The sequence below is a fragment of the Sinohyriopsis cumingii genome, chromosome 18 (genome assembly GCF_028554795.1).
Source record: "Sinohyriopsis cumingii isolate HCF-2022 chromosome 18, ASM2855479v2, whole genome shotgun sequence".
NCBI classification, from domain to species: Eukaryota; Metazoa; Mollusca; class Bivalvia; order Unionida; family Unionidae; genus Sinohyriopsis; species Sinohyriopsis cumingii.
In genome coordinates this window covers 89,343,524-89,487,702 of record NC_142978.1, presented here as the reverse complement: position 1 = coordinate 89,487,702, position 144,179 = coordinate 89,343,524, and the positions used below count along the sequence as shown (strand labels likewise).

The 144,179-nt window shown below is 35.7% G+C and overlaps 3 protein-coding genes and 1 long non-coding RNA gene across 4 annotated transcripts; all 4 read right to left on the bottom strand.

Moving 5' to 3' along the window:
* Positions 1 to 7,132: 7,132 nt before the first annotated feature.
* LOC149777408 (uncharacterized) lies at positions 7,133 to 40,117 on the bottom strand. The gene is made up of 3 exons (XR_016416171.1): positions 39,942 to 40,117; positions 7,943 to 10,539; positions 7,133 to 7,328 (listed from the first exon to the last, which is right to left on the bottom strand). It is a non-coding gene; the product is annotated as an uncharacterized LOC149777408 (long non-coding RNA).
* A 21,976-nt stretch (positions 40,118 to 62,093) lies between these two features.
* Positions 62,094 to 64,489, bottom strand: LOC149777407 (uncharacterized). The gene has a single exon (XM_089941392.1). It carries the CDS (start codon positions 64,487 to 64,489, stop codon positions 62,336 to 62,338), a length of 2,154 nt encoding a protein of 717 aa, XP_089797518.1. The 3' UTR covers positions 62,094 to 62,335.
* A 13,472-nt stretch (positions 64,490 to 77,961) lies between these two features.
* On the bottom strand, positions 77,962 to 137,391 carry LOC149777405 (uncharacterized). Its single transcript, XM_089941391.1, has 6 exons — positions 137,095 to 137,391; positions 133,828 to 133,979; positions 127,624 to 127,835; positions 125,091 to 127,226; positions 103,519 to 103,589; positions 77,962 to 78,888 (listed from the first exon to the last, which is right to left on the bottom strand). The coding sequence occupies exons 3-6, from the start codon at positions 127,709 to 127,711 to the stop codon at positions 78,112 to 78,114; spliced, it is 3,072 nt and encodes a 1,023-aa protein (XP_089797517.1). The 5' UTR covers positions 127,712 to 127,835; positions 133,828 to 133,979; positions 137,095 to 137,391; the 3' UTR covers positions 77,962 to 78,111.
* LOC149777406 (uncharacterized) lies at positions 79,369 to 80,264 on the bottom strand. Its single transcript, XM_089942030.1, has one exon. It carries the CDS (start codon positions 80,261 to 80,263, stop codon positions 79,496 to 79,498), a length of 768 nt encoding a protein of 255 aa, XP_089798156.1. The 5' UTR covers position 80,264; the 3' UTR covers positions 79,369 to 79,495.
* Positions 137,392 to 144,179: the final 6,788 nt, after the last annotated feature.

Here is a 144,179-nt window from a genome sequence, read left to right as displayed (position 1 = left end):
GTGAATTCTTGAACGAAGACATTTCTTAAACAAAATTTATTCAGTTTTCCAAAATTGGAATGATATATCTTGTTTCTACAAGGAACTGCAGACTTCAACCCTAAATATTACAGCATACGTCATCGCCTTCCATCTTGGATTCGTCGTCGGGACTCGAATTTGAAATCATTAGAACGTTAGGACTCCTAAAATTTTATTGTTGGATTAATCTTGCATTATTTTTGGAATTGATTACTGAAAGCTAAGTTCATATTTTTTTCATTTTAACAGAATTTGTCCAGGGAAAAAAATTAATATATTTTTCAAAACTTGTTGTTTTCACTCTTTCTTGTGTTACTGTTTATTCGAACACCTAACATAAGAATTCGGGGATCGTCCGGCATAATTATAAATTTTGGCTAGATTATTTCAGAAAACTTTGTTTTTTGAAATTTAATTTACCCTAGTTTTTGAATTTTCGTGAAATCGGCAAGCTTTTTCTAAAAATGTCATCAAAAGTAGAAATATTTCTTTGAAATAATACCCAGGAACAATTAGATCTGTTGGAAAAAGATGAATTGATTCAATTTGCCAGAAAATACGATCTTTCTGAGGTAAAGGCTTCCGTAACGAAACAGGAAATAAGAAATAGTTTTGTTCAGTATTTGGTAGAAATAAATGTTTTTGATAAAAGTGCTTTGGTTTCAATCACTAAATATGTATCAGACTCTGACATAAAAATGAAGGAATTAGAATTAAAATATAAAATGGAATAGGAGGAGAGGAAGCTTGAACGTCAGAAAGAAGAAAGAGAAAAACAAATATGAGCAAGAGGAGAGCGAGAGGGACAGGAAAGAGAGAAAGAAAAACAAATGCATTTACAAGAGGAAGAAAAAGAGAAAGAAAGACAAATCCAATTACAGAAAGAACAAATGCAAAAGGAAGAAAGAGAGAAAGAAAGACAGACAAATGCAGTAAAAAAAAAAAACAAATAAAGTTACAGAAAGAGCAAATGCATTTACAGTTGGAGAAAGAGAAACAAGAGAGGGAATATCAATGTAGAATGAAAGAAATGGAACTGGCAAGTGAAAAGCACATTCATACTTCAAATCCAAATTTAAGTTTTGACCTTGCAAAGAACATTAGATTAGTGTTCCCCTTTAGAGAAAAGGAAGTAGACAAATATTGTACTCTTTTGGAAAAACTTGCTGAAAATTTGAAGTGACCAAGGTAGCATTGGACTCAGTTATCATAATGTGTACTCACTGATAAGGCTAGTGATATTTACAATTCACAGTCAGTTCACCAGGATAAAGAAGAAAAACAAATGCAAATGCCGTTGCAGTTGGAAAATGAAAAATAACAAATGAAATTGGAGAAAGAAAGAGAACAAATGTTGCAAAAAGAATTGGAGAAAGAGAAAGAACAAATGAAATTGAAGAAAGAAAAAAGAACAAATGTTATTACAAAAAGAAAAAGCATAGTTATGATTTGAGAAAGAAGAGAGAGACAGGAAAGAGAGAAAGAACAAATGCATTTACAAGGGGAAGAAAGAGAGAAAGAAAGACAAATGGAATTACAAAAAGAACAAATGAATTTACAATCGGAGAGAGGGAGAGAGGGAAGAGAAAATATCAATGTAAAATGAAAAACAAAGTGGTGACTATGATACGGTCAAACAATGCATCTTAAGGAGTTATGAGTTAGTCCATGACGTTTATCGGCAAAACTTCGTAAACTAAAGAAAAGAAGCTGGACAAACTCATGTCAAATTTGCTAGAGAAAAAGAGCAGTTATTTGATAGATGGTGCTTAGCCAAGAACGTTGAACAAGATTATGAAAGTCTCAAACAACTTGTATTACTTGAAGATTGCAAAAACTGTGTTCATAATGACATTAAGTCTTATCTTGATGAGGATCGGATTGAAACCTTGGAAAATGCTGCTCCTGCTGCTGATGAGTATTCTTTAACTCATAAATCTTCTTTTGTAAATAAGACTTCTACTCAACAGCCTTCTGGCAGAAAGGCATTTCACCCTTATACAAGCCCTTCTAAAATTTAAACTGGCACAACTTCTAAACATCAAACTTCAGAGGAGCTTGATTCAAGATCCTTGTCTCGTCCTACGTGTACCTATTGCAAGAAAAAAGGACACGTTATTTCTGATTTCTAAAAATTGCAAAGTTGGCATCAGAATAAAGACAGACCTCTTCCAAACGCTCTTATTTTTAGGAGGTCAAGGTCACGGTCATGTAGTGAAAGCAATACATTTGTTGGGTCTAATAAACCCCAGTCTGATTTGATTATGGAGAAGTATGAACCATTCGTATCAACGGGTTCTATATCACTTTTGGGTGATTAGGCCAATCCAATCCCTATTAATATATTAAGGAACTCATGAGCTTCTCAGAGTCTTTTATTGTCAGGGTTCTTTGCCTTTTTTGAAAGTAGTCTTCCTCTAATGAGAAATGAGAGTGTTTCTTATTCAGGGAGTAGAGTGCAGCTTTGTTAAAGTTTCTCTCCATTGTGTAAATTTGTCATCAGACTTAGTCTCAAGACCCGTGACAATCGGAAAAGTCTCTGTTTTACCCGTCGAGTTCGTTCATTTCTTAATAGCCAACGACTCAGCTGGAGATAAGGTTGTGGTTAATCCACTTGTAACTGATAAGCCTCGCTTGAATCAGAAAGTCGATCCAATTGAAAACGAATTTCCTGATTTATTTCCAGCTTGTGCAGTAATCAGCGCTATGACAAAGAAAGCTCTTCATAATGATGTTGATAAGATAGTATTCCTTTAGCTGACACGTGTATTGGTCAGGATTATGATGAGGTCACTTTCATTCCATGTTTGGATCAATCAGAAGATATTGATCACAGTGAACCTCTTTTAACGACTCATTCTCTTTATTCTAATCAAGGTGATAATCGACAATCACTTGTTATCGAACATGATAAAGATCCTGAGATCTCCCGTTTGTTTCAAAGGGCCATTAGTGAAAATGAAGCTACCGAAGTTCCTGTCGGTCGTTTCATTAAAAACTGAATTGTTATAAGAAACTGGAGACCTCCCGAGGTACCTGCGGATGATGAATGGTCAGTGAACTATCAAATTGTAGTTCCAAAACCTTACAGACAGGAAATACTTAGTCTGACCCATGAAACTCAATTGGATGAGCATTTAGGAATCAATAAAACTTATCAAAACATCTCAACTCACTTCTATTGACCAAAAATCAAAAGTGATCTCAGTAAATACTGTAGATCTTGTCATACCTGTCAAATGGTAGGAAAACCGAATCAGAAAATTCCCAAGTCTCATCTACAACCTATTCCTGCCTTTGACGAACCATTTAGTATAATTATGGTAGATTCTGTTGATCCCTTACATAAGACCATGTCGGGTAACCAATACCTGTTGACCATTATGTGTGCATCAACAAGGTGTTCAGAGGCAATACCCTTGAGGAATATAAAATCTAAAACCATCGTAAAAGCTTTGATAAAGTCATTTACTCAATTTGGTCTTCCCAAATCTATCCAATCGGGTCATGGGTCAAATTTTAGGTCTGGAACTTTACAGCTAATTATGCTTGAATTTGGCATTCAGCCATTCAAGTCAAAAGTGAAATTACGGTTTGACAGAACCTCAATGTAAAGAACTTTTGAGTTTGGTAATAATATAGCTCTGTCACTCTTGCTCATTCTTCAAAATTTTCTTCAGATTAGATATTACGGCCCTTACAAAGTTAAGAAGAAACTGAATGAATTAAAGTATAATAATAGTGCTCCTTGTATCAAACTAGATTATAGGTGAACCATTATATTGAAAGAGATAACCAGGCTAAACATGCAATTAAATTAGTTGTACCTGTCCCACTCAGTGAAGAGTTAAGTGAAGGAATATCATCGGGCTCTACTATTATTGGAGTGACAAATCTTCGGAATTCAGAAATTATGAAAGATTTGGACCAGAAACTTTCACATTTGCAAGAGCAAGAAAGAAATGAACTTAAACAGTTATTTTTTGAATATGAGCACTTATTTCCCGATCTTCCTACAAGAACAAACAAAATTTTCCATCACGTTGAAATTAGAAGTTCTAGACGTGTCAAACAACACCCGTACAGGATGAACCGTCTCAAACAGGAATACTTAAAAAATTCAATATTTGCTGGAGAATGATTTTATAGAGCCCAGTAAAAGTGACTTGAGTTCACCATGCATACTTGTTCCAAAACCAGATAAAACTTTCCGTATGTGTCCTGATTATAGGAGGGTGTATAGTGTGACAAAAACAGTTTCATTCCCATTACCAAGAATCGATGACTGTATTGATAAGATTGGGAACGCCAAGTATGTTACCAAATTTGACCTTCTGAAAGGATTTTGGCAAATTGCACTATGGGAAAGAGCAAAGGAAATTTCTGCATTTGTGACTCCAGATGGACTTTACCACTATAAAGTAATGCCGTTTGGGATCAAAGGGTCATCAAGTACATTTCAACGTCTCATGAATATGATTACCTCTGAACTAGACAATTGTGATGCTTACATCGATGATGTCACCATCAACAACAACACTTGGAAAGAACATTTAGCAACAATTCGTAAATTCTTTCACAGACTCGCTGATATATGTTCGACAATTAATTTATCTAAAAGTGAATTCTGCCGTGCTAGTGTATCTTTTCTAGGACATATCGTTGGACATGGACAAGTTAAATCTGTAATTGCTCAGGTCAAATCTATCTCTGAATTTCCCGTGCCTGTTTATAAAAAACAACTGATGCGATTTTTAGGTATGGCTGGATACTGTCGAAAATCTTGTTACAATTTTTCATTAATTGCTGAACCCCTGACAAATTTTTTTGACAAGAAAAACAAGTCCCTTTGGACTGAAAAATGTTAGGAGGCTTTTGACAAGCTAAAAGCCATACTTGAATGCGCGTCAGTTCTTACAGCTCGAAATTTCAGCCAATCATTTACACTCTCTGTTGATGCAAGTGATGTTGGGGTTAGTGCAGTTTTGATTCAAGAAGATGAAAACAGTTTTGATCATCTAGTGTGCTAGTTTTTTAAGAAATTAAATAAGCACCAAAGAAATTATTCAACAATCGAGAAGGAATATTTGGTTTTGATATTGGCATTACAACATTTTGAAGTTTACCTTAGTTCAGCTCCTTCTTCGATTATTGCATTTAGTGACCACAACCCCCTTACTTACAACGACAAGATGTAAAATCAAAGACTACTATCGTGGAGTTTATTGTTACATGAATATAATCTTGACATCAGGCACATCAAGAGAAAAAAACTATTATATATCAGACGCACTTTCCCGTGTATAATTTCATGTACATGTGTGTAATTTATGTAAGGTCTTTTTAACTTCATGTATAATTAGTCTGTGGTAAAAAGAAAGCTTTATCATATAAATCTTTCTTTTTTTATGAGATAAGTGTTATGTATATTTGATTTAATTATATCTGATCTAATATATATTTATTTCAACTTAATTTTTTGTTTGTCAGTTTTAACTTTTATTCATTACATGATATTGTAATGTATATGTATTCACTAGAGATGATACCTTTTCCAGAAAATAGTTTGACCTTGACTCTTTGTTTTGTAAGCACCAGGTGTTGGTCTAGATCCTGACTTTGATTCAAATTTAGTAGCAACTACGTAAATAAGTTCTATTTTTATGTAAAATAATTAGTTGTTCTCGAGGTCAGAATGGGTCTACGTGTTTAAGATGTAATTTCTTAGAGTAAAATGATTGGTTTTCGTCAGAGTCACACTGGGTGTACGTTTCGAATAGGTTCTGGAACATGATCATGTGACCCATTTTTGCGTTTTAGAATACGATATAAACTTTGTTTTGGAGAGATATTCTCAGTAGTAGTTGGGCTTCTTTTACACTGGAAGGTGTTTGTTGAGCTGTTTGGAGTTGTTTAAATTACTTGAATTCAAAAAGGATTAATTATTTTTCTTCCTGAAAAATATGTGTGCTCGTGTGAAATTCTTGAATAAAGACAACTGTTGTGAAAACAATATTCAGATTTCCAAAACCGGAGTGATATTCTTGTTACTACACGGAACTGTAGAGTTCAACACTACGGATTACAGCATACGCCATCGTCTATCGTCTTCCATATTAGATTAATATTTTTTCGTTTTTACAGCATTTGTCCAGGAAAAAATTATTATATTTTTCAAAGCTTGTTGTTTTCACTCGTTCTTGTGTTACAGTTTTTTCGAACCTTAACAAGTAACAATATTTAAATCTAAAATAACTTCGAAGATGACTTCACGGTGAAGTTCTTGTCAAAGGTTCTCCTGTATTTTTTTGTAAGGCTGGAATGCAAACAAATCAGGGTGCAATGGTTTAACTTCTGGATCATCACCAAGATCTTATTACTCACTGTACACTCTCGCCGAAATACACACTGACAGCCATACCACAAGTTCATAAAGATTAAACTATTGCCTTTAAATCCAAGAATGCCTGAATCTAACTCTTGAATCACGAACAAAAAGGAGACAGGTAAAAATGCTCTTAAATAGAATGGGATTACATTCGTGGGTAATGAACTGGAACTATTAATTGTGACCTGATTCCTGACAGTCCCAAATTTGTATGGCCAATTTCAGTCAAATTTTTTTTTTGCATGCCACTCCTATTTCAACTTTATGCATAAAGTCTTTTTGAATTCCTTGAAAACAAGACATGTGACACCTGTCAGAAAGTGTACAGTGCTGGTGTTCCATAGAGAATATAATAATGTTTCAATGCAGTAAACCCTAATTGTAACACAGGTTACAGCCTGTCTGAAAATATTTGTCAAATTTCAAACTATTGATAAATTACATTTTAATGAAAATTTAAATAAACATTTAAATTTTAAAAGCTAAATTGTATTGATAAATTAAATTTTCATACAAGTTTTAAAATTCAGTTTCACGAATTTAAAACAGCAAGGTTGAGTAATGAATGGTATTGAAAACAAATGGTAGTTTGGGTCTGTAAACCCGATAATATTTTTCCCACGGGTAGTGAACCAACATAGCTCATAGTGATTTTGGCAGCAAACCGCAATATGCCTGTCCAGATGCATATAGGTTTACACACTAAAGAAACAACGACAGGTGCTATGTTCCACATTTATTGTGTCAGGTACGTTTTAGACAGTTGCTTATATAACAAATAGCACACTCAAATTTAAAGTTCTGATGCACATGTCCTCATGAAACCTTGGCATCACCACCGGACTACTGGAGAGCTTTCAAGCTGACCCAACTTTAACACTTTGTTCCAGATGCCAGTCTAGACCTGCTTCACTTAATTCTAGAAAACAGCAAGGTGTAGATAAATAATATTAAAATGTGTTAGATATGGTGATTTCAAAATAACATTAAGGTCACAAGCATGTGAATTAAACTTGATATAGTGACACTCAGAAATGTGAAGCAATGGGCATGTATTAAAGTGATAAATTCATCATCAAATATATATCAGGTTTCTGGAAGCATATTTAGCCATTTACAGCTCAAATAACTAATTAAGTAGACTATGTATCATAAAGTTTAAGGCAGTGTTGCGGCAGTGAGATTTGATCATTGGTGCAAACTGTAGTACATACCAGTATACAGGAAAGTCAAACGACAATGTACTATATTGAAATATATTACTATAAGCAATCTTATTCATGAGGTGAAATAACAATTTTAACTTTAATTTCATTCTTATCTTTTCAAGGTCAATATACATAACATATTCAAATTTCATGTGTCTATCATTAATAATTAAGATTTTATACCAATTTAAACTTTACTCAAATACTGCACTGACAGGACATAGAACACAATTAATTTTATTATATATTCTCTACATTTGTTTCTCAGTTACTGAACATTTCTCTGTATGACAATCAATACAAATCATATGTTAATCTAAAATACCTTTAAAAATGACTTCACAGTAAAGTTCTTGTCAAAGATTCATCTGTATGTTTTTGAAAGCCTGGAGTGTAAACAAACCAGCGTGCAATGGAACACAGATTTCACTTTCGGATCATCACCAAGACCTTATTACTCACAGTACACTGTCGCCAAAACAATCACAGACAACCACACTTTAAGTTTATATTCTAGCGAATACACAATTGCCTTTAAATCCATACCAATAATACCTAAATCTGACTCTTGTATCACAACTAATAGGAGACAAGGAAAAATGCTCTGAAAACAGACTGGGACTACATTCGAGGGTACTGAACCGGAACTATTATTTGTGACCTGATCGCATCTACTTCAGTCGGGAGCTGGAACACAAGATTTGATAACGTCACGGGTTGTAAACAGAATAAGCCAGCGCCACGCTGTGTCAGATACGTTAGGTGATCCATATGTGAATTTATTCTAGATTGCTTTGTTCCAAATATAAATAAATGATATATGAACTACAGGAAAAAGGTCAAGCATGTTATGTAAGGTGTATTCAAACCTATTTCAGATAGTTTGTTTTAAACATATGTTTAGCTTCCTTCTAAATTTAAGTAAGATTAGAAGAATGGTGAAATTTATGAAAAACTGTGGTGTTTTAAGTGCCAACAGTATTATTGCATGTATTGTCCTTTAAGAACGCAATCTAACTTAACCTAATCTAAGACAAATCGTTGAATTATGTACTACTATGCTTAGGGGAGGATTTCCATGTTAATATCAAACTGATTGCTACGACATAGCAAATACATCCATGTTATTGACCTTTTTAGTGTATGTTAAGAGTGTCGGTTAACAATTACTAAGTTGAATGATTCACTGGAATGCATTCTGTCAAAGTACTAAATTAAAGTATGTCACCACACATAAGCGTATTTATGATGATAAGGTACAATGGCACCCTATACAATGTGAACTTTTGATCCCAAACATTCTAAAATATATGGGCTAATGTAGGATATGTAACCATGTTAAGATCAGGTGGCCAAGGTTAAATTCAAATGATCTGTTTAAATAGTTCTGTTTTAATATTTAGAGTGTCAGTTAACAATTATTAGTAGTAGTAGTAATTAATAATGCATACAGTAAAATGGTTAATTAGAATTCCAATAATATCAGCATAGGCCACAATGCTACACTACATCAATCAATGTCTTTGCCAAACTGAACAATAAAAGAAATGCCTTTTGTGTTCAACTTACATCATTTTGCGGTTCTATTATATCCAAGGGTACATTTATCTGGGAAAAAATGTGTTTTATCTGTTTGACCTATATTTCATTCTCTGACAGTTGAAAATTATTTAGTAGTTAACTTCAGTAGGTTATACTATACGTCTCTGTCTTCTCATTCAAAGCCATGTAACTATGTTATAAACAATTGTTGAAAGCTAAACAAGCAGATATGTGTTACCCAGGAAGTCATTCCATCATAAACACATAAATGAACTGATTCGACCGATAATAGTCTGAATGACCTAAAGACACAATACTAAACAGAAATCTTTCTTGATGCATTTCAAACGACTTTCAAAGCTATTTTAAATGAAAATTTTTTACAAATATCCATCGTTGCAGATTGTATATAGTGTAGAAATTCATAAATGCGGATAATATTTAATATCATTCCTAAAAAAAATAGTATATATTTGTATTTTTGGCAAACAATTATTTTTTAAAAATAAATTCATTTAATATTTTTAAAATAAAAATTATTATTTTTTAAAGTTCATTCTTCTATTTTTAAAGTCAATATACACAAATTTCATCTCACTATCTTAATAATAATGTTCAATACCAAGTTAAACTGTTAATGATATGCTACTGACAGGAATCAGAACACAATTTTACTACATATTCACTACATTTGTTTCTCAGTAATTAACTCTCCTTTGTATCCAAAATGATAATAAATCATATCTTATTATAACGTACCTTCAAAGATGAACTCACAGTGAAGTCCTTGTCATAGGTTCACCGATATATGTCTGAGAGGCTGGAACACAGATTTAACTTCCGGATAATCACCAACTCCTTATTGTTTACAGTGCACTGTCGCCGACACATATACACACACACGCACACACAGACAACCATGCCATACACTCATGCTTCTTAGGAATAAACAAATGCCTTTAATCAATACCAAGAATGCCTAAACCTAACTCTTGTATAACCATCAAAAGTAAATATGAAAAATGCTTTACAAAACACTGGCAATACATTTATTGGTACTGAACCGGAATAATAATTGTGATCTGATTCCATATATGGAATTGTTAGTAAAATAGTAAAAAGATTTTCTCACTTATCGTCTGAACACACGGAACACTTCTTACGACCCTCGGAAACCCAAATGGGCAGACGCTGATAAGCCTTTTTATACTTCGCGCGGAATTCTGCAGAATGAATATGTCCGACGTGTCAATCAAACTTGGTCCATCGACCAATCAAAAATAGGCATCGAACTCACAGCGTTGTTATTCGTTGCTATAAACCACATTTGCCCACAGACGCAAGAGGACTCACGGTACTAATTCAGTGCCCATAGTAAACCTATGCAAACAAAATTAAATAACATTAAAAGTTTGAGTGCGCAGATTTAAACCTATATTTATCAGTATAGATGCATACTGGATGACTGCTTCTATCTTTAGGAAACCATATGAGCGGCGGCATTTTCTGGATATATATCTTCTTAAAACATGTGCTTTCAATTCCGCACCAGACAGTCAGGTGCTAATTTTAATAATGAGCGTTCCAAACTTATGTCTGTTAAAGAACTGAAATTTCACCACTAAAACAATGTCTTTATTTTTTCAGTTAAAACTAGGATGTGGATCTGCCAGCATAAATGTTGCCGATATGCAGGGAGAGGTACAGAAAACTATCGCGGCAAAACGCAATGTTCACCCAAACGTTTACATTTTGCACACAGTTAGTCTTCGTAGCAACAGAGGTTAGTACGATAGACAATAGAGCACATAGACTCCGATTCAGCAACGGAGTTTGATCCACATGGGAAACGCAAAACAACTCCGATTCGAGTCCACGTGCGATGGCTCTACTTGTCCGAAATCCCTATGGAAGAATTACAGACGTGTTTGGCAAATTTTCATCGACGACTACTCGGCCATGAATATGGACTCTACTTCATCAAATACATACGCGATTGTTTTGGTGTTCTCGATCGACCTTGTCTTGTATCTACTATCTAGCGCTGGCTAATCTCTGAAGATTCTAGTCCTTGTTTCATCTAGGATCTCCAGCTGGTGTTATAGTCAACCGTGTATTTGAATAAATTGAAGCGACATCCCGTTCATTTTGAGGTGAGAATATGAAATGATACTGTCCTAAGCATAGTCAAGTGCACTCCAGTGTTCTGGTTTTGTTGTCTTAAGCGAATTGACACATCAAATCGGATGGATTGGCGAGTAAAAAACGATTTGTAAAATATACACCTAAATAAGTTTTAAAATAATATATGACAAGTATGTACTAGCCTACCAACGCTAAGAAAAACTAAACAGTATTTAAAGAAGATATATAACCACCATTAGAGTCCAGCAGCATATACAAATATAAATCAGCTGTGGACACAAATTAAACACGACCAATTTAAAAATAATGACGTGGACATAACATTTTAAACTTACACATTGCATAAAGAGGTTAGAAAAAGATTTGCCAAATAAATAATGGTCTTGATATTGCTTTGATAAAAATGAATTGTGTAGCCAAGGTTATTTTTCATAAAAATTTGAAGACCAGTGTAAGACATTTCCTGCTTTTCATGACAGCTGGATTTGAAGGTTAGTGGCGGCGGTGGACTTGTATTATCTTGTTATAAAAACTATTTTGAAATAAGTAACCAATTGTTTTACATAACCATTTTGGAGGATAAGAACAGGTTAGGTTAGTGTAAGTTATTGACAGTGTTACGTATTTAGGTTCTCATAAACAGGAACAAGAAAAAAGTGAAGACAACAAGCTTTACAAATTTAATAAATAATTTATTTCCAAAATAAGGTAAAAATGAGGAAGAGAACTTACGATTTAAAGAATCAAACCCAAATTAATCCAAGAATAATCCAGGAATTAAATATTAGAGGTCCTAGTAATAAAATGTTCTAATGAATCTGAGTTCGAGTCCCGACGAAAATCCAAAATGGAAAGTGATGACGTATATTGTAGTCAGTATAGCACTGTTGTGTCAACAGTTCTTTGTTGAACCACAAAAAATAATGTTCCAGTTTGAATTCCAAATAAAACCTCAATACATGTCTTTGCCCAATAATTCTGTATGAGCAGTTAAACATTCCCAGGGAAAAGAATAATTTCTTAGAATCCAAATAATTTGAAGAAAATTACAATGTAACTCTAACTGGTCACAACAGAAGAAAAAGAAGAAAAAATACAAGATCTTGACGTCGAAGTGTTTAAAAGCCCAATTGAGTAAATTCTCTATAGAAAAACTATACACTAATTTACGACGCAAAATCGATTCTCGTATAAGGGTCACGTGATCACTTTCTAGAACAAGATAAAAGTTTTTCATCACGTACTCCCAGTAAAGCATCGATTTCACTGTATAAATCACACATTAAGAATGAATAAAAGAAATGTAAACAAGGATGTTTACTTCAACTCTTCCTAATTCGGTATCAGGGTCAAGAACTAGGTCATTATTGAGATAAAAGGCTCTGATAATAGGTGTTTACGAGAAAACAGTCGGGTCAAACTAATGTTTGTTGTTGTTGTTGTTGTTGTTATAGGGTTTAACGCCATTTTTCAGCACAAGGTAGGCTATACATGGCGGCCAGTATTAATGGTGGAGGAAGAACCCGGGAAAACCCCGGAAAGAACCACCGACCCACGAGAAGCTACCGGCAAACTTTCTCACATATCCACATTGGCCGAGCCCTAGGCTCGAACACACGCAGACAGAGGTGAGATGGCAGTGATCCGTGACGGAGAGCGCTTTAGACCACTCGGCCACTCGGGGCCCCAACTGATGTTTGAAAAATGTCTAATTCCAGTAAACAAAATTATATTACAATAGCATGTGAAGAGATAATAAAAATTAAAACTAACGAACATACAATTAAATTAAATCAGTTATAATTAAATCAAATATAAATCACAATAGTGGATGAAAACTGTAACAGGTTTAAACTAGGTTAAATAGAATAAGAAGGGCATAACCTAGGTTTCCTATATTTTTAATAATATTTGTCCTTACAGGCTGTATTAAATGTCATATAACAGTAATGTCTTGCTATCCAAAGCAAACTGCATTAAATTTCAATCCTCATTAAATTTCAAGTACCAGCAATGTTTGGCCTGTCATGACAAAAGTTCGGAGATAGAGGTCTGGAAATTTTTTTGGAAAATATATGTATATGATTCTATTTATGTGAAGTGGATTTATGACGCTATTCGTGAAGCCTTGTTATGAAGGTTATTTGATGCTTGGCCTAACAACAACAACAACAACAACAACAATAATAGTAATATTAGTAATAATGATAATGATGATATTGTATAGATTTGGTTCGTCGCTATGCCGACCACGTTTCCTGTACTTGCATATTATCGCCATGTAATCCATGGTCCTAATGCTAGGCGTGATCCAATCTATAGTAATCATATTGCAATGACGTAATTGAAGTTTTTGTGAATCTTACAGTAAGAATTACAAGAATTAGGTACATTATAATTTAAAAAAGCATAAAATACATATATAGGTCAAACTGATAGAGTAACAAACATGGAAGCAGATAGATAATCATTAGAAAATACATAGCAGAAGAGTGTTATTTTTAAAATATAAACGCTTTGTTCTCATAATATCTGTTTGACATTTTAGTATCAAACGCAGATGTATTCTTTCCCTCGTACAGTAACTGCTTTTTGACAAGTTACACAGCAAGATACATAAATATGTCTTAAAATAACAGTATTTGGGACTGAATCTTACACAGCAAAGTAAACCAATTAGAACAGTGTTATTGTGCGACAGACAAACATTACGAGTCCTTAACATAAACGTTCGGAAAAATACCAGTCTTTACTTGAATCAAGCAATGTCGATATTCGTAAACTCTCTTTGATGCCTTTGAAGATGTCACTCAGTTAAATATGCAATTGTAAAATGTTTGCTCTTTTTGTAAGATTTTGACCTGCATGTGACCTAATAATTTACTGTTATTTAACTGGATTATGTACAAAAATAAGCTTGACCTCTCGCTGAATAACATCTTGAACTAGATTTAAAGTAATATAGTACAACTACCATGTAGTGTGTTTGAATGCATACATTTTTGCATTTGTTTTCTTTCAATTGTTAGAATAAAAATATCGGACAAAGATCCCATTGTTTTGAGAGGCTGTAAATTGTAATTGTCATTTATAGATAAGAAAGATACTTATCCTTCCTTTCTCATGATGAAAAGCCCCGCCAGAGTTTGCTGTAAATCTCATTTTAGGCAAAATACAAAACACCTATAGCAACAACATAGCATGTGTGCAATTTTATGAAGCAATATGGGTTTCGAATTATGAGGTTAAAATCGACATAAAATGCATATGAACCCGTTGGGGCAATACCATTACAGCAATGACTCAATTTAGAATGGTTCCTGTCATCTCCACGAGAGTTACAGGGCGATGTTGACATTAAACATTGGTTAATTTTTAGCTGTTTCACGGGAAGTCACTGAACACGGGTTTTGTAAAAGGCGGATTCTGAAGCAGGTGGTAACGTTCGTCAAACGGACGGAATAGGATTACTCAGTTTGAGTGACCAAAGGTGGGTCTGCATGGTGGATGTGCATGGTGTGGCAAGCGTTTTTCTAGGCATACCGGTATTATATTTATAACAGAATTAATTAATTAAGATTGAATGTGCTCCCTGGAAGTAGCTGTTGGACTAGCGTTACAAAAATAATCACTATACAGCTACTCTTTAAGAGAGGTAAATTCTGTTATCGAACTGGCCCATGGTGTTGATAACATAACATAATTGATGCATCACAATGATACAATCCAAAATGTCCTTGAATGAATTCACAATATTTCCAAAATAATGGTTTAGTCCGAAATTATTACTGAACACTTTGTAATTCCATAGAATAATTTAACTAAAGCCTCGTTAATATTAATTGAAACACAACGGATATTGATTCCACGAAGACTGATGTTAAGATATGGAATGAGTACTTCTAAAATAAATAAAGCTAATGCGTACTAATAGAACCAGGATGATCTTAATTTTCCCATGAAATTCGTAAACAGCTTGCTTCAAGAACATTCTTAATTTCTAAACAAATTGGACTTTAAACTTGACATCTGTAAACATGTTTAACTTAAAATCAGGTAGGCCCAACTCTTACCCTCAGTTATGGGCAAATGTCAATTACACAATAGAAATTAAATATACATAGCATATAATCATGGACAAAAGCCAACACACAATACAAATTAAATAGACATAACTCTATACATGCAGTGATATAAACCATGTTTTCAATCATACTTATTGTGTATCAACGTGTAAGTTCGTTTAATGTCCTATTGTAATGTGATAACAATGATATGGTTGCAGACTAAATAACTGCCTAGCCAGCCCAGGTTGTCTGCTTTGGTGTGTCCTTGGATAAGGTACTTAGCTACCATTTCCTTGTCATGTTATAGTCAATACTTTGTTGAAAGTGTGGATAGAAACCAACAGAAAGACATGGTTGGTTATCTTGGTTTCCATTGTCAGAGCACAGTTATATGGCAGTAAAATTCCACTTGGAGAAAACTGTATTTTTTTATATCTGTATTGTTTTCCACCGCTAGTGAGGGAACTTGTGCGTAAATTATGTGCTGACTAGTTAAGTCACAAAATTGTAGGTAAAATCACATTTATTTACAGACATATTTATAATAAAACATGAACTGTTCACCTTATCCTATCTATATTAAAATCAATATCTTTTGAGGTACCATTTTGTAAACTTCATCATATTCATTTCATGCAAAGGAAGACATCATCTAATAAACTGAAGACGTTATTCATGGTCATTACTATGCTAAAGTGAAGACGTAACTCAGTATGAACGTTGCATTAAAATCAAAACCTCGTTCGTTGACAGCACTATATTAAACTGAAGACGTCAGCCAATGTCAGTACAATACTAAACTGAAGATGTCAAACAGCGTCAGCTCTCTACTAAACTGAAGACATCACTCATTGTCAACACTATGCTAAGCTGATTACGTCACCTAGTGTCAGCAATATACTAACTGAAGACATCACTCAGTGTCAGCACTATACTAAACTGAAGACGTCACTCAGTGTCAGCACTATACTAAGCTGAAGACATCACTCAGTGTCAGCATTATTACTAAACTGAAGACGTCACTCAGTGTCAGCACTATACTAAGCTGAAGACATCACTCAGTGTCAGCATTATACTAAACTGAAGACATCACTCAGTGTCAGCACTATACTAAACTGAAGACATCACTCAGTGTCAGCACTATACTAAACTGAAGACATCACTAAGTGTCAGCACTATACTAAACTGAAGACATAACTCATTGTCAACACTATGCTAAGAAGATTACGTCACCTAGTGTCAGCACTATACTAAGCTGAAGACATAACTCATTGTCAACACTATGCTAAGCTGATTACGTCACCTAGTGTCAGCAATATACAAAACTGAAGATGTCAAACAGCCTGAGCTATCTACTAAACTGAAGAGGTCATTCTGTGTCAGCACTATACTAAACTGAAGACGTCACTCAGTGTCAGCACTATACTAAACTGAAGACGCAATTCATGGTCACCACTCTACTCAAATGAAGACGTCACTCATTGTCAGAATTCTACTAAACTGAAAACGTCATTAATTGTCACCACTCTACTAAACTGATGACGTTATTCATTGTCAGCACTCTACTAAACTGAAGACGTCACTCATGGTTAGCCTCAACTAAACTGAAGAAATCATTCATAGTCAGCACTATACTAAACTGAAGAGGTCATTCATACCCAGCACTCTGCTAAATTGAAGACTATAATACGGGTCCAAATTGAACTCACTCACTCTACATAACTAACCTATCAACTGCATTTCAAGGACAGAGTCTGCCTTGCTGATTACATCTCTTTAAGGTTAACTCACATTTCACCCATATATAAAGATCGCATGTCTACTAAGGACACAGTTATTTGATACCAAAGTGTATTTTAAAAATACGTTTCACACTACACTTTACGGTGGTCGTACTGCTGGATACCATGGTTCAATTTAATAATTTATTTTCTTATCCATATTAAAGGATAAACATTTTCGTATTTTTTTCGTACAGAGGATAGACGATTTCTTAAAGACAGTATAATACATTTCCTGCATGAAACCTCTTTTGTGTGGTATGGGGTAGTATGATATGATATGACATGATTTTGGTATGGTATCTGCTGTTTTCAGCATATTATGTGCCCTAACACTAATCTTAAATTCAGTAAGTTACATTAAGAAATGATTTTAATATTGAAGATTGTTCAAGTTCAGTTGTAAACATGTTATTAAATGGGTGTTGTCAGTACATCCAGCAAAAAAAATGTCAATGAATACATTATTCAGATTGCAGTAAATACTAGAAGACATGTTTCCTCAAGCCGTCAAATCTGATTGTTCAAGATTCAAAATAAAATCATAGGTAATCTTCTTTCCTATTATGTTTATTAGATTTACCAAGCTGGTATTTTCAGCATAATGGTCACAATACTATTGTACCTAACAGGTTATTTTATTGTTTGATACAATGACAGTTTTTCAGGGTAAGGCAGAGTGAACTATTTTCCTTGAAAAGCCATGTCGACCATGCAATCAATAATGAGTACCTGTCATGCTGTGGATACAATATTTCGGGACCCATCATTTTCCTATTTACACTGCTGTTTAGCCACAGTCATGACTATCATACATTGGCATGCTATTGGCAATTAACGTTCTGAACTTCTTGTATTTATGTTATACCTATGGATGTACTAATACAGTTTTATATAAATATGAAAAATTGAATATTTGCGTAGGTCATTTTATCTGACAGACCCTGATTATTTCATAACTTTAGTAACTGAAGAAAATTTTGTATAGAATCGACCAGGCTTCTGTACAATAGTGGTCCGAGAAATTTAGAGTCTAAAGAAATTCATTTATGTTTGGCCACTCTGCCCAAGAGATTGACATTGAAATACATGTAAATTTAGTACAGTTCCTCATAAGTTTTACTGTACATTCACTGCCTATAAAAACCATTTTATGATGCTTATTGTGATCGCCTGAATGGACAGTCTGTTCATAATGTAAGAAAATAGAGATTGGCAGAGATTGATTATGTATCATGTGATGTGTCATAAGAGTAAGTAAATAAAACTGACGTTTTGATTCTTAGTGCAGCCTAAAGGGGTGACGAATTCGGTTGAGAGGGATAAAAAGGAAAATGGTGCAGAAATTTGTGACTAATTATAATAGGTGTTCCTTTTGCCTTATAGAACCAAGAATATCAACATTTGTTGACTTATATTTCCTAGTTTCAGACTCATTGTACTGACAATTAAAATTAAATGACAGTTAAAACTTTTCACATTAATTTTTGTGTAAATAATGTTCACATAAAAATGTCAGCAATTTGTCAAGTGAAACATTTTCGTTTCAGACAAAGATATTCAATTAGGTTTTCAAACATTTTTCTCAGTGTGAATGGATTTTAGAAAATTCCACAAGACAATTCAGACAGTCTGTTCACATTTTGCACATTTGCATGTTTTTTCCTATAAAATTGCAAACATTGTCCTACTTAAAGTTGGGATTGAATAGTGTTATGTTTATTTAATTTGCTTAACTTGTAAGAGAGTTTTTTTTTAAAAATCATTTTATTACATGTTGTTGTATTGTAACATTTAATGTTGGACTCGACCTTGTCCAAAATTGAGTTAATTTCCGCTTGATCTGAATTGAAATTTTTTATTTTAGTCTGTAAACAACTAATACATAGCAAAATAATTCTCCATGTGTATGGGTTTAAAATCAGAATTATTATTAATATAAGTAAATATGTTTATTTGAAACTAGGTCTCTGTTTTGGAATTTTCTTAGTGTATTTAGCATAGTTCAGATTCTGATGTTTAATAATGAATAACAGTTTCTATCCTATAAACATCAGAATCATTCTAGAAGGTTATTTTCCATTAGGGAATAGTTTATTTTTAGTAAGTGCTAATTGTGATATGAGGTGAAGTAGAAGATTATAATATCTTGTCACTAAAATGAAAATTCACTGTTCCTTTGAAATCTAGCTCAATCAAGTTGTATTATATGTTGTGTCCAGTAGCTCATTCTTGGGCTGGAATTTATTTCTTTAAATTGTTTAATTCAAGTGATTATTTTCTCTGGAAATATAAAAGTGTTCGGATCAAATTCTTCGACAGAGACATTCACTGGAATTTATAGTGAATTCGAACCTGGAGTTATATTACTGTGATTCAGCAAAAGAATGGTGACACATCATCACTCTACGAGATACCACATACACATCATCACCTTCAGTTTTGGATTAAATTTGAATTGTATTCAGGACTTTGCATTATTAGGACACGTGTCCAAAATTCTAGGATTATTTTGAGATTTAATTTGCTATGCCGTCAGTTCTTCTTTTTCCTGTTAACCTTGTATTCTAGGGAAATGCATTATTTCTTGAACTTTACAAAGCTTGTTGGTTTTTACTCTTTTCTGTTACTAATTTAAGAGCATATACTCTTAACCAAAAAAGTGGGGTTCCTCAGGGATACGAATTAGTGTAAAATATTTCTGAAAACTTTGTATTGAAATTTAAATTCACCTTGTTTTAAAAGTTTTGAAATTCCAGGTATTATTTCACATTCTTGAACTCTTTAGTGAAACCACAAGCTTAACCAATATCATCTAAAGTGGAAATCTTTATTTCAGATCCTACCCATGAATAGTTAGACTCTTTGAGAAAAATGAATTACTTCAGCTTGCCAGAAAATATGATATTTTTGAGGCTAATACTTCTTTAACGAAGCAAGAAATATAAAATATTTTGGCCGAATTCTGGATAAACGTTCTTTCGCTTTGATAAGAAGTCTCCATCTAATTTAAAAGTTATGGAATTGAGTTAAGAAAGCCTGAGATTCAAAGAAGACGGATGCAGTTAGATAAGGGGGAGATAGATAAAGACAAATGCAGTAACAAAAGAAGAGAAACAAATGTAACTGCAATGGAGAAAGAGGAGAGAGAGACAGATGCAGTTACATAAAGGAGAAAAACAAATACAAAAGAAATCGGATATAGAAGAAAGAGAGAAGCAAATGCAGTTACAGTTGTAGAAAGCAAGAGAAAAGGAATAAAGAATAATAAAGATAAACTTCTTGGACAGAGACATTCACTGGAATTTATAGTGAATTGGAACCTGGAGTTATATTACTGTGATTCAGCAAAAGAATGGTGACACATCATCACTCTACGAGATACCACCTACATATCATCACCTTCAGTTTTGGATTAAATTTGAATTGTATTCAGGACTTTGCATTATTAGGACACGTGTCCAAAATTCTAGGATTATTTTGAGATTTAATTTGCTATGCCGTCAGTTCTTCTTTTTCATGTTAACCTTGTATTCGAGGGAAATACATTATTTGTTGAACTTTACAAAGCTTGCTGTTTCTCACTCTTTTATGTTACTTTTTTAAGAGTATATACTCGTAACAGAAAACTGAGGCTTCTCAGGGATGCGAATTAGTCTCAAATATTTTTGAAAACTTTGTTTCGAAATTTAAATTAACCTTATTTTAAAAATTTGAAATTCGAGGTATTATTTCACATTTATGTCCTCTTTAGTGAAACCAACAAGCTTAAACTATGTCATCTAAAGTGGAAATCTTTATTTCAGATCCTACCCAGGAATAGTTGAACTCTTTGAGAAAGGATAAATTATTTCAGCTTGCCAGAAAATATGATCTTTTTGAGGCAAAAACGTCTTTAACGAAGCAAGAAATATAAAATGTTTTGGTCGAATATTTGGTAGAAAAGAATGTTCTAGATAAAAGTTCTTTGGTTTTGATTGGTAAGTCTCTATCTGACTAATTTAAAAGTTATGGAACTGAAATTAACATATTAAAATGAAGCTGAGTTAAGAAAGCGTGAGCTTCAAGGAAGACAGATGCAGTTAGATAAAGAGGAGATAAAGACAAATGCAGTTACAAAAGAAGAGAAACAAGTGTAACTGCAATGGAGAAAGAGGAGAGATGCAGTTACAGAAAGGAGAAAAACAAAAAACTGATGATGCAATCGGAGATAGAATGCAATTACAGTTGTAGAAAGCAAGACAAAAGGAATAAAGGGAATTTCAATTTAGATTAAAGGAGTTAGAGTTGGCAAGTAAACTGCAAAACCCCTTATACACAGATTCCAGATTCAAGTTTTGATATGGCTAAGAATATTGGATTAGCAGCCCCTTATGGAGAAAAAGAAGTAGATAAATAATTTCCTCATTTTGGAAAAAAATAACTGAAAATTTAAAATGGCCAGGTGCACGTTTTGGCAATGTCATAGATATCTACGCTTCCCTGTCAGTACAGCAAAGTGCTGACTATGATTTTGGTCAAGGAATGCATCATGAAGGGTTATCAATGAGTAACTGAGGGTTATCAACAACATTTCAGGAACTATAAAAAAGAAACTGGACAAACTCATGTCCAATTTGCATGAGAAAAGTGTAGTTATTTGGTAGGTGTCAATTAGCCAAGAAAGTCTCTACAGATTACGAAAACTCAGACAACTCTTATTAGTTGAAGAGTTCAAGAACTGCGTACATTGTGATGTTAAAACTTATCTCGATGAGCATAAGGTCAAAACTATAGCAAATGCTGCTCGTACTGCTATCGCGTATTCCTTAGCTCACAAAGTTTATTTCATCAGTACGGCTTCCACTCAGCAGACGTATGGTAAAAAAGTATTTCAACCTAATACGTGCTCTTCCAAATCTCAACCCAGCACAACGTTTAGAAATCAAGTTTCTGATAATACTGATCAGAAGTCCCTATCTCTTCCTACGCGTACATATTGCAAGAAGAAGGGAAACATTGTTTCTTATTGCCAAAAACTGAAATATAAGCAACAGAATGCAGATAGACCTATTTCAAATTCTCTTGTGTCTAATAGGTCAAGGTCACGGTCATGTATTAAAAGCAATACATTTGCAGGGTTAAATAAACCCCAGTATGCTTTTATTACGGAGAATTAAGAACCATTCATGTCGAAGGGTTCTATATCACTCGTAGGTGATTCGTCCAATCATGTCCCAATTAAAATTTAAGGAACAAAGGATCCTCTCAGAGTCTGTTATTATCAGATACTTTGCCTTTTTCTGAGAAGTCTTATTCTGATGAGAGTGTTCTTCTTCAGGGAGTTGAGTGCGACTTCGTTAATGCTCCTCTAAATTTGTCATCAGACTTGGACACATAACCTGTGACAGTCGGAAGCGGCAAAGAAATCTCTTAAGAATGATGTTGATTTTTTATTTGTCAGGCTTTTCATGAGGTCATTTTTACTTCTCGTTTGGATCAATCAAAGAGTTTTGATCCCAGTGGTCCGCTTTAACTACTCATTTTCTTTACTCTACTCATATTATCAAACGACAATCACTTGTCGTCGAATAGAAAAAAGATCATGAGATTTACTGCTGGCCACAGAGGGCCATAAGTGAAACTACTGAAACAGAAGTACCTGTTTGTTACTTTATTACAAATGGGTTCCTTATGAGAAAATAGAGACCCCCCTGAGATAATTATTGATGAAGAGTGGACAGTGAACTATCAAATTGTAGTTCCAAAATCGTATATACAGGAAATTCTTCGTCTGGCAATTGAAATTCCTTTGATTGGCCATTTAAGGATCAATTCGACTTATCACGAGATCTTGAATCACTTTTATTGTCCAAAATTTAAAATTGGTATTTGTAAATGCTTCAGATCTTGTCACACTTGCAATACCGTAGCAAATCCTAATCAGAAGACACATAAGTCACATTTGCAACCTATTACTGCTTTTGATGAACCATTTAGCAGAATAATGGTAGATTGTGTCGGTACCTCACTGAAGACCAAGTCAGGTAAACGATACTCGTTGACCATAATGTATGCGCCTATAAGATTACCAGATGCAATTCGTCTGAAAAATACTAAAACTAAAACAATAGTAAAAGCTTTGATAAAAATTTTACCCAATTTGGCCTACCCAAAATCTGTCCAATCTCATCAAGGGTAACATTTTATGTCTTGACTTTTCTAGCAAGTTGTGCATGAATTTGGTATCCAGCAATTTAAGTCGAAGTGAAACTAAGGTTTGACAGAATTACAATAGAGAGAAGTTTTCAGTCAGTTGCTAGAGTTCTGTCTATCTTGCTCATTCTTCAAAATTGTCTTCAGATTAAATATTATGGCAATTACAAAGTTAAAAAGACAATGAGTGAATTAAATTATAATAATAGTGCTCCTGGAATGTAAATGTATTAAAAGAGTAGTGTTGTTTTAGTGTAGAAAGCCAGGTTAATCATGTCATTAATTCAGTTGTACCTGTCCCACACAGCGAGGATTCAAACGATGGAATGCAATCAGGTTGTAGTGACATTGGAGTAAATAGTCTTCGGAATTCAAAAGTTATGAATTATCTGGACCAGATACTTTCACATTTGCAGCACCAGAAAAAAATGAACTAAAAAAGTTATTACTTGAATATGAAAAAATATTTCCAGATGTTCTTTGACGTTGAAATTGTAAATTCAAACCCTGTGAAACAACAACAATAGAGGATGAAATCAAACAGGAATGTTTGAAAAACGAAATTTAGTATTTGCTGGTGAATGATTTCATAGAACCGAGTAAAAGTGACTGGAGTTCAGCATGTATACTTGTTCCGAAACCAGATATTACTTTCCGCATGTTCACTGGCTATAGAAAGGTATATATTGTGACTAAAACAGATTTATTTCCATCAACAAGAATCGATGACTGCAATAAAAAATCGGAAATGCCAAGTACGTCAACAAATTTGATCATAAGAAATGATTTTGTCATATTCCACTAACTGAAGGGGAAAAAGAAGTTTCGGCATTCGTGACTCAAGAAGGACTTTATCAGTATAAAGTGATCATGTTTGGGATGTTCGCCAAGTAATTTTCAACGTTTACTAAACATGATTATATCTGGTCTACATAACTATAATGCTTACACCGATAATTTCATCATCTATAATGACATCCGGAAAGATCATTTAGCGACAATTTGGAAATTCTTTGACAGGTGGACTTATGCAAACTGGACAAATAATTTGTGGAAAAGTGAGTTTTTCCGCGCTTGTGTAATATTTCTAGGACATATCATCAGACACGAACAAGTTAAACCTATAAATGCTATGGTTAAGCCTATCTCTGAATTCCATGTGCCTATCAGGAAAAAACAACTGATGCAAATTTTGGGCCTGGTTGGAATTATCGGAAATATTGTTCCAATTATTCCATAATTTCTGAACCCCTGACAAATATATTGAGCAAGAAAACCAAGTTTCATTAGTCTGAAAACTTAGGAGACTTTTGACACGTTAAAGGCCATACTTAAGGGTGCACCAGTACAGCTCCAAGTTTCAGTCAATCATTTAAAATGTATGTAGATGCAAGTGATATAAGGATTTTTGTAGTATTGATTCAAGAAGACAAAAATGATGTAGATCCTCAAGTATGTTATTTTGCTAATGAATTAAATAAGTTCCAGAGAAATTATTCCACAATCGAGAAAGAATGTTTCGCTTTGATGTTGACATTACAGCACGTCGAGCTCCTTCTCCAATTATTGTGTTTAGTGATCACAATCCCCTTACTTTCATTGGCAAGATTTAAAAATATCAGAGATTATTAAGTTACAGTTTGATGTTGCAGGAATGGAATATTGACTTTAGGCACGTCAAGGGAAAATACAATTTAGTAGCAGATGCACTTTCACGTGTATAGAAATATATTGTATACTTTGTGTCGTCCATGAGATTTCGTCCTAAATAAAACTATTTTCGCACAAGTATATTTGACTTATAGTAAAAAGAAAGCTTTATTGCGTAAATCTTCATATTTCTTTAAGATGGGAACTGTTATCTATATTTAATTTGCAATGTTTGTTAGTTATATTAATTTGTTTCGCTTCATTTCATACTATTGGAATGTAATATTGTATGCTGGACTTGATCTTGTCCAAAACTGAGTTCATTTCCGCTTGACCTGAATTGACTTTTCTCATTTGATTCTGTAAACAAATAATACATTCCTAAATTATTCTCGATGTGTATGGGTTTAAAATCAAAAGTATTATTAATAGAATTAAATATGTTCATTTGGAAGTAGGTCTAGGTTTTGGAATTTTCTTAGAGTATTTAACAGTCCAGATTCTGGTGTTTTAATAATAACTAACATCTTTTGCTTTTTACACATCAGGATCATTATAGAAGATTATTTTCTATCAGATTATATTTTCTAGGAAATGCTAATTGTGATCAGAGTTCCAGTAGACGACTACATAATCGTGTCACTGAAAAAAAACACTTTAAAATCTATCTCAATCAAGTTGTATTATACGTTGTGTCCAGTAATTCATTTTTGGGCTGCAATTTATACCTTAAAGCTTTTAATCAAGCAATTATTTTCTCTAGAAAATACAAAAGTTCTCTTATACAATTCTTAGAGACATTCACTGGAATTTATAGTGAATTAAAACTTGGAATTAAGTTGCTGTGATTCAATTAAAGACTGTTGGCACATCAACCTTCTATGGTGATGTGACCTCATTGTTTTAAAGCGGCTACCACGTGAGGTAGTCTGGCTACCCATTCACGAGATCTGTCCTTGATCAGTAATTCCTGCGCATATTGATGTCCAAATAATCGCTCAGCAATTGTTCGATTAAATCGTTCAACGATTGCCTGATCAGGATGTAACGTGGTGTTTCCATGTCTGATTTTAACGTTAAGTTGTTGCATCAACGTTGTTACTACACCTAGAAATTCTTTGCCGGGATCAACCTGTAGCAACTGTGGCCATTTCCGGCCACCACGTGAATTATTTTTTTCGAGCACGGCTACGACTTCAATTGCTGTTTTAGTCAAATGAGCAGTTCTGACATGACTGTGCTAACGACAATCACTGTCTTTCCAGATATCTCCGATAATCTGTTTGTTTTCGTTCAAAAAGATTGTCTCTGCTTTTTTCTGGTTCGATCTTTGATAATCCCTCATATTTAGTCACGATTAACAGTGATTTTATCTCATTTAGAAATTTTGTGTGTGCATTGTTCGACCTTACAAAAAGGTCGTGTTATACCAGTTTGTTTAAAATACTGTTCTCGCAACAGTAGTATTACTCATTTTGCTCTAGTATACGATATACTTTCTTTATTACAATATGACGTTCCTCTAATTATAAACAAAAATGATATACTATAATTATGCCAACGGCAAAAAGAAAATTGCAGATGGCTAAGGATCGGATCAATAACTCCTTGTGGAAAAAATTTCGCTGAGATTTTTTGTAGTGTTCATATGATAAATATCAGACTTGCCAGTACCGGCCCGAAACCGTATCTGACATGTGGGCTAGTAAGAATTGGATTATGTTTGTCTTGTGGTGAACGAAAATATCGCGCGCTGAATAGATATTTTGAGATAATGAACGCTGATGATAATGTTAAAATAAAGGACATAAGAGATTACTTCGAGAGTTATATAACAAATAATAATGTCTTATTAGACAAAAAGTTAATGAAAATATTAATCTCGATGAATTCAAGAGTCATCCTATATATATTAACAACGAAGCTAGCAGAGCCGGTGTTATACGACACTGCAAAAACAAATAACCACTTGGTATTATAAATAATGTAGCTTACTTATCGACTGGTGGGGCAAAACCAAAATATCTTGCACACAAAATTGTTTATGAATGTATCAACTGCGTGATAGATGAGGGCCTTGTCATTGTTCATATCAACACATAAAACCGATACTCATTTTATTTTAAAACTTCAAGCGATCAACTTGAGCGGGAATAGTAAACGGAAGAAAACTGGCAAATATAAAAAAGTACTACGTCCAGTTAAATCAATAAATCTTGATACTGGCTAAACAAATAAATTTGATCATATCTCAGCTACTGGAAAATATTTCGATATAAATCCAGGACTTATTTACTTTGTGGCAAATGGTATACATAATTCAACTACAAAAAAAAGATTCAATCAGAAAATACAATTTATTTATATTTGACCAATAATCAGAATCGATTCAAGCTTCGGATTAGAATTTTATAACAATATTTTTTGCTTTTTCGCCAGGATTGGGCCAAATAAAATAATAACAAAACCTGGGAGCTGAGTAACGGGATTAATAACAAGGCCGTTACGAAAACAGGGCGTTGTATATTTTTTATGTCGACGTCCCTCCCCCATCAACGTCGATGTCACTTTTTGGGGTCCCCCCCCCCTTCAACGTAGTAACTAGGCTTATATACAAGTCTCGGATTGGCCTTTGGATAATTAATTGCTTGGCTCAAAATAGCATTTGTTAACATCAGATTCTAAAATGGCGCATTGATTGTGGTCACTAACACCCCAAGTTGTAGCCACTACTTTTTGGGTCGGTCGCCCCTCCTGCTGCTTCCAGTGACGGAAGAACCCGAGAAGATCACAGGCTGAAAAAACGAACAATTGGAAGCTACTTGTAAGCTTTCCTACATACCTATGACTGCCGAGCCGAGACTTGAACATATGCGAGCATAGGTGAGTTGTCACTGATTTTTTCAGGCAAAGAACTTAGACCTGCTCGCCACAACTCGAGTAAAAGGCTACAAAGGAAAGCCATCACGTTGATTTTTCAACTTATTGGTACTCGCAAGTGGTCTCTTACCCAGGTATTCAAATACCTGCTTGAGCCTGGCTTCAGGCCGATAATAATTCTTATGTATAAAGACCTCAAGACCAAGGTCGTTGTAAAATGAAAGATTATTAAACACTCAAATACTAAAAAACACATTTCATCCAATCACCTAATGACCAAGCATCACAAAACTCTAATTTCACATATAAATGGTTATATCTTTTTTAAATTTGTTTCACTTATTTCGATCTGAAAATTAGTACTCCACGCTGTGCAATACAAAACACGACCCAAACACTTAATACAAAGAAGTATTCCCATGTCAAACTAATATACACATATACATAAATTATCCGGAGAATTCAGAAATTCGGGAGGGCACATTAATTGCTAAACAAGAACATGCTGTCATATAAACATAAAGCAATACATTAATTGGGTCAAAAAAATTCTAGTCTGATTTGTAATAAAGAACTATAAACCATTCATGTGGAGAGGTCCTATGTCACGAACTGGTGATTCGGCCATCTTTAAATATTAAGGGACAAAAGGAGCTTCACATAATCTTTTCTTTGCATGTACTTTGCCTTTATCTGAGAAGTCTTATTCAAGTGACAGTGTTCTTATCCAGGGAGTAGGTTGTAGCTTTGTTAATGTTCCTCTTCAAGATCAACATGCAATCGAGTGTACTTGATCGCACCGTCGGCTAATGATCAACCGTATAATGATGGGTTTTAAAGCCATGACTATGCAAGCTGTGTAACAAGCAAAGTAAGTGCGGAAACCATTACATTGTCGATAGCAACACAACGACGACCTGGTCCGATCAGGCCTGTATCTATAAAAATTAAAATAATTTTGTATAAGGTTAGAGGACATGCAAGAGAATGTTGCAGAGGCACTTGTTTGGAATACCACCAGAATTCAATTGGAACTTTATAAACTTATACATTTGGACTTGTGATCAATCCTTTAGGTGTATTCGATATTTAATTCGCATTACTGTAAGTTCTGTTTAAATTTTAACTTTGTATTCTAGGGAAATAAATTATTTGTTGAATTTTAGAACACTTGATGGTTTTCGGTTTTATTTGTTACTTAGTATAAGACCATACAGTCGTAACAGATGGAGCTATCAAATTTCGATACGATTACGCTCATGACTACGTATTATTTCAGTACTTCTCAGCTGGAGCACAAAGAAAAGTCTCGATGGTTATCGAGGAAAAATAATTAGTAAGCACGAGTTCGAGATTGTATTGAAGGGAATGGATTTGCTTTGGATTTTTTAACGTAGCTTTAACAGTTTTTCAGTCATATCACTAGTGTCTGAATTGTGGCAGCTTGTAGTGATGTAGCTTCATGTCCTTCCAAGTCAGATTATCCTGATACCAGTCCGACCAGTCCTAACGCTAACTCCTGATGTAAGCGAGTCAGATCCTAGTACCATTTTTTGTATAAGTTTTAGGTATTACTCAGCTGGGGTTCAAACCAGCAACATCCTATATCCGAGGTGGACGCACTAACCCCTTAGGCCACCGGAGCGGTCGATAGAAAAGGAAACTCATTGACAACTCCAAGCACAGATAATATACCGGGAAATAGTGACTTCACAGACAGTATAAGTTGCGTAAATTCCTTTAAAAACAAAAATAATCACTGTATTTATCACGACACAATTTCAAAGACGTATATCATAGCGGTGATAACAGAGGTTTTGTCGGTTACTAATATAGGTCACCGCCTTCTATACCGAACGACTTTATCCTCTTCTATAGTGACATATCGGTCACTTTCATGGATCACAATCAGTGGGTTGAGATGCATACACGCGTAATTTATTGTAATATAAAGATAGAAGGCCGTAACCGATATAAATACAAAAAATCTAAAACTTTCATTATCACACTAATGGACAAGGTTAATGACACGTAATTCATTGATGTGTATCACAATGTTGGATTCATCAGCTGTCAGAAGAAAATCAATCAAGAACGCGATTTAGGAATAATGGGTCTTTTGCATTTGGACTTGCCGTATACAACTGTAATCCATGTTTGATTGAATGATTTAGTCTGGCCACATTAGTGCCTAGATAAGAAAGCAACGAACAACACGTATCAAGAAGAGAGCTAGAGACGGAAGAATTGAGAGGCCTTAGGCCTTTGTACTGCATTAGGGTGGAACCTAAGGGGCCAAGCTAGTAGGACAAACCTGATTGTGGAGAAGGATCCAAACACCGCTAGAAGAAGACCACCCAGAAGATGACTGGGTCAGGGAGGAACACTAGCGGGAACGTACAAGGCACCTTCCGTCGAAACTCCGGCGAAAAGTTTCTTCCACCTTCAATTATACTTCCAGCTTTAAACATCAAAACTAGGAAGAACCTCCCTGCTACCCACAACAGCAGTGCGATCAGCTCAACAAGGGGAAAGGCAGTGGAGGGAGGATGATAAGGAAAAAGTTGAAAGAAAGGATCAACAGTCCCAAGATGTGAGCAGAAACATCAACGGGACAGTCGTTGAGTAAAGCTCAAGGAACACCGACAACATAAACGGAGACGAGATCGGCGGCGACAAAGAAAAATATACATAATGAGTTGCCACTGCCCACTCCAATCAACAAGAGGCGAGATAAATATTAGACCAACCAGAGGCAGTGGGGCTGGGTGAGCTGAAAGAAGATCTAGAAGTATCAAGGCGCTAAATAGAAGAATTCCGAACGGTCACAGCAGCCTCCACGAGACTCACTTATAAGGGACGATGCGAAAGAATCTCGAAATCCAGCTATCGAAAGGTAGCGTAAAACACCAGAATTCAGGGGGAGAAATACAGCGATTGTCCTATTTCTGTAGAGTAGCTGATGCTCAACGAGAAGAGAGCATCCTTGAAGTTGTTGTCACAGCCCATCACAGTTTGGTCTCCAATGAATAACTTAGTAGTAGCTGACTTTATCGATCCAGAGTGTTCTAAGGGATGGATTAGGCTCATACCTGAGCAGCCCGAACACCTGATACCATACCTGCTACCATCACCAGAAGTTACATTTCAATACCTTGTGAGGGCGACTTAGAATTGTATCAAATGCCTGAGGTGTTTCACTATGGCTTCAAAACCAATTTCGATAATAAAAAAAGATTCAAAACAAAAATACAGTCTTTTTGCCCGCCGTTCTAAAAGACTATTCGAATATTACCTAGTTAAGACCACAAAAATCATGGAACCGTATTGATATGGGTCTGGTTGTTCTCTTTGCGGCAAAATTAATGTACACTGCATGCAATATATTCTACAACAGAACAGAGTAGGACAATTTTTTAATTGGCTAACCTGATCCTAATTATAATATGTAGCTTGAATAAAATTAGTTGTAGGGAACGTCCGAATTAGACAACTCAGAATATTTTGATGAATAGAACTTCGACAGTGTTTCAGAAGGATTCCGCGGCCGCTTGAGGACTGCAGCAGGAACTCTAGTCATTTTCTCCTTCCAAACATCTAAATTAAAGAGTATGCCTTGCATACATTAAAACATCGAGTGGGTACTTATTATTCATAAGCGAGTAATAGTAATTAATCCAAGTCATGTCAAGTCTGACCACCTATCGTTAACGCATCAACCACTAAAAAGTATTTCGAAGAAATCTTAAATGAGTGTAGCCATGGTTCACACACACCGAGTCAGGCATCATCTAGCCCAAAAAAGCACGAATAGGAAGAACGACGTCTAAAAATGGCGCATGACTTGGTAGTAAATGTCCAGCGCGAAGACATCATTAAAGAGAGAGAAGACTGTGAGGAGAGACAAAAGCAACAACAGCGACAGCTACAGCATGAGGGAGAAAAAGACAGTGTGCAGCAAGAGATTTTAGGGCCACCCAGATTTGAAGAAAAGAGTGATACTTCTCATATTTGCCAAATATTTGTATTTTTTTGTGTGTCTGTGTATACGTTTTGTGTCTGTTTGTCTTACACAAAAATAAAAACTTTTAAAACCCTTTTACCCCTTTTCTCTTCGTGTGATAATATGTATGTAAGGGTATATTAGTGTGTCTGCATACACTTCCAAACTTTTTGTGACAGTATGTCTTCTTATGTTGTTATGTCATAAACTAAGTAACAGAAAGAAGGAAAATCAAAAAGTTTTAAGATAAAAATTTAAGAAAATCTTATAGTATTATGAACTAAATCCAAAATAAGTCCAAACGTTCTATCACAAGTCCTAAAGAATCGAATATTCTGAATTAATTCAAGATCCTCAAATGTACTGGTCTGCCATCAGTCGCGTTTTATCATAATGACATTGTCAAAAGCTCCTTTGAATAAATTCTCGCAATAGTCTCAGAATATTAGTTAAATCCAGTGAGCAATTTGTAATTGCTATGAAAAATTCAAACAAATGTCACCTCTCAAGTTGTTTCTAAACACAACGTTAAATACATACGCAAACTGGCATTAACACATTAACTTCAGTTTTCTGCTTATGTACATCCCCAAGTGTCTCTTACGACTATATGTCATAATATACTCCAAGTGACAGACCTTATTAATCAATCAAATATTTCACAATATTCATTCAGGCGCTTTACAGTTTCGTATTAGAATTTTAAAGAAATAGAATTTCCCCGGGTTTCCTCACTGGTTATACTGGCTAGTTATAAAAGACCTTGTATATCTTAGGTATTGTTCAAAGAAGCTTTACTTCCCTTTAGTTTGGTGTATGATTGATGGGTGTAATATGGGTTATAGAGTATACAGCTTGGCCTTACTCCAGATGTGAATCTTTCAAAACACTGATAGCTCCACTGGGTCATTTTCACTTCCTGGACTTCAGAGGAAAATTGTAAAAAAGAGACGATTGCGTTTTATACATTTTACATACTTGGTAATTAATTCATTGCACTTTCAGAAGCTGGTATTGTCTAGTTGGGCAAAATTCAATTTCCCAATTTTAAAAAGTGCTGAAGATAGTGTACTTTAGACTAATTTAGGCTGATTTTTTTAGTACAAGTCATTTTATTTAGCAGTGTGCTTAGATCATGGACAATTTCCATAAGTACAATATCCAAAGAAATGTCGGCCACATTACAGCAAAGTAGCATAGAGATGTGCCAACAATTTCTCCACTGTGCATGTTTCGAATGCAAAGAACTTCATCTGGCATACGTCACTATCTCAGAAGTACATACTAACTGGTGAGCACCCCCTCACATGTCCTAGTCCACCAAGCCAGCCCATCTAACGGGAAATAACTTAATTCTTCTAACAACCCACATGATCTCACAAGCCAATAAGAAATTACTCCAAACTTGTCAACAGGCTCAATATCATCATCATCATCATCATTGGCGACTCGGTCTCGAAAGACCATGCGAATAGCGCCCTTGAGGTGTTGCCTGTCTCTGTTGGCAACGTCTGCTGTGGCTGTGCAGGCCTATACGTGAGTGACAGTCCCTACTGCAGTTGGTGCAGACATACTGGGAAGTCTGCATTACTGTGGTTGCTGTTGCGTTCTTCTTTCTCTTACGTTTCTCTGCCACCAACTGGCCTCTCCTCGCATCAGCGACTGATATGCCATTGTTTGCCATCAGTCTCCAGGTGCCTCGGTCCTCGGCCAGCTCTTCCCAGCCATCGGGTGAAATGTTGCATGCCTTCATGTCCCTCTTGCACACATCTTTGAAACGGAGTGAGGGGCGTCCGACTCTTCTCATGCCAGTGGCCAGCTGTCCATATAAGATGTCCTTTGGCAGCCTTCCATCCTCCATGCGTCGGACGTGACCCAGCCATCGAAGGCGGCGTTTAATTAGCAGGGAGTACATGCTGGGGGTACTTGCACGCTGCAGGATCTCGCTGTGTGGAACACGGTCTTGCCAGCTGATTTTCAGGATGCGTTTTAGGCACCGTATATGGAAGGAGTTGAGCCGGCGTTCTTGCCTCATGTAGGTACTCCACGTCTCACTTCCATACAGAAGGGTGCTGAGAACGCAGGCCTGGTAGACTCGGACCTTGGTGTGCTCTGTCAGCGCGTTGTTTTCCCAAACCCTCTTTGTTAATCGAGCCATGATGGTGTTTGCCTTTCCAAGCCTTCTGTCCAGCTCCATATCAATAGAGAGAGTGTTGCTGATGGTTGACCCTAGGTAGGTAAAGTTGTTGACTGATTCCAGGGTGACACCGTTGATTTTGATTGAAGGGGCAATGGTGGTATCTTGCACACTGACATTTGTTTTTTCCAAGCTGATTGTGAGACCAAAGTGCGTGCAGGCAACAGCAAAACGGTCTCCCAGTCTCTGGAGGCTTCCTCGGTGTGGGCCACAAGAGCTGCGTCATCTGCAAAAAGCATCTCCCTGATGAGCAAGCTCTCACTTTGGTCTTTGAGCGCAGTCGTGCCAGGTTGAACAGGCTCCCATCAGACCTGGTGTGTAGATATATGCCATCCGTGGACGTGTCGAAGGCGTAGGACAATAGCAGGGAGAAGAAGATCCCAAAAAGTGTTGGTGCCAGCACGCAGCCCTGCTTCACACCACTGTTAATTGGGAAGGAAGTAGAGGATGATCCATCATACAGGACTGTTCCCTTCATATCTGCATGGAAAGAGATTATCATGCTGAGGAGTTTTGGGGGGCAACCGATCTTACTCAGAAGTTCAAAAAGGCCCTTCCTGCTGACCAAGTCAAAGGCCTTGGTGAGGTCGATGAACATCATGTAGAGTGGTTGACCTTGCTCTCTGCTCTTCTCTTGGAGTTGTCGTAGGGAGAAGATCATGTCTGTCGTCGACCTGCCTGCTCTGAAGCCGCACTGTGATTCCGGGTACACACGGTCTGCCAGCAACTGCAGCCTGTTGAGTATGATGCGGGCGTACACTTTACCAACAATACTCAAGAGCGAGATCCCTCTGTAATTATTACAGTCACTGCGGTCGCCCTTGTTTTTGTAAAGGGTCACAATTGTGGCATCACGCATGTCTTGGGGGACTACTCCTTCCTCCCAGCAGCGGCAAAGTAGCTCATGCAGTGGTTTAATCAATGCTGGTTTTCCACGTTTGATAGCTTCGGGCGGGATGCTGTCACTACCTGGTGCTTTGTCGTTTGGAAGGCAGTCGATTGCTTTGCTGAGCTCCTCTAAGGTTGGCACTTTGTCGAGCTCTTCCATGGTGGGCAGATTCTTTATGCTGCTGAGGGCTGCATCAGTGACTGACGTTTCTCTGGAGTATAGTTCTGAGTAGTGCTCCACCCATCTGGCCATCTGTTGCCCACGGTCTGTGATCTTCTCTCCCGTCAGGGATTTGAGGGGAGCGACCCCTTTCACTGTAGGGCCTAGAGCCTTCTTGATGCCACTGTACATGCCTTGGATGTGTCCGGACTCGGTACTGCGCTGGATCCCTTCACACAGTTGTTGCCAGTACTCGTTCGCACACTGTCTAGCAATGCGTTGGGTGTTACTTCGGGCACTTCTGAGAGCAGCAAGCGTCCGTTCATTAGGGCATTTTTTGTAAGCTATGAAGGCTTTTCGTTTCTCCTCGATCTGTGGTTCCATCCTTGATAGGTGTGCATTGAACCAGTCCTGGCTGGGTCGTTCCTTCTTGCCAAACGTTGACATAGCTGTACTGTAGATGGCACCCTTCATGGCGTTCCACTTGGCTGTAGCGTCATACTCAGGCAGGTCCTGGAGAGCCTTGTTCAGGGCAGACACATACTCCTCCACCTTGGCAGGGACTGACATCTGTGCAGTGTTTATGCGAGGACATCCTTTTGGTTTTGTGCGGTGTAGCACGTGTGGCTGTAGTCGCATTCTGCTGCTCACAAGGGCATGGTCGGAGTCACAGTCTGCACTGTGGTAGGTTCTGGTGGAGAGGACGCTGTTAAGGGCAGAGCGCCTGGTGATGACCAAGTCGAGTTGGTGCCAGTGATGAGATCTGGGGTGTTTCCATGACACTTTGTGTTGGGGCTTGCACTTGAAGAAGGTGTTTGTGATGCACAGGCCATGGTAGGTGCATAGCTCCAGCAGTCTCTGGCCGTTTTCGTTGGTCTTTCCAGTGCCATGATATCCGAGGCAGGTAGGCCAGGACTCGTGGTCCGCACCTACTTTGGCATTAAAGTCGCCGAGGAGGAATAGTGGTTCATTTTTGGGGCATCCTTTGATCTGTTCGTCCAGCTGCCCAAAGAACGGATCCTTCACGTCTTCTGATGACGTGAGGGTTGGGGCGTAGACACTGATGATGTTGACAGGACCTGAAGTAGTGGTGAGGCGGATGGACAAGAGACGCTCAGTGCCCCCTGTTGGAGGTTCAACCGAGGCCAGGAGATTGTTTTTGATGGCAAAGCCCACTCCGTGCTGACGGGGCTCCTCAGGTTCTCGACCCTTCCAGAAGAAGGTGTAGTTTTCCTCTCTGAGGGAGCCACTAGAGGCGAGCCTGGTTTCCTGGAGGGCAGCTATGCTGATATTTAGTCTGGTGAGTTCTCTATCGATGATGGCCGTCTTTCTGGTGTCGTCCACTTCTCTGAGGTCGTCGGAGATGCCTGTACACATGGTGCGCACATTCCAGCTTGCAAATCGAAGAGCTGGAGTCTTCTTTATTGGTTTCTTGTTTCTTTTGTCTGGTGTGGAATTACCGTCTGCTTGTCATGCTGAACAACACACTGAGCTCCAGACACCCACTGGAGCAGGCAGACGATGGCGGGTCAACACCTTATTGACCGGGGGCTGCCCGGCTTGAGGCGGGCGATAGTTGGCCAGTGGGACACGATGATCCCTCCCACCGTCAAAGCTGACCCGTGGCGCCCCTTCCCTACGCCAATCGGGTGGGACTTATAACCCGTAAACTGTCAGCTTCCGTGTTGTTTCCTCACTCAGTAGCAAGACTGGAGTGTCCTCTCCAGGGCGCAAGCCTGGGCGTGGAATATGGAGATCCTGGGCTGCCCAGACGTCAGGATCCCCCTCTCGTCCTTGCTGGTGGGGTCCAAAGGAATGCTGAGCATGACATTTGGCACCAGTTTGGATGCAGGAGCTGCCGGAAGGAGGTCGTAGTCGACCCCCAGTCGCCTTAGGGGCTCCACTCCTGATTTTCTGTCTGGGTTTACTCCCGTAGCCTTTCCTTCTCCCGAAGATATCCACAAGGCAGTGGAGCCATAATCCAATGGATGGGACTTGGTTGGTTTTGAATCAGAGTTTCCTTCTCCTAGATGAACTGCCTGACAAGGCTAACAAGCTTCATCTGCCCGGGTTTGGGGTCAGAGTTTCCCTTCTCTTAGACTGGTTGCCTGCCAAGGCTAATGAGCCCAGTCTGCCCACCCAGTCATACCGCTCAATAGGCTCAATATATATGTTGAATTTAACTTGTAAACATCTATTTATAGCTCATGATCTTTAAAATGGAATCTTCACCCATGGTGTTTCTTATTTATTGACGATTAGTACAATTTACAGTCACTAACAACAATTACATGCAATATATACACAGTCATGTACCAAAGGTTACACAAAATATAGATATACATAACAGTATTTAAGTACTGCGTATGTGCCCTTTTCATGTGGATAGTAGGGTTGTGTGTTTGGATACATGCTGGATAGTATACGTGTGGTGCTGGGTTGTAACATAGAATTTCCCGTTGTACCCCATACAGTTTTTCTGTCTATAATTTTCTAAGGCAGTCTGGGATAATAATTTAAATCCCATGTAAACTTACAGATAATTTTAGGATCACCCGTTGTGGCCTTAGCCGTCCCACAACATAAACATACGGGTTAGTGTTGTGCCCCGTATCAACCTCAAGATAACTACTGGTATGTATATGCTAGGTTTATTGTCAAGACAAGACATGCACAACATTATGTATAGTACCAAGAAAAGAGAGATACAAGCCAACGATTAATTTCAAACGTTTGTTATTATTTCCGCCTCTTACATGGGAAATATCGTAGTGTTATCTGTCCGTCTATATGTAGCTTCATGTCTTCCTAATCTGATGACTTTAAATTCACCACATTTTGTGTATACGCTGCCCATGTAAATGCCAAGAGTGAAAGTGTTTCAAGCACGGATGAAAATTATGAAAAATGTGTCTTCTTTAGATTATTACTATTATTACCAATTTTAAATTTGTATTTAATGATACATCTGTAGCTGAACACTTTTACCAATGAAAAGGTATGGATATTTCTTATCACATAACATAGTGATACTTTAGTTAGCTGGCTGTATAAAATAAAACTTTACATTTGTATCTTCCAAAGAGAATGAAGTCAACACACGAAACGAGCAGCAACTCACATTTACATTATAGATAGATTCCTGCCTTTGGGAATATTTAACAAGATTTTCATAGTTTAATGCAAATTGTATAAAATCATGTTTATGTTTAACTAGGTGTTTTGCACCTTACATATAACTTCTTCCTTTAGTGAATTTCTCCAGTTTGCTTCAGTTTAGTAATGTACATACTGTTTGCTTAACTATAACTAATGAAACAACAAATTTGTGAAGGCGTAGAAGCAAGACAGTAGGTCATATGCCATGTATTAAATACTTCCTTGGAATCTGATACCTGTTTCATTTCGACACAGTAAGTACAAGCAAAATATCTTGCTTGCCTTGTGTAACGTGGGTAGAAATTTAATTATAGCAGAAAATGTGTATGTTGGCTTGAAATGTAGTTTCGCAATCGAGATGTTAGCAACATATCACCCGTTTGATATTCCTTTCTTTTCCATGAAGAGTATTAGAAACATATACCTTATCTTCAGTACCAAGCACCTTTTCTGAATAGGTTTATGACACCTTGAAAATTTTCTTATTCGGTAGAGTTGTAGTTCCGATTAGTGGCCGAGTATATTTTGTAAATGAAAATTTGATATGTGATCCCCATCAACCCTACCCTGGTACCGGGCTGTGGGGGCTGCATCCAAGATCCTAAACCTGAATTATCGTCTAATCATTATCTTAAAATATCATAACATATATGATCCTCCTCCTCCATCTGTATAGATAAGGTTGAGGAGATAATGAAAACAAATGATGGACGGACAAAATGTCACATTGATGGGCGGGTTTACTGGCTGACGAATGCAACTTATCAAAACATACTTCCTTAGTCGGAAAATAATACAGTTGTATATTGATGCCTAAATGAGACCATGTTTAATGCTTGATTTCACCTAACTGACGGAATAAAAGCAAGTATGTGCTCTCTGTAATGTGATACTGAGATAAGTGCACAGTCTATTAATACACTCATATTCCTTCTTCTTCCTATTATTATTATTATTATTACTTCAGAGAAAAGTTATCGGAAGGAAAGCTTTTCTGTTGAAGATCAGATCTTAAATTGATTAAGTGTTCGGTCTCTCCATCCTCCTGCGTCAGAAGAAGACTTCGGAGCATTAGATATCCCAGAGGAAAATTTCACTGGTTAAGGTTATGCAATACGTTTTAAAAGTTATTTTTGGGGTAATTGATTAATCTAAGGGAATGTCTCTCAAGAGACTTACTAGACATGGTGAGGGAATTGTAAAGTTACCTGTCTCCCATCCCAGACTTCCAAATTCGATTCATTGCATTGTATTTCCTAACTGGTTGGGAAATTATTCAATTGATTATTCGATGGGTGGGAACTGATTATTCATGGGAAAATGATTTTCAAGTGACTTTCTTGATGTGGTTATGGAACTGCTCAACCCTTGGGGTTGAGTAGGAATGCTTATCTGGAAGCAGTTTTGGCAGTTCAGCTGCCTTCGCTGAAATATGATACTAATAATAAGTTACAAATGCAGGCAACACTACATACGTTGTTTAAATAATAGAATACCTTGATGGGCGTCAATATCCGATACAAACAACACTCAGTGATCCATGTTTGGAAAATGGCTAGTTAGCGTGTAGTCTCATATATAATAGCTAATCCGCAGCCAACTTCATTGCAGATTACTACTTACATAGCTAGGATAGAGCTATAAAAATGTAACTTACCTTGGTATTAATCGCTATCCTCCAAATTCTGTACGTTGCCCCCAAACCCCATATGCGTATTTCTTTAAAATCTTTTGTCAGCTTAGGTTTCTTGTGCATATAATTTGAAAGCTACGACATGCAAGCTATCACTCGAACGTATGTCTGTTCATGTTCGTAGCTGTCAACATAATTATGTTTTCCTGTCTCTATTCTGTCCTGCCCCACAAAATAATCAGTTATATTTATGATTAGAGGTTGTTCAGTGTTAGATAAAATACCTGAATCGAAATTACCCTCGTGACTCAATGTGCTCTAGTAACCTTTGGAGTTTCTGATCCTCATATCTTTAGTCCTAACGCCGTCTTTATGTACATAAAGTCGTATATGCCAAATCACCTGAATAATACCGAATCCTGAAAGATATTGGTCCTAAACATCATTGTGTGCCTTTAAAACTATATAATATTGACGATTCATCACATTAGGAGATAGGTAATTTCTCCCTCAAACTGAGAAGAAGGCCATTTTCACATGCATGCGAATTAATCCATTGATAGACGACATCTGTGTATCGATAGTTTGCCCATTTTACCTGGACGACGGGCAACCTGGCAGTTTCTCCTATATGCGATCACCAAAATTTACCTTTTTATAACAAGGTACACTGATGCCAAGTCAGCTTATAAATCACAAATGTAGATACTAACAGAAAGCTTGATTTGCGATCTCTTTATGTGTGTGATTTTCGTAAAAATATCTAGAGATTCAATAAATTTATTTTAACTTTCAAACACCTTATTAAGTCAACGGTCAATCTGCCAGCTGACAACAAATATGGCGGCTGATGGCACCATTCGGAAACTATCTATTTCAGTCGAGAGCTGGAACACAAGATTTGATAACTTTACAAGTTGTAAATAGAATAAGCCAGCACATTGCTGTGTAGGATACAGTCGGTGATCCGTATGTGAAGATATGAAGTTATTCTAGATTGCTTTGTTCCAAATATAAATAAATGATATACGCAGTGCAGGAAAAATGGCCAAGCATGTTATTTATGGTGTATACAAACCTATTTCCGATGCATTTTTTTAAAAAGATATATTTTGCTTCCTTCCAAATTTTAGTAAGATTAGAAGAATGGTGAAAATTATGAAAAACTTTGGTGCTTTAACGGCCAGCGCAATTCCGTAACAGTATTATTGCATTTATTGTCTTTTAAGAACGCAATGGTCTTAACTTAAGCTAAACATAAATCGTTGAAGTGTATACTATTATGCTAAAGTGAGGTTTTCCATGTTAATGTCAAACTTTTTGCTACAAGATAGCAAATGCATCCATGCTATTAAGACACAACCTCACGTCAATCTATTTCAAATTCAGATCTATCTTGAACATCCAGATTTAACAGGCATATATAGCAGGCCATGTTATCGTTGAAGTTTGCTTCAGCACCTAACATATATCTTTCATATTCCTAAACCTATAATCATCATTTGAAACAGTGTTACCAGCAATAACTCTCCATTACACAAAATGCAGCACTTTTAAACTGCTAAACTTGGTGACCATTCATTGACTCACTGTGGTCCTTGTGGCCGATAGACCCTCCATAGAATAAAGGCCCAATTAAACTTGAACCATACTCCAAGAGGTCTTTGATGAAGCTGGCAATCCTTATTATAAGGATGGGACTAGGGATGAAACGCACACTCAAATTTAAGTTTAGTTTGGTTTATTAACAGTCACAAAATGTAAAAATGTAAGATTCAAATATCAGTTGCATCACTTCTAAATAATAAGTCGTTGATTTTATATCACAGTGGTTGTGTGCATTTGGACAAACATAATTAATTTAACAGTTTATTATTATAAAACTTGACATGAACATTTACAAATATTAAAAAGTTTTAATGTATAAATTTAATTTGATTGTCTTTGACGTACTATATATAAGTGTGGTAATATGAACTAATCTTGGTCAGTTTTGGCAGGTACATTGCACATGTCCCTATGAATTCTTACTATCACCACCTAAACCTCAAAATATGTAACATTTTTCACGTAATATTAGAAAGCAGTACGATAAAGGTAAATGAAGTTACAATGTGTTCGATATGAAGATTTCAAAATAACAAGATGGGTGCAAATATGGTGAAAAATATTCAACTTGACACTCACAAATGTGAAGCAATGGGCATGCATTAAAGTGATAAATTATCCAAAAATACATGAGGTTTCTGGAATAATATTTAGCCATTTACAGGCTAAATAACTAATTAGGTACACTAGGTATCATGCAGTTTAAAGCAATGTGGGGATGCTGACGTTTGATCATTGGTGCAACATTAGTAATTACCAGTATAGAGGAAAGTTAAGTGACAATGCACTAAATTGAAAGATACAGCTATAAGTAATCTTATTCATGATGGAGAATGTTATTTTGGGATATTGCAAGTGAATACAGGTAATTGTGGCGTCACTGATCAGCTATAGGTACCAATAGATCATATAGCATCAACTAAGTGTGAAATTCTGGTCCCCAAAACTTGTACGCAAGGATGGACATTTGCATATATGGGACATGTATCATATACTTATTAAAATCAAATGTTTAAACCTAATTTAAATGATCTGTTTGAACATTTTAGTGTATTTTTAAGAGTGTCGGGTAACAATTATTAAGTTGAATGATTCATTGGAATGTGATACCAGCAGAAGCTACATTACCTCACTCTGGCAAAGTACAAAAATAAAATGTTACCGAAAATAAGTGTATTTATCATGAAAATAACATTTTGGGATATTTTCAGTGCACACAGCCAGAAATGTGCCTTACAGATTCACTATGGGTACAATGACATCCTATACGATAAGAACGTCTGATCCCAAACATTCTAAAATATATGGGTATGTGCTCATGTGGGATATGTAATTATGTTATGATCAGTTTACAAAATTAAATTCAAATATTCTGTTTGAATAGTTCTGGTTTTATCTATAGATTGTCAGTAAGCAATTATTGGTATGAAATAATAATGAATAAAGTAAAATGATTAATTAGAATTCCCATAATATCAGCATAGGCCACAATGACGCACTACATCAATCAATGTTTTAGCCAAACTGAACAATAAATGGAATGCGTTTTGTGTTCGACATCAGTTTGTTTTTCTCTTATATGCAAGGGTACATACACCTGGGAAAAGTATATTTTATCCCTTTGACCTGTATTTCATTCTCGGACAGATTACAATGATTTAATAGACAACTTGAGTAGGTTCTACTATAATGTTTTCAACTCTGTCTTCTCATTCAATGCCATATAACTATGTTTATAAACAATTATTGAAAACTAAACAAGCAGATAGGTGTTACTCACGAAGTTATCCCATCATAAACACATACATTAACTTCTTGGACCCCTAATAAATAGTCTGAATGGCCTCAAGGCACAATACTAAACACAAATCTGTCTTCATGCATTTCAAACGACTTTCAAAGATATTTTAAACGACAAAATATGACAAGTATCCATCATTGCAGAATGTATATGATGTAGGAATATATACATGCAGATAATATTTAATATCATTCCTAATAAATATCATATATTTGTCTTTTCGGCACAACAAAATTACAGAAAATATTTTAAAAATTCATTTAATTTTTTTAAATAAAATTATTTTTTAATTTTTAATTTCATTCTTATATTTTTAAAGTCAATATACACAAATTTCATCTCACTATCTTAATGATAATGATTAATACCAAGTTAAACTGTTAATGATATGCTACTGACAGGAATCAGAACACAATTTTACTATATATTCACTACATTTGGTTCTCAGTAATGAACTCTCCTTTGTATCCAAAATGATAATAAATCATATCTTGTTATAAAGTACCTTCAAAGATGAACTCAGAGTGAAGTCCTTGTCATCATAGGTTCACCGGTATATGTCTGAGAGACTAGACTGTAAACAAAGCAATATGCAATGGAACACAGATTTCACTGCCGGATCAACACCAACTCCGTATTACTTACAGTGCACTGTCGCCTAAACACACACACACACACACACACACACACACACACACACACACATATATATATATCGGTACTGTAATATGTTAAACATAGGAAGAGGTTATCATATGCCTGTATTGTTCCTGCCTTCTGACTTTTCAAACATTTTAAAGTCAACCATATTTGTTCAGTATGACTAAATCTGATAGGTGAGCTCAAATATCCAACGATTGGAAAACTACCGTATCTTACTGATTATAGGCGTGGTAATAAATAAATGCATTCAATCTTCGCGAATTGAGAAAACACGCATGTATGTTTATCAGACATATTTCGCAGTATATAGAATATTTGGCATATACACTAACCAGTGACTATTTTATACCCCTTACCTCATTTCATATGAAAATGTTTTATGTCACATGACCGTTTAATTTTCTGATACCGGATGTTCTCAAGCAGTTACTTGATGTTCTCAAGCAGCTACTTGATGTTGTCAAGCACACTTACTGGATGCTATTAAGAACATGACAAAATTTATCGTTGTTTAACATAATAACAAACTTACTCTATCTGACGCAACTGCCTGTAAAATCGCTTCAATTTATATCTTACACATATATGTAGTTCTGTGTTAAAATTGTAAATACAATTTTTAATTAGACAAAAAGGGGTATTAAGGGCATAGATTAGTGTGAAACCTGTCTTAGTGGAAACTTCCCATATAAAGGACATTTTCATATAAAGGACGTCCTTTATGAACCTCCTCACCACAAGTCTACTTACATGATAACTTGTCCATAAAAGTAAATTTTGTGTTTGCACCAGTTTTCTTTATAAAAATAGTATTTTATCATGTTTATACTTTTGCTACTGTTACAATGTAATTTTTAGGAATTTTTAGAATGTATGATGTCTGATGTTGTAATTTGAATTCATATAATTTTAATAAAATTATGATTTGTTTTGGAATTGTAATTTAAATTCATATAAGAAAGAAAAGGATTATTAGAATTTCGGCATTATCTGATTCTTCTATGGAGAGTTTAACAAAGCCATCAGTACTACAGCTATGTATCGTAAAACATGTATATCCCATTATTCATTGTATAATGTGGTTCTACGCCAACTTCATTATAAGACAACACATGTCTCTAATAAAACTATATCCATTACAAGCTATGATTTACGAATTCCTAGACATTAGTGTAAGCAAAAGCTAATCAATTTCTGAGTGTACAAGAGCGGTTCTGAAGAAACCAGGTATCACTGAAGCATGAGGGTCATGCGTAATCCAAGGGTAAATTGAAGCTGGAGATTGTAAGGCATGTCCTATTACAGCAAAGCCGACGTCTCGCAGAATAGAACTCGGGTCTATATACCCTACGCTCCCACGGCTTCGTTAAGAATTGCTGTACACTTAGACCTCGACTTTCTGTTTTCCAATTCGATCCCAGTACATATGAACCATGTAACGCCTATATCGCTAGAGAGACACCAGCGTCTAAAAGGGACCAGAATGACATCTTCTTTCTCTCTCTCTTTCGATCAACGACCACATTAATATGGGAATCAGAATCATTAACTTCCCTTTTCAATTGTTTCATGAAATTACCATTTTGGTCTTGCCTAAAATACGCGAGGGGCCCAAATCGCTCTGTGGTTCATTAGGTAAGAACCAAAAGTTGAAACACAATAATCTACAAGAATAAGATGGGCATTTTTCACAACGTACTAAGAGAAAACGCAAAGAGTAATGGAATGTAACAATTTTTGTAACTGAGGTTAATATGCTTGAAACGTGTGAAAGGAATGAATTTAGTTTCTTTCTTGCATATAATGCTTTGTTGCATGGTTTTTGTTGAATGCTATTTTTGAAGACATTAATTTGTATTTGAGACGAAAACGTAATACGTGTACATTATAGAACGCAACAGACTATGTTAACTATATCCGGTTTTGAGAAAATATTTGGGAACATCAACACCACGTAAGTGTCCTTCCAACTGTATGAAAAGATGTTAATTTTATTGTTATGTACACAACTTTTAGGATACATCTTACAACATGGCATGTGTAATCGCAGTGGATGCATATTTCCAACAACATTTGATATACTAACGGTACCAGCGTCATAATCACTAGTGCAACCTCAGACGTTTCCGGCAACGTAGTTCTTTTATTGCACAAATTAGTCAAGTTAACATGTAAACCTGAAACATGCTTGAGGAAGTTAGGTATAACCGTTCTAAGAGCTATGGCATTATTCCTTTTGCTTCTCACTTGAATTAAAGTTCCTGTGCAAAAACAAATCTTGTTTCAGTCACACTTACATTGTCCTACAAAGTAAGAAATCGATAGACACAGCTTTTGTGACCTAGTGGTTAGAGCGTCCTCCTTGGATGCGGGAGTTCATGGGTTCGAACCCCGGCCGAGTCAAATCAAAGATTTATAAAAAATGGTACTAGCAGCTGCCTCGCTTGGCGCTCAACATTACGAGATTAGTGTTAGGATTCTTGGGCCTGGTGTCAGAATAATGTGACTGGGTGGGACATCATGCTACATGTCTGCGGCATAATGCCCCAGTGCTAGACATCACTATAAACTGCTACACTGCATTCATCGTAGTGATATGACTGAAAATGTTTTAAAGCTACGTTAAAAATCAAATCACACACACACAAACACACACACACACACACCAATTTTTACCTAACGTACACATGTAAATGTTCTGCTTTGCAGATTACATCTTTTTGAAGAAATTGTGTTAGATATTTATTCAAAGAGAAGCTTAAAATAATAATATCTTATCTTTCATCATGAAAACAACTGATTAAGCATACATAATGTCTTAAATTGTACAAATTTTGCCATATATTTTAGAATGACGTTTCATACAACTGAATGGAGAGGAGATTACAAGCTTATTTAAAAAGTCATTCTCAAAATGCAATTGCAAGCATTATTTTATGAAAGTCGCCAAACATTAAGGTAGAGACAGATCTTTTAGCGCATCAACGCCAAGAAAATACATGTTTTAGTTCATGTTTATCTTTTAAATTTGATTTCCACAAGCATGAGCCAATCAAAGATATTTAGTTCATAAAACACGTATGTTTCACTATAACACCGGACAGATCTAATGCTAAGCTCAAGCTTGCGGTAATGTTGCCCTAAGGTTGTGGCAACGTTGTCATATAAAGTTGTGGCAACGTGATTTGTTGAACTTCTGCAATGTTGTTACAACATTGCTGTTTGACGTCACAAGATAACATTCATACAACATTATAACAATATTCAAAAGGTGAAGAATGAAAACTACTTATGTCAAAAACATAAATTAAACATTACAAAGATGCCAGTATTACCATCCAGCTAGAAGGAGCAGAGATAGCGTACTTTAAAGAAGGCTGCCATTGTCACCATATTTGATGTCAGGACTGTACCATTTTCGTTTGGGATGAACTAAATATCACAAATCACTTCACCATAATAGAAGAAGTCGATTTAAGATGGCAGGGCACATACGTTCTGAAATCTCACAGTGTACAAATTTCCACACTTGAAAGGCAGTGGTTCGTGATAACTACTCCAAATTAGTTCAAAGTCGCACATATGAAAATGCACTCTCCACTGTAGATAATTTATTTAACTGTTAAGATAAACTGAATTAGAATCTGAAAAGATTAAGTAGTAAGGATACTTAATTAAGAAGAAACAAGTGGGTATGAAAAGAGCAAACAATTCAACATATATTTTGACATTACTTGATTTTTTTCTTGAATTTCTGTATTTTATTAAGAGTAAAAACCGGAATATGTATCATCCTCAGCAAAGTCGGTATGTGTCTTGCTCTGCTCAGGCTCCTACAATTTGAATAAAATAATGTTTGAACAAAGTCATGTCCTCTCAGAACTGTTTACACATATAGAAGTTATCAAGTGAAATTAAACTTTCATCGCTGTACTTGTGTTTCCCTTAATATCATTAAGCAGGTTTACATGTTAAGTCTTGCACACACTTGTCAATTCAAGCGAGTGAATGGTGGAGTCAATATGTACAAAGGCAGATTTTGATTTGTCCGGATAATTCATTTCAGTAAATATCCGAGTAGAAGCAGAGGAAGATGAATGTAAATTGTAGTTGTCTGTACACAAGGATGAACATCAGTTTTATTTGGAATTTAGAAACGCATCCACTTTTGCAAATACAATACCCAAAATGACAAAATCAAATCCAATATTTATAAAAATTAGTGTATAATTTATCACTCAGCAAATTAAGTAACGGTACTTGTAAAATTGATAATTTGTAATTTTTGTAGCACATCAACTCAAACTGAAAAATCCAATTTTATATATATATATATATATATATATATATATATATATATATATATATATATATATATATATATATATATATATATAATATTTTTCTTTAACTTCTTACCTTATAACTTATAGATTTTTGTATAAAAAATTGAAAAAGGTTAATTTTAAGTCTACTTTAACCGTATTGCTCTTCAACGTCATCATTCTGCAGCTGCAACGTTTCATTTTTTCATGAACAAGACCATGCCCACATTAGTCATTTCAGAATATAGAAGAAATTTAAAGATAAGGCTTGCACAAATAATGTACAAAACTTGCTTATTTGGTTGAATATTCGAGGTACTTTTCTATAGAAATTTGTGTATCCTCAAATCACATTTTGACCCTCATCCAACCACACCCCCATCTAAACAAATTCTTCAATCATTTGATTATCCTTGTTATCAGTTAGCAAATAGACTGTGTAGATGATAACAGATGTTATTCATGCAAAATGTGTTTATTACTGAGAAAAATCTCATGTATATAATTATCAGTTAATGCCAGTATTGAATTATTTACAATAATAATAATAATAATAATAATAATAATAAATAATAATATAAAAAATATATGGGTAATTCTGTTTTATCAAAATTCAATTAACTTTAATGTGATTTTCCTGTTTTATATCTGTGAATATATTCATGCATACATCTGTGTAAAAATAAATTTCTTTAACTTTTGGTTGTAATTTATTTAATTTTATTATGCTTGCTATTTTAAATATAGTTTGTCAAGAACGAAAAATCCTACGCTCTTGTGCAATGAACATTCGCAATCAATAACCCTTAGATAACTCGAAGCATTTTATTACGTAAACCCATCCCCATATTCACTACCTTTTTGACAACCAGCCAGAAAGTCAGATAAAGATGACAGAAATACGCCAGAACATTTTCATTTTCTTCCTGGATTGAGTATGTTGGCCGATAGACCACATTTTCTTTGTATGGAAATGACACCTGCACGTGGCATGGTGTTAATATGTGCATGAATGCGTTGATATGATGAAACAATGACCCAATAATCGCCGTATCACAACAGCAACTTACTTTATGTAACCAAATATGCAAATTATAGATTAATTCATTATTATACATATCTTGACGGCAGATCATGCATCATTGTTGCCACAAATATTACTCTACCTGTACAAGAAGAGCTACAAATTTCGGTTCGCATTTTCATAAACAATTAAAAAGTCAATGATCGCACGTTATGTCTGTAATCATAAAAGCTATCCAATAAAATATATTCCCACAATATTGCAACCTCCAGTCAATTATTTCTTTATCAAATAATAATAAAAACCTTCGAAACTGGTTGTTCCTCCTGATAATAAAGTTAACTTCGGTATAATGTTGTGAAATCAATACATATTGTCTTTGTAAAAAATGATACTATTTTGTTGTACATGCTGTTATGATCAATGCACATAAGTACCATTTGTATTTTTCAAAAATATTTTGAAATCATGTGTAATGTTTTAGCAAGGTTGCTAGGACGTTATATGCATACGTTAGCAAACCACAACCTTACAGCAACGTTGTGAAAACATTGAGTGTTAGCTGTGAGAAAGGTATGATGGGGGGGGGGACATATAGATAGATATACAAGGGTAACGCTCTGTAGCGTTCTACTGTCATGGTGCAGTACAAACCGATTGGGTGGGAAATGTAAAGTAAAGGACTGAAAATATTCTTAGCAATCCAGGCGTAAATCTCAACATTAGAGGTAAACAACATCTTGATAGAATCATTATTTTTACTGATAGATAGAGCAGCCATTTTCATACAAATACCGCCAACTACAGGAATCAATATCAGAAAATCTCAGTTCCATAAGATTTTCGGATGATAGATTTTGATTTTGTTGATTATTATTCGTGACAAAATTAATAACAAAATAATATGTTTTACATAACTAGATTAACCATAGCTCAATTACCTTCGTGTTTACCGTATCAATCTACATTTATCCTCAATATAATATTGGGTAAGCAGCAAGAATGAATTTGTCAAACCATTAAGTGCATTTACGCTGTTGTGATTTAAAAAAAGGTGACCTTCTTTGTTCACATATCACAGAAAAAAGACCATGCATCAATTTTATCACGAGTTGCTGAAATCGTGAACAGACGGGTACGGTTTGAAACCCACGATTGGATCAGGAACCTTGGGTGATGTTAACTTGATACTATCTGTCTACAAGGAATAGAGAAGACACATGCCTGATCAAATGTAACTGCCTCGATCGCTGATCAAAGAAAAATACCACTGACCATTGTAGTCTGTTGCCTTTCATATACTAACAATCATGCGTTGACTGAAACTTTCTAATGCTATGGACACAACTGACTACATTAAACATACTACTCTGTTCACGATGTTTGGACAGTCAGGAAACTACAGTATAAGGCCAAAGAGAAATACTACATTATACAAGCTACACCAATTAATTGGGTATACAAACGTTGAAATCAGACAAAATACACCAGCTTTCATTAAATGGTCTTGGTGAATATATGATAGGTTTGTCTCTAGGACTCAGCGATAGGTAAACGTATTGTACACCTAGGTTTCAAAAGAAATTGGTAATTTGGTTTCCATGTTATAGAAATAGAAAAAGAGTATGCAAATGTGGCAAAATCTTCAACTTAAGCTACTCAAAGTATATTCTATGTATCTTTACATGGTGTCCGTGAGATAAAAACTGGACTATACCCGTCCCATTTCATTATATTTTTTTTCTTTTTCAAATCTAAGCGCAGTTTGATATTTTTGTAATTCTTCTTCAGTTACTTTAATGATTGCATGATGTAAATTCGCTGTCAAACAAAAATGGGACTATTTACCTGATTTTTGTTATTTTAAACAATTCTTCGCTTAAGTCATTTCAAAAGTCACTTATTTGTTATTATCATATTTATCTCTCATTTCTTGGTATAACGTCCAAATATGTATTCGTGTTATTTGTTGTGAACTACTTCTACGTTATATCTTTTATTGTCCTTATACATCTTTCAACAGCACCAACAGCTTTACCTTCATTGTAAATTTAGTACATTTCAATATTGTTTCCATGCAAAAATTTAAAAAATCTTTTAGCATACAATTCTCTACCCTATGTTGAGGCTTCCTTTCGTTTATGGTTTTTATCAAAATTCTTCCCCCGTATTTCTAAATGCATCAATAACATTTAGTAAATAGTTATATCCTGTTTATTTAATCTGTTAGTGCACTGCACTAGGTATCTTTCCTTAGGATGATAATAATAATAATAATAAAATACTAATACTAATACTACTAATAATAATAATGAGGACTTTGTATAGCGCCTAACCTTTAGAAGCTCAAAGCGCTTTACAACATTAGACAACACATATAAGATAAAAAACATATATAATGATATGATTACAAGAGGAAACACCATGAAATTAGAAAACATAAAAAAAACATGCTGAGAATATTTAAGGTAGGAAACATTATTAGGTCTTTAAGTTCGTTCTTGCAGTCGAAATAAGTGAGTTTTGAGAGCACTCTTGAAAGGGATCACTGTGTCTTTGTGTCTAAGTTCAGTGGGCAATTCATTCCACGTTGCTGGGCAAGGTATTGCAAAAGAACGCTGTCCATATGACTTTGTTTTCATAGTGGGAATAATGAGTATACGATTGTCAGAAGAGGAGCGTAAGTATCTTGCTGGTGTGTACACATGGGCGAGGTCATATAGGTATGTTTGACTAGAGTCCAATAGTGAAATGTAGCACAGGAAACAAAGTTTGTGTTTGATTCTGTATCGAATGGATAGCCAGTGTAGGGTACAGATCAGCGCGGAGGGTGCTCTGCTCGTGCTACTCTAAGTATGATCCGAGCAGCTGTGTTTTGAATCTTTTGAAGTTTCTGGAGTAGATATAGATGAACCAGACAGAACTGAGTTATAATAGTCCAGTCTTGAAAGTACTAATGAACACACAAGTGTTTTAGTGGCATCAACTGAAAGATATTTGCGAATTGAACTAATGCGTCTCAGCTCAAGATATGCAGCCTTGCATATGGTCATGACATGTTGGTGCAATGTGAGGGTACTGTGCGAAGTAACACCTAGGTTTCGTACTGATTGTGTGAATTTAATAATGGTGTTGCTGATATTTATTGTTTGAGTTACAGGATGTGAATGAGAAAGTATCTGTGTTGTGATCTGAATGGCCTCAGTTTTATCATCATTCATCTGCAGCTTGTTACATATCATCCATGATTTCACATCAGAAATGCACCTCTCTACACCGTGGATGGTAGTATCAACTTCAGTTGGGTGGCTAGATTTGTATATTTGGGTGTCATCAGCGTACAATTGGTGAGACACTAGACGATGATCTATGAGACTTAAAAACGACTGAGTGTATAGGATGAAGAGAACAGGTCCAAGAGCAGACCTCTGTGGAACACCACAACATAGATCAACTGGGCTGGAGTGTATTCCATTTGCAGATACAATTTGTGTCCTGTTGACCATGTAGGACTTGAACCACAGTAAGGCTGTATCATGAATGCCAAATACATGCTGGAGACGGTGAAGTAATATATCATGATCTATTGTGTCAAATGCTGCAGACAAATCAAGCAGGGTGAGGACTGTAATCTTTCGGCTATCTAAAGCAGAGAGGATGTCATAAACTACTTTTAGAAGAGTAGTTTCAGTACTGTGGCAAGGGCGATATGCAGATTGTACATTGCTAAAAAGACTGTTTGAATTCAGATGAGATACAAATTGGGATAGAACAACCTTTTCTAAGATTTTTATATGAATGGGAGATTAGAAACTGGGCGATAGTTCTTTAAATCGTTATGGTCTAGTGTTGGTTTCTTCAGCAGAGGCTTTACAATGGCAGTTTTGAAAAATGATGGGAATTCCCCAGATGAGAGAGAGGTATTAATAATATCAGTTAGTGAAGGCAATACTGGATCTACGCACTCAAGCAGCAGTGATGTTGGAATTAGATCAAGTTCACATGAATTTGGTGCACCCTTCATCAGGATTGTACGTACGAAATCCGCCGAGACAGGTTCAAATGCTGCTAATGGTTGCCGCTCAAATTCTGTATCCCAACTGTATGGTGACGACGAGTCAATTGAAATTGTGGTGTCAAGCTTATCTCTAATGGTGTGTACTTTGTCACGGAAGAAATTTGCAAACATGTCCTGAAGGTCGACTGGAGAGAAGGTAGTTGGAAGTGGTGTACCTTTGTTCCTTGACATTAGCTTGTTCATAATCTCAAAGAGCTCTTTGCAGCTGGAACTTTCCATGATTTTAGTAGTGTAGTGGGCTGACTTCACTGCATTGCCTATATTTGTGACATTCTTCTTAGCGGCTTCATAGATTTGCTTATGAATAGTGAGTCTGGTGGAAAGCCAAAGCCTCTCAGCTTTCCGGCGGTCTCTTTTAGCAGTGCGAAGCTGGTCCCTAACACTGCTATACCATGGAGAACACTTTTGAATTGATACTCTGCACCTGATAGCTGGGTCATGTTTGTCGAGCAATGAACGCAGGCAGTTATCGAGTTGTTCTGTTGTAGGAGGTAAGCAAGTTGTTAGGTTTGTTTGGATGTCATGCATTAGTTTGGTTCTATTTATCATACCGAGGTTTCTCTTAGTAGCAGACAAAGGTGGAGGGTTAGGGACTAATAAGTCAAGATGGCATATAATGCAGAGGTGATCTGATGCAAGGTCATGGAATACCAGGGAGGACCGTAGAATGTTATCATCAGGTCTATGAAGAATCCAGTCTAAAATGTGACCATGTTTGAGGGTTGGTTGGTTAATTGACTGTTTGATGGTGAAAACATTAATGGAATGATGCAACGCATAAGCGAGTTGGGTGTCTATCTCAGCAGATGTTTCATTTCTTTTGTTTTCCTAGAGTAGAACAAGAGTACATTTAACAAAAATAATAGGGCTTACAAAGAACGTTTGCAATGATATGTGGCCAGTGTCATGTCCTGTATTTAAATCAGCATATTGTGTTTGAAATAAAAATAACTTCTCCGAGCCTAATGAACGAGATTTGGCCAAATGTGACAGAAAGCTATCTTGTAAAAATACGTTATAATTTATACAAATAATTCCAGTTTGCCATCAAATAGAAGCATTGTTACTATAACCCACCTCCATCAGAAAAATCCGAAACAAAACAAACAACAATTTTAAATGGCTTCTTAAAAACCGCCCAACAGAATTAAACCTACATTGACAAGAACTCTAATTTCATGAAGAACATTTATACTCGTTCAACAAATTGCGGATCCATCATCCAATATTGCCAACATTACAAACATTTTGAAATGTCACAAAAATGCTGAACAGCTTTGATCAAATGACCTTACATGATGGCATAAATCGTTGAAATGCCCTTAGCTCTTCGATAAAATAAGGCTCAGTTAACAAAAATATTTAAACAACTTTAAAACGATTGCCCAATACGTTTTGACCATCTTTGAGAAAATGCATGTAGACATAATGTCTTATTTTTTCATTATGACGCAAATTATGCTAATATGTGATAAATGCAAAAATTGTACAAAAATGTCAAAGTAACCTTGAAATAGTTGTTTCCAAAGCAAGAATTCAGCTGCATTCCATCTAGAATAACGTATCCCTCAAATTTAAGCTGTAAGATGTTACAAGCCATGTTTGGTAATTTTTTAAAATACATTTACTATTTTTTACGTGAGTTTCTACTCGCATCGTTTCCCTGTGACATGCTGAGATTAATGGCATGCATGCATAGTAGCAAGATTTAAGAACATAATGATGTTACATGTGAATTTTCGAAGGACATCCTCCTATGTGATTGATGCACGGTAGTAAGATTTTGAAACATTGGCTATATCAGTAGACACTATTCACGCAAGCTCTCTTATTATTCCCAAGAAGGTGGGTGTGCTTGTAAAAGAGGAGGCCTCAATTAGTTCATGTTATGTGCGACAACAATTATGGATAAAAGGGATAACTTATAACCTTTCATCAGAACTGTTTTCCCTCACAATTCACGTTTTACATAAATGATACAACAATCCTTCTTGAGTGTTAGCATGCACTCTGGCTTTGGCACTGTAAAAGACTAGGTATGCATGCTGCGACTAGTTAGTGGTTATACATTAGAACGTGTAAGCAAACAAAAATTAAATGTGTGTTATTATTCATATGCCAATGAACATCAAATATGTGACTTCATGACCATTTTGCATCATGGTAAGATTATGTATTTCTTTTCTGGTGGCAATGATGACGTCACTACTGTTAAAGATTTTTTCTTTCTTAAAGTTTGCAAGTTGGGCATGAGGTGGGATGGTGGGATATAATCAACATATATATGGAAGTAAGCACTGGATTCATTGGAGAACCTTTCATGAATTGTTCAATCATCAATATAATACTTTTCTGACTTTGTCAATTACCAAAAGAATTAATGTGAAATTATCAGTCATCAAGGTAACACCTGTCCAAATTTGTCAGTTATCAATATAATACTTGTTATTACGTGTCAGTCATCTATAGAATACCTGCAATGAATTTGTCAGTTACGAACATGAAATCACTGCAAAATGAACTATTATTATTCATCACTTGAGCAAAATCTGAATGCATAAGTAACCACTTACATAACAAAACAGCACATATTAATGATTCGTATGAATAACATATTTATTATTGATAAGTGTAGCAAGATACTACCTTTTAAAATGTTTAAAGTATTTTGAACAGGTGCTAACAATAGTTATTTTTTGTATTGCGTTTCATAATTATTTTGTTGACATTATACAATGAGTGTTGTGTTCGCTTTTACATGACACAGTTCTCGACCGATTCTTTACGATGATAGAAGATGGTAGTGATAGCAAGGGCACTCATCCACAGCTCTGTTGAATATTAATGAAGATGGGTACTCCGTTTGGACTCTGGGGTCTGGTAAAATTCTCAGAGCTGTATCACGGTGCTCATACAATCTGTCTTTCATTTGAGTAATAGCAATACCTCTAGATGAATCGCTATTAAGTCTTCTTTTCCTGCTTAGAAATATACTTTTGTCACGAAAAGTTTAGTTCTATTTCGAAAACTTTACAAAAGTCACTGATTTTGATAATGTATATTGATTATTTTTTCATGGAGTACAAATTTGTGTATTTGGAAGATTTAATAAATCTTTATAATTCCAACATTTATTTTGGAATCTACATATAATAGATTGTATAGCAGCAATGCATAAAAAATATTTTATCTGTACAAATAATTCTCTTAGGATTGTTTCATATCTTTATACAGATGTATGTATCCATCTAACCCTTGTATGATTGTATTATATCTTCATCATATCTTTATTCAGATGGCTGTATCCCCATAACTTTGTATGACTGTATCACATTTATATACATATGACTGTATTCATACAATTGTTAGGGATTGTATCATATCATTATATATGTTTGTATCCGCATAACATTCTATGATTGTATTGTATCTTTATACATATAACCGTATCTTGTTATATATATATATATATATATATATATATATATATATATATATATATATATATATATATATATATATATATATATATATATATATATATAGTGTGTTCAAGTACTGTCCTACTTTGTACATTGCAAAGGTCACCTGCAAACAATATATGACATGACTAAGGTGTGCTGAGTAGTTCGTACTCTCTGTCTTTGTCTCTGCATGGCTCTGTCTCTCTCTCTCTGTCTCTCTCTCTCTCTCTCTCTGTTTATGTCTCTAATCTGTCTTTCTATCTGGCTATCTCTCTCTCTATCTATCTATCTATCTATCTATCTATCTATATATATATATATATATATATATATATATATATATATATATATATATATATATATATATATATATATATATATATATATATATAGTTTATGACCTTTTCTCCACTCTTGTACCCTAGAACATTTTATGACAAAGCTAACTGATATACACTTGAGTATATGACAGTGTTTGCTAAAATAGGCTAGATATATAACAAAGCATAACAACCACTAGCTGCTATGTCTCTATGAAGATCTTGCTTAAAGTCATTTCAAAAAGCTTAGATGTTGGAAAGAGGCAGCAAACCGTTTAATATTCTAATTTATCATGCTATTATAATAATGTATTTTAGGATGTATCTGCATATATATTTACCCATATATACGTATTTGAGAGAGAGAGAGAGAGAGAGAGAGAGAGATCTTGCATCAAGATATTTTGCCTTTACAATACATTGCACGTTTAACTGATTGCAAACAAGAAAGATAAGTTGTATTTAAATAGCTCGGTTACCCTCTTTAAATGAAACATTATTATTATTATTATTATTATTATTATTATTATTATAAGAAACAAGAAGTTAATCAATGAAAGTGACCTTTATTTGCTTAATTACAGCGGCACCAAGGATCATATTATTTTAAACATTCTGTACTTCGATTGTTAAGCAGGTTTATGCATTCATATTGGAAACACTATCATATTGCAGCAAGTCATTGGTAAAAAGGTCCTAGTGGAGTTTTCCCCGCGGCTTGTTACGATGGCCAGCATAATAAAACTAAGGAAAATGGTTTCGGCAAATTAACGTAATATCTTCAGCAGATTTAGTGGAGGAATTACTATTTTTTCAATAATGTAAGCAACATATGTTGTAGTCAACAGTTCAGTGATCAAGGTTACAATGACCACAGTGAGATAGAATCTTTTATATGTGATGTGTTCTTCGGTGTCTTTTTGCAACAAACTGGTTGCTCTTGGTGTACACTTAAACAGATGGTTATGACTTTTTGTCTTCGTTACTCCTTTAATATGCCTCATTAATGTTGTTTCTAAGAAAGGCCTTTAAAAATGTTATAAAGTATACGGATTTTGAATGATAATTTAGGTAAGCATCAAAACTTTAAGAAAATGTGAAGTTTTAATTGCGTGATGTTGAACATCACAAACTGTTTTCATTATCAACATATTATCTCTTGATGTCTGCAGTTTCCAGATAAGAAGAAACAAACTGTTGTTTAACGTTAGCTTGTGGCGTGCGTTTCAGAGTTGCCATAAACAACAAATTAAAATACCCAACATGATATATCAATGCCACAAGTGTCGTTGTTTTGAAAAGGATGAAATCCAAGTGATGCTATCCTACTGATAGCAATGGTGAACCAGACGACCATTGGATCCATTGGATCCAAATAAAATGAACTTTAATCAGCAGTATATGCATGATGATTTTCTACAGAATGGTAAGCTATGTTATGAACGTCAACATTGTTATCGCTAAATCTCTCTTTTTAGAGTGTGCAACACCAGAAAGGAGATTTTAACAATTATAACATTATATTTACACAAAGAGCGATCCCGTTTGACATGTCATTAGATGTTGGCTTTATACAAAAGGTTTATGCTGTTATATAAAACAATGCCAGAACATTATGCATCAGCTGATACTAATGACTGCAGCTTTCAGGCACTGTCAATTCAATATAAATCAGTATAAAACTTGGAAAAACACTTCTGATTTCTCTGCAGCAGGCTGAGCTAATTTTGCAATGTGATAAGGTGCGAACAGCGCTAATGATATCAAAGAAAAGCTTGATTCAAATGGAGAATAATGAAAACATATTTATTTTAATGTATTATTATACATTCCACTGTGTGAAAGTACTAAACAAGAATTAAAGGAATTAAATTGCACCAAGCGGTGATTCACTAAGGTTGTATCGATTAGATCATTGATCCGTATCCATGAATCCTAGATCGGACCTTCCTATATAAATTTCAAAATATTAAGACCCATGACCCAAAAAGTCATATTATTTTCAGCAAAACGGTGTTGCCACTGTTAACGATTCACTTTAAATACATCTTATAAGTTCCATATAAACAATTACATGACTGATAGATTTTGAATATCATTTAAAGGATGTCACCACTTTGAACACTGATCTTTAATAATATAACGCATGTTTTAAGGAACTAGAATTAAATAATAGAAACAAACATCGATAGTGCATGTTTGTCTCATCTTGCTGGGTATCTTCATGGGGTTTTATGTCGAAATTCAAGGATAATAGTGATGATGCTCACACTTTTCATGGTATTATCAGTAAAAGCATATTTATTAACCCTCACTGTATCTTTACATTAGCTTTCGATTCATTGGTAAGAGAATGTTGAATATCTTTGTCTTTGGTGTATAGACTGGGTGCAAAAATATACATTTTCATTTGTCAAAGACATCAGATACCCAGACTATAACCAGCTATCAGTTTATGTTTCTATAAGGATACGACACTGGCGTCAACATTTCCAATTTTAACCTATATGCTTGATAAAAATGCTATGGGTAAAATGGTGTCCAAAATTAGAAGATATGTTATTTTTATCTTCGTAACAACTGCACTATTTATATATCATTTCACTTTAAAATGTTTTACAAATTGTATGGACTCGCTGGCTTAGAAACTGGTATCGCCTGGTGGTTAAAATATCTGATCAATGATCCTATAACCGTGAATTTGAAAACTTCTATAGTTGTAATATTTGAAAATACAGGAATAACACTTCATAAAACCTAAGTGTACCAAGTATTTTCATCCACCGGAAGCAGACCTGTATCTCAAAGCCACTGATTATCTTGACTCCATTCTTAGTTGGAAAATTAGCTAGAGTACTAAACGTTAACTTGAGTAAATACATGTTCCAAAATAATACCACTAAAGGTAGCCAGTAGTTGTTATTGTCTACGAAAAAGATACGTAGACAATAAATGCTGATGATTTGGTGATGTTATGATCTATCGCTATCGATATGTATCATCCAAGGATTGGATCGACAATGATATCCGCAAACTAATATAGACTGACGTTATTATTTATATTTGAGATATATCTCGGTCCCACATAAAACTTTTTCCAATTCAACACAATACAAATCAACAATACAGAGTTTCCCATGATTCTTAGGCTCAGATGTGTCCATATCATTATTACTTTTCAGTCATGCATGTGGAATAGTGTTTTTATTATTGTAGTAATATCTTAAAATGGATGGCGATATTTGGGTAAATCCTCCGGAGACATAAACAAGAATTAAACCAATCAGTAGAAATTCACTTTGATTAAGAGTCCACGTATAATTTAAATTCACCACTCCTCAGGTAGTGAAATTATTTATGGCGCAGAAGAGTCAACAATGTCACTAATCCTCCAGATAATTAAAAACGTCCTGTCTGTGACATACCTTGATATATGTATTAGGCTTTATATAGGCATGCTGGAATGGAAGGGTATTATGTAAAGTCATCTACTCTGTGATTTTCTAGTAAATGCCGATGACGTGAATGCTTTGTTTCAGCATTTCTTGCCCAAGCAACACTTTGAAGGCAAGCAATATCAAGTTCTTGCCAAAAGACATGCAAAGATATCTGATCCTGTCTGATCGGATGACAGTAATTGAGCTGCATCACTCTGGCCATAAGTGCAGCACCGCGTCCTAAATGAGGTGCATGCCTTTACTGTGCCTAGTGACAAAAGTACCTTTGAGTTAAATCACAACAGCATAAGTGTAAGTGTATTACTGATCTAGACCAATTTCTTGTATATATTTTGATTATGCAATATTAAATTTACAATACATGTCACTTTTGATGAGTAAAAATCAAGGTAATGCAGATAATAAATGCAAAGTGAATGGTGAAACAAATTTCATTTCCACGTCTATATTGTCACGAAGAAAAGACAATATAAAAAAAACTACTTGAATGATAAAAAGCAGTTGAATGTACTGATCCAATTGAATGAATTGGTTAGTTTCAAAAATTTATGCAATCGTATGTACTTCTAAGACAAAGGTTGTTCTTTCTATCACTCAAAATAATATCCCATCAATATCGTGTTTACCACTAAATATGATATTTATTGTACTATTGGACTGCAAAGATTACGCTGTCACTTTCATTGTGTTTGTTTTTACACACACCACACACTTCGAAACATAGGAGGCTTCTCGTGCAGCGATGCTCTAAGGATTTTATTAACCTTTGTAGTCAAGATATATAAGTCTGGTAGATGTTTAGTAAATAGTTTTGTATGCATTGTCGTGGCAGTAGCAGGCGAATAGAATATTGAGATTGTAGATCCGTCCATATGTCTTTTCATGACATACTTTTACATTTAGGTCATTTTCGTGGAGTATCCGTCTTTCATGAACATTCATTTATTATTGACAGTTGACTTTTGAGATGTCCAGTGGTTGTCATCACTTTTATCCTAGATATCTGGATGAATTGCAGAATTTAATGAATTCCTTCCGCATGCTAAATCAGTTCGTGTGACAATGAATGATAAAGTTTACTCATTTTTCATTTGCCCTTTGAACATTTCTGGAAAATATGTCAAAATAGAATTTCAGGTTGAGATTCTTACTATTTAAGCAAGGTTTCAATAAAGGATAGCATACGTCTGTGACCTTTTTTTATCAAGGCTGTCAAATTTTAACTGCCAAAGGTATTCTGATAGAACTTTACACGGGTATGCATCTCATCATACATTATTCATGCGTCTTACTCAAATTTCAAGGTTCATTTTTAGAGGAAAGGTCATGATACGGATATATCATTTGCAGCTGTATTTAGTTTATGTTCTGTTCTTCTAATACTCGTACATTAATGCTCATACTTTAAGTCAATGATTTGAAAGGAGGTCACTTTCCATGTCTCCACATAAATTCGCAGTACTATCTTACTCTAGTAAGTCTTGATCATTTTAGAATATTTGTAACCTCAAGGAATAAAGAATAATGATTCTGCATATGTTTTTATTAATCACTTTTGTCGTTTTGAAGAATTACATGTATATCACATAATCTCGTAGTGTATCTCTTCTTATTATACTAAACTTCACTTGTGCTTTTGAGATTGATGTCAGATTTATCATTCTATCATAGCAGCTTTTAGCTGTTATATAGATGATTCAACACGTCATTAATTTGCCATACTGCTGCATTGTGTTCTGGCTTGATTTGAAGGGATCGGTAGAGAACCAGAAGAGCTCTGCGTAGATCTCCTTCTTGTCTAAGACAGTATGCAAGTAGATTCAGGCATGTATCACGAAATAATGTTCGCTCGTTAGTGCATGCCCAGGCTAGGTTACTTAGAGACATTTGTCTTTGCCTTAACATCTTTAGGGCTGAGTAGGTATGATACTGAAGAAAGTACAGGTAGGGTCTGGCATCCACCACTGCCCAATCATACCAGTAGGGTTTGTCTGGATCTCCGAAGGAAGGATCAGAACCTACGGAACGCAACATCTCATAGTTGAGGGGAGGCAGAGCGATGTGACTCTCTGATGGTAAATATGTAACAGATACAGCTATACATGATTCAAACATCTGGCTAGTTGTCATGTTTTCCGACAGAATTTTCTCCATGGTTGGAACCTTTAGATAGTTATCACTTGGAAACCTAGCTGATACTTCAGATACATAGTGCACTAATTCCTTCTCTACAGTACTTAGCACTGCCTCTGCAAGAGCTAGATATCCCAACTTGAGATAGAACCCAGCAAGTTTGAGTTTCCCTGATGAAATATCAGATCCTGTTCCATGAAGGAGGAAATTATGTGCATTATCGATATGTTCAAGATGAAAGTTTTGTGATGCTAAACATGATGATGCCAATTGGCAGCCAATGTGACTGGCGAGAAACCCAGTCAGTACAGACAGTACGTCCTTCATATGTCTGCTGCTTGTCTGGAATCCATGGATCAGTGTGAACATAAGACCATGTGCTACATTTTGGCCAGACAATTTCAGGAGCTCTTCGTAACCCAGTCTGAGGACATGGTATACTACGATGGCAATAATAGTTTCAACTTTGAACTCAGGTATTTCATCCCGTGTCACTATCACTAAATGTTCCATATCACTTGGTATCTCCTGCAAAGTAGAAATTCTACTACAAGCATTAGACAGTGCTTGTCCAAGTTGATCACAATCGGTCGTCACCAGATATTTGAATTCCATATCAGTTAGACTGACCAATAACTTGTACAGCTTCTGCCTCACAAGTCCCGTCATTTTCCCTAGAAACATATTTTCCTGGGGAATGAAATAATTTGGGCAACGTCCGACTTTAACCCAGTCACACATTTGTTTCAAAAGTAACTTTAAGCAGAACAGCATTTTATTTGGTTTCCAGCATTCCTCTGTTGTATTATCTATCAGGTAGAACAATGCAGTCTTGCAATGGTAAGTACTAAGATATTCCCCAATGATAGGTTCGATAAAACATTTTTTGATGATTTTAATCAAAGTGTAACAAGCCATTTGTGTGTTGTTCAGTCTCCACATCCGCTCTCTCTCAATTGAAGTAAAGGAAATTCTAAATTCAAGACCTTTCTCTTTGCTTTCAACAAATCCAACCGGAACTAGAAATACCCTCGTCTTAAGGATATTCTCCAAACGATGACGCGAAATCCAGTTAGATCTTCTCGTCCTAAACAGCCACGTTATAGTTTCCTGTAGCCAACTATTTACTCTAATACCAAAAATCTTATCAACATTGAAAAAATGAAATGCTCTAGCCACTGCTGGCCCATGCCTGTCACCATCATTATCTAGAACAAAACGTGAAGAATTTAATACTATCCGCCCATTACAGTCAGCATCTAACATGGTGTTTAGGTCTATATCTCCTCTGTGCACAGGTGTAAAGCCATATTGAGTCCATATTAGCTGCTGTAGCTTAAAATACCCAGGGGGCGTATGCTCGTCAGTTACCACAAGGAAATTTGCAATTCCAGGGACTGCATCTTGCATGTTGGTGATTGCTAGGATGCATGTATTAAAATGCACTATATCAAGATCTGATTGCAGGCCTGGTGTAGTTGACCCTTCAATTTGACTGCCAAATATCTTATAGTAGAATTTGTTGAAAACATCTGTTTGTCTGAAATTTGTGCTCATGAATGATTGCAGTTGTTCAAACTGTTTCCATGTGTTCTTCCTTCTGCAGCGGATCCTTTCATTGACTCGAAGTTGATGCAATATTTCCATAAGAATCAAAGAGACCTGAGATAAGGTATCTGCTGTGTCTCTGTGTGCCATAGCTTCTGAAATAGTAAACAATGTAATAATAATAATAATAATAATAATAATAATAATAATGATGATGATGATGATGATGATGATGATGATCATGACTAAGTGGATCCTCCAATTAAAGACCATAATTCTGACCCTCATATAAATTGGATCCCATTAATTTGGCTAAATTTTGCTTTGTTTTACTACTTGTTTTTATTTCAGTTTAGTTTTGCAATAATGAGAAATAATTATAAAATAGTTTGCAGCTAAATACTCTGTTTGTGATGATATTGTGTATAATTGCATCTGTGGAGTCAACTTCTTCTAAGCTGTGCAAATCACATTTTTATGATTTTCCTTGCCGGTATTATGCTGAGCAACCACTCTAAGATAATAATAATAATAATAATAATAATAATAATAATAATAATAATAATTATTATTATCGCTGTGGTATCTGCTGTGTCTCTGTGTGCCATAGCTTCTGAAATAGTAAACAATGTAATAATAATAATAATAATAATAATAATGATGATGATGATGATGATGATGATGATGATGATGACTAAGTGGATCCTCCAATTAAAGACCATAATTCTGACCCTCATATAAATTGGATCCCATTAATTTGGCTAAATTTTGCTTTGTTTTACTACTTGTTTTTATTTCAGTTTAGTTTTGCAATAATGAGAAATAATTATAAAATAGTTTGCAGCTAAATACTCTGTTTGTGATGATATTGTGTATAATTGCATCTGTGGAGTCAACTTCTTCTAAGCTGTGCAAATCACATTTTTATGATTTTCCTTGCCGGTATTATGCTGAGCAACCACTCTAAGATAATAATAATAATAATAATAATAATAATAATAATAATAATAATTATTATTATCGCCTCTACAGTGTTCATGCATGTATAGAAACAACAGTGGTGCTTTTATATAAGAGTCTCTCAATATACGAAAATGTTTTTATGTACAAGTTTTTTTATTTAATATAAGGTCCATCGATGGACCAGAAGGTTGACTTTTATAAACGTGTATGTGTTTTGTATGTATGTAACGTAAAGGTCCATCAATAGACCAGAAGGTTGACTTTTATGGACATGAAAGTGTTCTTTATGTAAAGTAAATGTTTAAATAGATATTAAAAAATGGCTTTAATCGACATGTAAGTGTCCTTTATGTAAAGTAAATGTTTAAATGAATAAGAAATTTGGTTTTAATCGACATGTGTGTGTGTGTTCTTTATGTAAAGTAATGGTCCATCGAGTGCTATTTAGGAGAGGCGAAGTATGGAGCTGTGATATATATGTTAAATTAAGAAAAGGGATTACTGATTTGGTTCATTATAGGCAGGTGTACTTACATCGAGGTGTCAAGTAAGATAGATTGTAGACTACCCCAAATGGTCTTGTCGACGCCAATAAATTAGATACACATCCATTCATGCTTACAGCAGATAGCCAGTTTATGTATGTTTCAACTAAGATAGATTTGGTCTACCTTGAGGCTTCTTACTGACACCAGCACATACATTGTATACATGTAAATTCATACCTACAGTCATGTACATTAAACATTTATGGAATATAAACATAATCTTGTATTGGTAAGTCATGTTGTTACTTATTTTGGGCCGGATTACAAAGCAATTACAGCTTATGGTAGATGATGTTTGTCCATCTGTCTGTTTGCAAATACATTAACATTCAGGTTATGGTGTATGTTCAGATTAGTCTGTATTGCTCATAGTGTCACACAAGTTGGCAAGCAGATGTGCCATGTACATCTTTAGCTCAAGATATGAGCACGGTGATCCATATTTCTTTGCCCAGTGATTTGTTTGTCCTCCGCATGTATCTCATTAATTCAAAGTTCATATGAAACACAGTAGTCTTGTGTATACAACCATCTTAAGTGAAATATAATTTACTGTAAGCTACATGGTCTTGTGATTGCGCATACCTTTGTGTTGAGCTTTTTGACTCTAGATTTTTTTCAGACATTATTACTTGTATAAACAAATAACGTGAATTGTTTATAATCCGCATATATCTGATTAATTCAAGGTTCATCAGAAATATAGTATTCTTGTGTATACAACAATCTTAAGTGAAAGCTAGTTTACTGTAAGCTACATTTTATGGTCTTGTGATCGCGCGATATTTGAGAATTTTGTGATTATTGGTAGCAAATAAGTTTTAGATTCATACCCATTTCCTTGTGAAATTTGGGACAAATTAATAAACAATGGGGCGGGAGGGCGGACTCCAAAGTTGCCCTTAATATCTTTTCTAAAGGCTACCTCACACACACACACACACACACACACACACACACGCACAAACACACACACACACACCTACCTTACTGTCCACGCTCCTAACCGGGCCCTAAAACTATTTAACTGTATTTACAATTACTTTAGAACAATAAAAGTCTCATGTTTGTATCTAGGGTCAGATTATCTCTTTTACCTAATGTTTTCTCGATGTACACAATGTTGTATGCTGTAATAAATCCATTTAGTATTTTGGTCCGTAGACAGTAGGTATTGATTTCTTATATTCCCAAGGTAAACATATTAAATAGTTAAAATGTTGACGTATCTTCAAGGAGAAATGATAAAGTGCGCCTACATTTCATATTTAATATCAAAGGATTATTGTTCCGCACAATCTGTATCGGTCTTCCCATCATACATACCGAACAATTAGATGTCGTCACCATCATTGTCATAACCATTTAATTTAAAATGTTATATATATATATATATATATATATATATATATATATATATATATATATATATATATATATATATATATATACAATTTTGTGACAATGACAATTTTAGCTGTCAGTGCCAATTTCGGTTCATTGTAATGTATTTCCTGATGGGGGCTGACTAATTTGATTGACTGAGTACTGGATAGATGGATTGGTTGAAGGGGTGGAAAGGTGAATAGGGTAATTAATTAATCTAAGGGAATGTCTCTCAAGAGACTTACTGGACATGGTGAAGTAATTGTAAAGTTACCTGTCTCCCATCCCAGACTTCCAAATTCGATTCATTGCATTGTATTTCCTAACTGGTTGGGAAATTATTCAAGTGATTATTCGATGGGTGGGAACTGATTATTCATGGGAAATGATTTTCAAGTGACTTTCCTGATGTGGTTGTGGAACTGCTCAACCCTTGGGGTTGAGTAGGAATGCTTATTTGGAAGCAGTTTTGGCAGTTCAGCTACCTTCGCTGATATATGATACTAATAATAAGTTACAAATGCAGGCAACACTACATACGTTGTTTAAATAATAAAATACCTTGATGGGGGTCAATATCTGATACAAACAACACTCAGTGATCCATGTTTGGAAAATGGCTAGTTAGCGTGTAGTCTCATAAATAATAACTAATCCGCAGGTAACTTCATTGCAGATTACTGCTTATATAGCTCGGATAGAGCTATACAAAATGTAACTTACCTTGGTATTAATCGCTATCCTCCAAATTCTGTACGTTCCCCCCAAACCCCATATGCGTATTTCTTTAAAATCTTTTGTCACCTTAGGTTTCTCGTGCACATAATTTGAAAGCTACGACATGCAAGCTATCTCTCGAACGTATGTCTGTTCATGTTCGTAGCTGTCAACATAATTATATTTTCCTGTCTCTATTCTGTCCTGCCCCACAAAATAATCAGTTATATTTATGATTAGAGGTTGTTCAGTGTTAGATAAAATACCTGAATCGAAATTACCCTCGTGACGATATGTGTTCTAGTAACCTGTGGAATTTTTGATCCTCATATCTTTAGTCCTAACGCCGTCGTTATGTACATAAAGTCGTATATGCCAAATCACCTGAATAATACCGAATCCTGAAAGATATTGGTCCTAAACATCACTGTGTACCTTTAAAACTATATAATATTGACGATTCATCACATTAGGAGATAGGTAATTTCTCCCTCAAACTGAGAAGAAGGCCATTTTCACATGCATGCGAATTAATCCATTGATAGACGACATCTGTGTATCGATAGTTTGCCCATTTTAACTGGACGACGGGCAACCTGGCAGTTTCTCCTATATGCGATCACCAAAATTTACCTTTTTTTAACAAGGCACACTAAAGCCAAGTCAGCTTATAAATCACAAATGTAGATACTAACAGAAAGCTTGATTTGCGATCTGTTTATGTGTGTGATTTTCGTAAAAATATCTAGAGATTCAATAAATTTATTTTAACTTCCAAACACCTTATTAAGTCAACGGTCAATCTGCCAGCTGACAACAAATATGGTGACTGATGGCGCCATTCGGAAACTATCTATGTCAGTCGAGAGCTGGAACACAAGATTTTGATAACTTTACAAGTTGTAAATAGAATAAGGCAGCACCATGATGTGTCGGATACAGTAGGTGATCCGTATGTAAAATTATTCTAGATTGCTTTGTTCCAAATATAAATAAATGATATACGAAATGCAGGAAAAAAGGTCAAGCATATTATTTATGTGTGTACAACTTATTTCAGATGTTTGGTTTTTTTATATAAAAAAAAACAACATATTTTACTTCCTTCCAAATTTTAGTAAGATTAGAAGAATGGTGAAAATTATGAAAAACTGTGGTGTTTTAAGTGCCAGTACAGTATTATTGCATTTATTTTCTTTTAAGAAAGCAATGGTCTTAACTTAAGCTAACATAAATCGTTCAAGTATATACTATTATGCTAAAGTAAGGTTTTCCATGTTAATGTCAAACGTTTTGCTACAACATAGCAAATACATCCATGCTATTAAGACACAACCTCACGTCAATCTATTTCAAATTCAGATCTATCTTGAATATCCAGATTTAACAGGCATATATAGCAGGCCATGTTATCGTTGAAGTTTTCTTCAGCACCTAATCTATATCTTTAACAAAGTTTATCGTTGTTTAACATAATATCAAACTTATTCTGTCTGACGCAACTGCGTGTAAACTCGCTTCAATTTATATCTTACACATATATGTAGTTCAGTGTTAAAATTGTAAATACAATTTTTAATTAGACAGAAAGTGGTATAAAGGGCATATATTAGTGTAAAACCTGTCTTAGTGAAAACTTCCCATATAAAGGACATTTTCATATAAAGGACATCCTTTATTAACCTCCTCTCCACAAGTTTACTTACATGATAACTTGTCCATAAAAGTAAATTTTGTGATTCCACCAGTTTTCTTTATAAAAATAGTATTTTATCATGTTTATACTTTTGATACTGTTACAATGTAATTTTTAGGAATTTTTAGAATGTATGATTTTTGGAGTTGTAATTTGAATTCATATAATTTTAATAAAATTATGATTTATTTTGGAATTGTAATTTAAATTCATATAAGAAAGAAAAGGATTATTAGAATTTCGGTGTTATCTGATTCTTCTATGGAGAGTTTAACAACGCCATCAGTACTACAGCTTTTGGAGGCCCCGAGTGGCCGAGTGTTTTCTAAAGCGCTTTCCGTTACGGATCACTGCCATCTCACCACTGACTGCGTGGGTTCGAGTCTCGGATTCGGCTAATGTGGGTATGTGAGATAGCTTGCCGGTAGCTTCTCGTGGGTCGGTGGTTCTTTCCGGGGTTTTCCCTGGTTCTTCCTCCACCATTAATACTGGCCTCCATGTATAGCCTATCGTGTGCTGAAAAATGGCGTTAAACCCTACAACAACAACAACAACAACAACTACAGCTTTGTATCATAAAATAATTATATGCCATTATTCATTGTATAATGTGGTTCTACGCCAACTTCATTATAAGACAACACATGTCTCTAATAAAACTATATCCATTACAAGCTATGATTTACGAATTCCTAGACATTAGTGTAAGCAAAAGCTAATCAGTTTCTGAGTGTACAAGAGCGGTTCTGACGAAACCAGGTATCACTGAAGCATGAGGGTCATGCGTAATCCAACGGCAAATTGAAGCTGGAGATTGTAAGGCATGCCCTATTACAACAAAGCCGACGTCTCGCAGAATAGAAATCGGGTCTATATACCCTACGCTCCCACGGCTTCGTTAAGAATTGCTGTACACTTAGACCTCGACTTTCTGTTTTCCAGTTCGATCCCAGTACATATGAACCATGTAACGCCTATATCGCTAGAGAGACCCCACCGTCTAAAAGGGACCAGAATGACATCTTCTTTCTCTCTCTCTTTCGATCAACGACCACATTATTATGGGAATCAGAATCATTAACTTCCCTTTTCAATTGTTTCATGAAATTACCATTTTGGTCTTGCCTAAAATACGCGAGGGGCCCAAATCGCTCTGTGGTTCATTAGGTAAGAACCAAATGTTGAAACACAATAATCTACAAGAATAAGATGGGCATTTTTCAAAACGTACTAAGAGAAAACGCAAGAGTAATGGAATGTAACAATTTTTGTAACTGAGGTTAATATGCTTGAAACGTGTGAAAGGAATGAATTTAGTTTCTTTCTTGCATATAATGCTTTTTTGCATGGTTTTAATTGAATGCTATTTTTGAACACATTAATTTGTATTTGAGACGAAAGCGTAATACGTGTACATTATATAACGCAACAGACTATGTTAACTATATCCGGTTTTGAGAAAATATTTGGGAACATCAACACCACGTAAGTGTCCTTCCAACTGTATGAAAAGATGTTAATTTTATTGTTATGTACACAACTTTTAGGATACATCTTACAACATGGCATGTGTAATCGCAGTGGATGCATATTTCCAACAACATTTGATATACTAACGGTACCAGCGTCATAATCACTAGTGCAACCTCAGACGTTTCCGGCAACGTAGTTCTTTTATTGCACAAATTAGTCAAGTTAACATGTAAACCTGAAACATGCTTGAAGAAGTTAGGTATAACCGTTCTAAGAGCTATGGCATTATTCCCCTGTATTCTCTATTGAATTAAATATCCTGTGAAACAAATCTTGTTTCAATCACACTTACATTGTCCTACCAAGTAATAAATCGATAGATACAGCTTATGTGACCTAGTGGTTAGAGCGTCCGCCTCGGATGCGAGAGTTCATGGGTTCGAACCCCGGCCGAGTCAAATCAAAGACTTCTAAAAATGGTACTAGCAGCTGCCTCGCTAGGCGCTCAAAATTAAGAGGTTAGTGCTAGGACTCTTGGGCCTGGTGTCAGGATAATGTGTCTGGGTGGGACATCATGCTACATGTCTGCGGCATGATGCCCCAGTGCTAGACATCAGTATAAACTGCTACACTGCATACATCGTAGTGATATGACTGAAAATGTTTTAAAGCTACGTTAAAAATCAAAATCACACACACAAATACACACACACACACACACAAAATCGACAGATATAATTTTTACCTAACGTACACATGTAAAAGTTCTGCTTTGCAGATTACGTCTTTTTTAAGATATTTTGTTAGACATTTATACAAAGAGAAGCTTAAAATAATAATATCTTATCATTCATCATGAAAACAACTGATTAAGCATACATAATTTCTTAAATTGTAAAACTTTTGCCACATATTTTAGAACGAAGTTTCATACAACTGAATGGAGAGGAGATTACAAGCTTATTTGAAATGTCATTCTCAAAATGCAATTGCAGGCATTATTTTATGAAAATCACCAAACATTAAGGTAGAGACAGATCTTTTAGCGCATCAACGCCAAGCAAATACATGTTTTAGTTCATGTTTATCTTTTAAATTTGCCAAGTGATTTCCATAAGCATGAGCCAATCAAAGATATTTAGTTCGTACAACACGGATGTTCTACTATAACACAGGACAGATCTAATGCTAAGCTCAAGCTTACAGCAATGTTGCCCTAAGGTTGTGGCAACGTTGTCATATAACGTTGTGGCAACGTGATTTGTTGAACTTCGGCAATGTTGTTACAACATTGCTGTTTGACGTCACAAGATGACATTCATACAACATTATAACAACATTCAAACGGTGAATCATGAAAACTGCCTATGTTTCTGAAACCCATATGCCCCACTGCTATCAAGAAAGTCAAAAACATAAATTAAACATTAAAAAGATGTCAGCATTACCATCCAGCTAGAAGGAGCAGAGATATCGTACATTGAAGAAGGCTGCCATTGTCACCATATTTGATGTTAGGACTGCACCATTTTCGTTCGGGATGAAATAAACATCACCAATCACTTCACCATGATAGAAGAAAAAGTAAACAATGCAACATATATTTTACCATAACTTTATTTTTTGTTGACTTTTTTATTTTATTAAGAGTAAAAACCAGAATAGATATCATCCTCAGCAAGGTCGGTATGTGTCTTGCTCTGCTCAGGCTCCTACAATTTGAAGTAAATAATGTTTGAACAAAGTCATCTTTTCTCAGAACTGTTTACACAAGTAGAAGTTATCAAGTGAAACGAAACTTTCTTCGCTGTACTTGTGTTTCCCTTAATATCATTAAGCAGGTTTGCATGTTAAGTCTTGCACACACATGTCAATTCAAGCGAGTGAATGGTGGAATCAATACGTACTAAGGCAGATTTTGATTTGTCCGGGTAATTCACTTCAGTAAATATCCGAGTAGTAGCAGAGGAAGATGAATGTAAATTGTAGTTGTCTGTACACAAGGATGAGCATCCGTTTTATTTGGAATTTAGAAACGCATCCGCTTTTGCAAATACAATACCCAAAATGAGAAAATCAAATCCAATATTTATAAAATTGGAGTATAACGTATCACTGTGCAGATTAAGTAACAGTACTTGTAAAATTGGTAATTAGTAATTTATGTAGCACATCGACTAACTTGCATGGTCAAACTGAAAAATCCAATATATATATATATATATATATATATATATATATATATATATATATATATATATATATATATATATATATATATAGTTCTTGTATTTTTCTTTAACTTCTTACCTTATAACTTCTAGAATTTTGTAAAAACAAAAAAAAAAATTAAAAAGGTTAATTTTAAGTCTACTTTAACCGTATTGCTCTTTAATATCATCATTCTTCAGCTGCAACGTTTTATTTTTTCATGAACAAGTAAATGCCCAAAGTAATCACTTCAGAATATAGAAGAAATTTAACAAAGAAATAAAGATAGGGCTTGCACAAATAATAGACAAAACTTGCTTATTTGGTTGACTATTTGAAAAAACTTTTCTATAGAAATGTGTGTATCCTCAAAGCACATTTGGCCTTCACCCAACCACACCCCCAACTAAACAAGTTCTTCAATCATTAGATTATCCTTGTTATCAGTCTCAACATTAGAGGTAAACAACATCTTGATAGAATCATTATTTTAACTGATTGAGAGAGCAGACATTGTAATAAAGATACCGTCAACTACAGGGATCAATATCAGAAAATCTCTGCCATTATCTTTATGATCAGTCCATAGGATATTCGGATGATCGATTTTAATTTTGTTGATTATTATTCGTGACAAAATTAATATCAAAATAAGATGTTTTTTTAATAAATAATATGTTTTACATAACTAATTTAACCATATCTCGATTACCTTCGTGCTTACGGTATCTTCAGCAGACTTGGTGGAGGAATTACTATTTTTTCGATAATATAAGCAACAAATGTTGTAGTCAAAAGTTCAATGATCAAGGTTACAATGACCACATTGAGATAGGATTGTGTATATGTGACGTGTTCTTCGGTGTCTTTTTGCAACAAAATGGTTTGCCCTTGGTGTACACTTAAACAGATGGTTATGATAATTTTTGTCTTCCTTATTCATTTAATATGCCTCATTGATGTTGTTTCTTAAAAAGGCTTTTAAAAATGTTATAAAGTAAACGGGTTTTAAGTAATAATTTAGGTAAGCATGAAAACTTTGAGAACACGTCAAGTTTTAATTGCGCTACGTTGTACATTACAAACTATTATCAACATACTATCTCACGATATTTGCAGTTTCCAGATAAGAGGAAACAAACTGTGGATTCATGTCAGCTTGTGGCGTCCTACTTAGTGCATTTCAGAATTGCCATAAACAACAAATTTAAATACCCAACATGATATATCATTGCCACAAATACCTTTGTTTAGACGAAGATTCATTTGCAAAGGATAAAGGGTAATAGTTTGTAACTAAGTTATGTCCTCTTGGTTGAGGTGTCCCCATACATATTAAACCAAAGCACTTCTTACTTGTACCATATTTGTCGATATTAGTTTTGTGTTTTCGATATTTAATGCAAGTCAATATCTTTTCATGATCTACAATGAGTTTTATGGGACCAAGAGAAATGACCACATGCTGTCGAGAAACTGATTGGTTGATGCATTTGCACAGAAGCTAGTTATCAGTGGTCAGAAAGGAAAGTTGTAATGGACAGTCAGCACTGAAGCATTTTGGTATGAACAATGAGAATATCAGACCGTGACGTGTTTGCCTTATAGAAAGGATTATTAATTATTCCAGGTAAATTTATAGGTGAATATACATTGTCAAACTTAGATCAGTGGTATAAGCAAAATATGGATCATAGCAGGATGTTTTTAAATGAAATCATAAATATCGATAATTTTCACAATAAGAATATAAACAATATTTATTGATCATTAATTCTTGCCTTCATGCTTTTTGAAATTTCTCAAGAGGATTGTGTGAGTATTGACATCATAAAAAGTCGATGTAAATTAAACAATCTCAGTTTGTGTACCATTTTGTGTGGATGGGTGAAGGGTGAGATATTTATATTAGAATCTGGAATTTAATCTCTCATGATGTTGAAAAGAATGATAACACCAACAGATCAATAAATTTACTAGTCATTCTAGCAGTTACAGGAAACTTAAAAGCATGCAGAAGGCAAACTTCAGAATTGGCTCTTCACAAATAAGACTCTTGGAAAAATAAAAAATAAATTCATTTTTGTTTTCTGTCCAAGGATCTTCGTTTTTTATTGTGGATAAACACTTCTGTACGGATTGCAGATTTACGAATTATATATATCAGAGGTCATTACACACTAGAACATCTTGAAGTATATTCGAAATATTTATCAGTGACATATTCATAAAGAAACGTACATTCTGACATATATGACATAATTACTTGTCTTGATAACTCTACCTGGTATCAACACACATATGACACACTGCATTACAATATATTTATCAAACACGTTTTCCTTGTTTACATGATTCTCATTAATTCTCCCAATTGAACGAAGGCTTTGACAACTAATGGAGAGAGAGAGAGAGAGAGAGAGAGAGAGAGAGAGAGCATAAAGATGGATGCGCTACATTCAGAAAAGTATGGATGACAATAAGGAGTATATTATGGCCTGAAGTATTCCCATGCCCGTGCTACTGCACCACTGTACCTCATTATAGTCAAAACAAAACCCTGAACTCAAAGAAATGAATATTGAAAACAGGCTTTTTATGATTTTGCTTGCAGTTGATGAGGGAGATGTTCTGTGAATTATAAAAATAAAACATTTTGAACTGATAAAGTCAATTACAGTTATCGATTGCCTTCCTTATGTGATGAAAGCATCAAAATTTATAGTTATTCTTTATTTGAATATTTGTGACTTTAGTAGCTTTGTTATTAGCACGTAAAATATATTTGTTTTTATGAATATGCTTAATAAGTATTTGAACCGAATAGCTTAGCAATCTTGTTTTGGTTACAAGCAGTGGTTATCTTTCTGCCTATTTGTATCGCTTTTCACTAGGGGGAAAACTATACTTCATTCTCGACATCTATTCATGTGATTATCACGGTCATACTTTGTAACACTCTAACGAAGAACGGTCTCGAATAAACGTTTATAAAATTTAATAGCATTTTTCGTACTTTAGGAGACAATGAAACGTGTATAGTTTACTGTAAACATTCGCTCAAAGACTAAGGAAAATTTTAAAAAGGAAATAATATGAATTCATTACTTTTCGGGCAAATTAATTTTACGGTCTTTGTTAAAATTGACATTTTCACGGGTACTTCAGTCAGTTGACTGGAGGAAGTAGTTATATGGGCTACAGTTTTTGCTGCGTTTCAAATTTGCGGAGTGCCCTGGTGGTTGAGTGGTCTCGCCTTTACCGATCACTGCCATTTCACCTCGGCAATAGTGTGTATGTTGGAAAGCTTGGCAGCAGCTTTCAGTGGGTCTGTGGTTCTTACTGGGGTTTTCCCGGGTTCTTCCTCCCGTGTTCTTTACCCATTTTTGGGAGAAAGGAAGGATGGAATGTCAACACAAAATATTCAGTTCTAAAATAGACTTCTGTTTACGTTTTGACTAATCAATCCATTTGAGTGATGCATATAGTTTGGGTTATCAATTATCAGGTTGTTACAATAAATGTGAATTCATGTTTCTTCTGGGCATCAATTTTGTTGTTTCTTATCAAAATTGACATTTTAGTGGGTACTTGTTATTTTTGTTTCATTTAGTACCTGTATTCTTTCATATATTATTTGAAAGCAATTATAATACCTTGAAATGGACTTCGAGAATGGATCATAGTAGATATAAAGTTGTTTTTGACATGTATCTTATTGCCTAGATCCAGGTGTTATAGTAATTGGGTTGGTGGAATAGGAGAAGGCGGAAAACAAAATTTCTCCCGGTGAACAAATCGAGGACTGAAAAGGGCGTCTTTTGACTGGTGGAACATGAGGCCCTTCTTACACAGGTAGGCTAAACGTAGATTCAATGTTTTATCATAATTCTATTTTCTTTTTGATTTATTATTTCTTATCGGAAACACCTTCTAGTGTTAACCTAAAGTCTAATATCCCATCAGTATCGTGTGTACCACTAATGATGATATTTACTGTACTACTGAACTGCAAAGATTATGTTCAATCATCAATTTGTGTTTGTTTTTACACACACCACACACATTGTAAAATAGTAGGCTTCTTTTAAAGCGATGTTCCAAGGATTTTATTTAAACTTTATAGTCTAAGTATGCAATTGTTGTAGATGTGAAGTAAGTAGTTTTGTATGTATCACCATGGCAGTAGTAGGCAAATAGAATATCGAGATTGTAGATCCGTCTATAACATAGTTTTACATTTAGGTCATTTTGTAAACTTTGGTGGAATATCCGACTTTCATGAACACATTTCATTTATTACTGACAATTGACTTTTGAGATGTCAAATGGTTGTTATAGTGATAGAACTTTGCACGGATCTGCACCGTATCATACATTATTCAAGCGTCTAACTTAAATTTCAAGGTTTATTTTTAGGGAAGAGGTCATGATAAGGATATATCCTTTGCAGTTGTATTTACTTGATGTTATGTTTGTCTAATATTCATACATTAATGCTCATACTTTAAGTTAGCGCTTTGAAAGTAGATCACATTCCATGTCTCCACATAAATTCTCAGTACTGTCTTACTCTAGTAAGTGTTGATCATTTTAGAACATTTGTAACCTCAAAGAATAAAGAATAATGAATCTTCATATGTTTTTACTAATCACTTTTGTCTTTTTGATGAATTACATGTATATCGCATAATCTCGTAGTGTATATCTTTTTATTATACTATATCACTTGTGCTTTTCAGATTGATGTCAAGTTTATCATTTTATCATGACAGCTTTTAGCTATTATATAGTTGGTTCAACACAATACCAATTTGCCATACTGCTGCATTGTGTTCTGGCTTGATTTGAAGGGATCGGTAAAGGACCAGAAGAGCTCTGTCTAGATCTCCTTGTTGTCTAAAACAATATGCAGGTAGATTCAGACATGTATCATGAAAAATTGTTCTCTCATTAGTGTATGAGCAGACTAGCTTATTCAATGAGATTTGTCTTTGCTGTAGCATATTTAGGGCTGAGTAGGTCAGATACTGAAGAAAGTACAGGTAGGGTCTGGCATCCACCACTGCCCAATCATACCAGTAGTGTTCGTATGAATCTCTGAGGGAAGGATCAGAACCTACGGACCGAAACATCTCATAGTTGAGGGGAGGCAGAGTGATGTGACTCTCTGATGGTAAATATGTAACAAATGCAGCTATACATGATTCAAACATCTGGCTAGTTGTCATGTGTTCCGACAGAATTTTCTCCATGGTCGTTCCCTTTAGATATTTATGACGTGAAAACATAGCTGATACTTCAGATACACAGTGCACTAATTTCTGCTCTACAGCACTTAGCACTGTTTCTGCATGAGCTAGATATCCCAACTCGAGATAGAAGCCGGCAAGTTTGAGTTTCCCTGATGAAACGTCTGATCCTGTTCCATAAAGAAGGAAATTATGTGCATTATTCATATCTTCAAGACGAAAGTTCTGTGATTCTAAGCATGATGATGCCAATTGGCAGCCAATGTGCCCACAGAAAAACCTTATCAGTACAGGCAATATGTCCTAAAATATCTGCTGCCTGTCTGGAATTCATGGATCAATGTGAACACTAAACCATGTGTTACATTTTGGCGAGACAGTTCCAGGAGCTCAAAGTAACCCATTCTGAGAACATTGAACACGTCAATGAAAATAATAGTTTCAAAGTTGAACTCATGTATTTCATCCCCTGCCACTATCACTAAATTTTCAATATCACTTCGTATTTCCTGCAAAGTAAAAATTCTACTACAAGCATTATACAGTACTTGGCCAATTTGATCACAATCGGTCATCACCAGATATTTGAATTCCATATCAATTAGACTGACCAATATCTTGTACAACTTCTGCCTCACAAGTCCCGTCATTTTCCCTAGAAACATATTTTCCTGGGGAATGAAATAATTTGGGCAAAGTCCGACTTTAATCCAGTCACATATTTGTTTCAAAAGTAACTTTAAGCAGAACAGCATTTTATTTGGTTTCCAGCATTCCTCTGTTGTATTATCTATCAGCTAGAACAATGCAGTCTTGCAGTGGTAACTACTAAGACATTCCCCTATGATAGGTTCGATAAAAATTTTTTTGATGATTTTAATCAAAATGTAACAAGCCATTTGTGTGTTTTTCAGTCTCCACATCCACTCTCTCTCTCAACTGAAGTAAAGGAAATTCTAAATTCAAGCTTCTTCTCTCTGCTTTCAACTAATGCAACCGGAACTAGAAATATCCCCCTCTTCAAGATATTCTCCAAACGATGGCGCGAAATCCAGTTAAATCTTCTCTTCCGAAACAGCCATGGTATAGTTTCCTGTAGCCAACTATTTACTCTAATACCAAATATCCTGTCAATCTTAAATGACGGACGTACACTAGTGATTGCTGGCCCATGCCTGTCACGATCATCATCTAGATAAAAACCTGAAGAATTTAATACTATCCGCCAGTCAGCATCGAACAGGAAGTTTAGGTCTCTATCTCCTCTGTGCAGAGGTCTAAAGCCATGCTGACTCCATATTATCTCCTGTAGCTTACAATACCCAGGTGGTGTTTGCTCGTCAGCTACCACAAGGAAATTTACAATTCCAGGGACTGCTTCTTGCATGTTGGTGGTTGCTAGGACGTTGTTATGAAAATGTACTATATTAAGATCTGATTGCAGGCCTGGTGTGGTTGCACCTTCAATTTGACTGCCAAATATCTTATAGCAGAAGCTTTTTGTAATATCATCGATTCCTCTGACTTTTGTGCTGATGAATGATTGCAGTTGTTCAAACTGTTTCCATGTGTTCTTCTTTCTACAGCGGATCCTTTCATTGACTCCAAGTTGATGCAATATTTCCATAAGAATCAAAGAAACCCGAGAGAAGGTATCTGCTGTGTCTCTGTGTGCCATAGCTTCTGAAATAGTAAACAATGTAATAATAATAATAATAATAATAATAATACTGATGGTGATGATGATGATGACTAAGTGGATCCTCCAATTAAAGACCATATTTCTGACCCTCATATAAATTAGATCCCATTAATTTGGCTAAATGTTGCTCTGTTTAATGCTTGTTTTAATTTCATTTTAATTTTGCAATAATGAGAAATAATTATAAAATATTTATACAGCTAAATACTCTGTGATGATATTATGTATAATTACATATGTGGAGTCATTTTCTTCTAACGTGTGCAAGTCACATTTTAATGATTTTCCTTGCAGGTATTATGCTGAGCGACCACTCTAAGATAATAATAATAATAATAATAATAATAATAATAATTTCCAATACAGTATTCCTGTATGTATAGAAACAACAGTGATGCTTTTATATAAGGGTCCCTCAATATATGAAAATTTGTTTTTATGTACAATTTTTTAAGTTTAATATAAGGTCCATCGATGGACCAGAAAGTTGGCTTTTTTAAACATGTATGTGTTTTATATGTATGTAACGTAAAGGTCCCTCAATAGACCAGAAGGTTGACTTTTATGAACATGAAAGTGTTCTTTATGTAAAGTAAATGTTTAAATAAGTAAGAAATTTGGCTTTAATCGACATGTGTGTGTGTGTTCTTTATGTAAAGTAATGGTCCATCGAGTGCTATTTAGGAGAGGCGAAGTATGTAGCTGTGATATATATGTTAAATTAAGAAAAGGGATTACTGATTTGGTTCATTATAGGCAGGGGTACTTACATCGAGGTGTCAAGTAAGATAGATTGTAGACTACCCCAAATGGTCTTGTCGACGCCAATAAATTAGATACACATCCATGCATGCTTACAGCAGATATCCAGTTTATGTATGTTTCAACTAAAATAGATTTAGTCATCCTTGAGACTTCTTACTGACACCAGCACATACATTGTATACATGTACATTCATTCCTACAGACATGTACATTAAACATTTATAGAAGATAAACATAATCTTGTATTGGTAAGTCATGTTGTTATTTATTTTGGGTCGGATTACAAAGCAATTACAGCTTGTGGTAGATGATGTTTGTCCATCTGTCTGTTTGTAAATACGTCTTACATTAACATTCAGGTTAAGGTGTATGTTCAGATTATTCTGTATTGCTCAAGTGTCACATACATTGGCAAGCAGATGTGCCATGTACATCTTTAGCTCAAGATATGAGCACGGTGATCCATATTTCTTTGCCCAGTGATTTGTTTGACCTCCGCATGTATCTCATTAATTCAAAGTTCATATGAAACACAGTAGTCTTGTGTATACAACCATCTTAAGTGAAAGATAATTTACTGTAAGCTACATGGTCTTGTGATTGCGCGTACGTTTGTGTTGAGCTTTTTGACTCTAGATTTTTCAGACATTATTACTTGTATAAACAAATAACTTGTTGAGTCAGAACAGAACAGAAAATAATAAAACTTTAATTATTGAAAAGTAAATCTCAGGGCCACACATAGGTGGCATAGGATAATACCACAACTACTACAATATTATAAGGCGACATCTCTAACATAGGAATATACAAATCACATCACTGGTCAACATTTACAGCGAAAGCGAGAATAAACATTAGGAGGAATTTCGAAACATTTTGTGTAGTATGAACAATTCACGCTTTCACAAATAGCAGAAATGTTTTTATGTTATTTCCTGATGACTAACAATTTTGGCAAGATGTTTGAGAATTTTGTGATTATTGGTAGCAAAAAAGATTTGTTACTTTGCGGTAATAGAAAAGGTTTAGATTCATACCCCTCATAATCCTACATACTGCTTTTCGCAGAGTCGCAATTTTTGTGAAAACGTTGAATTCGCACAAGCAGGTATATATTCAGTTGTGAAATTAGATGTTTGGAATAGTGACCAGTCTAAGTATCCTGTTAAATAATTAGATCATTTTGTATAATAGGCTAGGTTTTATGACTTATCTGAAACTAAAGTTTCGAATCATCTTCAAGGTTATTCCAAAATCTGGTACGATACATTACTCAATACTGTCAAGAATAAGATGCAAATTTTATGTCCAGATTTCACAATGATGATGTCATTTTAGATCTGTCAATTTTTCAAATTCAGCAAGAGTCTTCAGAAACAGTTTTGACCAATTTTAGTCGCCTTTTAAAATTTCAACTAACAAAACTATTCTAGACTAGGTGTTGTTAGCGGTGGCATTAATTGGTTTAAAATCAGCTATCCAGCACATAGTAATGAATAAACACCCAACAAACATGGCCGATTTACATGATTACGCAATTTTAGCTGAAAAATCATTCCTCGCCACTGATAACCTTGATATGTCTGTACTTAATACATTTCTAGAGAAAATTAAACAAATCAAAGATAAAAGTAAGTCAGTCAGCTTAAACAGAATGTTGACAACAATTCATTTTTTCAGTCTCATGTACAAAGGTGTTACGCGATATAAAAACGGAGCTATCAACATTTTCCAGATTTTCTTCCACCTGCTTCATCAATTCAGAATCTTTACTCTCGCAATAACTACATATATCAATCAAATCATGGTATGCTCTACCAGACAGAACCGCAAAGCCGTTATCACATATTTTGTTTTGGTTGTGGAGTATTTGTACATCACACGCAGCTTGTCGAACACGAAATGCACAGTGTCACTTTTGCCCCTCAACATGTTACTTTTTACGAGTATGGTTGCTATTAAAAAAACGACAACAGCGATTCAGGCCTAGCCAGGGCAAACAACCCTGCTGGAAGCCTCTTCGGCTGCCATATATTAACACGGTAGCACCTATTCATAAAAACCTTATTCCTATCCGCGTCAGAGACAGGGGAACTCATGATATGTTCATGCATCAGCCATAAATGAGAATTTCTCTAATGTGTAGGTTCGAATTCATGTCACTAAAATCTATTGAATATTTCTCAGATTGTGGGAGCTAGGGGTGAACATAATAACGTTTCAGGTCTTGTTGAACGCAGATGTTATTCATTTATTTCATTCGTTCTATGTCGTGCCAGCCATTTGGTGATCCTTGGTATCAATAATTTTGCTAAATACAAAACCGTTGTAAATCTTGCTACTCAAACGCTCTCCTTTTTATACAATAGTCATAATTCTAATACATAATCAGTATGGCGTGGCTTATGCCGCGAAGTGTACAGCTACCGCACCTAACACTATCTTTTCCATTGCTTTCCGTATCAGTAAGGTTCCGAAGGTAATCTCTGTTTGTCTTCAACCGTCTCATAGCATGGCAAACTCTGAAATTATTCTGTCTTGCATTATCATGACAGTATTAAAAATAAACTTTATTCAGATTATCAATGCGACCCATCCGTCATATACCCGTCAATACTCTCTTGGCATGTGTGGATGCACTCCATCTACAACCAATTTTTACCATTTACGAGGAGACATCTTCGCATGCCATGGTTCTGATGACCCTATCTACACCTTGGCAGATCGAGCAGATATTTATGTGCTTCGGGTCTGTGAATTTCATTGGATGCGGCAATGGGAGCAAACAACTTGAATGGACTGATTCATAATGTACAATGCAACACGCTTTTGGTTAGTTGGCATTGGGAGGCAACACATGAAATCCGATAGATGTCGCTAGATAGTATTATCGGAACCTTGGCTAACAAAGATGACGAGGATTCTACTTAAAACGATTCAGCGGCCGATTATATGAACACTCAAACAAATCATCCGCAAGAACCAATTAATATTGATCTACATTCCGCAGACTTGCCAATCAACATGAACGTTTCTCATTTCTGAATCAACATATAGATGTTTTTGCTACTAATTTAAATCAATTAAGTCGCATTACTGTATTCGTTCACCGAAGAAAGACACATGGTTCCATGCCAATTAGTTGTCAATCATATCGTGCGTCACCGTACATAAAAATAGGAAATTGATCGCCATGTAGAAGAACAATTGAAACAATTGAACCCAGTTCATCTAGTTGTTTTAGACAAAAAGAAAAATGGTGAATATCATTTCGCTATTGACTGAAGGAAATTCAAACAGGTGGGGGAAAAAACAATGGCATTCCCACTTCCTCGATTAGAAGATGACATTGATGCAGATGGACAAACACAACCATGTATATTCAGTACTTAAGATTTAAACTCTGCATATAGGCAAAGTGGCCGTCAACCTTGAGATCGAACACAAAAGTAGTTGCATAACATCACTCAGTCTTTCCAAATGGAATGCAATACCGTATGGAAATGCATCCGTCACTGACTGTGTTCTTTTGGGTCATATTCTTAGGGTCATACCTTGGTCTACTTGTCTCGCATACATAGATGATCTTATCATTTTCTCCTATTCATTTGAAGACCATCTCAAACATAATGTGTATTTGCAGCCTCTGAAGTTGTTTATCTTGGTCACAAAATTGGAAGGGAATACTCAAGGTTGATGAATCTAAACTAACTTGACACAGTTACCACATTTCATGCCCCCAGAACACAAAATTATGTTAGTAGTTTCTAGGTTTGTGCAATTATTACAAGAAATTGTTGACAAAAGACACTTCGTTTCTTTGTACAGACAATTGCCAAAAAGTTTTCGAAACTTTGGAAACGGCTCTGACATCAGAGTCTATTTAGATTAACATGCAATGCTAGTGGCACCACTTTAGAAAACATTTTGTCTCAAATGGTGACAGATGACTATCACTATGTTATTGACTAGGATTGCTTTTGGAATCCATATTGAATCCACCACACGTTTTAATGGAATCTATGAATAGTAAGCAAATGTATCTACAAGTTATCCAAGGTATTAAATAACACCAAAGGATCCACATTACTATTATCATTTTTGGTTCATTTATTGGTACACGTAAAGAATGCGACCTATATGCCTATCCCAATTTTTGCGATAGATAAGAAAATTGATTTGTCTTAAGTCTCTTCGCGTCCTTCATTCCTTATCACCAGGTTCTATTTTACCGTGAATATACATATTTGGAGCAAATGTTTTATTATTACCAAATATGTTAGTGTAAATTATACTCTTACGCTTGCCTAACGCATTCAGAAACTAACGTACTCTTAATAACTCTCAGAGTAACACATAACATTTCAACTATATGTTTACAGAATTAGTTAAAGTTATTTACGTGTCCTTATGAAAGCAAAACAAATAGGTCATGTGTAATGTACATATAGGGAATTGGACAGATCTGTATGTTAAAATAATAATTAACGTGTTGTTGTATATGAATCCTGTTTGTTTGTATTGTTTCTTTTTTTTTCAGTAGGCTTAAATCTTATATATAAATTTGTTTTTCTCGTATGAAGCCACAATGATTCGGCTGAAATGATCTGGAGGGTATTGTCATTAATTAATTTTTTTAAGAAATTGTATTAAAAGCAGTTATTCTTCTTGTAATTTAAATATATACTATTTTAACGAAGATTGCGGTTCCTTGTGAGAATTGTGATAGCATTAGGATTGCATAAGCGCATTATAACTTTTCTTCCTATATTCTAACCTAGGAAATTCATTATGAATTCGAGAGAGTTGCTACATCAGCAAATTCCTTTCTGCTGACTGTACCAATTCAGTATATATATTACAGCTATCGTTTCGGTAATGACACCTGCAATCCCGAAGAACAGGTATCAGAAAGGGCTGCGAACTCCGAAGTCAGACCAAAACTGAAAAAGTGCAGAGTTAGGCGATCATGTGGTGCAATGCAGCGATGTTAAAAAATTCTTTATTTGATTTAAGTGCACAGTAATTTTAATCGCGCCGCCATAAATAGTACTTTACTAAGGGCCAACTAAATCTGGTGCAGCTTCCGTGTGATCACGTTACCAGAATAAGTCCCATTGATCAAACAGTCACTATCATTCCCGAGATTCGATAATTCCTTTGTCAGTGGGGCATCCCAGGATGGCTGACCATGGGAATCAAAAGCCGTAGTTCTCATATGCTGCAAGCATATTTTTATTTTTTATTTTAGACAATTTTAGATTTCCACAGACATTTGACCCTTAATAGCGTCTGATTGTGATAAATGCGTAGCCAAAATAACGATTGGCTGGATTAGTACCAATATTCCAATTAACATCTATGCCCACTGAGGAATTCTACAATAAATTCCTCTGAGGAAATGGTTGACCCTCCCGCCATTTTTGTTTCACTTTGAGGTCACCAAGTCTGAGAGACTGATAAATTCTTCATAGGGCATAGATGTTGATTGGAATCTTGCTACTAATGCAGCCAATCTGCGTCTTGATACTTTTGCATTGCCACAATGCATGTATTTCGATACGGTATATCGAAATCACACGCATGCCCTCTGTATGGGTACTGTCTGAAGTTGATCGTAACATTCATTCTGTTCACGCTAAGATTATCAAATATCGTGTTGTTGGCCTCCACGTTATCATCGCGGCCTATCTGTACAACATGAAAACAATGGTGCGGTAGCTGTCGTAGTAATTCTCCACGTGTTGCTGATGTCGGTGCAGAAATTGTTTTGCCAAAAAGAAATTTTTTAAGTAACTTACATTACTCCGAGAATACGTACCCATCCACGTTACGTTAGGAATATTAGTCTGATACCTCGCGAATTCTGTCATACTAAAAGAAAGATCGTCTTACGTTCTCTATAACACTATACAAAGGGCAATAACGTTTGCCCATTACCTCCCATTGGCACAGCAAATATCGCTGTTTTTTAGCTGAGTGATATGCTATCGAAAATGCTCGGATGACGAGGATGGTGGAAGGGTTTTTAAGTAATTTAATTGGGGGAAGTATTCCCGGAGAAAAATAATTAACTTAAAAATTTGCTTTCTCCTTCGAATACGTTCCCCAATCGCGTTACGATGGAGGAATGAATAATAGGAGGAGGGGATGCTGAGCATCCGACCTCTACCTCGGGTATCATTCTAAGGAAGATTTGCTGAATCCCCCCATGCGAATAATAGCCCGTTCTCCTAATTACATAAGCAACATAGCTTGAGTGACTTGACCTGTGGAGCTAAGTTACGGTTAAGCAGATGATTATTGAAATCATCTTAGCTAAAAATTTTCATCAGCGTATCCAGCGAAGATAACAGACTGTGTTGATTAATCCAGCTGGTCTGGTGGCCGTTCCGCCACTGGACCTAGCAGATTCGAGGCTGAGTCTGCTTGCCAGCCAACTGCTTCGATTATATCTCCGGTCGGAACGTTGCGTTCAAACGCGGGTCTCACAGAAAATGTTGAAAACAGCTGAAAATTATTATACATAAGATGGCTCTGATTTGGTGAGACGTCAGAGCACATCGAGTGTATAAGCCACGAAGAAAGGACTCTCCGCAAATGTCATGTTTTCTGGCTCACACCGGAAGGAAGAGGTATTTGCACGTGCCACGACTTCTTCCTGTGTACTTCAAGTTAGTGCTTGTGAGCACGAAAATGATCTTGACCTGTCTATGTAAGAGAGCAAGCGATTGACGACTCTTTGATTACCAACAGACGTTAGCTTATTTCAGGCTAGGAAGCCCGATTGAATCCAAAGAAACTTCCAATCCTCCGATCTGAACTGAGGAGAGTTTGAGTCGACATAAAGAGCATGTAGCTCTCTCGCCCTTAATGCAGAAGCTAAATCTATCAGAAAACATGACCTGAAAACACGCCACTTTCCGTCATAAGCCTTCAGAGTGGAGGGTCTTCTTACTCTCGAGATTCTCTGCACCATCATAGTTTTGAATTGTTTGTCTCGCAAGACTGCCCTGGTAAGCGCCGGGCGTTTAGAAGGAAAGGAGGGTCACCCGTAAGAGTGGATGCTCGAGAAGATTTGGGTTAGCCGGAATCTTACTGGGAATATCTATCGATAGAACGAAGAGATCGGTGATCCAGAACTTGTCCCATCTGAAATGGGCTATCATAATCATCTTGCATTCTGACCCAGTAAAGTCTGGATTGCTTTCAGAGTCAGCAAATTTCCACAACCTCTCCTAAAGGATTGACAGTGCATCCACGGCCAACGCTTTTGGGTCTGGAACTTGAGACGAAGGTGGGTAGTTTGTGCTTTCACCTCGTCGCCAAGAGGTCGATCATCGGATGCCACCGAAATGCACAAATCCGATTGAAGACCGATTGAAGGAGATGCGGTTCCGTGTGATGGACGTGATCACTTCTTAACTGCGTCTAGGCCAAGACACGAGTCTCCTGGGAATGTGTCTGATTTGTATGTTGATATGGATATTGTTTCACTAACATAGAAACTGCCAAATCAGAACAAATAGGTCGGGTGATTTGGTGAGTCCCACTTTGAGGAGATAGATCACCACCACATAGTTGTCGGACCTAATGAGGTTCTTTTTCGCCACAGAGTCGATCGTGTCAGAAGTGCAAGAAAGTGATGACAACACTTATTTCTAGGATTGTGATTTGTACAGGCCGTTCCCCGGCTCCTACGTGTTGCTGACAGCAGCGAACGTACTGGGTTTCCTCACTTACACAGGAATGATCGAATCTCGTAGTTCATCAGGAGCAGTATTTGGGGCTACACAAAACGCGACATTAGGATATGGAATGTCCTCACGAAGAGCATCCTCTCCTGAAGCCGTCGTCAAAAGTGTAAACTTGTATGTAACTGAATGAATAATACTGCTTAGAAAAACAAAAAGAAACAGTAAAAAGACAAAATCGGCAGCGGAGAACATGCGCGCTGGGTCAGGCGCGTGGTGCCAAGGTGGATTTATTGGACCACTGCTCGCCGCTACTGCAAGAAGCCTTTCTCCGGGGTTCATTGGAGTTGGCCGAGGCTTAATCCGCCAGAAGGAGCAAAGCAGCGTGTAGAAAAGCATAACCAACAAACGGTGATACAGAGATAAATCAGAGGAAGATAAATCCGGTTAGTAATTTTGACATTGAAACAATGTATAGAAGAGTTAAAAATTTCAGAGCGTAGTTTCAAAAGACACTTTACCATCATCACCCAATTACGACAATGACGAAAAGTGTTTTATCTGGGCTGTGCAATCAGCGCTGCATCCACCAAAATCTCATGCTGAGCCTGTGTTACGCTATAAAAAGTATGAAAACACGCTTAACTTTTCTGAAAAAGGACATTGGAACATGTGAAACTTTAAATAACCTCACAGTGAAAGTTTTTGGATTAAGTAAAGAGCAAGCTTGCTGAGGTAAGAAATTATACACACGCTACATGAGTGAAAAGGTCAATAATACAATAAACGTGTTGTCTTTCAGCAACTACTATGTATGGATAAAAAAAAAGGTTGGATGGTGTATCCGGCAAGCAATGTAGCAAAAAATAAAATAAAAATATTCTTCTATCGCTGTCTTCATGGCTGCATCTCACAAAACAATTTCTCAATGAGCATGTTAGTAACTGCTTAATTGGTCACAAATATCCATGGCAAGAAAAGAAAATCAATTTAAAATTTCTAATTTTATTCATGCAATGAAGGTTCCAATTGTAAATAAGGAGACTTTGAATCATTGATTATAGCAGCAAAACCACATAGAAACTAGTCAGGATTCAAGAAGTCTCAACATTTACTCAACAGCAAACACACACTACCATATACCAATTTGGAGTTACTGATGACAGCTACTCAAAGCCGGTTAAATTGTATCGTGGTAAAAACTCAACTAAATGGTTCTTAAAATATATCATAGTGGAGGTAGATAAATAATGACATTTTACAATAATTCAGCGCCAGTGATGTCACTGGCAAAATAAGAAATAATTAGTTTTAATAATAAATGCTGTTAACTGTCATATCTGTAAAACGGAGCTACCAGGGCAAGAGTATTGTGTCGATGGAGAGCAGGCTCTCGGTCGCTGCAAAGACGTCTGCCATATAACAGGCACGTACGCATTGCAATCTTCAATTTATCTTCTCCAACTATGTACCTTTGGTTTTCCAAGTATGGCGTCGGTTTGGTTGATAAAATCTTGGAATTTAGCATAACTTAAACCTGATCACTAATGTGCTGCTGCAAGCAGATAGTTTTTGAAATTTCCGCAGCGTATGCTTGTAAGGCTATTTTGCTGGACATTGTATAGTATTACTCATCGGCAGGACATTCATGAGATACTGCTATGTCAAAACAAATTTAGAGCTAGAGCTATCAGAAGATCCTGATATGTTTAATTTCACTGAAAAGGTCTTCGAGGTTGAATAAGAGTAATCACAAAATTACGCCGCCGCTAATAATAAAGACCTATTCAATTATAATGCCTCTGAGCTGTCATCATACATTATTTATCCGAATAACAATAATCTCTACGACCATGCCATTAATCGGTCACTGCAAACTGTATGTATTGAGTTAATATGCGAAGAAACCTTTCTCGGAGAAATAGAGAAAATAAAATACCAAAGGACGTAGGGTATTTCGTAGATGTTGATCTGGAATACCCAAAGCATCTGCATTAGGAGCATACTTATTACCAATTCTGACCTGAATCCCTGCTGATAAAAGATGACATACTAATGGGGAACAGCGGGAAATAAAAATTAAGTTTAGAGTTGGTAAGAGCAGAGTGGAAAAACTTGTTCCAGATTTAATGAATAAAAACAACTATGTAATTTTCATAGGAAATCTTAAACAATGCCTGGCAACCTGATTCTGCAGAAAATACATAAGGTGTTAAAATTTTAAGCAGTCACCATGGCTTAAGACTTTCAAGGAGGCTAACAAAGCAAAGAGGGCAGAGGCTAAAACTGATTTTGAAAAATAATTACATAAGTTTATGAATATAATGCCGTTCTGGAAAAACCATAGAAAATATCAGAAAGCGCGTTAACGTGGAAATAGTAAATATAGCTAATGATTTTATCTCTATATACAATAATCACCGAAAATCTAGTTGTCCTTCACAGAAGAAAAAAAAGCAAACCTAAAACTAAATAAGCCAGTTTATGTTGGTGCTGCCATTCTGGATTTATCCAAGCATCTGATGTATAACTTTTTTTAAATAAATACGGTGGGCCTGCTGTTTATGGACTCTCTCTCTCTCTCTCTCTCTCTCTGCGATACGATTTTGACAGAGAATGCTTACGCTGACATATTTAGCAGTAAGGAGTTATTTGATCTATTTGATCACCCTTCAGACAATGGTAATAAAATCTGAGTCACAAGATACAAACAACTCTCATAAACAAAACAAGCCTCTCCGCCGCTTCCCTGATGGAATAAAAATATATGTTATTGGTTACACGGATAACGAGTAAGAACTCCATCACCAAATAGAGACATTTGATCACTTCGAATACTTTTGAGTAATAAAAGGCATTTGCTCGCAAGGGCTACATCGAGCTGGTTGAGTGAACAATAATACGGTAGTAAGGGACAACGATGAATAGTTGCTATTCCTGTCTTTAAAGACATTTTTATTATTTGGAGGGATTGCATTTTAAAAGTGGGCTCTTTGCAAGTAGCCTTCTCAGTTACAAAAGATGGCTTTAAAACACGAAAAGCCCTTAATCATCATTTTCCCTTACTGCTTATCTCAGTCTCGAATTATAGTTGTGAACAAAATTATTAGTAAATTATTTAGCTCTGTTTAAGCACGAAAGAAGGTGCTCTGGTAGCTAACCAGCTGATATATGTTAGAAAGTTTCTTAAAAACTCAAAAATGATTCAGTTTCACTGAGCTGAGACACTATCCATATATCAATGTAACGCATAATTGCACTGACTTGGATTTTTCACTGACCGCTATCCCCTCTCTCAGATTACAGATGGCCCTCCCCTTTGTGTCAGATATTTGGACAGTTATGCTGCATGCACCACCCCAAGGGAAAAACTAAAAAAATAATCGAACACATTGTACCCGATAGGAAAAAGATGCGTATAGTTTAGGAAAGTGGTCTGTAAATCATAACAAACTTCTTTCAAGATTTACATTTATAAGAGGAATGTGACGATGAGATTAGTTTAGAAACTTGCACGAAATAGTACAATTATGAAAAGCAAAATGAATTTTCAAAGCAGAACAAAAAGAACAAACAAAAAACCTAAATAATGTGTCTTGTACCTGTACTATATTTCCTGGAAGATTATCACAATGATCATTAAAAAATCCACCAGAATAAAAAGCAAAATTGCTTCAGAGGACAATGTAAAAGTCAATATAATGTATTGGTAATCGCTAGTGAACTGTACTTTTATAAAGCTGATGGTCAGTATGAACCAGAATTTATATTTGGCGTATTTTACCAAACGAGTATTTTATGGTTGTTATCATAATTCTCTGCCACAGCAGTATAGTTTAGTTCCACTATCTCATTCATCCTATTTCAAAATGTCTCTGAGTTCCAAAATCACGGAACACCATTCCTTCCAATGCTATAAACTCGAAGTTCAAATCTCTACGTCATGAGTGTCGTCTGGCACACAGCTAATAATACCCCGATCCATATTACAGATTATACATAATGATTTTTCTGAGAAGGAAACGTTAGAATAGCTCTTATTGCTAAATATATTGTAGTTTCAATAGAGACTATTATTATTATTATTATTATTATTGGTAGTAGTAGAAGTAGAAGTAATACAACAGCTTCTAAAAGCGTCGGCGATTTTTTAATACGCTCTGAATATATGTCTGACCGTTCATTTATCCTTTACAGCTGGATTGAAATTAGCTCAGCTTTATAGTTATTTTTATTTCGCCCATATTAAAAACTATCGCGTTAATATTCCTTGCTCTTTCCCATGTGTTACTTTTTTGCCTGTGTGGGTTTAACGCCATTTTTCAGCAACAGATAGCCTATACATGACGGCCAGTATATTTGGGGCGGAAGAAACCAGGAAGATCTCGTTAAGAACCGCCATCCCACGGGAATTTACTCGCTAGCTTTCTCACATACCCACGTAGCCACGACTCAAACGCACGCGGAGGTGAGATCTCAAAGATCTGTAAAAACGAAAGGTTAGACTACAAAGCCACCCGAGAACCCTTTTTCCTCGAGGTGGTGGTGCTACATGAGGGAATCACAAGTCACGTGTACAAAACTGTCAACCACAATGTCAATTTTATATATTTTCTCGACCAAGTATATTGAAAGTCTTCAAGGCTGAAAGACACATAAAATATAAACAATGCTTTTTACATTTTGACCGTGTTATGGTATAAGAATGGGTGGGTGTGCAGGGAAGAGGTGTCAATGGTGGCATTTGTGGGATGTGCAATAAGAAGTGTAGGGATTCACAAATAGTTTCTGTTCTTGTTGATGTTAATGCAAGCATTGCAAGTGTTGTTACTTTCAATGGCCTAATCCGGGCGAAAATAGTACTTTCCTTCGGAGTTTCGTGTTGCAAAAACAGAGAGTAAGGGCTGAGCTTATTCTTTGTGCCAATTTATGCCAGTTTAGTTTATTGCCAATTTATGGGGGGCCATTCATGGGTTACCCTTTAAACTTTGCTAATTATGCCATTATAGTTTGTAGCCAATTTATAGGTCCTTTCAAGGGGTACCCTTCAAACTTTGCCAGTTTAGTTTATTGTCAAACTTCAAACTTCGCCAATTTATGTGAGTTCCATCACGGGGTACCCTTCAATGAGGTTTTTCTTTGTAGTTCTGGCTATATTTATTCCTGGCATTTCCGATGCATTTCTGACTATATTTATTTCTCGCTATATTAATGCTCTTTACCTTTACTGTTTATTTTTAACATGAAGGGAGTATGAAGTGTTTTCCTTTCATGGTCACATATACACCACCCCACCCCCACCACCCCAGCCCGGTGAATTTCTTGATGCCAAACGAAATGCTAGAAATTCAGAAGGTTGTCCGAGAATTCGTCAGCGCAGTATATGTACTGATCGCTGATAATGTTCTCCTATTGAGTTTCGAGCGCTTGGGGATCGACCCCCACTTATAATAACTTGATTGTAACCCAGTGACAAATATGCCCAGCACCGGGTTTGACCGCACGATGATTAACAATCGACATGGTACGCCCGACGACGTTTACCACTAGACTACTGCGTGTTCGATGGATATCTTATAAAACTTAATATATAAAGAAATACCTGCTGGCGATAAATCATTAACTTTATATGCTGACTACAGATAATTTATAACTATCCTCGCACTTGAGAATGGCTTAAATAAAAGATATAAAAATCGGTGTTATTCACAGAAAAAAAAATATCTGAACCACACTTCCGCTATGTATATTTGTAATCACCCGGCTAAGTGCCTGTTGTGGTCTGTGAGCCGTGTGTTATATTTAAGCGTGACCAGCAATGTTATTTACAGAAAAATCAATAACCTTAGCTGCGGACTACAGATAATTTATAACTAAGTGTATGTCTGAATCAAAAGATACATAAGTAAACCAAGTGTGTGTTTTGTAATGCGATCTGTGTGTTATTTATAGCTGTTACTAATCACAGGATTGGTTATTCTAAGTTGCGGTCAGAAGAACACTTTCCGATACTTATTGTTGGTTAAGAAAAAGTACGTTACATTTATATACTCACTAACTTATGAAGTGTAATTACATTGCTGTAGTAGTATAATAATGGTTGATCCTGTACAGCTAAATAGGCTAGAGAAAGACTTAATGCGATTAAGAAATATTCTCCAGTCCGTGATTCTGTCAAACAGCAGCTGCAACAACGTCAGGAGGTTCATGTGGAATTTAGAGGGTTCAGAACAATTATTAAACCAATTGTCGAACCAACCAGAAAAAGTGTTACAGCAACTGGGGCGACAGAGAAAACTCTTGAGACATTACCTGGTGATATTGCTGGCCGTCTTCAACCCTCTCCACCACCAGGTCAACCACCACCCGAGGTTCAACCACCACCACCAAGAGTTTACACCGACATGATATATAAATTTAACGAGGAAGGTACTGTCGCTATGATGGTTTAAATCCAAATATTTGACTTTGCCTCGCTTGGGCCGTATAAAAAAATAAAACCTGAACATAATAAAAATGTAAGAAGCGTTGATTGGCATAAATATATATTTCGCAGTCATTTTGGTGTTTATCAAATCAGGATGATGATGAAGATTTAAAAGTTTTTAGCGGGATAGTAGATGAGCATACTGAACAAAATAAACAGAAAAGGAAAGAGAGACAGTAAAAATTGAAGCGTGAAATTGAAAACAGCGAGAAAAAAGGAAAACAAATGAAGTGTAAAAACTACATGTAAAACAAAAAAGGAGAAAAGCAAAGCTAAGTGAGAGTCACTCTGGTTGCGCTCTCCTGATCATCAACCAGATCCGCACGACAAACCACCTGAAGGAGCAACCGGAAGTGGACCTGCCACTCGTGATCGACGTCATAAAAACAAACTTCGCCGGTGATTCAATATAAACTTTGTCCACATAACTTCCTTGCTTATGTTGATCGACTAGAAATTCTGATTGGTGGAAGACGAGCCGGCAATAATTCCCAAGAAATCATCAGCAAATAAGCTGCTATTTGTCAGCGTTTGTGTACCGGTGGAATCATGGAAAGCAGCATTTATCGAGCACTGATTGATGAAGTTACCGACGATCACTACAGTGATTCATCAATTAGATCGGCGAAAATGACATGTTATTCACCGTTTATTCACAATGATAGCCCCAAAAGCTATTCCGATTGCATAACAACATGGCATGAAAGCCATCGAAGGTGTTCGTGAGAAGGGTATTGGCACTCTTGGCGAAGTGGCTGGTAAAGTATTCTCAGCGATCAGGGACAGACTCGCACAATTAGTACGACGAAAACCGGAGCAGAATAGGAAGCATTTCAATGCAAGCAATCCAGTAAAACTGCCCAGCAACAAAGTGATGACAGGAAGTATCAGTAAAATAATAAATGAAGCTGCAAATGAGCGATTGAAAGAATTATCTGGAGTGCCGTCACTGACAAAACAACAAGCCTCCCAGAGAGAAAATAATATAACCGCAAATCTGATAGCGGGAAGTGGCCTGACTCGGCGGTCATTTTAAACAACAAATACTATGATAATATGTTTAGAGGTGTATCTGATCCCGCATTTGACATGGACACGCCAGTTCTCAAAGATGAATCGTTGCATGAATATCAGTATTATTCTTGTGATGCTTGTGTACCTGACGCACGTTGGCCTAATCGAGCTGCAAATTCAGGATACAAGCATATATATATTTCTTGCCCGCCGATGCATTTATTGAGATCGAAGGTCAACTTTTAGAAGCAGATAATATAGCATACAGAATTTTAGATCGAGCTGGTTTTGTTAATAATGGTGTTATGGCGTTGTTTAACAGTGCCACGTACAGCATTGACGGAAAGTATATTGAATCATGTCTTGAAAACGTCGACGATGATAAGGCGATATTGGGTCTGGCAAGATATTCCGATGATTATTCGCGGTCTGATCGTCCGACAGTGGTTTTCGGGAAGGATGCCACTGATCATTCTGAGAGCAAAAACGTGAGAATGAACTAAAATTGAAGTCGCATTAATGAATGAAAACTTTCAACCAAGGGATCGCATCATGCCGATCGATGTTAAACGGTGAAGAAGCATTTTCATGTGTAATTCTACTAACACACATATTTGGATTCTGGAGAAATGTCAGGATGGATATTTTTGGTGCTAAACACATCATGGTTTTTGTCAAAAAAGCCACCGAGAACGACACAGCCTGGCATCCTGCTGGTTTTAATGATGGTAAAGCGAGACTGAATGACAAAAAATTAGACCATCAGTCGTTGAAGAATAATGGCTGCTCTCTTTTATGGATAGCGGTGGAAAATCAACGCTGTCGTGCATGACGACAGAGCGTGTCCAGAGTAACGTTGCTGGGCTGTTTATGTGGCAGATAGCACCTTAGCAGGGAACATCAGCGCCACGACAAACATTTATAGAGTTTCAGGAAAATGCCCGAGTAGATTCACAAGCTCGAAATCCAATGGTGTTTTACACGCTTGGGGTTAGCGAAGTTTCTGTGAGAATAAATGGACATCAAGAACCATCCAAAGAAGTGTTACTGAATTTCGATAATAATCACGTTACACGTGCGTATCATCGATTGATGACATTCATGGGGCGCGGTCAGAATGTTGGTTCTGGTTTGCAGATATATCACCGGGACTTTACATCACTATATTCGATGTACTATTTCTGGCTGAAACTTGATTACCACCTGGTGGTTACTAAGCAATCTTTGTTATACTATTGGACAAAACAATGTTACTTGAAGGCCAGGGTGGACGAATGAGAATCACTGATGCGTCCGTTGAAAACGTATAAGTGTTTTCCAAACATGCAAGTCAATGATTCATGATGCTACAATGTCATATCATCATGTAAATGTTACTCTGACACCAGCTCAGGTTAAAAAGTTGCAATCGGCATCAAAGAAGAGTTCTGGGGCAAAATATCTCTGAAATCAGCGGCGTTCAAAGACCCAAATAAAGTATCGCTAACTCAACGTCAGCACAAACACTACAATGACGCCAAGAAATCAAAAATTGGCGTTCAACTTGATTTTTATACGAATGTGATCAGCGATACAGCAAAGCCGGCTGTATATATCCATTAGGCCTTGTACAGCTTGTTACTACAGAGCACAGTTTGCTAGGTAATGTATTCATCGCATGCTTCTTAATTTAATAGTCTGGTGTAAAAAATAACCAAACACCTGACGACACTCACTCCAGCATGAAAGATGGGTCTTGGGGTTTTCTTTGTGTGAAGCAACTAGAACCGTGTCTGACCCAGGCAAAGGAGGGAAATTCCGGTCGGAGTCACCAAAAGCTACCTGGAACTTTCTGAAACGTCATAGAAGTACTATCGATCAAATCTTGCCTAGTTGTATAATTTGGGCTATCCATAACGTTCAACTCTCTGTCAGCCTCAATTGTACATAGAGGCAAACTATTCAGTTTTCTTTTTTAAACATTTACCGCCCAGACTTTGATTATTTCGCTTCAGCCTTTAGGTCAGACTTCCACACGGCGCACGCAAAACATGGTTATGATGGTTTTGTACTTGTTGACATTGGTGATCACATGGAACATCGTACTGTTTCAATTCAGTAGCAGGCGTACTTCCACTCCATTTAACAAAGATTTGTCTTGAAAAGACATGTCCAAATGCAACCGACCCATCGTTCCTAAACCGCCCTTTTGTTTGCTTTTCTTCTGTCATTTGTTGAATCTAACATTGTGGTCTGTATCAATGAATTCCATGTCATTAATCTTGTCCATTAGTGTGATAATGAAAGTTTACGATATTTGGTATTTAAATAGGCTACGATCTTCTATGTTTGTATTAAAATAAATTACGCGTGTTTGCATCTCAACCCGGTTATTGTAATCCATGAAAGTGAACAATATGCCACCATAGAAGAGGATAAAGTCATAGGGGTATAAAAGGTGGTGATCTATATTGGCAACCAAGAAAACCGCTTTTATCACCGCTATGATTGTCGTGATACATACAATGATTGTTTTTGTTTTGAAAGAATTTACGCAACTTATACTGTCTGCGAAATCACTATCTTATAGTTCATTATCTGTGCTTGGAGTTGTCAATGATTTTCCATTTGTATCGACCGCGCAGGTGCCTTAAGTGGTTAATGCGTCCATCTCGGATACGGGATGTCGCGGGTTTAATCAGTTCGTGCTATCGTCCGGTATACTTTATTGGAAAGAATCTCTCCAACGTGCGATTAAACAAATTGCGGTAAATTGTGACGGCGAAAATGATGAATCACTCAATAATTGTTTTACTACTTCGTCTGTTGAGGTTAATATAGCGCAAGAACAAATATCAGTGACGTCCAACACCAATTGAATTTCACGAAGATACATCACGGTCTTGCGTCGACTTTGGCCATGGTGGTTAATGGAACAGAAAATATAACTCCGTCGACATGATCTCGGTTGAGAACGTTTGTTTATACGCTAAGGCGTTTCTAGGACTCGCCGATTGTAATAAGTATTTTGAACAATTCGGTCATCCAACACACAAAATAACAAGAGTTGCGATAAATGGTCAACTTCCCAGATACGATCTTACCGGATTTGCCAAAATTGAATCATTCGAGTTTGCGTCAAATATTCATCCGGTTCTACATGCCTGGTTTAGTCGACATTTTAATAAACCAGATACAAAAATTAATCTCGATGCCTGCTGAGCAAAATATCAAAGTGGTTGGGCTCCAGTAGTCTGTTACGGTATGTGTTAGATAGTGACATTTTAACGTCGCTGACTGTGACATCTGCGATAATTTCATTTAAACCACAAAAAATGTGTTTGGTCACCACGCGATGATAAAGATATTTGCAGAAAAGTTATTGGTAAATTTACTCTAGTGTAGTCATCTGATAATCAACGCGGTACTAGATTAATAATGGACCAAGTAAAACTTGATGTTGTGATTGCAGATACAACATCGAGAGGAGTATTGATGTAGCGGCAAAGTGCGAACACGCGAAATGGAATAAAAATCAGCATGATAGTTGGCTGCTACTACGGCGACTCACTCTGTTTACTCTTTTGAGATCTTTGATGCACACATATTTGTCAATAAACCTGTCATCGATGATTAATCGGTTTTTCAGCGGATGCTGCTAGATTAGCCACGGATTCATTTTATATAAGTCAATCGAAATTGGAGCTTTTGAAAGCACTTATAGACGCCGATGCTAGCTGGGGTCAATAGAAAATAACGCACCTGCAAATACGTCATTATTCTAAATCGGAAGATGTTAAACCAGTCAGCGCTTATTACCGAAATGATAAAGTATCAGAACCATCATCTTCACTGTCAGTGAATTATCCAGTCACGAGACATAGCACGATATATCTTAAGAGTCCTGGTGGGTCTGATAAAACAATACGTGCAATAAATTTGTTTAATAGCTCTGACATAATTGTGCTAACGCCAACTCACTGTCTTGCCAAAGAGATGAAACTGAATGGTGTCAAATCGTGCATGTATCACAGTTTCTTTAGATGGCGAGGTAATGCGTGGACGCTCAAGCGAATGAGGCAAAATATATACCGAGAATAGTTTTTTGGGGTGAAAATATGTACTGTGTCCAAATATACATTGATAAAACGTCTCGCGACATACTGTCGTCGAGAAACAGGGCAATTATTATGTGCGGCGATGAAGGACAGCCACCTCCGTTTACACGTGAATATCCGCATGATTGGCTGCGCAATTACGTTAGCCAATTAGAAGAAATATTGTATGACCATCGATCGCGCGATGAAACATTACGACAATTGAAATCGCTAATCATATTACAGCCGGAGAAAAATCAGTGTGAAATAATGCGTACAATGATTCCAGAAACACCAGTATCTGATTTCTGGAACTCACAGCGACCTAATAATTTCAGATAGCAGCATCACGAAAAATCGTCAGTGATTCACTTCAGCGTAGATTATTTGAGCTTCAAAGGGTAAGATATCCAAAGCTGCCAGTTCTACTATGCTTTCGCCCTGCAAGTACCCTTCCACAAAATATACACGTTGACATTCCTAGAACAGATACACAAATACACAACAAAACTAGTTCTAAATGATATCGTCGAGGTTCCAGTAGATGATGTACGGCAGGCGCTATCACTAAACCCATCGTGCTGGAATCTAGGTTATACTATAACAATTGATTATTCGCAGGGGCTAACAATCTCAGATTCTAATATTTGGATTGTCGATGATCGCATCGAATGGTCAATTTAGTTTATCTGGCTGTATTGCGAGTCACAAAAATATATCAGCTGAGAAGAATTGTCTACGTTAAGGAATTGCCAGCAACACCTGGTGTATCAACTAGAAAAAGAACCAACGTGGTGAAGAAAAAAATAGCTGGTTATGCGAAGAAAACGCCAGTTTGATCTAGAAGCTGTATTTATAATGACGCTGAAACAACAATAAAATAATCAATGTACCTGCTGAAACACAATCAAGGTGTGTCAATATTTTTTAACGAAGTACAACAATGTACCATTGGACAGCATTGATAGTAGCTTCTGCCACACACGCGAAAATGTCACACTGACATGTCTTGAATCTAAAAGAAGAAGGGAGCAAGTTCCCTCGAGAAAGCTTCTCAGCATTAGCGACATTTGTTAGCACGAATCCCACCCGGTTGTAACTGGGAGTTTTCAGGAATTACCTGTAGTTGTCGACGGACTAATCAGCGTTGAGTTGTTGAATCGAGTCTGTAGATTGCTGGCTGGCCAGTAGGTATTACCACGCTGGTAATTTTATGTGTGGTTACACTTCAGACGGGATCTGATGCTCTTGCCGCACCACCTACAAGTTCACAGGGTTCATATAAATACCTGACCGTTACGTTACTGCCCAACAAGAGTTGTTATAATGTTTTTCTATGTGATTTTCGTCGTGGTATACGTTTTTCCGCAATTGTCTCGACGGGTTTTATGTTATTTTCACGAGTGACCTCATTGTTTTAACGCGGCTACCACGTGAGGTACTCTTGCTACCCATTCACGAGATCTGTCCTTGATCAGTAATTCCTGCAAGTATTGATGTCCAAATAATCGCTCAGCAAGTGTTCGATTAAATCTTTCAACTATTGCCTGATGAGGATTAATGCAGTGTGTCCACATCTGATTTTAACGTTAAGTTGTTGCATCAGCGTCGTTACTACACCGAGAAATTCTTTGCCGGGATCAACCTGTAGCAACTGTGGCCATCGCAGGCCACCATGTGAATAAATTTGTTCGAATACGGCTGCGACTTTAATTGCAACAGTAGAATTACTCATTTTGCTGTAGTATATGATATACTTTCTTTATTACAATATGACGTTCCTCTAATAAGAAACAAAAATGATAAACTATAATTATGCCAACGGCAAAAGGAAAATTGCAGATGACTAAGGATAGGATCAATAACTCCTTGTGGAAAATATGTCGCGGTGATTTTTGTAGTGTTCATATGATAAATAACAGACCTGGCAGTACCGGCCCGACACCGTATCTGATATGTAGGGTGGAAAGAAGTGGATTATGTGTCTTGTGGTGGACGAAAATATCGCGCGCTGAAAAAATATTTTCAGATAATGAAAGCTGACGATAATGTTAAAATAAAGGACACAAGATATTACATCGAGAGTTTTAGAACAAATAATAATGTCTTATTAGACAAAGTGAAACAAGTTAATGAAAATATTAATCTCGATAAATTCAAGACTCATTCTATATATGTTAACAACGAAGCTAGCAAAGCCGGTGTTATACGACACTGGAGAAACAAATAACCACTTGGTAGTATAAATAATGTAGGTTACTTATCGATTGGTGTGGCAAAATCAAAATATCTTGCCCACTAAATTGTTTATGAATGTATCAACTTCGTGATAGATGAGGGTCTTGTCATTGATCATATCAACACATGAAACCGATAATCATTTTTATTTTAAAACTTCAAGCGATCAACTTGAGCGAGAATAGTAAACCGAGGAAAACTGGCAAATGCAAAAAGTACCGCGACCAGTTAAATTAATAAAACTTGATACTGGCTAAACAAACGAATTTGAATCTATCTCAGCCACTGGAAAATATTTCGACATAAATCCAGGACTTACTTACTTTGTGGCAAATAGTATAAATAATTCAACTACATAAAATAGACTCAATCAGAAAATACAGTTTATTTATATTTGACCAATAATCAGAATCGATACAAGCTTCGGATTAGAGTTTTATAACAATCTTTTTTGCTTTTTCGCCAGGATTGGGCCAAATAAAATAATAACAAAACCTCGGAACTGACTAACGGGATTAACAACAAGGGCCTTTACGAAAACAGGGCGTTGTATATTTGTTGATATCGACGGCCCCCCTCCCCCATCAAGGTCGACGTCACTTTTTGGGGTCGCCTCTCCCCCTTCAACGTAGTAACTAGACTTACATACAAGCTTCGGATTGGCCTTTGGATAATTAATTGCATTTTTAGCATCAGACTCTAAAATGGCGTTCGCCACTACTTTTTGGGATCGGTCGCCCCTGCTGCTGCTTCCGGTGACGGAAGAACCCAAGAAGACTGCCGAGCCGAGACTTGAATATACGCGGGCAGAGGTGAGTTGTCACTGATTTTTACAGGCGAAGAACTTAGACTGGCTTGCCACGACTCGAGTAAAAGGCTACAAAGTAAGCCATCACGTTGGTTTTTAAACTTATTTGTACTCGCAAAGGGTCTCATACCCAGTTATTCAAATACCTGTTTGAGCCCGACTTCAGGCCGATAATATTTCTTATGTATAAGGACATCAAGACCAAGGTAGTTGTAAACTGAAAGATTATTAAACACTCAAATACTATTTAAAAAACACGTTTTCTCCAATCACCTAATGGCCTCGCATCACACAACTCTAAATTCACATATAAATGGTTATATCTTGTTTCAAATTTGTGAGACTTATTTCGATCTGGAAATTAGTACTCCACGCTGTGCAATACAAAACAAGATCCAAACACTTAATACAAAGGCAAATTAATATACACATACACATAAATTATCCAGAGAATTCAGAAATTAGGGACGGTTCATTATTTGCTAAACTAGTCCATGCTGTCATATAAGCATAAAGCAATACATTTATTGGGTCAAACAAATTCTAGTCTGATTTTTAATAGAGAATTTTGAACCATTCATGTGGAGAGGTCCTATATCACGTACTGGTTATTCGGCCCTATTAAAATATTAAGGGAAAAATTTCTTCCACCTTCAATTACACTTCCAGCTTTAAACATAAAAACTAGGAAGAACCTCCCTGCTACCCACAACAGCAGTGAAATCACGACATAAAGGGGAAAGGCAGTGGGGGGAGGATGATAAAGAAAACAGTTGAGAGAAAGTATCAACGGTCCCAAGATGTGAGCAGAAAGCAAGAGGCCGAAAGGAGAAAACCCTACCCACTATGTGCAGCAACAACGGCGGCACAGTCGTTAAGTAAAGCTCAAGGAACACCGACACCATAAACGGACACGAGAGCGGCGGCGACAAAGAAAAAAATACCTAATTAGTTGCCACTACCCACTACAATCAACAAGAGGCGGGATATATACTAGACCAAACAGAGGCCATGGGGCTGTGTGAGCTGAAAGAAGATCTAGAAGTAGCAAGACGCCAAATAGAAGACTTCCGAACGGTCTCAGAAGCCTCCAAGAGACTCACTTATAAGGGACGACTCGAAAGAATCTCAAAATCCAGCTATCGAAAGGGGGAGAAATAAAGCGATTTTCCAATTTCTGTAGAGTAGCTGATGATCAACGAGATGAGAGAATCCTGGAAGTTGTTGTCACAGCCCACCACAGTTTGGTCTTCAATGAATAACTTAGTAGTAGCTGACTTCATCGATCCAGGGTGTTCCAAGGGATGGATTAGGCTCATGCCTGAGCAGCCCGAACACCTGAGACCATACCTGCTTTCATCACCAGAAGTTACATTTCATCCCTTGTGAGGGCGAGTTAAAATTGTCTCAAATGCATGAGGGTTTCACTATGGCTTAAAAACCAGTTTCGATAAATTAAAAAAGCAACAACATGCAAAACAAAAATACAATCTTTTCGCCCACAGTTCTAAAAGACTACTCGAATAATACCTAATAAAGACCACAAAAATCATGGAACCACACTAATATGGCTCTGTTGGTTCTCTTTGCTGCAAAATTAATATACACTGCATACAATATATTCTACAATAGAACAGAGTAGGACAATTCTTCAATTGGCTAGCCTGATCCTAATTATAATATGTAGCTTAAATAAAATTGGTTGTAGGGAACGTCCGAATTAGATAATCGAGAGTATTTTGGTGAATAGAACTTCGACAGATTTTCAGAAGGATTCCGCGGCCGCTCGAGGAATGCAGCAGGACCTCTAGTCCTTTTCTGCTTCCAGACATCTAAATTAAAGAATATGCTTTGCATACATTAAAGCATTGAGTGGACACTTATTATCCATAAGCGAGTACTAGTAATTAGTTAGTACCAGGTGAGTACATTAAATTGTCGCCAAATGGTCTAACGCGACTTAATCCAAGTCATGTCAATTCTGGCCACCTATCGTTAACTCATCAACCACTAAAAAGTATTTCGAAGATAGCTTAAATGAGTGTAGCAATGGTTCACACACACCGAGTCAGGCATCATCTCGCCCAGAAGAGCACGAGTTGGAGGAACGACGTCTAAAAATGGTGCATGACTTGGTAGTAAATGTCCAGCGCGAAGACGTTATTAAAGAGAGAGAAGGCTCGGAGGAGAGACAAAAGAACAAAGCGACAGCTACAGCATAAGGGAGAAAAAGACACTGAGTGCAGAAAGAATTTTGTTCAGGGCCAACCAGATTTGAAGAAAAGAGTGATACTGCTCATATTTGCCAAATATGTGTATTTTGTTATGTGTCTGTGTGCATGTTTTGTGTCTGTCTTACACAAAAACAAAAACTTCTAAAACCCTTTTACCCCTTTTCTCTTTGTGTGATAAGGGTATAGTAATGTGTCTGCATACACTTCCAACCTCTGTGTGACAGTATGTCTTCTTATGTTGTAATTTTCATAATCTAAGTAACAGAAAGAAGGACAATCAAGAGGTTTTGTAAAACATAACAAACAATTTACTTACGAAAGTTTTAAGATAAAAATATATGAAAAACTTATAGTATTATGACTTAAATCGTTCTATTACAAGTCCTAAAGAATCGAATATTCCGAATTAATTCAAGATCCTCAAATGTACTTGTCTGCCATCAGTCGCGTTTTATCATAATGTCATTGTCAAAAGCTCCTTTGAATAAATTCTCGCAATAGTCTCAGAATAATAGTTTAGTCCACTGAACACTTTGTAATTGCTATGAAAAATTCAAACAAATGTCACCTTTCAAATTATATCTAAAAACAACGTTAAATACATACGCAAACTGGCATTAACACATTAATATGTTTTCTGCTTATGCACGTCCCCAAGTGTCTATTACGACTATATGTCATAATATACTCCAAGTGACAGACCTTATTAATCAATCTAATATTTCACAATATTCATTCAGGCGCTCTACAGTTTTGTATTAGAATTTTAAAGGAAAAGAATTTCCCCGGGTTTCCAAACAAGCTTTACTGGCTAGTTAAAAAAGGCCTTGTATATCTTAGGTATTGTTCAAAGAGGCTTTACTTCCCTTTAGTTTGGTGTATGATTGATGGATGTAATATGGATTATAGATTATACAGCTTGGCCTTACTCCAGATGTGAAACTTTCAAAAAACTGCTAGCTCCATTGGGTCATTTTCACTTCCTGAACTTCAGAGGTAAATTGTATAAAAAGGAGCCGATAACTTTTTTTTACCATTTTATATACTTGGTAATTCATTCATTGCGCTTTCAGAAGCTAGTAATGTCTCATTTTCCCTATTTCAATAGCTGCTAAGGAAAGTGTACTTTAGACTAATTCAGGCTGATGTTTTAGCACAAGAGAGCAGTCATTTTAGTTAGCAGTGTCCTTAGATCATGTACAATTTCCATAAGTACAATATCCAAAGAAATGTCGGCCACATTACAGCAAAGTAGCATAGAGGTATGCCAACAATTTCTCCACTGTGCATGTTTCAAATGCAAAGAACTTCACCTTACATACGTCACTCTCTCAAAAGTACATACTAACTGGTGAGCACCCCCTCCCACATGTCGTAATCCACCAAACCAGCCCATCTAACGGGAAATAACTTAGTCGTCTAAGAACCCAAATGACATCACAAGCCAATAAGAAATTACTCCAAACTTGTCGACAGGTTCAATATATATGTTGAATTTAACTTGTTAATATTTATTTATAGCTCAGGATCTTTAAAATGGAATCTTCACCCATAGTGTATCTTATTTATTGACGATTAGTACAATTTACAGTCACTAACAACAATTACATGCAATATATACACAGTCATGTACCAACGGTTACACAAAATATAGATATACATAAAAGTATTTAAGTATTGCTTTTGTGCCCTTTTCATCTGGATAGTAGAGTTGTGTGTTTGGATATTTTCTGGACACTATACGTGTTGTGCTGGGTTGTAACATAGAATATCCCGTAGTACCCAATACAGTTTTTTCTGCATATAAATTTCTCAGACAGTCTGGGACAATAATGTAAAGCCCATGTAAACCTACAGATAATTTTAGGATCATCCGTTGTGCCTTTAACCATCCCACAATATAAACATACGGGCTAGTGTTGTGCCCCGTAGCAACCCCAAGATAACTACTGGTGTAAAGCGAGAATGGGAGATTATTGGGTAAATTCTTAGATTCACATGAAAATAGGAATTAATAAATACCGATTTAAACCTGCTGTCAATAGCGGTCTTTTTGGTTCTGTAATAGAAATAAATATTCACTACAATGAAAATTTTAGTTGCCAGTGCTAATTTAGCTTCATTGTAATGTATTTCCTGATGGGGGCTGATTAATTTGATTGACTGAGTACTGGATAATAGATCGGTTGAAGGGATGGAAAGGTGAATTGGGTAATTGATTATTCTAAGGGAATTTCTCTCAAGAGATTTACTAGACATGGTGAGGGAATTGTAAAGTTACCCGTCTCCCATACCAGACTTCCAAATTTCATTCATTGCATTGTATTTCCTAACTGGTTGAGAAATTATTCAATTGATTATTCGATGGGTGGGAACTGATTATTCATGGGAAAATGATTTTCAAGTGACTTTCTTGATGTGGTTATGGAACTGCTCAACCCTTGGGGTTGAGTAGGAATGCTTATCTGGAAGCAGTTTTGGCAGTTCAGCTGCCTTTGCTGAAATATGATACTAATAATAAGTTACAAATGCAGGCAACACTGCATACGTTGTTAAAATAATAGAATACCTTGATTGGGGTCAATATCTGATACAAACAACACTCAGTGATCCATGTTTGGAAAATGGCTAGTTAGCGTGTAGTCTCATAAATAATAACTAATCCGCAGCTAACTTCATTGCAGATTACTACTTATATAGCTAGGATAGAGCTATACAAAATGTAACTTACCTTGGTATTAATCGTTATCCTCCAAATTCTGTACGTCCCCACCCCCAACCCCATATGCGTATTTTTAAAAAATCTTTTGTCAGCTTAGGTTTCTCGTGCATATAATTTGAAACCTACGACAAGCGAGGTATGTCTCGAACGTATGTCTGGTCAAATACGTAGCTGTCAACATACTAATGTTTTCCTGTCTCTATTATGTCTTGCCGCACAAAATAAACAGTTATATTTATGATTAGAGGTTGTTCAGTGTTAGATAAAATACCTGAATCGAAATCACCCTCGTGACGCAATGTGTTCTAGTAACCTTTGGAATTTCTGATCCTCATATCTTAAGTCCTAATGCCGTCGTTATGTACATAAAGTCGTATATGTCAAATCACCTGAATAATACCTAATCCTGAAAGATATCGGTCCTAAACATCATTGTGTGCCTTTAAAACTAGATAATATCGACGATTCATCACATTAGGAGATAGGTAATTTCTCCCTCAAACTGAGAAAAAAAAAGCCATTTTCACATGCACGCGAATTAATCCATTAATAGACGACATCTGTGTATCGATATTTAGACCATGTGACCTGGACGAAGGGCAGTTTATCCTATGTGCGACCACCAAAATGTACCCTTTTTAACAAGGCACACTGGGGCCAAGTCAGCTTATAAATCACAAACATAGATACTAACAGAAAGCTTGATTTGCGATCTGTTTATGCATGTAATTTTCGTAAAAATATCTGGAGATTCAATAAATTTATTGCAACTTCCAAACACATTATTAAGGCAACGGTCAATCTTCCAGCTGACCACAAATATGCCGGCTGATGACGCCATTCGGAAACTATCTATTTCAGTCGAGAGCTGAAACACACGATTTGATAACTTCACAAGTTGCAAATAGAATAAACCAGCACCATACTGTGTCGGATACGGTTGGTGATCCGTATGTAAAATTATTATAGATTGCTTTGTTCCAAATATAAATAAATGATATAAGAAATGCAAAAAAAAAAGGTCAAGCATGTTATTTATGGTGTGTACAAACTTATTTCAGATGTTTTGTTTTAAAAAACGTATATTTTGCTTCCTTCCAAATTTTAGTAAGATTAGAAGAATGGTGAAAATTATGAAAAACTGTGGTGCTTTAACGGCCAGCGCAATTCCGTAACATTATTATTGCATTTATTGTCTTTTTAAGAACGCAATGGTCTTAACTTAAGCTAACATAAATCGTTGAAGTATATACTATTATGCTAACGTGAGGATTTCCATGTTAATGTCAAACCTTTTTGCTAAAAAATAGCAAATACATCCATGCTACTGAGACACAACCTCACGTCAATCTGTTACAAATTCAGATCTATCTTGAATATCCAGATTTAACCGGCAATTAAAGCAGGCCATGTTATCATTGAAGTTTGCTTCAGCACCTAACGTATATCTTTCATATTCCTAAACCTAGAATCATCATTTGAAACAGTATTACCGGCAATAACTCTCCATTACACTCAATGCAGCGCTTTTAAACTGCTAAACTTGGTGACCATTCATTGACTCACTATGGTCTTTGTGGCCGATGAACTCTCCTTAGAATAAAGGCCCATTTAAACTTAAACCATACTCCAAGAGGTCTCTGATGAAGCTGACAATCCTTATTATAAGGATGGGACTAGGGATGAAACGCACACTCAAATTTAAGTTTAATTTGGTTTATTAACAGTCACAAAAACGTAAAAATGTAACATTCAAATATCAGTTGCATCACTTCTAAATAATAAGTCATTGATTTTATATCACAGTGGTTGTGTGCATTTGGACAAACATATTTAATTTATCAGTTTATTAGTATGGAACTTGACATGAACATTTACAAATATTAAAAAGTTTTAATGTATAAATTTTATTTGATTGTCTTTGACGTACTATATATAAGTGTGGTAATATGAACTAACCTTGTTCAGTTTTGGCAGGTACTTTGCACATGTCCCTATGAAACCTTACTATCACCACCTAACTACTGGAGAGCTTCCAAACTAATCCAGCCATAACACCTTGTTCTAGACTAGAAATCAAAAGATGTAACATGTTTCACTTAATATTAGAAAGCAGTACGATAAAGGTAAATGAAGTTAAAATGTGTTCGATATGAAGATTTCAAATGACAAGATGGGTGCAAATATGGGGGAAAATATTCAACTTGACATAGTGACACTCACAAATGTGAAGCAATGGGCATACATTAAAGTGATAAATGATCCAAAAGAATGTGAGGTTTCTATGAGAATATTTAGCCATTTACAGGATAAATAACTAATTAGGTACACTAGGTATCATCAAGTTTAAGGCAATGTGGGGATACTGAGGTTTGATCATTGGTGCAACATTAGTAAAATACCATTATAGAGGAAGGTTCATTGACAATGTACTAAATTGAAAGATACAACTACTGTAAGTAATCTTATTCATAATGGAAATAACAATTTGTGAATACAGGTAAATGTGCCTCACAGATCAGCTATAGGTACCAATAGATCAACTAAATGTGAAATTCTGGTCCCCAAAACTTGTACACAAGGATGGACATTTGCATATATGGGACATGTGCCATGTACTTATTAAGGTCAAATGTGTAAACCTGATTCAAATGATCTGTTTGAACATTTTTAGTGTATTTTTAAGAGTGTCGGCTAACAATTATTAAGTAGAATGATTCATTGTAATGTGATATCAGCCTTCTGCTACAATACTTCACTCTGTCAAAAAACTAAATTAAAATATGTTACCAAAAATAAGTGTATTTATGATGAAAATAACATTTTGGGATATTTTCAGTGCACACAGCCAGAAATGTGCCTTACAGATTCACTATAGGTACAAAATACATCCTATATGATAAGAACTTCTGATCCCAAACATTCTAAAATATATGGATATGTGCTCGTGTTATGAATAACAATTGTGATCTGATTGCATATATGGAATTATTAGTAAAATAGTACAAAGATTTTCTCACGTACCGTCTGAACACACGGAACTCTTCTTACGACCCTCGGAAACCCAACCGGGCAGACGCTGATAACCCTTTTTATACTAAGCGCGGAATTCTGCAGAATGGATATTTCCGACCTGTTAATCAAACTGGGTGCACTGACCAATCCAAAATAGGCATGGAACTCACTGCATTGTGACGCGTTGCTATCCACCACATTTGCCAACAGACACACAGTATTTAAAGAAGATATACAACCAACCTTAAGAGTCCAGCAGCATATACAAATATAACTCAGCTCTGGACACAAATTAAACATGAATTAAAAAATATTTTGAAATTACACATCGCATAAGAAGGTTAGAAAAACATTTCCAAATAAAATAATCTGGATACTAACACTAACCTCTTAATTCTAAGTGCCTAACGAGGCAACGGTTAGTACCATTTTTAAAGCTTTGGTATGACTCGACCAAGGTTCGAACCCGCGACCTCCCGCATCCGAGGCGGACGCTCTAACCACTAGGCCACCGGAGATACTGAAGTAAAATCATTTGGCAAAAGTTTGGTACATTTATGCTGTATGTTTAATATTCATTTTCAAAACTGTATAGTAGATGGTGTTGACTGAGATTTCACACATTTTTCAAAAGGGGGAAGGAGCATAGTAGATTATCGTCAGATTTATTCAAAGATATTGAGCTATTCACAATTCAAACGAGAACTGAATCGGATCAGTACTTAAGTAGTGTCCTAACAGAAGTTTCAGACAGCTTGGCCAATATCTGGTTTCCCAACCCGAAACACTTATACATTAATCATAACTTCCCCCACCCCATCACATTTTGTACACACATATCATATGTATCTTTGTTTGTAGCTCACGTGAATCCACATGGGGAAGTTAACGTAATGAGTCGAAAGTTACAGTGCTATGACCTTGTATAAAAACTAATATACTCTGGCAATACAGAAGTGTTAGAGAATTGTAGTGGACTAGTATTAAATGCTATCAGAATACACAGCTTGACACATAATAGTGCTGTGAAATAATTCACGTCTGCGGCTAATGATGCTAGTAAGTTCCTAGGGTAATGGCATCTTTCTAACATCAAAGAAAGTATTAAATTGACCGTGAGACAACTTCGTGCACCAGACATACAGTTACATATTAACGTTCTTTCTCGAGCACGGCGGGCTGAAATTACACGTGTAGCTGCTGATGAGGAAAACAACCACCGAGATCTCACAGCTGCCATTGCCGCTAGAGCAAGACGACTCCAAATTCCGAATTTACGTTGCACGGGCGCTTTCATGATTTGCTACATTATCAGGCCATTGTTCCAATCAATATGCAAGATTCATTGACGCTGTGAATCCTCTTTCTAATATACATAGGGAGTTATATCAATATTACATCAACTTGACACATAATGGTTAAAAGTGAATATTGTTCTTGGTGTGTACTTTATTATATTACTTAGCTCCATGGTAAGCATCACTTCACCAGACAATGATATGTTTAAAATCTTACATTCATGATTCTGGATAGATGTCTGTACAATCTTGAATGATGAAGACACCGAGGCTAGCACTGATGAAATCAACAAAGCTTTTGCAAAGATTCTAGAGAAGATTGAAAATTGCACCAACGAAGGTTCAACATGTACTCTTGTACGATATGCGAAAGTTGATCTTGATATTTTTCCGTTTAAAGCCTTTTCGCGGGTCGAGTTACAAGCAGTAATAAATGAGAAAAGGTTTATACCAGTTTTTAGAATAGTCAAACTTATCCTCACTAAATACCAGCCTAAAAAAACGCAAATAGCACCTGCGTGAACTCAAGCCTGATAAAATAAAATTTCCTGAAAATGTTACGGAGATTAGGAAGTTTGAACTACACAACGCTGGTAATGTTTTTACTTGAACATAGACCTCAGCTAACTCAACTATGCACAGCTCCCATGCAAGTACGGTTAAGAATCGATCTGCTATTATTGAGCAGCATTGATGTCCCAGTGGCGCGATACCATTACGAGTGGATAAAAGTTCTTTCTCGAATGGTGTGTAAGTACACTGGGAAAAAGCTTTCGTGTGAACGCTGCATAAACGTAGTTAGCACGCAACTGTTATTTGAGGACAGTGGCTTTTACTGCAAAGGAAATAGCGAAATGCCACAGCAAATATATCCCACACGTCATTTACGCGGATTTTGAATGCTTAAGCGTAAACGTGAACGACTTACGGTTGTTAGAGGAAGTCTCCGTGTCTCAATCAAATACAACGCAAGTGGCAGGACAAGTCCTACGTAGATTTGGCTACACGATTGTCAGATATGATTAAGCAATTGAGCCGCCAAAGTTGTACCGTGGCAAGGACTTTGATGTTTTCATTTAAATGCTCGAGGTTACAGCGAAATGTATGAGGCAACAAGGTTTTTTCACATGCAGGCATGATTATGATCTGTTATAACTCTCGCGAGTTTTCCGCTGCGACTAATCGCTTGCTCTGTGAAGATGCTTTTAGCTCCACCATTGGAGCCGGAGATTCTCGAGTTAGTGATCACTGTCACATCCGTGTCACGTACAGAGAAGCGGCATACATCGCGTGAAACCTACGGCTGAAAATTTACACCGACTAAACAAGGATTTTGGTTGTTTCATAACCTGCCCCATTATTAGGCAAAGAGTTGTCACAGGATCGAATAAAAAATAAGTGTCATTCTCAGCAAAATGGAAAAGTACATGACGTTTCAACAGGCCAATTGAAGTTCATTGACTCGCTGCAGTTTCTCACTTCAAGCCCGGATAAATTCATAAATAGCATTGATACAGAAGACGACAACCGCTGCACGATCACTCGTCGAAAGAAAAGTGCTTCCCACGATGGACCTGGAAGGTTCAAGTTAATTACTCGTCGTACAGGAATAGATCTTTACGAGAACATGAGTGACTGGAAAATTTTCTCTGAAACTCCGATCGAGACTTTGTATTCATTGCTATCCGACTAAGTTATTTCCGCCAAAGACTAGGTACACACAATCAGCGTCTGTTCCGCGTTTAATTATCGTAATACCTGTGACTACCTCGACCTGTATATGCGCACTGAAGTGCTGAAGCTCGCGGATAATTTTGTGACTTTTGGTGATACATCCAAGCTCGATCCGAATTCACCATGCCTACAGTGATTGTACACTATCCCAAGAAGAGCTGTCGCTGCCCCAAACATGGCTTTTACCGTACAAGAGTGCGATCGTGCATGATCCTATGTTCACAGAATACACAAAGCTTGTCCCGAACATACACCACTATGTGTTTGTCACGGATCCATCGGCTGGTGCAAGCTTGACAACGTGCTTGGTTGGCTCCTTGCATTTAGATGAATGCAGACTGCAAAGATATCAGCAAACGAATGTGAAAATGACTTCTTTAAACTGACGAATATTGTCGTGCTTGTGAAAAACATGGAAAATCTACGAAAAAAATTAGCTTCGACCATGGACAGGTAAAAACAAAATACTTTACATGTTGATTGCTGACCGATATTAGATTCACGTAGGAAATTTGATGGTGGACTCAGAGCTTTACACAGCAAGAAATCTATTCTGAAGTTCTCTAACCCCATTTACGTGGGTACCTCCGTATTGAATCTATCAAATCTGTTTTGGGCCAAATTTTACTACGATTAGAGCTTTGGTACGGCGTTAACATTAAAATGATGAACGCTTTTACGGACTCGTTGCTGATGATGAACTTTTACTACCAATGAAATCTACGCGAAAATGGGCGAGTCATAGCTTGTGAACAAGTTTGACACTGGCGAGTACCCGAAAGACCAGACGCTGTTCAGTAACGCCAACATGAATGTCGTGGGCAAAGTCAAAGATGAATGCTGGGGTAAATCCATTGAGGATTATGTGGGACTGAAAAATGAAATATTCTCGATTGTGGTTGCCCTCTTTGTAGTAGAACAATGCATCTTGAATTTGCACACTAAGCAAACCTAATTTGGTCAGCAAAAAATCACATGGGGTGTATGACACACCAAGGTAAATTTGTCCCTAATGGATATAGCGCAATGGATGTTTCCCGGATGGAATCACTACTTACACGTATGGGTATACCTGTTCTGATAACAATAAATCACAGCAACAATTGTGTGCCTGTGGTAACAACTTGCAATTTCTCTCACACGAATGAACTACCTGTAGGTTTTACCGTTTGTTCATCCAAAAATGCCTAATGTTAGCTCCCTTTTGTCACGGATGTCGAATTAATCTAAGATTGCAAAACATATCGATGGACCTTAGCAGGTCAGTAGCACGACTTTGTTAACCTTCTAAATCCTACGGGCATGCACATACCGAACCAAAATGTTTTGAGTGAGTCTAAAGCTGGTGGCGGTGGCTGTAAAGCTGCATTGTATGCGATAGTTTCCTGCCGAGTCATGTCTTACGGTTTAAACCCGATGATTCTTCTTTCATTACTCAACGCTGATCTAACCGACCGAAGCTTAGTCACTATTTTACCAGAATTATCTTAAATTTCCTCGCTATTCATCAGTGATTCTTGCTCTTACTAGTGGTGAATAGTTGTTCCACATGTGTGCGGTTGAATTGCTACACAATCGCCCGATCATGATAAATGCTGACATGTTCACGACAAACCCGTACAACACATGAAAAGGTTTGAGAAATTATTTGCCTGGATCCAGCTGCATAAGCTGCGGTCTTTTAGCAGACCGCGTGCGTAGATAAGTTTGAACGCGTTCACGACACTTGTTGAATCTTTGATGGCAATGGCTCAGCATTACTCTACCTGCTGGCAACATCTGCAACAGCTACTGTATATTATTAGTACGTATGTAGATGATCGCATCTACGAACAAGTAAGGAACATGCTGATAGCCTGGTGAACTTTTTTTGGCCTGGAAATATCAAACCATCAATTTTGATGGAACTGGGGGAGCAGGCCAGCGTGTCTAAGTTTAGGGTCATGGGCAAAACGAAGCGAGGCCTGCAGCACCCGACTTGGCAAATGCAGCCACTGCTAAGCAAAAAGATAGACAGCCCTTTTCAGATCCACACAGATCTTTACAAAAGAGAGACACTATTCTTAATTGCAATAACTAAAAATTGTCTTTTATGTTTTGTTTATATATTTGTTTTTTTTGTGCATGTTGTTGACAAACTAAAATTTAAAACCCCCTTTATTCCTTCTTTTTTGATAGTGTGTTCTGTGCTTGTATGTAAGAGTATAGTAGACTGTTTATAAACACGTCCTACAACTCCTTGTGTGTCATATGATGTTTGTATGTAAGGCTATATTAGTGTGTCTAGAAAGACTTCATACACTTCCTTGTGTGTGGTAGTATGTTCGTATGTTTGTGTGAAACATAGTTGTATATAAACACTCCTTCAATTCTAGTTGCATGGGGGTTGGGGGGGGGGTTGGGGGTTGGACAGTGGATCAAAATTTTAACATTACAGTTTCCCTTGTCCCTATAAACAGACGATCCTGTTTCCCTTCACCATTTTAACATCATCATTCCCGTTTTACCCTATACTTACTTATGATCCCATAAACGCTTGTGACCAAATGAAAATTTGCGTGATTCTCTGTTATGCATTATACTATAAGTAATTGTTTCATGTACTAATGTATTGGAACTTTTTTAATCGGACAAAGGTTAAAAAGCAATGGGACGGAATGCTCAGTTTTAAATTCATCAACGTCAGTTCCTTAATTTTCATCGTGTGCCAATTTTCATGTTCTTCGTGTTTGCTGGAAACCATTAATTTAAAGACCCAAACAATGATGATTCTCCTTTGTAAACAAATAGACCGTCTCAAATGAATAAACGTAAAGAACCAAGGAATCATAGTCCTTCTTCGCAAGTAGTTTGACAGTTTCTCCAATCAATATATATAAAGAATCAGAGAATGATGGCCCTGCTTTGAAAAGAATTGTACAGAGTCTCAAATCAATAAACTTAAAGACGTTTGCAATGAAGATCTTTATTGCAAGTAGTTTGACAGTTTCTCCAATTAATAGATTTAAAGATCCAAGGAATGGTGGTCCTTCTTTGTACAATAAATAAATAAGCCCCAAATAAAAATAAATGTTAGTAAAACCAGTAAAATTATTTTCATACATATAGATGAAAAGTCATTCTGGATGGATTAAAGCACTGGCTACAAGAATCAAGGATCTGTAATACTAAGATGCTGTATTAATAAGGTCTCTGTACTTTCTAATTAACATCCATGATTGGGATGTATTTCCATTTTTCAGTTTTTCTTTCACTTGATATGTACATTTATCTTCATGTTTTAGATGAACCAGAATGACAATGATTACACCTAAATATTGAACATTCTTTTCCAGGTGCATTAATAACAGGAAGTGAACCCACAAAGCCCCTAGTGTATAATTAATTACAGGGTGTAATGTATTTTCAAAATTCATGAATGTTTTGCCCATAGTGTACAATAAATAACGGTGTAATGTATAATCAAAATACATGAGTTTCCCTTTTTGTATATAATCAATCAAACGGTGTACTGTGTTATGACTGGCACTCTAGTATACTGCAGTAACGGGTAATTTTGAAACATTCTGTGGATTTACATTTAATTTTGGGTTTCCGATTTATGCATTTTAGCGTTTTCATAAAACACGAATTTAAAGTCCCTAAATTATATGCCACTGTCGTGTATTTGTCGTTAATTGGAATATCCAAAGGTTAGTATAATGTGACAATGAACATGACATTTTTCTGTAAAACCATAATGGACGCTTGATATTGGCTAAAATTTGACATAGTGAACACTTTCACATATATTGAAAACTGCCTTAGTAGACACCTCCATATGCATTGAAGACTGTCATAGTGGTCAACTCCATATGCACTGAAAATTGATGTAGTGGAGATCTACATCGGCACTGAAAACTGATGTGGTTGAAATCTAGATATGCAATTACAATTGCAATTGTGTACACCTATATATACACTGAAAATTGCCATAGTGTACACCTCTATAGTGGACACCTCCATACATGAGGACAACTGTTGTAGTGGATATCTATATATACACTGAAAACTGCATTAGTGGAGACCTCTTTATGCACTGAAAACTGCGATAATCTACACCTTCAAGAACACTGAAAAGTGCAATAGTGGACACCTGTATACTTTGAAAAGTATCATAATGGATACCTCCATAAACACTGAAAATTCCAGTAGTGGACATCTTCATATACACTGAAAATTCCAATAATGGATACCTCCATATACACTGAAAAGTGCCTTAATGGAATCTTTGTGTATATATATATATATATATATATATATATATATATATATATATATATATATATATATACTGCCTTAGTGATATATCCATATAATATACAAATTTAAGCCTCCTTTCTTAATTTTTACGTACAAATTTGACTCGTATGTAAAAGAAACAAAATAGTGTCCTGTATAGACAGGTTTCCTTTCAGTAACTTATAAGAACTCAATCAACTGAAACCATATTTTGGATGAGACTTACATGAAGAAGATCCGAGTAAAGTTACATGTCCGATATTTATATTTAAAAGAAAGAATAAGTTGTGCCCCATAGATGACATAGAGGTTTGCTGATACGTATTGAACCGGAGAGTTTCTTAGTGTTATCATATATGTTGTTATATTTCTTGTTTTAATATTTCTTGCACAATAATTGTACAGATCTACCGGAACTTGCTTGGGACCATGATACCGGGACCAAAATCTCTAGCGAGACCTGATTGGCAGAAACATTTTACTGAGAAACCAGTCATAGGTGGCTTGAAAGCAAAGTTATAATGGACAGTCTTGCTTGCAATAGAGCATTTTTTATTTACAGAACATGAGACCTCGTCTCTGCGATCTTAAAACGATCTACGACCTTGAAAGTGTAAAATGACCTTTTTCTACAATTAATTTTTACCTTTTACGATGCAAATATGGAACTTGATACCCTTTGAAAAGTGAAACAACCCTTCAATACATAATTTTAAAGCCAACTTGAATCCCGATACTGAAACCACTCCATGTTACTACTGCTCTGGTGCTAGAATGTTTCAGATCGTGCATGCTAGGCTAAGAACAAATTGTAGTGACGTAAATTACGATTTATATACGAATCATGTATCTAGTAATAAGTATTGCTCCTGCGGTGAAATTGAAAATGCAAATCACTTTATTCTAAACTGTTCCAAATATTCATATCTTAGAGATCAAATCCTATACACATCCCCATGCGGTCTTACGGTTGAAACATTATTAGTTGGCAGCCATATGTTAACTTTAAAAAAAAAAGAACACATAAATACTTTTAGCTGTGCAAAATTATATTAGGATGACTAAGAGATTTCAATAATTGACTGAACGCACAAACTTTTGAAATGCAATTATTCATTGTTATGCTTTGTATGTAAGCGTATGCATATTTTCTGTAAAACGAGAGGTACTGGCATCGAAGTCTTTGATGTTATATTTTCTTACTTGTTAGGAAGTCAGCGCTAATAAGCTTATGCTTTCTACTGAAGCCCCAAATCATATGTTTGTAATTCATTTGACACAGTATCTCAGATAAATATTGTTTAAAAATATCAATCTTCTTTAATTAATTGATATTCCTGCTACATGCATACATTACAATCATAATGTATGTCTGTTTTTATGACTCGGTTGCTGCTGTTGCTATTGGGTTTAACAACATTTCTCAGTGGAAGATGGTATAACTGGTGGAGGAGGAACCTGGGAAAATCTAGATAACAACCACTGACCCATGGAAAACTATTGGCAGCTTTCTCACATATTCATATTATCCGAGCGCAAGACTCGAGCCCACACGGACTGAGGTGAGATGGCACTGTTCGGTAAAGGCGAGTGCATAAGATCACTTGGCCACCCAGAGCTCTATCTGGCTGGGTCAGTAAATCTTTCACTAATAAATAACCCAGCCATATGTATACAACAGGATCATACTGTATGCCTGAATTTACTGGCAGGTTCAAAACACCCACCTCCCTTTAACTAATGCATAACTCAACAATATAGTATTAAGCTCCTATAACTAGTAGAAAACTCTTTTGCATGGAATAAGCCGGATTACTATGTATGCCTGGTTTCTTTAGATGAACCAGTAAATATCAATTATATGACAGTAAGCAGCTAACAGTCTGGGACCAAAGGAATAATTCCACGAATCCTCATCTAGTTATTTTCGTCTTTTCTAGAACTTTCTAAACTTGAATCAGAAAGAGTAAAAATGTAATAGGTACTAACAGTTGAACTGATAGAAGAAAGAGGAAAACCAATACATGTATTCGTACATTTGTAATGAAAAAAGGCACTTGAAATCTATTACATGCACATGCATTACATACAATAAGTATATGTAATTTCATCTATATAACACACTAACTTCATCATCTATATGTACTAACTTGGCTAATTAACAATATAGCTTGACTAATTTATAATACTCGGTAAGCTCTGCATTGCAATATCTCATACTCTTTAAAACAAGAGATCCCCATTTTGTTGTGCCTTGTCTTTTATTTAGCACGATCTCATACACTGTCAAACAATAAATCGCAGTCTTATAAAGCCCGTCTTTTCTTTATCTAAGACTGAGGTTGATCTAAATTTTGACACTCTGATTAATATAAGGTGTGGACAGACATATGTCTAGTCAGTGCTTTATCCCATACTAACAGAATAAACCATGATCATTTTTTAGTATCTGAGATGTAAATTAATTTAGGTTGTATGAGTGCTACACATGGGATATATATGGTATCAGGTATTAACAAAATTAGCCACATACAGATACGAAGGATTAAAAAGTAGTCCCATATCGACATCAAGGATTAAAAAGTAGTCCCATATCGATATCAAGGATTAAAAAGTAGGTCCATATCGATATCAAGGATTAGAAAGTAGTTCCATATCAATATTCAGAATAAAACAGTAGCTACATACCCATATCAAGAGTTAAAAATAGTCGCTCATTGATAGTGACACTTGTTACTATCAATTCCTTTTTTGTTTGTTTAAGGGTGTAAATTTCCTTGGTTTTGTGAAATTATCATAAATTTTCTTGGCTTCATAAAACTGACACCAATGTTCTTAGTTTTGTCAAAATGACATCAATTTTCTTGATTTTGTGAAACTGACATCAAATTTCTTGGTTTGTGAAATTGACAAATATTTTTGGCCAGTACTTTAATTCATGGATTATGGAAAGTCTTATGAATTTCAACAGCAGAATTATTGTTTAGTGGGTCTTTAAATTGTAAAATTTGTGGTTTGTAGCATCCCTTGAAAACTGTAAAAATCGTTACCCACACAAATGAAGAAATCAATGGACTAGCAAATAAGTGTCGCTTCTTAGATTTTTATTCAACAACAAAAGGGAGACACAATGACTTCAATAAGCAATGAGGTATATTCGATAAAATTTACTACTCAGTAAGTATATGTATATATGACATTGTAATTTATGCATCATTAAATAATTACCATGCATTCTCATTGTCTCATTTGGGACCAACGACATATAGTAATTACATCTCTTCTCATTGACCCATATTTGACCAATGACAAATAGTAATTACATATGTTCTCATTGCCCCATATGGGAAAAAGCAACAAATACTAGTTACATATATTCTCTTTGTCCCATATGGGACAAATGACAAGTAGTAATTACATATATTTTCATCATCGATATGAGTTATATGACAAACTCTATATATTCTCATATTAATTACATATATTTTAATTGTACAATAATGGACAAAAGACAAATAAATATTATATATATTCTCATTGTTCCATAATGGACAAAAGACAAAAATTAATTACATAAATTGCCCTAAGCAATGAAAACTTTAAATGTACAAGGCAAATTTTTCAGGTATCAAATGAAACAAAGGGTTAACAATTTATGTAGCTAGATGCATGAACGTAGGTCATTGTGCTTATGTCATATTTGATGTGCATATTCTTTCATTGAACTACTAGCAAATTAAAAAAAATTGTCATTCAAAACAAGTTTAGTATTCATCCATTTACCAACAAATTTATGGAGGGATGAATACAGTACATTTAAATGAAGCTTTATATAAATTAAACTGCGCTGGTAAAATTTCAAATATGCAAATGCTAATCCGTTCCGAATGTATTAATAAAACTGAAATAACAAATAGTTCAACCAAATAACTGTACGCTGGACAAGATAAAGTAACATTGCAACCAATAATGTCTGTATGCTGAGCATTGTAATATAACATTACAACCAAATAACTGTATCATGCACATAACAATCAAATATACAAACAAAAGAAAACCCTGCAAAAATGCTGCAATGTTCATACTTTATGAAGCAAAGTTTCTAAAAATCCTAGAAATTCTAACACAAATTATATACCAAATAATGAAGCAATCTTTAATGAAAGTTTCCACTGGCTCATCCTGCAGTTTAGACCTCCAGGGTTATAGTCACAACAAGGGCTCTAAAAATCCATTTTTAATTCAAAACATTTTAATAAAATGTTTCAATAATCACTACCTATATGTTAAACTAGATCTGGACTTCTTAGAAAAGGAAGCATGATACATGATACTGACAATTATACATTTATGATTTTAGTTGTTTTTAGTATAAACATGGTGCGCAGTATATCTGGTGGAGGAAGAATCCGGGAAAACCCCAGCAAGAACCATTCATTCATGGAAGGCCAATGCCAAGATTTCTCACATACCCATGTTGAATGAGCCTGAATCGGAAGATGAAAACTAGTTTCTGGACAATAAAACTAATTGTCCACCATTGACAATTATTACCAAGTAGTTCTAATAAAGCTTGGCTTTGTAGAAAAAAAAGACAATTGTTTTAAAGTAATTTTTTGAGTAAACATTTTAATGTGTTGCACTTACTGAAATGTAAATGTCAGATGTCACCGTCATGATAAATGTAATGTGAAATCATGAAATGTCACCGTCATGATAAATGTAATGTGAAATCATGAAATGTCACCGTCATGATAAATGTAATGTGAAATCATGTGTAAATGTCAGATGTCACCGTCATGATAAATGTAATGTGAAATCATGTGTAAATGTCAGATGTTACCGTCATGATAAATGTAATGTGAAATCATGTTTTCTACTTATTAAGCTTAGTTAAAAACCAAATATCGTGACCAAAGGACGAAGTTTTTGAAACACACTGGTCACTAATCTCTAGTCAACTATACCTTAATGTTGTCTACACAAAGGGCTATTAAACATTGGTTGCTGTCCACGGTACCATTGTTCAATTCTTTATGATTTCCTGCTGCTGGCTTTCTGCCAGAAGATGCAGAAAAAGGAAAGATTATAACTTAATCTCTACGACAAAATACAACTTTCCCTGAACACACATACAGTTAAAACATTTTTAAGAAATTCAATTAATTTATATACATGTATTCATACCCTAACACAAACGCAAAGAAACTTCCTTAAACTGTGAAACCTGAAACTATGAAAGATCTTTTATTCTAGCACTCATGATAATTTAAGTCCTGATATGGCACATAAATCCATTGAATCAGAGTTCAAAATGAACAAATAGCTGATAATTTGCCAATTCACTCAAGTTTTTTTTGCAATGATCTCCATTTTTATTGTCACCAAAACACATTGCTGCAATCTGCATTTGTGTCTAATCATATGCTCATCCATCTTAAGTCAGGTTTATTATATTGCAGCGGTGTTCATTTGTCAATATCTTAACAATCGTTTGTCTGGTTCGAAACTTTGTGACAGAGATTTTGGTTAGATTTTTGTCAACGTATATGTCATGGATAAATGGTGTACTGTGTACTTTACCCACACATCCAGCCTGAAGGTCAAAGTCAAGGAAAATGGAATTCTGTGACTTGTGTTCTTGTCTAAAGTTTAACTTGAAACCATTGAAGATATTTTAATGAAACGCTACATCATTATAGATGGTGTATCACCCACGATAGCAATGACATCTTATCAGGAATATGACTCTGGAACCCAAGTATCTAATTTAATGAAATTTAACTATTTATATATAATTAGACAGAATGTTACATAACATAGTCATGCCCAAGTCAAGGTCAAGGAAATAGAAAGCGGCAGCGTTTATACAAGCATCATTAAGTTATTTTAATCAAACGTTTGCTTTTAATAAATCTTGACTTGACAGTGTATCGTTTATTCACACCTTGCCTCAACGTCAAGGTCACATCAAGGAATTTGCCAAGTTGGTGGCATATGTCTTTACCAGGGCTGTCTCTATCTAACTACGACATATATGATGATGGAACGTTCCCAAGATCCCTTCCTTATCATACAAATTTATGTGACAAGCTCAAGGTCCACTGTCCATAGCAGTGTAAAGGACATGAAATAGGTATATCATGTGCGGCCTTTTCCACATTCTGCTGTTTGAGTCGAATACTCATGGTTTAAGTCAGAGCTCTAATAAGAGCTGATAATGGTAGAGCTTTTACAACCTCACTGTAGATTGGAGATGCAAATTCATTATTAAAACTGCTTTCTAATAGGGAATAATATTCATGATGTTCATGAGTTATCTCTTAGTTTTGTGTATAAATTACTTGTATATCACATTATCTTATGATGTAATAGTATCATTTTTGTTTTCAGATTGATCTCCAGTTCAGAATTTGGTCATGCTAGCTTTTAGCTGTGGTATAATTGATTAACGAGGTCACAAATTTGCCATACTGCTGCATTGTGTACTGGCTTGATCTGAAGGGATTTGGAGAGAGCTTTCAGAGATAGTTCTGGAAATCCTTCTTGCCTGTAACAATATGCAAGCAGATTCATACACGTATCACGACGTTTTGTTGTCACTTGATTTGCTGACCAGGTTAGGTTGATTAGAGTCACCAGTCTCAGCATGGTCATCCCTAGGGCTGAATAGGTCTGATATTGAAGAAAGTACAGGAAGAATCTACCATCCAACACTGCCCAGTCATACCAGTAGTGTTCCTCTGGATCTCTGAGGGCAGGATCGAAACCTACTGACCGGAACATCTCATAACATAAGGGAGGCAGAGTGATGTGAATCTCAGATCGTAGATATGTAACAGAGGTGGCTATGCATGTTTTAAATATCTGGGTAGTTGTCAATTTCTCGGACAAAATTTTCTCCACTATTTCCTTTAGATTCTCTTTACGCATATCCTGATCTGATACCTCGAATACATGGTGCAATAATTCCTGCTCAACAGCCCTTAGTACTGTCTCAGCTTGAGCTGGATATCCAAACTTGAGATAGAACCCAGCAAGTTTAAGTTTCCCTGATGTGACATCAGATTCTGTTCCAAGAAGGAGAAGCTTGTGTGCTTTCTCCGTATCTTGAGAATGAAAGTTCTCTGATGAAAAGAGCGACGATGCCAATTGACAACCGATGTGACTGGAGAGAAATGCTATCAGTACAAACAACATGTCCTTCAGAAGCCTGCTGCCTGTCTGGAATCCATGGATCAGTGTTAACATAAGATCCTGCGATACATTTGGGCCAGACAGTTGCAGAAACTTTGTGTAACCCAATACGAGGACATTGAGTACTTCGTTAACAAGAACACCTTCAATACTAAACACAGAGGTTGCGTCCTGTGTCAATGTCACTAAATGTCCGATATCACTTGGTGTCGCTTGCAAGGCACAAAGTCTACTACATGCGATAGACAATGCTTGGCCAAGTTGATCACACTCAATCTGCAACAGATATTTGAATTCCATATCAATTAGACTGACCAATATCTGGTATAGCTGCTGTCTCAAAGGTCCTGTCATTTTCCCCAGAAACATATCTTCCTGTGGAATGAAGTAATTTGGACAATAGCCTTCCTTAACCCATACACAAATTGTTTTCAAAAGTAATCTTAAACACGACAGCAAATTGTTTGGTTTCCAAATATTCTTTGCTGTATTGTCTATCAAGTAGAACAATGCAGTTTTACAGTGATAACTACTAAGACAGTCTCCAATTATAGGTGTGATAAAGCTTTTGATGATGATTTTCATTAAAATATAACAAGCCATTTGTGTGTTGTTCAGTCTCCACATCAGCTTCCTTTCAACTGCTGTAAAAGAGAGTCTCCATTCTAGGTCTTTCTCAGTGCTAAGGTTATGTCCAACAGGAACCAGGAATGCCTCTTTCTTAAGGAAATTCTCTAAATCATCGGGTGATATCCAACTATATTGCCTGTGCCGCATCAGCCAAGGTATAGCTTCCTGTACCCAACTGTTTACTCTGAAGCCCCAAATTCTGTCAACCTTCACTCGACCAAGTGTTAAAGTCAGTGCTGGTCCATGTCTGTCATCTTCCTGTGATAGAACCCATTTTGATGCTTTCAATACTATGCGCCCTTTACAGTCAATAGCACGTGCTTGACCTAGTTCCATATCTCCTTCACGCAAAGGTTGAAAACCATTTTCAGTTGGTTTAAGCCCCTGTAGCTTAAAGTACCCAGGATATGTATGCTCATCAGATAACATAAGGAAATTTGCTATTCCTGGAACAAAATCTTGTTTTTTCCTTATAGCAAGGAGGTGTGTCTTGAAATGCACTACATCTGCATCTGACCGCAGGCCTGGTGTGGTTGAGGCTTCAATCTGACTGCCAAATACCATACGGTAGAAGCCTGAAATGATAGTACCTCTTACATTTAGGTCGATGAATGATTGCAATTGTTCAAACTGTTTCCATGTGTTCTTCCTTCTGCAGCGAATCTTTTCATTGACTCCAAGCTGATGCATTATTTCCATAAGAATCAGGGAGATCTGTTGTATGGTGTCCTCAGTGTCTCTGTCTGTCAGGCAATTTGAAATCGTATAATAATAATAATAATAATAATAATAACAATCTTAATAAAAACAAAGAAGATGACGATGTAATAGTCGCTTCATATAAAGAAAATGCTCCTCATAAATTTGATTCAATTAATTTGGGTAAATTTTATTTTGTTATTACTTCTTATTTTAATTTCATTTTGGATCGTTGTTGATGACAAAATCACTTTATTGGTTAAGATCTTATGCACTGTTTTGGATCATGCATGCTTTAGAACATGCAGTATGTGCTCATCAAGGTACAGATTCCCTGTCCAAATATAATTTCGTTTTTATCTGCTGTTACAATATCTTTCTGTTTAAATTTGGTATTCGTACATCCACTTGTCAAAGACACATCTTGCTGAAATAGTTTACCTTGACCATTTTTTCCACATTCTTCCTGTTCTAACTCCTCCAATACACCTGGCACATGTAGACTCTCTTTCTTCGGTACTGGTTGCATTTTCTAGCTATATAACTGTTCTTTCTTTTTCTGCTTGTAATTTAATACTGGCTTTGCAAACACCAGGATATTGATCATGCCCAGGTTCTTTCACATCCACTGCAGCATAAATTTGCATCTGATACTTAAAGAACACGAAGGATAATATGAGAAGATATTTCTATAGCACTGAATAGTTATTTAAATATTATTCTACAATTTAAACAGGTATCAGGAACGAAATAAAGGTTGGTTCATCAATTAATTACATCATAACCTCATGACAACATATATCACAAGAGAATTAAGAAATGTATACACTATATAAACGCAACGAGATAGCAAATAATCTAAAATGCTCTCCCATACAGTTGGTGCACAGAAAGCAACGGACAATATATATATATATATATATATATATATATATATATATATATATATATATATATATATATATATATATATGACGACACACTTTTTGCTGAAAACTATCTATTCTTGAATTCTTGAAACCGGAAATGCGAGGTGAGCTACTTGTCTAGTTGCAGTGATACTACCTGGATGTATATAAAGAGGGTTAGTCCTCCTTTTCGACCAAAGAAAGAGTAGAGTAGTACAAAAACTGTGGTGGTGGGGAAACGGCCATATTCAATATTTACTTAACACTAAAAAGGTTCGTTCCTCTTTCTTACGGTTCAACTCTTTTAAAGCTGTACCAAAACAGAAATCACCATAAATGTATCGTCACGCTTTAATCTGTTGATTGTACTTGAGCTTTATATATGTATAAATTCGTCTGTGCTGATAACGCACGCTTTCAGACTGCTGTCTGAAATGGCACATGCATAGCTAGCTTAGCCAGTTTAAATAAGTTCTTGATGGTTATTAGGTACAAGTTTTCCTCAGCGCCTAGATATTGTATCTTTCATATCTCTGCTCCAAAATAATATTTGTTTACTATCACGAGCTCTTTCAAATTTTCACTTTCTTGAACCAGTGTTTTGCGCTGTCTACAATGACATATTTCGTATTTTTTATAATGCTGTTTTTATATTTATTTTAAGCCCAAGAATCTCATGTCTAATTGAACTGACAGATTATTTTGAGGAAATAAATCGTCTTACTTTTATATTTCTTTATAGATTTTATTTTTATTTAATACAAAATCCTTATATAGCTTTGTAGCGCAAGATCCCTCAGGACTGAATAGTTTGCAAACAAACAATGGAAAGTGCACCATACTATTATACCACTCACTGATATTTCCATTAACTCTTGCCCAGCTCTAGTAATCTGATGTAAGTCAAAAATACAGCAACAATATCATTGTCATAATCGCTATCATCATACACCATTGCCAAATTGTGGTCTGAAAACGAACCATGCCTGGATTCAGCCACTCGAGATTCCATGGAGGAAATAAACGGTCAAAGATACAATTTGCAAAATGTATGTATGTATGTATGTATGTATGTATGTATATATGATGTATGTATGGATGGATGGATGGGTGCGTGCGTGCGTGAATGCGTGCGTGTGTGTGTGTGTGTGTTTATTTATACTACTTCAGGTTTAACAAGGAGCCTTGTACCTTAACATACAAGATATTCAGTTACTGACTTTTCAGTTGGGTTTATTGTAGTAGTACACATATCGTTTCTGTAACTATGCCTAATAAAACAGCAAATTTGTCAAGGCATAGAAGTAAAATAGTGATACATGTCATATAGAACCAAACAGTGACAAAAAACCGGTGTGAGAACAGCGATGTTTGGCTCTTATATGTTATAATGACACTTTGATCTTAAATGGAAAGAAGCAAAACCAACACGATTGGTAAAACTTAACAAATAATTTAAGTCTCTATGTAAAACAATTACAATTTAAGAGGGAGTTACAGCATTTAGAACTAAATCCAAAATAGTCCTAAAAGTCCTATCACAAGTCCAAAAGAATACAGTTTTCCAAATGAAATCCAGATCTTGAAGGCGTTGATGTACCATTATCATTAAATTCGCAAAGTGCCAACAGTCTTGAATGTATCACAATGACACCGTTAAAAATGTCTTTGAATGAATTCAGAATAATCCCAAAAAGATGCTTTAGGTTGAACAGTAGCATAAGCGTTTTTGCAATTCCAATAAATAATTTAAATAAATCACTCCACTCCAAATAAATCTAAACACAACAACAAATAAATATCAGTCCGCAGACTGATATGAAAATAATAGGATATACATTTAATAATTGATAAAATTGTTCTCTTCTTCCCTCTTATATGTATCGCAACAACTCTCCTACGACCGTATGTCGCAATACAACGTACCTGACTTAATCATCTCATGGAAAACTAATCCGAACTGTAAACAGGTTCATTATATAAACTGAGTTTAAAAACTGGACAACAACTTTTTTATTGCTCTAGTTAAAAATGAGATCTTCAAGCATGCACCAGACGTTGAACGGACAGTACAGATATACATATTGTGTCAATCAAGATGTGCCCAAATCCTCTTGAAACTATCTGATTCATCACGCCTAGGATTTTTTCAAATATAGACATGACATGCTCTCGTTAAAACAACAATAAAATATAACTTTGAACACATATATATATACTGTTTTCAACCAGATGCTATTTTATTATATCGGGTGAGGTAATGGACTTCCATAAACGTTTTAATTTGGAAAAATCTCAGAACAAAAGGTCTGATATTGTATCCATATATAATTTATGTTATGTACCTAAATTTTGTCATCGATTTTTGGTTGTGGATGAAGTTTTTTGAATGTATATTTAATCTGCATTGGTTAGTTAGTTTTTGAATTTTTGTTTTAACTTCACACTATCTTATGGATAATTTTATTTTGTACTTGACCTTTTCCAAAATCAAGTCCATTTTCTAACTGTAAACAACTAATACATAGCTAATATTGTCTCTATGAGTATGGGATTAGTATTAGGATTAATAATAATAAAATTAAACATATATATCTTGGTCTGAGTTAATAATATTGTGTTTTTCATGATCTATATACAAACATTCTAATTATTACAAGGAGTTTATCTTGTAAATATTTGGAACCTTGCATAAATGATTTTTCCATTAGGTAATATATTTGGTTTCAGAAAATGCTAATTGCGACATAATCTGCTTTAAGATCTGAACATAATCAGTTGTTTTATTGTTGTGACCAGCATTTTATTTAGTCTGGAATTTATTTATTAAGCTTATTTAATTCAAGTGTTTCTTCTCTGGAAATACAATGTGCTCAAAAATAGATATCTTACAAATATAAACTTAGATTTATAGTGACATTTCAAATAAGGATATATTCTTGGATTGTGTTATTGTAATTCAACAAAATACTGTTGGCACATCACTGCAACACAGACCACCACAGGCAAATCAACACTTCCAGGGTTGGATTTATTTTAGAATACCACTAAAGTTTGATCAAAACTGTCGTCATTAGGATTAGTGTTCGATATTTCAGGATTATTTAGAATTTATTTCGCAATACCGTAAGTTCTCTTCACATTTTTCACTTTGTAATCTTGGGAAATTAATTTTTTGTTGAATTTTACAAATCCGTTTTCTTCTTACTCTTTCTTATTACATATTGTAAGACCAAGAAGACGTAATAGTATACCTGACTTTTGTGTATGATTGCAAGTGGTAAACAAAACGTTTACTATAATTGGAGTTCAAGGTCTATTATTTGTTTAAATCATTCATTGCAATTACTAAGTGCTGTTTGACTTTTGGATGAATACATTATTTTGGAATTATTTGGGAACTATTCAAAGACAGCTGGTACCTCTGGGCATTTAGGACTACTGGTACATCAGGTCATTCAAGATTTTTGGTATATCAGACATTCAAGACTATTGAAACATCAAGACATTCAATGCCTTTTTGGAATGCATTGGGAATATTCTATGCTTCTGGATATTTAGAATTATCTGGTATTAATTCGCCACATTGTAAATATCTCATAAAACACTTTGAAACTTAGCGAAATACGCCATTTGTTAGTTTTACTAACCTTGCTGGTTCTGTTACATAGTTTCAGTCCATAGTCTTAACAGAAATTGAGGACTCCAGCGGGTTCTGAATTTCTTGTAAACACTTCAGAGATATTAAACATTTTTATTAACTCTTACATTAAATTTGGGTGGGCTTTCGCATTTTTCGTGGTAAAAATGTCAATTTCATGCACTTATGAAATTGTACTGAAACCAACAGGCATTTGCAATGTCATCTAATTTGTTTAAAATCCTGCCCAGAAAGGGATTTGGTCTATAAGAAGGTTGCACGAGTTGCTCGAGTTTGCCAGACATTATGATCTTTCTAAGGCGATAGAATCTTTAACAAAACAAGAGATAAGGAATATCGTGATTCAGTATGGAGTGGAAAAAGAAAATGTTTGATGATAGTGATTGGGTTTGATTGATGTGTTTGTCACTGGTTTTGATAGGGAATCAAAGGAATTACAGTTATAAAACCAGATGAATTTAAATTCACATTAATATTAAATTCCTATTCAGAATGAAATGGTGCAAATGCAAATTCATGAAGAGGAAAAGTAGGTGCGAATGCAAATGCAGCGAGAGAGAGAGAGAGAGAGAGAGAGAGAGAGAGAGAGAGAGAGAGAGAGAATGAAATGCATTGAAGCTGGAATCAAATGCAGGTCTGTGGTGATAAGAAGGGAAGTGCAAATTAGATATAAACACTAAAATCTTGAAAGCGGAGCACCCCCACCAACTGCCATATTTACGGGCATCTCCGGGTGTTAGGTTAGTATCTCCTTTACAACAGAATGAAGTTAATAAGTACTTTTTTCACTTTGAGAAAATTTAGGATTACATATATTGACCAAAAGAGCATTTAACTTTATCATTTAAAAGTGTAGGCATGGCCAAAACCTCGTGAAGTGAAGAATTAACTCTCCATAAAACAAAGTACTGATTATATTGTGGGTGAGGATTGTACAGTGATGGGATATGAGTTGGTACTAGAGATATATCGACAAAGGTTGAGGAACTGTAGAAAATAAGCTGGCTAAATGCATGTTGAATCTGCAAGGAAAAAAGAAGAACTATTTGACAGGTGGTGTTCAACCGCAGAAGGCTAATAAAGATTATGAGAACTAAAAAAGTTCATTTTAATTACAGAGTTCATTAACTGCATACACAGTAATGACAATACTTCTCTTGGTGTGCTAAAGGTGTAAACTTTGAAAGATGTTGTTCGCACAACTGCTTTTTAATTCTTGAGTCACAAGGTTTGATTTGTCAAAAAGCCACCGTCTCAGAGTACGTTTTCCTTGTTTGTAAAATATCATCTCAGTCTCATAAGAGTAAATCAAATTTCAATCTGGCGCAAAGTTTGAAAATCAAAGAGCTAATAAGACTGTTCAAAAATCCATATCCCTTCCTACGTGCGTTTATTGCTAAAAGAAAAGGTACGTTATTTGTCATTGCCTCAGGTTGAAACAGAATAAAGACAGAGTAATTCCAAATGATCGCATTTGAAAGACGGAAAGGTCTTGTATTGAAACCAATACATTGGTTCTGTTTTAGAAACCCTAGATGGATCTTAATTTGAAGAACCATTCATCGCTGCAAGTTTATTACTAATAAAATATCAGGAGACATAGGGGCGTCTCAATATTTGTTTATCAGGTACCGTATCTGTGTCTGAGAAGACTTTTTCTTATTCATGGATTAGAGTTGGATTATATTAAATATCCTCTCTATTATGCAAATTTGTCATCAAACTTAGTCTCATAATCTGTAACAACCAGAACAGTGTCTTCTTTACCAATCGAAGCAATTCGTTTATTACTAGGCAATGAACTAGCTAGAGATAATGTTGTGGATAATCCACTTATAACTGATAACGCCTGATTGGATCTTAAAGATGATCATTTGAGATTCAAATGCTGTGGCTTAACGAGCTCTTGAAAATAATGTTGATAACAAAAGTATTCCTTTGGCTGGTACATGTATTGGTCAGATCACTAATATGTACAAGAAAGCTTTATTACATAAATCTTTCTCTTTTGTTACGATGGGAGATGTTTATATTTGCACATCTGTCAAATGGTAACTAAACCCAATAGGAAGGTACCTAAGACTCATCTGCAACCCATTCCTTCATCGGAAGAACCATTTAGCAGACCATTGGTAGATTGTTTTGGTCCTTTACCTAAGACCATGTTAGGCAGCCAATACTTGTTGACCAAAATGTGTGTATCCTCAAGATTTCCAGAGACGATTCCTCTGCAATATATTAAAACGAAAACCATTTTATACGGTTTGGTAGATTTGTTTTGTTTTACATTACCTTTGTTGGCCATCCCAAATTGTCCAATCTGATAAAGGGTACAATATTATGTCTGGAATGTTCCATTAAGTTATGCTTGAATCAGGCTTCCAACAATTTAAATCGTTTACTTATCACCCTGAAAGCAATGAAATTTAGATCAATTTTGTCAAACTTTGACAAATATCATTTGGTCATATTGCTTTGATACCGGAAACGATTGGGATGACAATATTCGTTTACTTTTGGTCGCTGTTAGGGAATCAGTTAAAACATCATTAGGTTTTAGTCCTTTAGAACTATATTTTCGACATAAGGTCCGTAGACAGTTGAAGCTATTAACAGAGAAACTTCTCTCAACCGAAAAAAAAAATCAGAAATTAGTATGATTTCCTAGACAAGCTGTCAAAGGCTCGTGAAATGAAGTGCTGTAAATAATTGTGACGCTTGAATCGATGATCATCTACAACGACACCTTGAAAGGTCACCTGGAAACTATTCTGAGGTTCTTCGATAGACTGTGATGCAAATTTGACAATTTAAGTAAAAGTGAGTTTTGCCGTGCTTTTGTTAGATTTTTATGACGTATTGTGAAACACGGTCAAGTGAAACCTATAGAAGTTGAAGGCATCGCTATCTGTTAATTAGTTGTGCCTATAAGAAAAAAGTAACTGAAGTGATTTTGGCTGTGGTTTTATAATATCGGATATGCTGCTCCAACTGTTTCATAATTGCCTAACCCTTGACCAACGTTGTTGAGTATAAAATGCAAGTTTAATTGGTCTGAAAATTACAGCAAGCTTCTGAGAATTTAAAAGCCATGCTTAAGAGTGCACCAGCTCTTTTAGTTCTAAATTTCAGTCACTCATTTCAAATGTGATGAAACTGATGTTAGGGGTGGTGTAGTATTGATTCCACAAGACAAAAATGGTGTAGATCATCCAATGTTCTATATGTCTACAAAGATTAAACAAGCACCAGAGAAATCACTTCACAGTCGAGAAGGAATGTTTGGTTTTGATATTGGCTTTGCAACACTTTGACGTTTACATTAGTTCAGCTCCTTTTCTGATCAGTGTATTCAATTATAACAACCCCCTCACTTTCATTGGTACAATGAAAAACAAAAACAAGAATTTGTTGCAGTGGAGTACAATACTGACATCCGGCACATCAAAGGAAAAGATAATCTAATTTCTGATGCACGTTCAAGTGCATATTTTGTGTTATTCATAAGACATGACTTGATCGCTCAAATCTTTCTTCCTCTTTGTTAGTGGTGGTGTTATGTATATTTAATTAGTATTCATTGTTGGCTTATCACTATGATTATATGTTATCTATAGCACTATTTATCTATAACACTATTTTGTAATTAACATTAGCCCAAAATCAAGTTAATGGTCTACCTGACTAAAGTAATATATTTTGTAAACATCTTATACATAGATAATATTTCCATATGATTACAGATTAAATATTCAGATCATTATTATTGGGGGTAAACATCTTTTTTGTCCCAATGTTGGACATCAGCTTTTCACTTGGAAATTCATGATGTTGTCGACAACTTTGAATGTTGTATGCAGCGATCTTGATTCTATTTTTGTTGTCTTAACTTTTACTATCAATGTTTGTTTACTTCAAAATTGCTCATTCCTACTTTAACATCCAAAGTAAAATCAGTCTTATTAGTGTGTTCAATTTTTAATTTGGGTGGATTTATTTATTTAAATTATTATTCGCTCGAATTACAAAGTGCTGAATAATATTTTCGGACTAAGTCATTATCTTATAATTAGTATAAATACATTCAAGGACCTTTTGCATTATACTATTGTGTTACAATAAACTGTTAACGCATCGCCACATTCAATGCCATGGGCACATTAGAACATTCGAAACAGGCACATAATCACATTCAGTATTGGAATTTATTTGGAACACCACAGGAATTCATTAGGAACTATATATCTGGACTTGTGATAGATCTTTCAGGACGATTTGGGATTTAATTCGCAATATTGTAAGTTCTTTTTAACTTTTCGTTTGTATTGTAGGGGAAAAAGTTATTTTTAGACGTTTACAAAACTTCTTGATATTAGCTCTTTTCTGTTACTTAGTTCAAGACTACAGAGTAGTAACAATTCTATCATTGTGGTATATCAATACTATTTCTGCATAAATTCAATCAAGACTATTGGTAGATCAAACATTGAAGACTTGGAATTATTTTGGAATATTCCATACCTTTGGAATTGTGTTATAATATTTAGCATTATTTGGATCATAATTCACAATACCGTGTTATTTTAATTTAAATTTGTATAATAGACAACTAATACATTGTTTGTCGAATAGTATAAACTTGACGATTGCTCTTATTTTTGTTACTTTGATTGAGACCATCGAAACGGAACTATATATATATATATATATTAGTCCAAAGTCAAGTCAATGGTCTACCTGACTAAAGTAATATATATATATATATATATATATATATATATATATATATATATATATATATATATATATATATATATATATATATATATATGGGGGTGTATGTGTGTGTATATGTCTCTGTGTTTGTGCGTGTGTACGCTAGCTTATGAAATTGGCTGACAGAAGAAAAAGAATTGTGTTGTGCCAATTAGGGTCTAATGTATTGTACTTCCTAGCTGGTGAGATGTCTTGGTTGCATATTGGGTGGTCGATAGAACGACTGCTTGTTAGGGTAATTGATTATTCCAGGGCAATGACTTCAAAGTGACTTGCTTGACACAGCGAATTACTCTGAAGTTGATGCTACGGTTCAGCTACATTCGCTGAAAACCAATCATCGCACGAATGTTACAAATACAGGCAAGACAGTACACATTGTACAGACTTATAGCATACCTCCATGCGGATCAATATCTGACACAAACAAAACTCAATGAGCATGGTATTTAAAATGGCGATTTGACGTGATGTGCTACAAAGAGTAGTAAATGTAAGCCTCAGCTAACTTCATGTATTTGACTGCTCATAATGCGGTATGATGAAGCTACCCAAAATATAACTTACCTCGGTATCAATCTGTATCCTTCCAAATCTGCCGATGTGCACTACTCTGAAATCATTTCAATTTAACTTCCTCGTGTATGTGTTTTGTACGTTACAACAGGTGAGTTCCGCAACTAGCATTTGAACGTATGTTTAAGAATGTAGCTGTCAGAGTGTGAATATATTTTCCTGTCTCTCTTTTGTCGTGCTCCACAAAAGAATTAGTTTGAGTAACGGTTGACGTCTGTTGAGTGCCAGACTGTTGAAAACACTTTAATCGATCTAGGGTATACAATTACCGTTGTGGTTCAACGTGTGCTAGTGACCTTTGGGATTTCCGATCTATATATTTAGTGTTGTCACATAAAGCGTGTCGAGTGAGGGGTGCTATTTTTAATCACGTGTCTTAGTTTTTATTTTAGAAATATGAATTGCGACGATAAGCAAACTTCATCAACAACATGGCCACTTATCAGTACCCATTAAATCTGCTTATTCAAGGTAGATCGATAATCGATCTAGGGTATACAATTACCGTTGTGGTTCAACGTGTGCTAGTGACCTTTGGGATTTCCGATCTATATATTTAGTGTTGTCACATAAAGCGTGTCGAGTGAGGGGTGCTATTTTTAATCACGTGTCTTAGTTTTTATTTTAGAAATATGAATTGCGACGATAAGCAAACTTCATCAACAACATGGCCACTTATCAGTACCCATTAAATCTGCTTATTCAAGGTAGATCTCAATTTTGAATTAGATTGACGTGTGGGTGTGTCACACTACCAGGGATTTATTTGTGTCAAAATACCAGGCATGTATTTGCTATGTAGTAACAACCACTTTTATATTAAAATGGAAAATGGCACTTCAGTATATTAATATGTACCTCAACAATTTATATTTTTTAATGTTATGATCATTGTTTGTTTAAAGGTCAACAAATGCAAACATCTTCTGAATTCTGCCACTGGAATAGGCAAGGAAGAAAGATGCAAAATACTGTTGGTTAATTTTACTCAGTGCAGAAATAATTTAGTGCTATTTGATTAGAATAATCCTATCTAGCATATTTTTCAGTGGAGATAAGGCTTCCAGCAAAAATCTAATCCCTGTCCATTTATAAGCTGTACTTTCCTGCTATCTTTACGTCACGAGAAGCTAGTTAATAAATTACACTCCAAAATATTTACTGTAACTGTTTCAAATTAATCTTGCACACCTGCCGTTCTTTAATGGATAAGATAATATGGGTCACTGTATTCTAGATAGATCAATGATTGGCCGGTCTCGCTACATCAGCTCCAACTGAGTATTATTTCAAAAGTGTATCTTAATAGCAACAATAATTGGAGTTATAATAATATAAATGCAATAACGACTGAGTTCCAAATCCAATGCTTATATTATGCACTTTTTATTCTTTGAAATATTTGAAAAAATGGTTTACACTAAACTAATTATACTCTAAATAGATACACAACCATTTGAAAAGTTTAGTAAGTTAAATTAACTTATTATTTCACATTATTTCAGTACTATTAGACAATAGCGTATTTACGCTATATCTACAGAAACAAATCACAATCATCTGAATCAATTTTCTATTTTGTTCCCCTTCTTTTCGGAAATATTAAGAAATTTACATGGAATTCACAGGAAATTCTTAGTCTAGCCTATGCAGCTCACTTGGCTGATCATTCAGGAGTCAATAAGTCTTATCACAAAACCAGTCAGAAGATATATGAGATTCATCTGCAACCTGTTCATGCATTTGATGTACCATTTAGCAGAATAATGGTAGACTGTGTTGGTCCCTTATCTAAGACCAAGTAAGGCAACCAACACTTGTTAACAAGATTTCCTTAGGCAATCCCTTTGAGGTGCATTAAATCATGTTTTTAAAAGTTTGATGTGTTCATGCTTACTCTTTATGGCCTTCACAAATCTATCCAATCTGATCATGGGTCAAATTTTACGTCTGGAAATTTCCAGAAAGTTATGCATTATTTAGGCATCATCCTACAGTTTAAGTCTTCTGCTTATCATCCTGGAAGCCAATGGTCTTTAGAAAAAAGTAATCACACCCTAAAGACTATGATTCAGTCATATTCCTTTGATACAGGAAAATAACGGGATGAGGAAGTTATTTAGATGTTACTTCCTGCTAGTGAATCAGTTCCAGATGCATTGAGCTTCAGTCCTTTTGAACTAGTTTTGGACATACAGTCCATTGATCAATGACGTTATTAAACTAGAAACATCTTTCAAATGAAGATTCCACGATTATTCCTCTCTACTTTGCTTCTGATTTCAAATGTAAGTTGTCAAGGCTTGTAAAGTAACAAGAACTAACCTTCACCTTACTTAGTCAGAAATGAATTAAAGTAAAGGAGTTTTCAGCCCGGTGATAAAATTCTTTCCAGGTAGACTTTATCAATATAAAGTGATGCAGTTTGGTATGAATCATTCTCCCTCAACATTCCAGCTTTTAAATACACAATAAACAAATGGTCTAGATAAGTGTGACGCGTAAATCGATGACATCAACTCCTATAACGATGTATGGAAAGATAATTTGGAAACCATTCGGAAATTCTTGGATCGACTATGCGATGCAAATTTGACAATTAATTTAGGTAACAGTGAGTTTTGTCGCTCTTGTGTAACATTTTAGGACATGTTGTGGAACACGGTCAAATTCAACCTGTAGTTAAGGTAAGACTCTCTTTGAATTTCCAGTGCCTATCAGTAAATAGCAGCTGAAGCTATCTTTTTGGTGCCTCTGAATATTATCTGAAATGGAAATCTCGCTCAAATGTTTCCATGATTAATCAAGTTATTAATGTTTTATTGAGCTTTAATAATACTGTACATTCATGTATTAGCTTTTCTGTTTATAGACCTGTAGAGCTTATGTGATGATTTGTTTTGTCTGTCTATCCATTAGCACAAGTTTGCTATCGCTACTCTAAACAAATTAGAGTATTGCCATGAAATTGTACAGACACGTTTTCATCCAATTGTCTAGTTGGTTCTAAACAAAAATGGTGCTGCAATCATAAAAGTCTTGTTATCATTTCTCCTGAATAGATGGTCGGGTTTTCACTGAAAGTGGTCTAGTTGGTCCTAAGTGGAAATCATCCCAGTCTAACATCCAATTGGCTATTATGGCAGTCATGAACATCTTGTTATTGCTACGTTTCCTGAAATTAGTCATATTGGCATTGTTTTCACCAGGAGACTTCGTATGATATCTATTTGGTTCTACATGAAAATGGTGCTTCACTTGTATCTTATATCGTGTTGTTGCTACTGCTTCTGAATGGAATGTCATATTAACTTGGGGGTTTCACAAGAATACTTCTTATAATGTCAAGCTGGTTCTAAATAAAACTAGTGTAGAACTGATGGTTAATGTGAAAATCTTGTTGTTGCTACAACATCTGAAAAGAAAGTGAAGTTGACAAGGGGTTTCACAAGAAGACTTCTTATAATTTCTAGTTAGTCCTAAACATAAAGTGTGCTATTTGTACATCCAGGATGCAAATAATTTAAATGCGATTAAAGAATTTACCCCAGAATTGCTAGATAATTACAGAAAACGAGAATCATTTGACCGAAAGTAAATGAAGCTTTTCCAAGACCGGGAAAGTGCGCTAGAGTTCAAAAGTTCTTCCTAATGTTATCTTTGCTCTCTTATCTTTGATTTTTATGAAATAAAGTCCCAATTGTCACTGGACATCTTAACATTTTGTACTTGTACCTCAATAATTACCATATAAGATAGAATTAGATTCAAGGTTTCTTCCAATTTCGACAGTAGGCCCAACTCTCCTACCCTCAATTACTGAAATATATATATATATATATATATATATATATATATATATATATATATATATATATATATATATATATATATATATATATATATTAAATATACACAACACATTTTACGTTATGTAATGGACATCTGCTCAGAAAGACATTTATATGCCCATAAACCCAATCAAGTGTTCTTTTTACTTCTTTGCATTTTCTAATTAGACAATACTTTATTTGCAATCCATACATGGTTTCTAAACTTTGTGGATAGCATACATTAGGACAAAACTTTGTTGTTTTTGGAGTCTAAAGGTCAAGGTCAGTGTTACTGACTGAAAGAAGAGAAATGGTTTTTGCAAAATAAATTATATTGTTCACCATCTATAATTACCAAACTATGTCAGTTACTTGCAATGGGGGAAGGAAGAATAGTTTTTCCTTGGGATCAAACGTTCAAGGGTGAAGGTCACTGTGACTGAAGAGGTAAAATTGTTTCCACAATATAAATCTAGTTGTCCACCATCTAAAGCACATTTTGTGAATTTCGTATACTTGGGGTAAGCCAGAAGCCTGATGATGTATGGGTGATATATTAAGATCACTGTGACTGAAAGAATACAAATAATTTTCCAACAACAGCATTAGCTCTGCATTACATACCAAGACCTATCTTTACGGATGGCTTGCCCTTGGGATGAGGAACATCTATTAATGTTATAAAATATTATAGTCACTGTGATTCAAAGAATAAAACTAGTTACTGCACAGCAACATTAGCCCATACCAAACTATGTTTGTAGTTGCACTTTTGGATTAGGAAAATATCTATTAACTTTAGGGTCAAAATTTTAAGGTCTTTGTGACTGAAAGAAGAAAAATGGCTTCTGCAAAAAAAAGTTCTGATTTATCTTCACCAAAGTTCATTTATATCTACCAACATATGTTGATTACAAACATACTGGGTAGAAAGAATGTTTTGGGTGTTTAAACATAAAAAGGCCAAGGTCGTTGTGATTGATCAAATGTATTCTTTAAAAAGAACTTGAGTTCTAGACCGTGTATCTTGACCAAAGCTATGAAAGGGGTAAATTTATTTTGGTTTGAATGATCAAAGATTGATATATATGTGTCTCAAAGAGCAATTAGGTTGCAGAATCAAAGCTTTTGCTCACGAGTTGATGACTTGAACTTGGGTAATGAATAATACACATTTTGGGTTTTAGTGTAAGAGGTCATAATCCTGGTAAGTCAGATAAGAAAATAATTATTTATGCATATTACGTTTACTTAAGAGCAGGTGTCTTTCTCTACCAAAGAATAAGGTCACTGAAACATATTGATCACCAATCTCTAGAGTCAAACATACCTTATTAGTTTCTGCAAATAAAAGCTATACAAACGACTCATACAGTACGCATTTTTGAAACATTCAATTTCACACACACACACACACACACACACACACACTTCCCTAAAGCTGAACACTGTCAGGAATAAAATCCATTTTACAGAGTTCATTGAAGTGGCCAGTATATGGAGGTTTAATCTGCATTTTGAATAACCTTATTAGAACATAACGATTTCACCAGTCTGCGGAGGGGCCAGTGTAGGGAGACATAAAAAAGACACACATGGTGGTAGAGGAATCTTTGATGATAGCGCTCATTATAGTGTGATTTGTGACATGATGCAGTCACACTATTGAACCCCTTTTTAAAATTTAAAGAACAAATAAACTATAATTTGCTAATATTTATTCACCAACGTATTTATATAATGAATCTTTTCAAGTTGGCCCCCCATCAAAACTCATCATTACAATCTGGATTTGATTGTAATTACATGCCCATCTTAAGTTAGGCTGTATTATGTTACAGTTTTGTCCATTTTTCAATGTGTTAACCACTGCTTTTCTGTCTCATTACATTGTAACGAGATTGTAATGAAATTTTGACGAAGTATATGTCATGAATAGAAGGTAGCTGTACACCTTAGTAACACATCCTCTCTTAAGATCAATGTCAAGGGAACTGAAAATGTAATTTTTTGACTTCTATCCTTGTCTCGATTATATGGTTTGGACCACTGAAGATATTTATATGAAACTTTAGATCATGTATAGAAGGTATATAACGGAAGATAGCCATGCCCCTGGTTTTAGGTCAAAGCAAATCAATATCTAACTCCGACTTGCATCTTAATAAAGGTCTAACTTCAATAAACAAAATCTATTATAACGACACTTTAACCAGTTATATACAATGTATAAACAAAATTTCACATAGCATAGTCATGCTCCTTGTCTCAAAGTGAAGGTCATGGCAAGAAAAAATATATTCAGTTGCCTTTATCAGTGGATGAGTATAATATTTTAACCATTTAAAATACTTTAAAGAAACTTTAGCTTTTAAATTTTCATGACTTGACTGTGTCATTCACAGTTATTTTTCCTTGCCCAATGTCAAGGTCACATAAAGGGATGCTGTAAGTCCGTGGCATATTTCCTTATCCAAGTTGTCACTTTAAACTACCACATACATTTTGATGAGCTTTATTCAGGTCCGCACCAAATCATAAAATATTCATGTGCCACTATTAGCTTTGGTATAATTGGTTAAACAGGTCATACATTTGCCATACAGCTGCACTGTGTTCTGGTTTGATATGAAGGGAAAGGGAGAGAATCAGCAGAGCTAGTTGTAGTTATCCTTCCTGCCTAAGACAATATGCAAGCAGATTCAGATATGTGTCAGGAAATGTAGTTCTCTCAGCATGTATTGCCAAGTTCTGTAATAATGGGTGTGATAAAGCTTTTGATGATGATTTTCATTAAAATGTAAAAACCGTTTGTGTGTTGTTCAGTCTCCACATCAGCTTATGTAAAGGAGATTCTCAATTCAAGTTCCTTATCGGCACGAAGGCTATGACCCAACAGGAACCAGGAATGTCTCTTTCTTAAGGGAATTCTCCAAATCATCGGGTGAGATCAAATTACATTCTGTATGCCGCATCAGCCAATGTATAGCTTGCTGTACCCAACTGTGTACTCTAATGCTATAACTTTTGTCAGTCTTCAATGGCCCATGTGTTGAAGTCACAGCTGGCCCATGTATGTAGTCCCCATGCAGTATATGTAGTGTCAAAGCGTTTAACACAATACGACCTTTATGGTCAACATCATATAGTACATCTAGATCAATATTTCCTGCATACTGAGTTGGTGTAAGCAACTGTACCCTGGGTATGTATGCTCACCATGCACCATAAGGAAATTTGCTA

Excerpts from the sequence above, each read along its gene's own strand:
- LOC149777405 (XM_089941391.1), bottom strand. The coding sequence starts at position 127,711 with ATGCAACCAGTACCGAAGAAAGAGAGTCTACATGTGCCAGGTGTATTG. Across the intron at positions 127,227-127,623 it reads ATGTGGAAAAAATGGTCAAG|ACAGAGACACTGAGGACACC; the intron begins GTAAACTATTTC and ends ATTGCCTGACAG. Across the intron at positions 78,889-103,518 it reads CTGAAGTCGGGCTCAAACAG|GACATATTGCCTGTACTGAT; the intron begins GTATTTGAATAA and ends CAGATATTTTAG.
- LOC149777406 (XM_089942030.1), bottom strand. The coding sequence starts at position 80,263 with ATGGCACACAGAGACACAGCAGATACCTTCTCTCGGGTTTCTTTGATT.
- LOC149777407 (XM_089941392.1), bottom strand. The coding sequence starts at position 64,489 with ATGGCACACAGAGACACAGCAGATACCTTATCTCAGGTCTCTTTGATT.